This window comes from Ylistrum balloti, unplaced genomic scaffold (genome assembly GCF_031769215.1).
Source record: "Ylistrum balloti isolate Yb309-2 unplaced genomic scaffold, AGI_CSIRO_Ybal_v1 Utg371064, whole genome shotgun sequence".
NCBI lineage: Eukaryota > Metazoa > Mollusca > Bivalvia > Pectinida > Pectinidae > Ylistrum > Ylistrum balloti.
Genome location: NW_026782588.1, coordinates 251,265 through 395,443, shown reverse-complemented (window position 1 = coordinate 395,443; position 144,179 = coordinate 251,265). Strand labels below are relative to the sequence as shown.

Below are 144,179 nucleotides of genomic sequence, written 5' to 3'. Positions count from 1 at the left end.
CTAACAAGCCATTGAAACAGGATATAACTCGAGAGTTTGCTAAATATAAGGATATCGTGCAAGAGGATTTCATCGACAGCTACAATAATCTGACATTAAAAACATTAATGGGATTTAAGTGGGCTAATTTGTTTTGTTCTTCTGCCAAATTTGTGATGAAAACTGATGACGACGTATATGTCAATGTTCGGAATTTGTTAGAAAGCGTGAAAAATCATGAAAAACAACTTGAGAATTCTGTTGGAGGATATTGTAAACACGTTGCGTTACCTGTCCGAGATAGCAGATTTAAATGGTATGCGTCATTTCGTCAGTACCCGAGGTCGGTGTACCCAGGATACTGTTCAGGAACAGGGTACGTTACTAGTATGACTACAATGAGAAAAGTCTATACTATATCAAAAGACGTGCCATTTTTTTACCTTGAGGATGTATATATATCGTTATGTATTGAACAGCTTGGTTATACACTGACGAGTCTACAGGGATTTAACCCTGTTCTTGTGCCATTAGACAGCTGTGTATATAAGGGACCACATATGGTAACCTCGCATGGTCTGACTCCAGAAAACATGGTGTCTATGTTTACACAGGATTGCATAACAGAAAACACTACTAGAATTGATAACATTTGAATAGAGTTGATCCTTCCACAAATAGCCGGAGTTCATCTTATTTTTTTAAGTTGCAATGCATTTTGAAATGACAACTTTGTGATTCGCTGCTTTGACTTCGGTACTGCGGTTCCATTACTGTAAGTACTGGTGATATACAGTAGAAATTGTATAAAATTTCTTCATCAGACATATCCATTTATACAGATTGTTTTCTCTTCATTTCTCGATGCAAATATATATATCCATCTATCTTTGACCACTTGATAATGATTGGAAGCGCCATCTTACGGCGCGTCTGTCGGGATTCACTTTTTAGTAATTTAATTTCTGTTTACCATTATATATACAACTTGCCTGTGTGGATCGCTGTCATTCAACAATGTGAATATAACCAGACTTCACCAACATAAAGAATCTAAATATCTTACAATATATACAAAAATGAAACAATAAATATGAAGTAAACTGCCATTGTGTTGTCCTTTAGAATTCTTCGATGGTACTTAGTGCCTAAAAATATTGATACTGAGGAGGGGACCGAAGACAATTAATATTGGTCGACAGGAATCTTAGAATCTAGATGACTAGATGAAAAGGTTAACTAGCCTTACATTAATCAGATAACATTTTTTTTGTCGTATCCGATCAATTTGAAAAGAACGACGATTAAATGCGTATACGCTGAACTGTGCAATTATTCCAATGTTTTAAGTACGTTAACATATGAATAATACTTCAAACTAATGGTAATTTAACACAATAACTATAAAAAAATGGGGAAATATTTGGCTTGCATATATCGATTAATTATCATGCGATGAAGGGCACCTTGATCGCTCGGAGTGAAAAATACATTGTGTCATCAGACATGAATATTTCTTGTCACCTAATGTGGCATGTTTACGTTTCAAACCTATTATGTGAACATGCATATTTCAGTGGTAGTTTCTTTAGCGCTTTTCCCGCTGAAAGTATTTCCAGAAAATATCATCTTGTTGATAGCAATCATTGTAGATGTGCTATTTCATCATTGCGCTTATTTTCCAAACGCACAGACAAAGTGATGAAATTTCATTGCATAGAAGTAAGAATGTTTGCGGTATTGAATGAATTATTAAACAGGGTGAAATTAATGTGTATTTTCATTAAGTTACATCGAAAAAATGATATTTTGATTACATTGAACATAGATGCAATGATTGTAATAATGAAAACGACATGGAATATATTTGAACATGTATGTGCATGCCATGCATTAATATACATACCGTCTCTAATATAACCTCACATACAAACACACACAAACACGTTTGCTAAAGTAATTTATTTTCATCGCAGGGTTGATAGAGGATCAACGCTGTCAACACCTGAAACGTCCCCTTATCAGTTTAATCTGTCTTCTGTGAATATTTCAGTTGACTTGATAGGGCTAAGATAGTTGAAAATTTGAAAAATGTGTTTTCAGGTACATATTTATTGATAACGTTATTGCGTTTTGTATTCATAGAGTAACACAGGATAGGTTCTATACCAATGCTCGGATTCATGTAGATTACGGAAAAACCTAGAGCTGACTGCTTTTAAACATAAATCATAAGTTCACTTCACATCATGGCTAAGAGATATCTACTAAAGATGATACTACCATTGTTCGCATGTGTGCTGGTGTATATTTGGTTAAATAGAACGAACAAGAAGAAACACTCGGAACTCCTCTTAAGACATAGCACAAAAACCCGACTGAGGGATAACTCTAGGATGTTATTCAATATGAGGAATACAACCGAGTTAAACCTTATTGGTCACATGAATTTTAACAACGCACGAACAACATCGATAGAATCGTCAGCGTTGCCGTCGCCATCGTCATTATCAGAAAAACGAACACCGATGACTTCTTTGACAGCAACAACAACACCGAGCACGAGCACCAAGCCAACAACTACCATCGACCCTCTCGCACGTCTTGACAACTGTTCAAACTGTTTCCTACATAACTTTAACTTTATTCATGTCAACAAAGACATATGCAGTGTGAAACAAACTTCCAACATAGACGTTGTTATTTTAATCTCGACAACACCTGGTAATCGACACAAAAGAGAGGTAATTCGAAGGACATGGCTAAACATTTCTAAAAACAATACATCAAACGTAAGGTACGTCTTCCTGCTGGGTTCCCAGTCTAACAAGCCATTGAAACAGGATATAACTCGAGAGTTTGCTAAATATAAGGATATCGTGCAAGAGGATTTCATCGACAGCTACAATAATCTGACATTAAAAACATTAATGGGATTTAAGTGGGCTAATTTGTTTTGTTCTTCTGCCAAATTTGTGATGAAAACTGATGACGACGTATATGTCAATGTTCGGAATTTGTTAGAAAGCGTGAAAAATCATGAAAAACAACTTGAGAATTCTGTTGGAGGATATTGTAAACACGTTGCGTTACCTGTCCGAGATAGCAGATTTAAATGGTACGCGTCACTTCGTCAGTACCCGAGGTCGGTGTACCCAGGATACTGTTCAGGAACAGGGTACGTTACTAGTATGACTACAATGAGAAAAGTCTATACTATATCAAAAGACGTGCCATTTTTTTACCTTGAGGATGTATATATATCGTTATGTATTGAACAGCTTAGTTATACACTGACGAGTCTACAGGGATTTAACCCTGTTCTTGTGCCATTAGACAGCTGTGTATATAAGGGACCATATATGGTAACCTCGCATGGTCTGACTCCAGAAAACATGGTGTCTATGTTTACACAGGATTGCATAACAGAAAACACTACTAGAATTGATAACATTTGAATAGAGTTGATCCTTCCACAAATAGCCGGAGTTTATCTTATTTTTTTTGGTTGCAAAGCATTTTGAAATGACAACTTTGTGATTCGCTGCTTTGACTTCGGTACTGCGGTTCCATTACTGTAAGTACTGGTAATATACAGTAGAAATTGTATAAAATTTCTTCATCAGACATATCCATTTATGCAGATTGTTTTCTCTTCATTTCTCGATGCAAATGTATATATCCATCTAGCTTTAACCACTTGATAATGACTTGATAGGGCTAAGATAGTTGAAAATTTTAAAATTTAACAAATGAAAAATACATTGTGTCATCAGACATGAATATTTCTTGTCACCTAATGTGGCATGTTTACGTTTCAAACCTATTATGTGAACATGCATATTTCAGTGGTAGTTTCTTTAGCGTTTTTCCCGCTGAAAGTATTTCTAGAAAATATCATCTTGTTGATATCAATCATTGTAGATGTGCTATTTCATCATTGCGCTTATTTTCCAAACGCACAGACAAAGTGATGACATTTCATTGCACAGAAGTAAGAATGTTTGCGGTATTGAATTAATAATTAAACAGGGTGAAATTAATGTGTATTTTCATTAAGTTACATCGAAAAAATGATATTTTGATTACATTGAACATAGATGCAATGATTGTAATAATGAAAACGACATGGAATATATTTGAACATGTATTTGCATGCCATGCATTAATATACATACCGTCTCTAATATAACCTCACATACAAACACACACAAACACGTTTGCTAAAGTAATTTATTTTCATCGCAGGGTTGATAGAGGATCAACGCTGTCAACACCTGAAACGTCCCCTTATCAGTTTAATCTGTCTTCTGTGAATATTTCAGTTGACTTGATAGGGCTAAGATAGTTGAAAATTTGAAAAATGTGTTTTCAGGTACATATTTATTGATAACGTTATTGCGTTTTGTATTCATAGAGTAACACAGGATAGGTTCTATACCAATGCTCGGATTCATGTAGATTACGGAAAAACCTAGAGCTGACTGCTTTTAAACATAAATCATAAGTTCACTTCACATCATGGCTAAGAGATATCTACTAAAGATGATACTACCATTGTTCGCATGTGTGCTGGTGTATATTTGGTTAAATAGAACGAACAAGAAGAAACACTCGGAACTCCTCTTAAGACATAGCACAAAAACCCGACTGAGGGATAACTCTAGGATGTTATTCAATATGAGGAATACAACCGAGTTAAACCTTATTGGTCACATGAATTTTAACAACGCACGAACAACATCGATAGAATCGTCAGCGTTGCCGTCGCCATCGTCATTATCAGAAAAACGAACACCGATGACTTCTTTGACAGCAACAACAACACCGAGCACGAGCACCAAGCCAACAACTACCATCGACCCTCTCGCACGTCTTGACAACTGTTCAAACTGTTTCCTACATAACTTTAACTTTATTCATGTCAACAAAGACATATGCAGTGTGAAACAAACTTCCAACATAGACGTTGTTATTTTAATCTCGACAACACCTGGTAATCGACACAAAAGAGAGGTAATTCGAAGGACATGGCTAAACATTTCTAAAAACAATACATCAAACGTAAGGTACGTCTTCCTGCTGGGTTCCCAGTCTAACAAGCCATTGAAACAGGATATAACTCGAGAGTTTGCTAAATATAAGGATATCGTGCAAGAGGATTTCATCGACAGCTACAATAATCTGACATTAAAAACATTAATGGGATTTAAGTGGGCTAATTTGTTTTGTTCTTCTGCCAAATTTGTGATGAAAACTGATGACGACGTATATGTCAATGTTCGGAATTTGTTAGAAAGCGTGAAAAATCATGAAAAACAACTTGAGAATTCTGTTGGAGGATATTGTAAACACGTTGCGTTACCTGTCCGAGATAGCAGATTTAAATGGTACGCGTCACTTCGTCAGTACCCGAGGTCGGTGTACCCAGGATACTGTTCAGGAACAGGGTACGTTACTAGTATGACTACAATGAGAAAAGTCTATACTATATCAAAAGACGTGCCATTTTTTTACCTTGAGGATGTATATATATCGTTATGTATTGAACAGCTTAGTGATACACTGACGAGTCTACAGGGATTTAACCCTGTTCTTGTGCCATTAGACAGCTGTGTATATAAGGGACCATATATGGTAACCTCGCATGGTCTGACTCCAGAAAACATGGTGTCTATGTTTACACAGGATTGCATAACAGAAAACACTACTAGAATTGATAACATTTGAATAGAGTTGATCCTTCCACAAATAGCCGGAGTTTATCTTATTTTTTTTGGTTGCAAAGCATTTTGAAATGACAACTTTGTGATTCGCTGCTTTGACTTCGGTACTGCGGTTCCATTACTGTAAGTACTGGTAATATACAGTAGAAATTGTATAAAATTTCTTCATCAGACATATCCATTTATGCAGATTGTTTTCTCTTCATTTCTCGATGCAAATGTATATATCCATCTAGCTTTAACCACTTGATAATGACTTGATAGGGCTAAGATAGTTGAAAATTTTAAAATTTAACAAATGAAAAATACATTGTGTCATCAGACATGAATATTTCTTGTCACCTAATGTGGCATGTTTACGTTTCAAACCTATTATGTGAACATGCATATTTCAGTGGTAGTTTCTTTAGCGCTTTTCCCGCTGAAAGTATTTCCAGAAAATATCATCTTGTTGATAGCAATCATTGTAGATGTGCTATTTCATCATTGCGCTTATTTTCCAAACGCACAGACAAAGTGATGAAATTTCATTGCATAGAAGTAAGAATGTTTGCGGTATTGAATGAATTATTAAACAGGGTGAAATTAATGTGTATTTTCATTAAGTTACATCGAAAAAATGATATTTTGATTACATTGAACATAGATGCAATGATTGTAATAATGAAAACGACATGGAATATATTTGAACATGTATTTGCATGCCATGCATTAATATACATACCGTCTCTAATATAACCTCACATACAAACACACACAAACACGTGTTTGCTAAAGTAATTTATTTTCATCGCAGGGTTGATAACGGATCAACGCTGTCAACACCTGAAACGTCCCCTTATCAGTTTAATCTGTCTTCTGCGAATATTTCAGTTGACTTGATAGGGCTAAGATAGTTGAAAATTTGAAAAATGTGTTTTCAGGTACATATTTATTGATAACGTTATTGCGTTTTGTATTCATAGAGTAACACAGGATAGGTTCTATACCAATGCTCGGATTCATGTAGATTACGGAAAAACCTAGAGCTGACTGCTTTTAAACATAAATCATAAGTTCACTTCACATCATGGCTAAGAGATATCTACTAAAGATGATACTACCATTGTTCGCATGTGTGCTGGTGTATATTTGGTTAAATAGAACGAACAAGAAGAAACACTCGGAACTCCTCTTAAGACATAGCACAAAAACCCGACTGAGGGATAACTCTAGGATGTTATTCAATATGAGGAATACAACCGAGTTAAACCTTATTGGTCACATGAATTTTAACAACGCACGAACAACATCGATAGAATCGTCAGCGTTGCCGTCGCCATCGTCATTATCAGAAAAACGAACACCGATGACTTCTTTGACAGCAACAACAACACCGAGCACGAGCACCAAGCCAACAACTACCATCGACCCTCTCGCACGTCTTGACAACTGTTCAAACTGTTTCCTACATAACTTTAACTTTATTCATGTCAACAAAGACATATGCAGTGTGAAACAAACTTCCAACATAGACGTTGTTATTTTAATCTCGACAACACCTGGTAATCGACACAAAAGAGAGGTAATTCGAAGGACATGGCTAAACATTTCTAAAAACAATACATCAAACGTAAGGTACGTCTTCCTGCTGGGTTCCCAGTCTAACAAGCCATTGAAACAGGATATAACTCGAGAGTTTGCTAAATATAAGGATATCGTGCAAGAGGATTTCATCGACAGCTACAATAATCTGACATTAAAAACATTAATGGGATTTAAGTGGGCTAATTTGTTTTGTTCTTCTGCCAAATTTGTGATGAAAACTGATGACGACGTATATGTCAATGTTCGGAATTTGTTAGAAAGCGTGAAAAATCATGAAAAACAACTTGAGAATTCTGTTGGAGGATATTGTAAACACGTTGCGTTACCTGTCCGAGATAGCAGATTTAAATGGTACGCGTCACTTCGTCAGTACCCGAGGTCGGTGTACCCAGGATACTGTTCAGGAACAGGGTACGTTACTAGTATGACTACAATGAGAAAAGTCTATACTATATCAAAAGACGTGCCATTTTTTTACCTTGAGGATGTATATATATCGTTATGTATTGAACAGCTTAGTGATACACTGACGAGTCTACAGGGATTTAACCCTGTTCTTGTGCCATTAGACAGCTGTGTATATAAGGGACCATATATGGTAACCTCGCATGGTCTGACTCCAGAAAACATGGTGTCTATGTTTACACAGGATTGCATAACAGAAAACACTACTAGAATTGATAACATTTGAATAGAGTTGATCCTTCCACAAATAGCCGGAGTTTATCTTATTTTTTTTGGTTGCAAAGCATTTTGAAATGACAACTTTGTGATTCGCTGCTTTGACTTCGGTACTGCGGTTCCATTACTGTAAGTACTGGTAATATACAGTAGAAATTGTATAAAATTTCTTCATCAGACATATCCATTTATGCAGATTGTTTTCTCTTCATTTCTCGATGCAAATGTATATATCCATCTAGCTTTAACCACTTGATAATGACTTGATAGGGCTAAGATAGTTGAAAATTTTAAAATTTAACAAATGAAAAATACATTGTGTCATCAGACATGAATATTTCTTGTCACCTAATGTGGCATGTTTACGTTTCAAACCTATTATGTGAACATGCATATTTCAGTGGTAGTTTCTTTAGCGCTTTTCCCGCTGAAAGTATTTCCAGAAAATATTATCTTGTTGATAGCAATCATTGTAGATGTGCTATTTCATCATTGCGCTTATTTTCCAAACGCACAGACAAAGTGATGAAATTTCATTGCATAGAAGTAAGAATGTTTGCGGTATTGAATGAATTATTAAACAGGGTGAAATTAATGTGTATTTTCATTAAGTTACATCGAAAAAATGATATTTTGATTACATTGAACATAGATGCAATGATTGTAATAATGAAAACGACATGGAATATATTTGAACATGTATGTGCATGCCATGCATTAATATACATACCGTCTCTAATATAACCTCACATACAAACACACACAAACACGTGTTTGCTAAAGTAATTTATTTTCATCGCAGGGTTGATAACGGATCAACGCTGTCAACACCTGAAACGTCCCCTTATCAGTTTAATCTGTCTTCTGCGAATATTTCAGTTGACTTGATAGGGCTAAGATAGTTGAAAATTTGAAAAATGTGTTTTCAGGTACATATTTATTGATAACGTTATTGCGTTTTGTATTCATAGAGTAACACAGGATAGGTTCTATACCAATGCTCGGATTCAGGTAGATGACGGAAAAACCTAGAGCTGACTGCTTTTAAACATAAATCATAAGTTCACTTCACATCATGGCTAAGAGATATCTACTAAAGATGATACTACCATTGTTCGCATGTGTGCTGGTGTATATTTGGTTAAATAGAACGAACAAGAAGAAACACTCGGAACTCCTCTTAAGACATAGCACAAAAACCCGACTGAGGGATAACTCTAGGATGTTATTCAATATGAGGAATACAACCGAGTTAAACCTTATTGGTCACATGAATTTTAACAACGCAAGAACAACTTCGATAGAATCGTCAGCGTTGCCGTCGCCATCGTCATCATCAGAAAAACAAACACCGATGTCTTCTTTAACAGCAAATTTGACAGCAACAACAACACCGAGCACGAGTGCCGAGCCAACAACTACCTTCGACCCTCTCGCCCGTCTTGATAACTGCTCAAACTGTTTCCTGCATAACTTTAACTTTATTCATGTCAACAAAGACATATGCAGTGTGAAACAAACTTCCGACATAGACGTTGTTATTTTAATCTCGACAACACCTGGTAATCGACACAAAAGAGAGGTAATTCGAAGGACATGGCTAAACATTTCTAAAAACAATACATCAAACGTAAGGTACGTCTTCCTGCTGGGTTCCCAGTCTAACAAGCCATTGAAACAGGATATAACTCGAGAGTTTGCTAAATATAAGGATATCGTGCAAGAGGATTTCATCGACAGCTACAATAATCTGACACTAAAAACATTAATGGGATTTAAGTGGGCTAATTTGTTTTGTTCTTCTGCCAAATTTGTGATGAAAACTGATGACGACGTATATGTCAATGTTCGGAATTTGTTAGAAAGCGTGAAAAATCATGAAAAACAACTTGAGAATTCTGTTGGAGGATATTGTAAACACGTTGCGTTACCTGTCCGAGATAGCAGATTTAAATGGTATGCGTCATTTCGTCAGTACCCGAGGTCGGTGTACCCAGGATACTGTTCAGGAACAGGGTACGTTACTAGTATGACTACAATGAGAAAAGTCTATACTATATCAAAAGACGTGCCATTTTTTTACCTTGAGGATGTATATATATCGTTATGTATTGAACAGCTTGGTTATACATTGACGAGTCTACAGGGATTTAACCCTGTTCTTGTGCCATTAGAAAGCTGTGTATATAAGGGACCACATATGGTAACCTCGCATGGTCTGACTCCAGAAAACATTGTGTCTATGTTTACACAGGATTGCATAACAGAAAACACTAATAGAAATGATAACATTTGAATAGAGTTGATCCTTCCACAAATAGCCGGAGTTCATCTTATTTTTTTAAGTTGCAATGCATTTTGAAATGACAACTTTGTGATTCGCTGCTTTGACTTCGGTACTGCGGTTCCATTACTGTAAGTACTGGTGATATACAGTAGAAATTGTATAAAATTTCTTCATCAGACATATCCATTTATATAGATTGTTTTCTCTTCATTTCTCGATGCAAATATATATATCCATCTAGCTTTGACCACTTGATAATGATTGGAAGCGCCATCTTATGGCGCGTCTGTCGGGATTCACTTATTAGTAATTTAATTTCTGTTTACGATTATATATACAACTTGCCTGTGTGGATCGCTGTCATTCAACAATGTGAATATAACCAGACTTCACCAACATAAAGAATCTAAATATCTTGCAATATATACAAAAATGAAACAATAAATATGAAGTAAACTGCTATTGTGTTGTCCTTTAGAATTCTTCGATGATACTTAGTGCCTAAAAATATTGATACTGAGGAGGGGACCGAAGACATTTAAAATTGGTCGACAGGAATCTTAGAATCTAGATGAAAAGGTTAACTAGCCTTACATTAATCAGATAATGGTAATTTAAAAAATGAATATAAAATAGGGAAAATATACAACTTACATATATCGATTAATTATTATACGATGAAGGACACCTTTGTCACTCGGGGTGAAAAAATACATTGTGTCATCAGACATGAATATTTCTTGTCACCTAATGTGGCATGTTTACTTTTCAAACCTATTACGTGAACATGCATATTTCAGTGGTAGTTTCTTTTGCGCTTTTCCCGCTGAAAGTATTTCTAGAAATATCTTGTTGATAGCAATCGTTGTAGATGTGCTATTTCATCGTTGCGCTTATTTTCCAAACGCACAGACAAAGTGATGAAATTTCATTGCATAGAAGTAAGAATGTTTGCGGTATTGAATGAATTATTTAACAGGGTGAAATTAATGTGTATTTCATTAAATTACATCGAAAAAATGATATTTTGATTACATTGAACATAGATGCAATGATTGTAATAATGAAAACGACATGGAATATATTTGAACATGTATTTGCATGCCATGCATTAAAATACATACCGTCTCTAATATAACCTCACATACAAACACATACAAACACATGTTTGCTGAAGTTATTTCTTTTCATCGCAAGATTGATAGAGGATCAACGCTGTCAACACCTGAAACGTCCCATTATCAGTTTAATCTGTCTTCTGTGAATATTTCAGTTGACTTGATAGGGCTAAGATAGTTGAAAATTTGAAAAATGTGTTTTCAGGTACATATTTACTGATAACATCATTGCGTTTTGTATTCATAGAGTAACACAGGATAGGTTCTCTACCAATACTAGGAATGTTTCGGTACTGCGGTACAATTAGTACACGTACCTGTAATATGCTGTAGAAATTGTATATAAATTCTTCATCAGACATATCCATTCATATAGATATTTTTCTCTTATTTTTTTATGCATATTGCTTTGATCACTTGATAATGATTTGAAGCACCACCTGACGTCTGTCGGATTTCACGTTTAATTAACTGAATTTCTGTTTACAATACACATACAACTTGCATGTTTGGATCGCTGCCATTCAACAATGTAAACATAACCAGACTTAAAGTATCTAAATATTTTATGTTTACAAAAATCAAACAATAATTAATTGATTGATTGGTCAGGAAAACGTAACAGTTATCCTATTTTTTGAGATTTTGAATTAAGATTGAGAATGTAGCAAACATCATCGACACACGATTTGTCGCATCAGGATTAACTAGAAGCTCTCTCCCACTCACCACTATAGAATATCGTTACTGCTTACCTGTCATGTATGCTCTCTGAGCCTCTCCATTCACTCTGTGACACTATATATATCCGTTTGAATTGTGACGGGCCCGTTTGTTCAAATTTTCGGTTTGATTTATTATCTTTTAAACACAGAGTTGCTGCTTGGTTAGATATTAAAATGTTTTTCATATCAATAATTTTATCTCCTTGATAAGTGTAAACGTACATATTATGGCGGTACGCTTAGAATAAGAATTTGATTGCGCCAGAATCAGTACGTTTACAGTATGATGTGTTTTAACTGCTTTACCCTTGTAATTTGCATGGTGGAACCAGTGAACGGAACGAATAACTTTTTATTTCCAAGAAATGCATAATTAGGACAATCATATATGTTGCCGTTTCTGCAATACTTCGAGATCACATAAAAGACACGTAGAGCACTCTTCGTCAATCAGCATCTAATGTCAGATTTGCTGGCTCCTAAAAGTAGAGACTGAGTTTTCAATGATATGTTGAACATATCATGCTGAAACCGACAAGTGGCAATCTGGTTTTTCAGTTGTCCATGGAACACATTCAATTATGTTTAACTGGTCTTGTGAACAAATAACCAATATTGTGATGGACACAAAGTTTGACAAGGTCGTAAAGACACAAAGTGACAGACTTAATATATAATGTATACCGTCAACCAGTGCATTTAAAATCTTTGAAACAGTCGTGATGAAACAGAATGGTACTGAGAAAATAAATTACATACTTGAAGATTATATAAATCACAACTTCATATGTCCCTCTTTATTTCTAGAAGACATCGCAGAACCCTTAGTTCATTTCGTTGTGGTAACCTGTCTGTTGAAATATAAACTTATATTTGAACGAGAACTTTAATCTGATTTAAATTATCAGCTATTTTTACATACTCTAAGAATAATTTGTATATTTTAGTATTGTTACAGTGAAGACAAATCGGTGTTTATCATGTCCATGAGGATATTATCATGGAAGTTGTCGTTTCATGTACATAATTAGGCGATGATTCTGAAACATCACTTTATATTTTTCGATTTAAACCGATACTGTTGAGGTGAATTATATAGTATATAATGCTGGTTCTTACCATGTCTCGTAAGTCAATACATGGCTAGATATTAATAAGCTACAGTGTTTTACGTAAACATTTTTATTTGTGGATTAATCTGATATTTCATTAGTAATCAATCATAACATGACTCTCTGTTTCTACCACGTTTTTACATGCAAAATATATTCTTTCACTTAATGGTAATTGTTCATACCAAAATGTTATCGATGCGTATCGATGTAACACAACCCTTAAATAATTCAAATGCAGTACAAAATGGTTGGTTCCGGTTTATGAACAGTTAGATGCTTTCCTACTGGAAAGACAAAATTTATCAAGACCGTACGTGTGCAATGTACATAATTTTCTAAAACATTATCAATATTTTCAACCTAGTTTTCAATCGAACATCAAACATGTCGTTATCAACATTCTGGCCGCTAGGCATGGTAGAATTAAACATCTGGAGAAAAGACTTATTGTTATTGTTATGTTTCTTATTCTTCTTATTATTATTCCGAAATTTGTGAACTCCAAATCTTTTTATTGTTAAGATAAACATTTATAGCATATCCAGTATATTGTAGGTATGTATCTGAAGGTGTCAATGCCTTTTCAGTCCAAATCCAAAAAAAAAAAATCCAATATGGCCGCCATGACTTCATACGTTAACAACTTTAAAATAGCCGTATCTCGAAAATCGTTGATTGTACAGAGTTCGTGCATTTGTATTATTTGTAGATACTTTCCATATCTAACTTTTGTCCGTTACATATAATACTTAATATGTCAAATTAAAAAGCTCGTTGTTGGGTCAAAAGTCACACATTTTATTATCTGCTTTTTTATCATTACTTTTTTTTTTTTTTTTTTTTGAAAATGTCAACTTTTGGTTTTCGGTATGGTTCAAATTTCGAATAAAAAAACTCAGCTACACCTTACTGTCGTCACTGGTCAACAGTGCTGAACTAAGCTACACTTCACTCTCGTAACTGGTCAATGGTGCAGAACTCAGCTACACTTCACTGTCGTAACTGGTCAACAGTGCAGAACTCAGCTACACTTCACTGTCGTAACTTTTCAACAGTGCTGAACTCAGCTACACTTCACTTTCGTAACTGGTCAACAGTGCTGAACTCAGCTACACTTTACTGTCGTAACTGGTCTACAGTGCAGAAGTCAGCTACACTTCACTGTCGTAACTGGTCAACAGTGCTAAACTCAGCTACACTTTACTGTCGAACCTGATCAACAGTGCAGAACTCAATTACACTCTCGTAATTGGTCTACAGTGCTAAACTCAGCTACACCTTACTGTCGTCACTGGTCAACAGTGCTGAACTAAGCTACACTTCACTCTCGTAACTGGTCAATGGTGCAGAACTCAGCTACACTTCACTGTCGTAACTTTTCAACAGTGCTGAACTCAGCTACACTTCACTTTCGTAACTGGTCAACAGTGCTGAACTCAGCTACACTTTACTGTCGTAACTGGTCAACAGTGCAGAACTCAGCTACACTTCACTGTCGTAACTGGTCAACAGTGCTGAACTCAGCTACACTTCACTGTCGTAACTGGTCAACAGTGCAGAACTCAGCTACACTTCACTGTCGTAACTGGTCAACAGTGCTGAACTCAGCTACACTTCACTGTCGTAACTGGTCAACAGTGCTGAACTCAGCTACACTTCACTGTCGTAACTGGTCAACAGTGCTGAACTCAGCTACACTTCACTGTCGTAACTGGTCAACACTGCAGAACTCCACTTCACTGTCTTAACTGGTCAACAGTGCAGAACTCAACTTCACTGTCGTTACTGGTCAACAGTCCAGAACCTCACTTCACTGTCGTAACTGGTCAACATTGCAGAACTCCACTGCACTGTCGTAACTAGTCAACAGTGCTGAACTCAGCTACACTTCACTGTCTTAACTGGTCAACAGTGCAGAACTCAACTTCACTGTCGTAACTGGTCAACAGTGCTGAACTCAGCTACACTTCACTGTCGTAACTGGTCAACAGTGCAGAACTCCACTTCACTGTCGTAACTGGTCAACAGTGCAGAACTCCACTTCACTGTCGTAACTGGTCAACAGTGCAGAACTCAACTTCACTGTCGTAACTGGTCAACAGTGCTGAACTCAGCTACACTTCACTGTCGTAACTGGTCAACAGTGCTGAACTCAGCTACACTTCACTGTCGTAACTGGTCTACAGTGCAGAACTCAGCTACACTTCACTGTCGTAACTGGTAAACAGTGCTGAACTCAGCTACACTTCACTGTCGTAACTGGTCAACAGTGCAGAACTCCACTTTACTGTCGTAACTGGTCAACAGTGCACTGTCGTAACTGGTCTTGCTGAACACTACACTCACTGTCGTAACTTCAACAGTGCAGAACTCCACTACACTGTCGTAATTGGTCAACAGTGCTAAACTTAGCTACACTTCACTGTCGTAACTGGTCAATGGTGCAAAACTCCACTTCACTGTCGTAACTGGTCAACAATGCATAACTCAGCTACACTTCACTTTCATAACTGGTCAACAGTGGTGAACACAGCTACAATTTACTGTCGTAACTGGTCAACAGTGCTGAACTCAGCTACACTTTACTGTCGTAACTGGTCAACAGTGCTGAACTCAGCTACACTTCACTGTCTTAACTGGTCAACAGTGCTTAATTCAGCTACAGTTCACTGTCGTAACTGGTCAACAGTGCTGAACTCAGCTACACTTCACTGTCGTAACTGGTCAACAGTGCAGAACTCAGCTACACTTCACTGTCTTAACATGTCAACACTGCGGAACTCCACTTCACTGTCGTTACTGGTCAACAGTGCAGAACTCATCTTCACTGTCGTAACTGGTCAACAGTGCTGAACTCAGCTACACTTCAGTGTCGTAACTGGTGTACAGTGCAGAACTCAGCTACACTTCACTGTCGTAACTTGTCAACAGTGCTGAACACAGCTACAATATACTGTCGTAACTGAACTCCATCCACTTCACTGTCGTAACTGGTCAACAGTGCTGAACTCAGCTACACTTCACTGTCGTAACTGGTCAACAGTGCAGAACTCCACTTCACTGTCGTAACTGGTCACAAGTGCTGAACTCAGCTACACTTCACTTTCGTAACTGGTCAACAGTGCTGAACACGGCTACAATTTACTGTCGTAACTGGTCAACAGTGCTGAACTCAGCTACACTTCACTGTCGTAACTGGTCTACAGTGCAGAACTCATCTACACTTCACTGTCGTAACTGGTAAACAGTGCTGAACTCAGCTACACTTCACTGTCGTCACTGTCGTAACTGGTCAACAGTGCAGAACTCAGCTACACTTCACTGTCGTAACTGGTCAACAGTGCTGAACACAGCTACAATTTACTGTCGTAACTGGTCTACAGTGCAGAAGTCAGCTACACTTTAGTGTCGTAACTGGTCAACAGTGCTGAACTCAGCTACACTTCACTGTCGTAACTGGTCAACAGTGCTGAACTCAGCTACACTTCACTGTCGTAACTGGTCAACAGTGCTGAACTCAGCTACACTTCACTGTCGTAACTGGTCAACAGTGCAGAACTCCACTTCACTGTCGTAACTGGTCAACAGTGCTGAACTCAGCTACACTTCACTGTCGTAACTGGTCAACAGTGCTGAACTCAGCTACACTTCACTGTCGTAACTGGTCAACAGTGCTGAACTCAGCTACACTTCACTGTCGTAACTGGTCAACAGTGCAGAACTCGTAACTGGTCACTTTCACTGTCGTAACTGCTGTCAACACTGCTGTCGTAACTGGTCAACAGTGCTGAACTCAGCTACACTTCACTGTCGTAACTGGTCAACAGTGCTGAACTCAGCTACACTTCACTGTCGTAACTGGTCAACAGTGCAGAACTCAGCTACACTTCACTGTCGTAACTGGTCAACAGTGCTGAACTCAGCTACACTTCACTGTCGTAACTGGTCAACAGTCAGCTACACTTCACTGCAACTGAACTCAGCTACACTTCACTGTCGTAACTGGTCAACAGTTCTGAACTCAGCTACACTTCACTGTCGTAACTGGTCAAAAGTGCTGAACTAGTGCTAAACTCAGCTACACTTCACTGTCGTAACTCGTCAACTGTGCTGAACTCAACTACACTTCACTGTCGTAACTGGTCTACAGTGCAGAACTCAGCTACACTTCACTGTCGTAACTGGTAAACAGTGCTGAACTCAGCTACACTTCACTGTCGTAACTGGTCAACAGTGCTGAACTCAGCTACACTTCACTGTCGTAACTGGTCAACAGTGCAGAACTCAGCTACACTTCACTGTCGTAACTGGTCAACAGTGCTGAACTCAGCTACACTTCACTGTCGTAACTGGTCAACAGTGCTGAACTCAGCTACACTTCACTGTCGTAACTGGTCAACAGTGCAGAACTCCACTTCACTGTCGTAACTGGTCAACACTGCAGAACTCTACTTCACTGTCGTAACTGTTCAACAGTGCAGAACTCAACTTCACTGTCGTAACTGGTCAACAGTTTTGAACTCAGCTACACTTCACTGTCGTAACTGGTCTACAGTGCAGAAGTCAGCTACACTTTAGTGTCGTAACTGGTCAACAGTGCTGAACTCAGCTACACTTCACTGTCGTAACTGGTCGACACTGCAGAACTCCACTTCACTGTCGTAACTGGTCAACAGTGCAGAACTCACCTACACTTCACTGTCGTAACTGGTCAACAGTGCTGAACTCAGCTACACTTCACTTTCGTAACTGGTCAACAGTGCTGAACACAGCTACACTTCACTGTCGTAACTGGTCAACAGTGCTGAACTCAGCTACACTTCACTGTCGTAACTGGTCAACAGTGCTGAACTCAGCTACACTTCACTGTCGTAACTGGTCAACAGTGCTGAACTCAGCTACACTTCACTGTCGTAACTGGTCAACAGTGCTGAACTCAGCTACACTTCACTGTCGTAATTGGTCAACAGTGCTGAACTTAGCTACACTTCACTGTCGTAACTGGTCAACAGTGCTGAACTCAGCTACACTTCACTGTCGTAACTGGTAAACAGTGCTGAACTCAGCTACACTTCACTGTCGTAACTGGTCAACAGTGCAGAAATCAGCTACACTTCACTGTCGTAACTGGTCAACAGTGCTGAACTAAGCTACACTTCACTGTCGTAACTGGTCAACAGTGCAGAACTCCACTTCACTGTCGTAACTGGTCAACAGTGCAGAACTCACTTCACTGTCAACTGGTCACTGTCGTAACTGGTCAACAGTGCTGAACTCAGCTACACTTCACTGTCGTAACTGGTCAACAGTGCTGAACTTCACTGTCGTAACTGGTCAACAGTGCTAACTCACTTCACTGTCGTAACTGGTCAACAGTGCAGAACTCAGCTACACTTCACTGTCGTAACTGGTCAACAGTGCTGAACTCAGCTACACTTCACTGTCGTAACTGGTCAACAGTGCTGAACTCAGCTACACTTCACTGTCGTAACTGGTCAACAGTGCAGAACTCCACTTCACTGTCGTAACTGGTCAACAGTGCTGAACTCAGCTACACTTCACTGTCGTAACTGGTCAACAGTGCTGAACTCAGCTACACTTCACTGTCGTAACTGGTCAACAGTGCTGAACTCAGCTACACTTCACTGTCGTAACTGGTCAACAGTGCTGAATTCAGCTACACTTTAGTGTCGTAACTGGTCAACAGTGCTGAACTCAGCTACACTTCACTGTCGTAACTGGTCAACAGTGCTGAACTCAGCTACACTTCACTGTCGTAACTGGTCAACAGTGCTGAACTCAGCTACACTTCACTGTCGTAACTGGTCAACAGTGCTGAACTCAGCTACACTTCACTGTCGTAACTGGTCAACAGTGCTGAACTCAGCTACACTTCACTGTCGTAACTGGTCAACAGTGCAGAACTCAGCTACACTTCACTGTCGTAACTGGTCAACAGTGCTGAACTCAGCTACACTTCACTGTCGTAACTGGTCAACAGTGCTGAACTCAGCTACACTTCACTGTCGTAACTGGTCAACAGTGCAGAACTCCACTTCACTGTCCGAACTGGTCAACAGTGCAGAACTCCACTTCACTGTCGTAACTGGTCAACAGTGCAGAACTCAACTTCACTGTCGTAACTGGTCAACAGTGCTGAACTCAGCTACACTTCACTGTCGTAACTGGTCAACAGTGCAGAACTCCACTTCACTGTCGTAACTCGTCAACAGTGCTGAACTCAGCTACACTTCACTGTCGTAACTGGTCAACTGTGCTAAACTTACCTACACTTTACTGTCGTAACTGGTCTACAGTGCAGAAGTCAGCTACACTTTAGTGTCGTAACTGGTCAACAGTGCTGAACTCAGCTACACTTCACTGTCGTAACTGGTCTACAGTGCAGAACTCAGCTACACTTCACTGTCGTAACTTGTCAACACTGCAAAACTCCACTTCACTGTCCGAACTTGTCAACAGTGCAGAACTCCACTTCACTGTCGTAACTGGTCAACAGTGCAGAACTCCACTTCACTGTCGTAACTGGTCAACAGTGCTGAACTCAGCTACACTTTACTGTCGTAACTGGTCAACACTGCAGAACTCCACTTCACTGTCGTAACTGGTCAACAGTGCTGTGCTGAACTCAACAGTGCAGAACTACACTTCACTGTCGTAACTGGTCAACAGTGCAGAATTCAGCTACACTTCACTGTCGTAACTGGTCAACAGTGCAGAACTCAGCTACACTTCACTGTCGTAACTGGTCAACAGTGCAGAACTCAGCTACACTTCACTGTCGTAACTGGTCAACAGTGCTGAACTCAGCTACACTTCACTGTCGTAACTGGTCAACAGTGCTGAACTCAGCTACACTTCACTGTCGTAACTGGTCAACAGTGCTGAACTCAGCTACACTTCACTGTCGTAACTGGTCAACAGTGCTGAACTCAGCTACACTTCACTGTCGTAACTGGTCAACAGTGCTGAACTCAGCTACACTTCACTGTCGTAACTGGTCAACAGTGCTGAACTCAGCTACACTTCACTGTCGTAACTGGTCAACAGTGCTGAACTCAGCTACACTTTAGTGTCGTAACTGGTCAACAGTGCTGAACTCAGCTACACTTCACTGTCGTAACTGGTCAACAGTGCTGAACTCAGCTACACTTCACTCTCGTAACTGGTCAACAGTGCTGAACTCAGCTACACTTCACTGTCGTAACTGGTCAACGGTGCAGAACTCCAATTCACTGTCGTAACTGGTCAACAGTGCTGAACTCCACTTCACTGTCGTAATTCGTCAACAGTGCTGAACTCCAATTCACTGTCGTAACTGGTCAACAGTGCTAAACTCAGCTACACTTTACTGTCGTAACTGGTCAACAGTGCAGAACTCACTTACACTTCACTGTCGTAACTGGTCAACAGTGCAGAACTCACTTACACTTCACTGTCGTAACTGGTCAACAGTGCAGAACTCCACTTCACTGTCGTAACTGGTCAACAGTGCTGAACTCAGCTACACTTCACTGTCGTAACTGGTCAACAGTGCAGAACTCCACTTCACTGTCGTAACTGGTCAACAGTGCTGAACTCAGCTACACTTCACTGTCGTAACTGGTCAACAGTGCTGAACTCAGCTACACTTCACTGTCGTAACTGGTCAACAGTGCAGAACTCAGCTACACTTCACTGTCGTAACTGGTCAACATTGCTGAACTCAGCTACACTTCACTGTCGTAACTGGTCAACAGTCCAGAACTTCACTTCACTGTCGTAACTGGTCAACAGTGCAGAACTCCACTTCACTGTCGTAACTGGTCAACAGTGCTGAACTCAGCTACACTTCACTGTCGTAACTGGTCAACAGTGCTGAACTCAGCTACACTTCACTGTCGTAACTGGTCAACAGTGCAGAACTCAGCTACACTTCACTGTCGTAACTGGTCAAAAGTGCTGAACTCAGCTACACTTCACTGTCGTAACTGGTCAACAGTGCACTTCACTGTCGTAACTGGTCAACAGTGCACTTCACTGTCGTAACTGGTCAACAGTGCAGAAATCAGCTACACTTCACTGTCGTAACTGGTCAACAGTGCAGAACTCAGCTACACTTCACTGTCGTAACTGGTCAACAGTGCTGAACTAAGCTACACTTCACTGTCGTAACTGGTCAATGGTGCAGAACTCCACTTCACTGTCGTAACTGGTCAACAGTGCAGAACTCAGCTACACTTCAGTGTCCTAACTGGTCAACAGTGCGGAACTCAGCTACACTTCACTGTCGTAACTGGTCAAAAGTGCTGAACTCAGCTACACTTCACTTTCGTAACTGGTCAACAGTGCTGAACTCAGCTACACTTCACTGTCGTAACTGGTCAACAGTGCTGAACTCAGCTACACTTCACTGTCGTAACTGGTCAACAGTGCTGAAATCAGCTACACTTCACTGTCGTAACTGGTCAACAGTGCTGAACTCAGCTACACTTCACTGTCGTAACTGGTCAACAGTGCTGAACTCAGCTACACTTCACTGTCGTAACTTGTCAACAGTGCAGAACTCCACTTCACTGTCGTAACTGGTCTACATTGCTGAACTCAGCTACACGTCACTGTCGTAACTGGTCAACACTGCACAACTCCACTTCACTGTCGTAACTGGTCAGCAGTGCAGAACTCCACTTCACTGTCCTAACTGGTCAATGGTGCAGAACTCCACTACACTGGCGTAATTGGTCAACAGTGCTAAACTCAGCTACACCTTACTGTCGTCACTGGTCAACAGTGCTGAACTAAGCTACACTTCACTGTCGTAACTGGTCTACAGTGCAGAACTCAGCTACACTTCACTGTCGTAACTGGTCAACAGTGCAGAAATCAGCTACACTTCACTGTCGTAACTGGTCAACAGTGCTGAACTCAGCTACACTTCACTGTCGTAACTGGTCAACAGTGCAGAACTCAGCTACACTTCACTGTCGTAACTGGTCAACAGTGCTGAACTCAGCTACACTTCACTTTCGTAACTGGTCAACAGTGCTGAACACAGCTACAATTTACTGTCGTAACTGGTCAACAGTGCAGAACTCCACTTCACTGTCGTAACTGGTCAACAGTGCAGAACTCCACTTCACTGTCTTAACTGGTCAACAGTGCAGAACTCCACTTCACTGTCGTAATTGGTCAACAGTGCTGAACTCAGCTACACTTCACTGTCGTAACTGGTCAACAGTGCTGAACTCAGCTACACTTCACTGTCGTAACTGGTCAACAGTGCTGAACTCAGCTACACTTCACTGTCGTAACTGGTCAACAGTGCTGAACTCAGCTACACTTCACTGTCGTAACTGGTCAAAAGTGTTGAACTCAGCTACACTTCACTGTCGTAACTGGTCAACAGTGCTGAACTCAGCTAAACTTTACTGTCGTAACTGGTCAACAGTGCTGAATTCAGCTACACTTCACTGTCGTAACTGGTCAACAGTGCTGAACTCAGCTACACTTCACTGTCGTAACTGGCCAAAACTGCTCAACTCCACTTCACTGCCCTAACTGGTCAACAGTGCTGAATTCAGCTACACTTCACTGTCGTAACTGGTCAACAGTGCTGAACTCAGCTACACTTCACTGTCGTAACTGGTCAACAGTGCTGAACTCAGCTACACTTCACTGTCGTAACTGGTCAACAGTGCTGAACTCAGCTACACTTCACTGTCGTAACTGGTCAACAGTGCAGAACTCAGCTACACTTCACTGTCGTAACTGGTCAACAGTGCAGAACTCCACTTCACTGTCGTAACTGGTCAACAGTGCTGAACTCAGCTACACTTCACTGTCGTAACTGGTCAACAGTGCAGAACTCAGCTACACTTCACTGTCGTAACTGGTCAACAGTGCTGAACTCAGCTACACTTCACTGTCGTAACTGGTCAACAGTGCTGAACTCAGCTACACTTCACTGTCGTAACTTGTCAACAGTGCAGAACTCCACTTCACTGTCGTAACTGGTCAACAGTGCTGAACTCAGCTACACTTCACTGTCGTAACTGGTCAACAGTGCTGAACTCAGCTACACTTCACTGTCGTAACTGGTCAACATTGCTGATCTCAGTCGTAACTGGTCAACAGTGCAGAACTCTACTTCACTGTCGTAACTGGTCAACAGTGCTGAACTCAGCTACACTTCACTGTCGTAACTGGTCAACAGTGCTGATCTCAGTTACACTTCACTGTCGTAACTGGTCAACAGTGCAGATCTCCATTTCACTGTCGTAACTGGTCAACAGTGCAGAACTCCACTTTACTGTCGCAACGGGTCAACAGTGTAGAACCCCACTTCACTGTCGTAACTGGTCAACAGTGCTGAACTCAGCTACACTTCACTGTCGTAACTGGTCAACAGTGCTGATCTCAGCTACACTTTACTGTCGTAACTGGTCAACAGTGCTGAACTCAGCTACACTTCACTGTCGTAACTGGTCTACAGTGCAGAAGTCAGCTACAGTTTAGTGTCGTAACTGGTCAACAGTGCTGAATTCAGCTACACTTCACTGTCGTAACTGGTCAACAGTGCTGAACTCAGCTACACTTCACTGTCGTAACTGGTCAACAGTGCAGAACTCAGCTACACTTCACTGTCGTAACTGGTCAACAGTGCTGAACTCAGCTACACTTCACTGTCGTAACTGGTCAACAGTGCTGATCTCAGCTACACTTTACTGTCGTAACTGGTCAACAGTGCAGAACTCCACTTCACTGTCGTAACTGGTCAACAGTGCAGAACTCAGCTACACTTCACTGTCGTAACTGGTCAACAGTGCTGAACTCAGCTACACTTCACAGTCGTAACTGGTCAACAGTGCAGAACTCAGCTACACTTCACTGTCGTAACTGGTCAACAGTGCAGAACTCCACTTCACTCTCCTAACTGGTCAACAGTGCAGAACTCCACTTCACTGTCGTAACTGGTCTACATTGCTGAACTCAGCTACACGTCACTGTCGTAACTGGTCAACAGTGCTGAACTCAGCTACACTTCACTGTCGTAACTGGTCAAAACTGCAGAACTCCACTTCACTGCCCTAACTGGTCAACAGTGCTGAATTCAGCTACACTTTACTGTCGTAACTGGTCAACAGTGCAGAACTCCACTTCACTGTCGTAACTGGTCAACAGTGCTGAACTCAGCTACACTTCACTGTCGTAACTGGTCTACAGTGCAGAACTCAGCTACACTTCACTGTCGTAACTGGTAAACAGTGCTGAACTCAGATACACTTCACTGTCGTAACTGGTCAACAGTGCTGATCTCAGCTACACTTCACTGTCGTAACTGGTCAACAGTGCAGAACTCAGCTACACTTCACTGTCGTAACTGGTCAACAGTGCAGAACTCCACTTCACTCAAAGGGGAACCTGAAATCTGCGAAAGAAATAACAATATCAAACTTCCAGTGATCCAGGATCACTGCTTGTTAGCCATTTTGTTTATTCTGATCAGTCTTAAAGCCATTGGAGCTCAACTAGGGAACAATGAGAAACTATTTATAAAATATCAGAAAATCTAATTCAGTGCTTCTGAAGACATAGCAATAACAAACTTTTATAGTCAAAATCCAAGATGGTTGCCTGTCAGTCAAAAAAACTGGCAGTGCAAGACTGAGGACCAAAGGGGAAAGCTAGATATGAAATCTGAAAATGATTCATTGAGTGCTTCTAAAGAAATAGTGATAACATGAGTAGTTTACGGACAGACGGACGACAAACCAAAACGTAATTGAATTAATTCACTAAATGATCATGTGTAAGAAACTCAAATTAAAAGTAACAAACTAGAAACTTTAAATCAAAAATAGACAACAGCTTAAGACAAAAGCCCAATGGGCCTGAAGCGATCACCTGGTATATATATATACCAGCAAATTTGACCCATGTGACCTTAAATGTAAGTCGAGGTCATTTCTTTTCTTGCTTCTTAGGAACATACCAGACAAATCCATGCCTCTATGCCTTTTAGTTCACGAGAAGAAGAGGTTTATATGTTTGAACAAATATGTCCCCTGTGATCTTGAATATAAGTCAATGTCATTTCTTTTCGCAAACTTTGTTGGGATTCATCCAAGAAATGTACTAGCCAAATGGCATGCCTCTGTGTCTTTCAGTTCATATATGTATATGTTTTAACACATTTGCCCTCTGTAACGTTGAATATAATTCAAGGACATTTTTTTCACAGACTTTGTCGGACTTCATCCGAGAAACATTTAAGCCAAATATCCTGCCTCTGAGCCTTTTAGCACATGAGGAAAAAGTCATTTAAATAAATCTGACCCCTGTGAACTTGAATATCAGTCAAGGTCATTTTTTTCGCAAACGATGTCGGGCTTCATCCTAGGAACATACCAGCCATATATCAAACCATTTGGTTCATTGGTTATTGAAAAGAAGTTGTTTAAAGAAACGATGGACGACGGACGACGGCGCTTAGCTGCAGGACACAATTGCCTCCTGACCACCTCCAACAAGGATGAGAACTGCTCGTTCATACCGTAACGGGTTCATTGCAACAAGTTCGTCCGTGATAATACCAGACTTTGCTGCTTCACTAAGCCCAGTGAACACAATATTTGACTTCGTAGAACAACATAGGAGATCATGTAGCAAAGATTTAAGTGCGTTCCTACCTTCTCTAACTCTTGCAAAATCCAATAATAGGGCACTGAAAGCTCAATATCAATATCAGCATCATTCTTATCTGTTGTTCCTTTTATTGAATCAGTCAATTATCCTATCACTTCAGTGATATGTCGTTGATCACGTGTTTGACCTCAGAGTGTTGTATATTTGTCCTCGACATCTCAAACACGCGATGATCAAAGAGAGAGAGCTGGTTGTACCTGATTTGTTGTATTCAGGTGTTCAATATATTTCAGTCTTAAGTCCATATGCCTCACCATATTGATAATGTCCACAGTACTTATTTCTGGTGACCTATAGCTCATGGTGTCGCTATACAGAACTGTGCGTGTCGACTCTAACACAGCTGAGGTATTCATACCTGGAGTGGACGCATCAACGTTCATAATGCTATCATCAAAAATACACCTAGTACATGTGCAACAATACAATACATTTCATTTTAATATGACACATCACAGTAATAAAACATCGGTTAATTTACAGAATTCAAGAGTGTAAAATTCTATAAAACAGGTGTATATTGTGTAGCTTCCCTAAAATGATGACTTGTGATATAATTTAAAATAATGCACAATTACAGAGAAAATTAACCTCGATCTCTATGGAAAGGGGCAGACAACCTGTACGGAGTAGAGATAAGGCACTTCTATAACATCTTCATATGGTTGACGTAATGATCAAATCTTTCTTAAACCGTCGATAAGTTCGTAATTTGCTGCCGTCCGTTCCTTTATCTAACCACAGTTTTGAAACACATTTTCCTCTTACAACGTACAGCGCAATCGCTGTGTGTTTTTGCCGGTTGATGGCCCTAATGACCCATTTTATGTGTTGACGGGCCGTTAATACTGTGCCCCCCACTACAACATTGAGATAATTGACACTTGGGTTGAAGGCGATTGAATCGCAGGTGAGGAAGATTGGCGACATCCAATCTGCTCTGTTGTCGTTATCGGAAAGAGTTCAGGAGGTCGCAGTCAAGTAAGGCCACTGACGTAACTAAGGTTACGCAGGAGCTGAAAGGCAGACAGTACAAAGTTCATCAGTGATATGCTAAGAGCATGTCAAAGATTGATGAATCTGCCTTTACTACAGAGAAAATATGTTTTGAAACCAATGAACTCAGAGAAGCAATCACAGACATCCAATGTAGGTCAATGAAAGGCTTACAAGTGAACAAAGGGGAAAAATACAGAAGCCTTCATTCGACAATGTATCTGCAACGAGCTCTGGATCGACGAAGAATTAGAATTTGTTAATGTTCACACGTTCGGCAAGCGACGTGGAAACAAACCTCGCCCAATCGTTGCCAGATATTTGTGCCAGCGCCAGCAAGACTAAATGTTGAGATATGCCTTGCGTTTGAGAGGTAAGCTATTTGGGATCAATGAACAATTCCCTCCTGTCATTGAAGAGGCTAGGAAAAACTGTACCCGATTATGAAAGGAAAACGGAGAGAAGGAAGGAAGGTCAAGCTTATACGTGACCAAATGTTTGTTGATGGGGTGTTAAACACCGGTCCTTATCCTTTATGTTTTTGATAGGTTTTGTTCCGAAGATGAAGTTGTAAGTACATGTTGTTGTTCATGTCACAATTGGTCTAAACGCAAAGACAAAGATCCCGATAAGCCATGGTTCGATCATGAATGTAAACGTATTAATAAATTGTAAAGGAATGCTTTGTTTTCTTTAAATAGATGAAGATCTCCACGCAATAGGGAAATTTCAGTTCGTCAAAACAAAATTTACAAGATGTTTAAAGCAAGGGTGAAACGTCCTTATCTCCAGATGGAAGGTGACATGTTAAGCATTATAAAGAGGAACGACCCAAAATTATTTTATAAGCATTTTTCGAGGCGTAAGACTCCGGACGTGGGGAATTTATTTTTAGAACAGTTTTACAATTACTTTAGAGCACTTTCTGATATGGATGTTGAATACTCTGGCAATAATGACCAACAGGTGACAGATAATGAATGTGTTTACACCGAGTTAAACAGAGATTTTGGTCTTGATAAGCAGAAAATTTCAATTAAGGGATTATCAAGAGGTAAGTCACCAGGGCTTGACGGGATGTTTAATGAGTTTTTTTTATGGAATAGGGATGTGTTTGAACCGATTCTGTTAAAGTTGTTTAGTATGATATTTACCTAAAGCGTGGTCGCAAGGTGTTATCATACCATTACATAAAAAGGGAGATAAAAATGATGTTGATAATTATAGGGGCATTACCTTAATTAGTCACATTGCTAAGTTATTCACGTCTATTTTGAATAAACGTCTGCTTAAATGGAGTGAGAGCGAACATGTTATATCGAACGCTCAGTTTGGCTTTAAACCAAATAGTGGTACTAGAGATGCAATGTTCGTATTTAATTACAAAAGCTTTACAATGTAACAAAAGGCTTTACTGTGTATTTGTTGATTACAAGAAAGCGTTTGATAGTACTTCACATAATAAGTTATGGTTTAAATTGTGGAAATCTGGGGTCAGGGGGCGTTTGCTGAATGTGATAAAATCTATATATGAAAATGTTAAGTCGTGCGTGAAGTTGCATGGTAAATGATCTCTAGTGTACGACTTCGGTTTATCATAAGGTGAATCTTTATCACCGATTATGTTTTCCTTGTTTGTTAATGACATGGAATCAGGACTTCTTGTATCCAATTGTCAAAGCTATCATATACAACTCCTTAATTTGTTTTTAATCATGTATGCAGATGATACTGTGCTAGTTTCTGAAGACATTGTTGAGCTCCAAAATATTCTGGATTTTTTAAAGAGTTACTTGGATCATTGGAACTTTGCCGTGAATGTCGAGAAGACCAAGATGGTAGTTTTTAGAAAAAGTAAACGATTGTTACCGACAGAAGGGTGGTATTTAAACACTCGTTCTTTTGTGATGGAATGCCTAGTTGCGACAAAGCTTCACAATCATATAGATAGCTATGTAACCTATGCCCCATATCGGCCTCGAGCCCGCGACCCAGAGGTTGAAGGCTAGAGTGATAAAGACGGTCAGACATCCACTTTGTCCTACGTGTTGTACAAAAGTTTCAATGCATAAGCTATGCCATTATATAACAACTTCTTCACGTCGCCAGAACACTGATATTCGTCGGTAAGACGATATCCTGACACGGGAAGACTCGCGGACACGGAAAACTTGTCAATTAATCAATCAATCAATCAATCAATCAATCATGGCCACTTCTTTGTTGTTCTCACTTGGCAACGCGACATTCTGTTCTTATTTCCCACTTATTTGATCGATTCTGAGATAAGATTATGCTGAGAATTCGGTTTACTCTTTTTCGTTTTTAAATAATTAGCTAGTATGTTGCTGACAGAAATTAACCGATTTGTTATTACCTGGAGTCCAATTGTCGTCGATGAAGTTTAAGACGCTTGCTCTACCTGGGCACCTGGTCTTATTCTTTTTGCACGTTTTCAAGAGTTTTGATCTCCAGTTGATATTACATTACACAAACACATCAAAAGTGCATGTTGTGTGGGATTACTGAGAAGATAAGGTGTTCAGATGGCACTGTGGTAACTCACTCGCCAGTTCGCTCGGCAACCAAGGTTCATTTCCCCATCCAGGCCATCAAGAGGGATTTATACAAGCTGATATTGACCGATTCAGATCATAGACACAGTTACAATCTATCACAGTCTAAGCGTAGGAGAGTCCAATAGGGGATGTCTGTATTCACTGTATGGCCTTTAGGTAAAAACAAAACAAAACAACAAAAACATTTAAAAAAAAACGAATAAGAAACTGCATATTTTTACATTTTTTTAACAAATGTACATCATTTTGTTAGTATTTTACATAGCAATTCTAGCTAAGTCAAGTATAATAACCATTAATAGCCTATTTTAATCAACTGGAAAGCCAAACTTTTAATATGATATTCTATTTTAATCAAAATAATGTTCAAAATGCAAATAACGATTTCGTCAGTGGTAAAAGAAACTCTTATTATCCAATATCTAATATGAAAAAGCTTTCCTATATCCGGTACATTGAATAAAAAATCCTTATAACTGCGCATGCATTAAGGATTAATTTGATCACGGACTTGGATATAGGTCCGTCGTTTGATATGTACAACTCTGTGATTTTAAAGTCTTAATCAAAATTTGTCAGCACATCGTATTATCTTTTGTCTGAAAATCTGTGTAAAAAACATTGAAACAAATATGCTGGACGCCGATCAATAAAGTGTGTGGTGGGAAAAGAGCTAGCAATGTACACGATGTAACATTCTGGTATACGATGTCCAAGTTGATAACTGGATCATCGTGTACACGATTACACACCGTGCGCGGAAAGGAAGTAACTTTCACGTATCACCTTAGCTCCGTACCAGATTTTTTTTTTACCTACCGATTATTTGTAGTTTCTCGTGAAGGTCTCTCTGTTATAATAATAGTGTAATATGATAAGGATCAGTGAGTAGCACATAAGTCATTGTTTGCAATCATGTTGGTCATTACAGACAACGACATCAATACTGACTCATGGCCTAGTTTAGCAATCTTTTAAAGTTTAAGGAGACTTGCCCTTTCATCATCTGATTTTTTTTTTCCATTTTCCTCAACTTTATGACTGAGTGGCAGAAGTGAAAGAAACACTCAGGAACGGGTAAACCTATGGTAAGGATTTTATTATTTCATGTCATATGCCTCTGTGATTCAATTTAAACATCATAATCAGAGAAATGGCGTCAAAAGAATCATCTGTTGAAGGCCAAAATAATACGTGTTTCCTGTTTCTTGTTTCTGGCTGAAACACAATACAAGGGTCAGTAATAATGATGGCTAGCTTTTCTCGCTAACTTAAGTACTGCATATTGGTTGGGTGGGGGGATATTTCTTAAACCCATTGTAAGGTGTGCACGAGTTGTGAGATGTCACTATATCATATTGATTAGGGAATGGTTTATAAACTCGGTACCAGGTATATGTAGAGATGTGAGATGTCACTATATAATATTGATTGGGGAATGGTTTATAAACTCGGTACCAGGTATATGTAGAGATGTGAGATGTCACTATATCATAATGATTGGGGAATGGTTTATAAACTCGGTACCAGGTATATGTAGAGATGTGAGATGTCACTATATAATATTGATTGGGGAATGGTTTATAAACTCGGTACCAGGTATATGTAGAGATGTGAGATGTCACTATATCATATTGATTGGGGAATGGTTTATAAACTCGGTACCAGGTATATGTAGAGATGTGAGATGTCACTATATCATATTGATTGGGGAATGGTTTATAAACTCGGTGTCAGGTATGTGTAGATGTGAGATGTCACTATATCATATTGATTGGGGAATGGTTTATAAACTCGGTGTCTGGTATGTGTAGATGTGAGATGTCACTATATCATATTGATTGGGGAATGGTTTATAAACTCGGTGTCAGGTATGTGTAGATGTGAGATGTCATTATATCATATTGATTGGGGAATGGTTTATAAACTCGGTGTCAGGTATATGTAGATGTGAGATGTCATTATATCATATTGATTGGGGAATGGTTTATAAACTCGGTGTCAGGTATATGTAGATGTGAGATGTCATTATATCATATTGATTGGGGAATGGTTTATAAATTCGGTGTCAGGTATGACAAACTTGGAAATAACTTGAAAACTATCAAAATCTGTAAATAATCGTAGGGCAGAACATGACTTGAAAAAATTAACAATGAAAATATATGGTAAGATCGGGTGGCCGTAATAGTGGACGTAAAACACGTTTAAAAAATTGAGAATTAAGTACATCGAAACATTCAAATAAAGCTAATGGTTTACTCTTTGGATAGTTGGCTGTAATAAATTTGATAAAGACTCACTTGGAGTCATCACAGAACGAGTCTATTTATCTGATTTTTTTTTTTTTTTTTTTGGGGGGGGGGGGGGGGGACAAAAACATTACCCGGAAACAGTCACATCGATGTGGGTGATCTGACCTATGTATATATATATATAAAAAAATCGACCGCGATGTATATCATTTCGTCAGGATCTTTAATAATTCATAAACTGCATTTACCCCAGATCAGGCTAAACCGTCAACATCCCGGCTATATGTGTTGGCCCTTAGATGTACACACAATTTAAATGATTCTCGCTGAAACCGAGTGAAGAATAATGCCGTACGTTTTGACTGTTGATGGTGAAGTAAATGCAGATTGCACAATTAGCGAGCACAATCTCAGGATTTCTACAAAAGGTCGGAAGCCAAAAGGTAAGTAGCCAAGCGCCTGATCACACAAAATGTGTAGGTTTCCAGGACGCGTTATTACAAAGATAGCCTAAATGTTAACCTCTCACGGAGTGTAATGAGAGTGACTAATTTTTGTTGACGACAGTGAATGTTGCAGCACCGGGAAAAATCGTATTACCATAGATCAGAAGCGGGCGCTTGGGGACAGTGAATATAGCTGTAACAGTCATGTACAGTTAAGAATAATGTTGTACCATACAAACAATATGTATATTTATAAGGCATTTAATTTACCACAAGAAACTATATCAATACAGTAAAGTTACCAGAAGAAACTATATCATTACAGTAAAGTTACCACAAGAAACTCTATCATTACAGTAAAGTTACCACAAGAAACTCTATCATTACAGTAAAGTTACCACAAGAAACTATATCATTACAGTAAAGTTACCAGTAGAAACTATATCCGTACAGTAAAGTTACCAGAAGAAACTATATCCGTACAGTAAAGTTACCACAAGAAACTCTATCATTACAGTAAAGTTACCACAAGAAACTCTATCATTACAGTAAAGTTACCACAAGAAACTATATCATTACAGTAAAGTTACAGCTATATCCAGTAAAGTTACCAGAAGAAACTATATCATTACAGTAAAGTTACCACAAGAAACTCTATCATTACAGTAAAGTTACCACAAGAAACTATATCATTACAGTAAAGTTACCAGTAGAAACTATATCCATACAGTAAAGTTACCACAAGAAACTATATCAATACAGCAAAGTAACCAGTAGTAACTCTGTCAATACAGTAAAATTACAAGAAGAAACTCTTTCAATACATTAGAGTTACCACAAGAAACTCTATCATTAACAAATTTCACATGAGTTTGTTGATGCATTATGACACAATAGTATGATCAATAGCTTCCTTTGATTTGTATATGAAACGTAATCAGCAAACTTAGAAAATTTGTGATGTAATTGATTCAATTAACATTATATTTTGTCAAGTTAACCTTCAGTTTCATAGAAAAAAGCATTCAATTACCTAAAAAAAACAATGCATTGCAATTAATTACCATAAACTTGTTAATTACCCTATGCCTGTAATAACGATGTTTTTTTCTCTATATTTAGAATCAACTGTTGTGTTAGATGACATTATAGGGATAGAAACAAATGACACTGCACTGAATGTTTCCACTGACCAATCAAAAGCTACCAAACCAAAATGGCTGTGTAAGGTACACTACATCACGCGGAAGAAGTTGCTGTGGAAACAGGCGACCAAATGTGTAACGGGACAGGTTGAGGAGTGTCAGCGTTTTATCTCTGATTTACAATTACACTTCCAGAAAGGTAAATAATACAGTACCTGAAAAAATCTTCCAGGTCGACTCAGGATCTTTCCAAAGATCACGAATTCAAAAGTAGCCATTGGAGGAAAAGTCATGAGATTTTTGATGCTGCAAACACATATATTTTAGTGGTAATATTATTTTTTCCTTTGGTTTTTTTTTCTGTTGAAAATATGGTTGCCATGGTAACTGGTAACTGTAAGCAGGTTTTCTTACCTTGTTACTCATATAAACCCTAGTCATTTGGTATAGTAACTAATTAAAACCTACTGTAAGATACATTATGTGCTTCAGAAACAGCTACTTTGGCAACACAATCCTGGCCTCTGATTGGTCAAAATTTAGATATTATCCAATTTTGACCAAATTTAGTATATAGGGGTATAATTTGCCAAATATCTCTGTATGTGTTTCATTTCCATGACAATCATTCTTAGGCAAATGGTGGTATCTGATGGGTTGAAATTTAGATATTGCTCAATTTTGAATGAATTTGGTTTGGTTTAAAGGGTTTTGGGGACACCAACATCACTACTGTTATAGGTTAAATATATACATGTACATCTATGCTGAGACAAACCGTGGCCTCTTATTGGTTGAGATTTAGATATTTTCTGCTTTTAACCTTCTAGTGTATAGAGGTAAAAGGGAACACCAAAAATAATTTTGAACTGGTTTTTACTTTGTTGTTGGAATTTTGACCAAATATGGTATAGAGAGGTTTATGCATATACAGGTAGTAGAGTTATCCTTGAGATGATAGTTCTAGTTTTATGTGGCCTTGTAACTCAAACAAAGGACTCATTATCAGCAATGCTACAAATAGATCTAGATAAGACTTTAACCTACCTTTAACCTTCAACAGGAAGATTTTGTGCACTGATCAGCCTTGAAATATTCAAATTTATTGTTATTTTATAAAGAATAAGATTTACCAAAAGATTCAATACAGATAGGGTCCTATATTGGTACATGAACTGATTTTAACACTTAAAGTTTACTACTTGCCATGCAGGAACATTGTATATGTATATTGTACAACAAAGTTAGGTTAGTGTGACCTAGATTTTGACCCTGATGGGATTACTTCCAATATTTTTAGTTATGCCTTAAGGGATGGTAAAGTGCGGACAAAATCAATTTAATACAATATAATTAATATACGTATTTGGCTTATAATTCTTTATTTCACAGTGTATGACCAGCGTCCCAAACGCTTTCTGGTGCTTGTGAACCCAATCAGTGGAGGTAGATATGGACAAAGTAATTCTAGACGAATATTACCATTGTTTGAACTGGCTCGTATTACCTGTGATGTAAAGGGTAAGGAATGGAATTGACAAATATATACTGGTTTTAAAAATTGTATTTGACTCGCCAAATTTTTATAATTTTACTAATCATTTATGAAAAATGTCAGAATTTTTTCATTTTAGCTTGCCTTTAAATTAATCTTTGCCTCATTTCATAAATGTAAATTGAAACTTAAGATTCAATATATTACAAGAAAAATCTCTCTGGTAGTTAACATTACATACACTTTAGGTAGCGTAGTGGTTCCTTAACACTTAACACAAGTAATAAATACACCCCACAGGAAATATTTCAGTATATGTTTTTATCAGACGTTGGAGGATAAATCAATATTTGATAAAAATAACACCCCTGTGTGGTGTTACAACTGAAGGAGGATCTTTTTACCAACTATATTGATCCAGCCCCTAAATACCTCTCAAATTCTCATAAACATATCAAAAAGGTAGATCCATTTTCATCTACAATGTCGACTGTTAAAGTTCTCAGGTCTCTTAGCCTGTTAGCTTGCAATTCACAGGTCTTAAAAGATACAACAGGGAATATGGGTTTAAGTGGTTGGAGTCATGTATACATTAAACAATTTGACAGTTTTCCACTTATTAATACTTGTAAAGAGTTTATGATACACCTGGTAGACATAAATGGTTAATGGGGATGATAGCTAACACTGATGTAGTTAGAATGCTGATGCCAGAAGTTTAAAAAAAAAACAGTCACTGAAATATTCAAAATAATTTTAAAATCATTTCCATTCTAGTCTCAGAAAGAGCAAAACACTTTGAGGAGATGTTGTCAGAGTATGATTTGTCTACAGTAGATGGGTATGTATAATTCCACTTTGAAAATATACCTGTTTAGTGATTTTTGTACGGAGTGAAAATAACATAACTTTCTCTCTTTTGTAAGGCACACGTCAAACATTTAGATGGGATGGTGTTGTGCATCCATCCATTTGTCGTCCTGTAGTGAACATTTAGAAGGCTGAGATCTCTTCCCACATTTTTCAGATTTTACAACTGCACTCTCTTTTAAACTTGATAATGTTTATCACCATGACATGACGTTGTGTTTCACTGAAAACAGTTTGATTCCACAGTATTTGGAAAGATTATTGCCCCTTGTAGTTTTCATAATCTAAACTTGTCCAGATATCTCCTCTGTCAGTTTTCAACTTCTTGCAGACTTGCTAGGTTTAATCACCATGACATATAACTGTGTTTTCCTGAAAGGCAACCTGATTCAATCGATTTTTATGCCTCTTGTTTGTTTCATAATCTTAATCACATCTAGCAATCTCTTTTATTAGTTTTCAAATAGTCACATTCAATCTTGGTATGCCTCATAAATGGACGACAGTTTGTTTTAACAAATTTTGGAGTTATTGCCCTTTATTTTTTCCAGCATTATAATCTTGTCCAAAATTATTCTCCTGCAGTTTATAACTGATTTCTTTGAAACTTTAAAGCTTTATAACTATGACATGAAATTGTACTTTTCTAAAATGGCATTTTGATTCAACAATTTTCTGAAGAGTGATTACCAATTAATTTCTTCATCATTTCATTCTTGTTATGATAATTTTGTATCTCCTCTTTCAGTCTCTGATTGATGTCTTCTAATTGTTGTACACTTCAACATCAAAAGAAAAATAAATTAGATAGATAAAAGTCCTCTCTGAACATTATTACATTAACTGTGTCCTAAATTTTGTTATCCAGAATTGTAGTTTTCGGCGGAGATGGCTCATTTTGTGAGGTTTTGAACAGACTGTTGAGAATTACCAATGAGAAGGCGGGACTCGACTACAATGATAGAAATGGTCCTTTTAAGTCTAATACTATACCCATTGGAATAATACCTTCTGGTGAGTATCTATCTCCCATTGGAATAATACCTACTGGTGAGTATCTATCTCCCATTGGAATAATACGTACTGGTGAGTATCTATCTCCCATTGGAATAATACGTACTGGTGAGTATCTATCTCCCATTGGAATAATACGTACTGGTGAGTATCTATCTCCCATTGGAATAATACGTACTGGTGAGTATCTATCTCCCATTGGAATAATACGTACTGGTGAGTATCTATCTCCCATTGGAATAATATGTACTGGTGAGTATCTATCTCCCATTGGAATAATACGTACTGGTGAGTATCTATCTCCCATTGGAATAATACCTTCTGGTGAGTATCTATCTCCCATTGGAATAATACGTACTGGTGAGTATCTATCTCCCATTGGAATAATATGTACTGGTGAGTATCTATCTCCCATTGGAATAATACATACTGGTGAGTATCTATCTCCCATTGGAATAATACATACTGGTGAGTATCTATCTCCCATTGGAATAATACATACTGGTGAGTATCTATATCCCATTGGAATAATACGTACTGGTGAGTATCTATCTAACATAAACAGACACCAGTAACATACATAAACATACATCATTAACATACATAAACAGACATCAGTTACATACATAAACAGACACCATTAACATACATAAACAGACACCATTAACATGCATAAACAAACATCATTAACATAGATAAACAGACATCATTAACATACATAAACATACACCATTAACATACATAAACAGACACCATTAACATAGATAAACAGACACCATCAACATAGATAAACAGACACCATTAACATGCATAAACATACATCATTAACATACATAAACAGACATCAGTTACATACATAAACATACATCATTAACATAGATAAACAGACACCATTAACATACATAAACATACATCATTAACATAGATAAACAGACACCATTAACATACATAAACATACATCATTAACATAGATAAACAGACACCATTAACATACATAAACAGACACCATCATTAACATAGATAAACAGACACCAAACAGACACATCATTAACATACATAAACAGACACCATTAACATACATAAACAGACACCATTAACATGCATAAACATACATCATTAACATAGATAAACAGACATCATTAACATACATAAACAGACACCATTAACATACATAAACAGACACCATTAACATACAAAAACAGACACCATTAACATAGATAAACAGACACCATTAACATGCATAAACATACATCATTAACATACATAAACAGACACCATTAACATACAAAAACAGACACCATTAACATAGATAAACAGACACCATTAACATACATAAACAGACACCATTAACATAGATAAACAGACACCATTAACATACATAAACAGACACCATTAACATGCATAAACATACATCATTAACATAGATAAACAGACACCATTAACATACATAAACAGACACCATTAACATGCATAAACATACATCATTAACATAGATAAACAGACACCATTAACATACATAAACAGACACCATTAACATGCATAAACATACATCATTAACATAGATAAACAGACACCATTAACATACATAAACAGACACCATTAACATGCATAAACATACACCATTAACATACATAAACAGACACCATTAACATACATAAACAGACACCATTAACATACATAAACAGACACCATTAACATACATAAACAGACACCATTAACATACATAAACATACATCATTAACATACATAAACAGACATCAGTTACATACATAAACATACATCATTAACATACATAAACAAATTAATTATTGTATGCTATCTAATTACAGTTGGATTGATGTTTACAGTTCAGATTTTTTATTTTATTTTAGGAACAGGTAATGGTATATCAGTAGCAGCCTTTGGGAACTATGACACTGTCACAGCTGCACTTCACATCATCAAAGGTATGTCTTATATACTGTCGACATGGAAAGACCTTAGTTTATCTTTAATCATGAGATCAAAAAAAAAAAAAAGAAAAGAAAAAGGATGATTTTTTTTCTTCCCTGGACAAGTAAATTCACACTTTTATCAGGACTGAGATTTCCTTATCTCACCCTAGTGTCCCTAAAGAGAGGGGGATTCCCCTGTCAGGACAATGATACAATGTCACATTAACATTACACTTATGTCACGTCAATCACATCAGTGATGCGAAGCACTATGACAACAAAAACTTGTGACACACAAGTACCCTATAAAGCCAATAGGGTAAGAGAAAAATAACTATTTACCCCTTGTTGGTTAGATAGGATAATCTCAACCCTCAGGGAAAGATGTTTAAGTTACAAACACTTGGCAAGCTGCCTGCAATCTCAATTATCTTTTCCCTTGGGTTGAGATCTGCCTATCTCACCTCCAAGGGGATGAAAGGTTCTATTTATCTATCATGACTTTTGATGCAGTTAATTATTGACTTGTTGAAATCTGGCTATTTTTGCTGCCTTGATACCGTGAAATACCCATTCAGCAGAGCATTGGACTACACAACCTAAGGTGAAGATTCAAGATGTCTAGTTTGACTATCCTTATCAGTGGCAGTTGTTTTCCCCAAGAAGCTGCAGAATGGACTACTCAGTACTGCCATGTTTGTGTCCTTTATTCCAATTGCTCTGGATGGCATATGGTGGGCCTCCTCTTTGTTGTTCAGTTAAGTCGCCACCAGCAACTGCAAGGATGCTCTGTCTCAAAATAATCCTGGCCGCTGACAGGGCAAAAAACCTAGCAAACAAACCATAAAATCTGCCCTATAACAATCCTGGTTGTCTTAAATAAAACATTGAACCTGAATTCTTATTTTCATTTTTTGAGACTTGAGAAATTCTTCAAATAATGTCTTTGAATTATTCTAGTTAAAGGACATGTTTGAATTATCCTGGTTAAAGGAGGTGTTTGAATTATCCTGGTTAAAGGAGGTGTTTGAATTATCCTAGTTAAAGGACATGTCTGAATTGTCCTAGTTAAAGGACATGTTTGAATTGTCCTAGTTAAAGGAGGTGTTTGAATTATCCTAGTTAAAGGACATGTTTGAATTGTCCTAGTTAAAGTAGGTGTTTGAATTGTCCTAGTTATAGGACATGTTTGAATTGTCCTAGTTAAAGGAGGTGTTTGAATTATCCTAGTTAAAGGAGTTGTATGAATTGTCCTAGTTAAAGGAGGTGTTTGAATTATCCTTGTTGAAGGAGGTGTTTGAAGTATCCTAGTTAAAGGAGGTGTTTGAATTATCCTAGGTAAAGGAGGTGTTTGAAATATCCTAGTTAAAGGAGGTGTTTGAAATATCCTAGTTAAACGAGGTGTTTGAAGTATCCTAGTTAAAGGACATGTTTGAATTATCCTAGTTAAAGGAGGTGTTTGAATTGTCCTAGTTAAAGGAGGTGTTTGAATTATCCTAGGTAAAGGAGGTGTTTGAAATATTCTAGTTAAAGGAGGTGTTTGAATTGTCCTAGTTAAACGAGGTGTTTGAAGTATCCTACTTAAAGGACATGTTTGAATTATCCTAGTTAAAGGAGGTGTTTGAATTGTCCTAGTTAAAGGAGGTGTTTTGAAGTATCCTAGTTAAAGGAGGTGTTTGAAGTATCCTAGTTAAAGGAGGTGTTTGAATTGTCCTAGTTAAAGGAGGTGTTTGAATTGTCCTAGTTAAAGGAGGTGTTTTGAAGTATCATAGTTAAAGGAGGTGTTTGAAGTATCCTAGTTAAAGGAGGTGTTTGAATTGTCCTAGTTAAAGGAGGTGTTTGAAGTATCCTAGTTAAAGGAGGTGTTTGAAGTATCCTAGTTAAAGGAGGTGTTTGAAGTATCCTAGTTAAAGGAGGTGTTTGAAGTATCCTAGTTAAAGGATATATTTGAATTATCCTAGTTAAACTTTGATGAAATGTGACCTTTCAGCCCTTAGTTTCATATGGACATTATCAGACATAATACAATTTCTAACATACCTAGTATACTGTTTTGTCACATATACTTACATGATTGTGTTAAATGACGTCTTCTTTACTCATATTAATATTTTGTCTTCAATATATTTGTTAAACGTATTAACTGTCATTAATAGTATCTTTTTTACTGTTCCCAGGAAACACTTGTATGATTCCTTTAATGGCTGAGTACAGTGGTGATGAATTGTTGGGCTATGCCTCAGTGGTGAGTGCCTATGGTCTGTTTGCAGACATGATGTATCTTACAGACCAGAAACGATGGATGAGAAGAGCTCGTTATGCAGGTTGGTACACATTTTGATAAAGATATTTGTAATCATCCTTAATCAAAATGAAAATTAAAGATGTATTGACAAATGTTGCTTTATATGTGAAATTAATGTTAAGGAATATTTACATCTCGTCAAATATTACATTTCTTGATAGAGTATCTGGTTTGTATTTTATAGATAATTGGTTGGTTACCCTCTGTATTATTACAATACAATACACTGTATGTCACTACCTGTAGTGTAATATTGATACTTTGGAGTAACTTTCTTTGATTGCTCTAGTCAGAAATCAATTGTGATGTCATAATATGGATAATGATGTTATATCATGATAGCAATGTGTGCTTGATTTTTTCCCGATATTTTGAAATCTCAAATTCTCAAATGTTTATGAAATACATGTTTTACCCATCCTTGTTTCAGTAATGCCATTTTACACAATTTTATTAAAATCTCAAAGACTCTTCGATGCTGAGTTAACACTGACAGGCAGGTTTGTAATATGTTTTATAAACACATAATGTAATGCTATATATTGATAAATTAAACTCCATCTTATGATAATTTGATATATTACCCAATCACAAAAAAATATCAAATTTAATCAAAATCTGTTCTATGTTTTACTGATATGTAAGTAAGATGTTGAGACTAAAGCTCTTATGTTGATGGTATTTTCAGCCAACTCTGTCAAGAAGATGATGAGGAAGGCAATAAAAAAGAAGGTAACTACGTCATACAGTCTTTCTTCACTGATATCTTCTTTCCATCCAATCTTAACATTTTCGATTTTGCAACTTCTGAAAATTAGAAATCAAAGGATGACATATGGCTGGTAGTTTGCAGAAATGAAGAGCCTTTTAGTATCAGATTATCAAGTCAGATGTATTAAAACCTTCCAAACAAAGCCAATTACAAGACCTTTTGCTATTGGTAGGCTAGTACTTTTCTGGGGTAAAGAACATTTTTTTTTCAAATGAATGACCTTGACCTTCAATTTAGGTTTAAAGGGTCAAGTGTATCAAAATCTTAAAATAACATCTTCTCATTGATAAAATGTGTAATGATCAAAATATTCAGACAGAGTGTTGCCTGGAGGAAGGGGCTTCCTCTGTGTGTTCATCTAATTGACCTTGACCCACTTTAAAGACTGATAGCACTAAACCAGAAGCCAAAGTAACAACTAAAACCTCGCCTGTTCCTGCCAACATAATATGCCTACAATATGACATTTCAGTAAATTCACAATATGAAACCATTAATAGCTATAAACTACTGTTATTTCGTAGAATTCCAGTTTTCACATTTTCCAGGATGGAATAAAACCACAAAAATAATAACTTGAAAACCAAAGATTAGCAACAAATGTGAAATCATACATCTTCATGGGGATCAATTTTCATGATTTTTATAAAAAATATTATTTTATGGACAATTAATTTCATGGATGAATATAGATAATTAAATCTGCATACTGGTTTACTTATAACAGTTCATGGACATATGAATTCGTGGATTATGGGGTCCCCATGAAATCAATGAAAAGAAGAAATCCCCCATGAAAAACTAAAAATTTTTACAGTATCTCATTTTATGACTGCCACAAAAAAGTAAATAAACAAAACATCCTTTTTGCCTCAAGCTTTCAGTAAAACTGCATAAATTTGAATCATTGAAAAAAAAAAAAATAATTAAAAGTACAGTTTGTATGTCCAACCCAAGTAGGCGCTGCCTTTGATATATTGATAGGATTATAAAACAGCCTAACCTGTCCATCAGCCAGCATTCTCTGCCTTCCTTGACGGCCATGGTTATTGTATTGATCGAATGAAAAAAAGGGAGATAAGAATGATCAACCAATGACTCCAGTCATCTGACAAATTGACATTCACTATATGTTTCAGTGGTTGTAGTACCACTAACAATTATAAAGTACATTACATTTGTAAGTAGACATGTCTTCAGTTCTGTGAGCAGGGTTATATTGGCAACAACAGACTCGTTTAATTCATTAGTTAAAAGCTTTCATTTACATAACCAAAATCCAAAAATGGTATTGCACCTGCCTTTCACCAAGGACACTGGATTTAATGCCCAGTTTAAATGTAAAAAGGTATGGGGTCACCTGTCCCGTGAATTTAGCATGTTTTTCTGGTTTCCTCCCCAGTATAACCCTATGTGAGCTTCGTGTGCTTAGAGCTTGTTCTACATTTGTTGTAAAGTGATTAAAGATTAAATTTAATGCAAATAATTCTGGAATGGTCAGCATCTCAGCAAATGTGTACCGATCTGTCCTTTTTTTCCTTTTTTTTAGAACAAATTGATGGAGAATTCAGCATGGTGGCAGCTTTTCCTTCAAAATGTTTTGGAGAAGCACCTGGAGAATTTCTTATACTGATATTTCGACGTACTCCAAAAACACATTTTTTTAAACTAATGGGCAAAATGCTAACAAGAGATATGCTACGGGTATGGCTTTTTATTTTATTTCTATAAGGTCATCTGACCCATACGGTCAAGATGACCTATTGCTATCATCCGTCATCTTGCACCATTCACTGTTCGCTGTCTGTAAACTTTTGCTTTAAAACACTCCTACTCCTGCTTAACGCCTAGTCATATTTCAACCTAATTTGGCTTGAAACATCATTGGGGTGAAGGATTATACTTAAATCCAGAAAGTTGATTTGATCCCTAGGGACTTGTCAGTGGGACCTAGAATGGGAAGTTAGTTGATAAGGGAAATAGAGTAAATTCTTTAAAATCCTACTCCTCCTGTAGGAATGAATGGATATCACCTAAATTTGGTCTGAAGAAGTCTTGGGTAAAGGGGAATCAATTTTGTACAGACCTTAAGTCTCAGACTCATGGGTTGGGAAGGACGGGCCCAACAGGGGAAAAAGTGTAAGTTCTTTAAAATCCTACTCCTCCCCTACAAATTAATTGATATTGGCCACATTTTATCTGAAGCAATCTTGGGTGAAGGGGAATCACTCTTGTACAGACCCAAGGTCTCAGCCCCCTGGGGCAGGAGGGGCAGGGCTCAGGGAAATAAAGTCAATTCTTTAAAATCCTTCTCCTTAAGCAGGAATGAACGGATACTGCCCAAATTTAGTCTAAAGTATTCTTCGGTGAAGAGTTGTGAATAAATAGTGGAATTCGGCTTCCTGGAATGGAAGGGTGGAGACCAATTGGGGTAATAGTGCAAATTTCTTTAAATCTTATTTCTCCATTAGGAATGATTGGATATCACCCAAGTTTGGTCAGAAGTATCCTTGGGGGAGTAAATTTTGCAAATTCTTTAACATCCTACTCTTCCTATTGGAAATTGCACAAATTTGATGAGAAGCATTCTTGGGTGAAGGGGAATCAGATTTGTATAAATGGTAAGTCTTTTCTCCCTTGCAAAGGAAGACAGGGCCCAGTAGCAGAAATAGACATATTCTTTAAAATGTTCTACTCCAGTATGAATGAATGGATTTTACCCAAATATGGTCTGAAGTATTCTTAGATGAAGGAGAATCAGTTCTGTATAAACGGTGCATCTTTGCCCCCTAGGGAGAAGGGATGGCGAAATTAGGGAAACAAAAGTTCTCAAAAATCCTTCTTCCGTACAAGAATATTGTTGTAGTTCTGTCTGAAGTAATTTTTATGAATAAATAGTGAATTTGACTTCTGTTTGACCACAGGGTCAGGACCCAATAGGGAAATAACATCAGAAATTATTTATCATATTTGAAATTGAAATAAACCAGGTGAGCGATACGGGTCCCCTGGGGCCTCTTTTTCTTTTCTTTGACTTATTTAAACACGTTAGAGGAGTGTATTTTTGACCAAATTTGATGTAACCCAGGCACCAAGTCTTATACGATGTACAAAGTCAGGATAAGTTGATATGTTCAAAAATTAATAAACTGTAGAAATATGGCTAAGCTTTTCAGTATTACTTGATTTTTAAAGCACTATTTCTCCAGAAAATCTATAGTGCACAAAAATACTATTTTCTGTAAAAACCACAATTTTTTTTCCCCAAAAATATGTATGATTTTTTAGTAATTTTGCTGTTTATAGGAAGAAGATTTCCCTTCACTTACAATACGGCAGCCTACTAGCATCAGGGTAAAGGTCAAACCAAAGGATTTAGGGGACAAGAATTTTTTAAATTACCTCATGAATATTGATGGAGAGATACACACAATGAAAACAGCTGATGTGACATTAAAGTAAGTAATTCCAGTTTAAGACCTACTACGCAACACATTCTTACATACCAGTAATATAATATAATAATTTTTGTGTTCTTGATATATACAATAATATAATATAATAGTAAAATATAATATACTAGTAATATAATGTAATATAAAATGATATAATATACTAGTGATATAATATAATATACTAGTTATATAATATAATATACTAGTAATATAATATAATATAATATACTAGTTATATAATATATGAGTTTGTGTGTTCTTGATACTCGGGCAAAGGAATGTTGATTTGAAGTAAAGGGATTATATTTTTGAGATATTCTATTTGTCAGTTTTTTTTCCAGGAGAGGATGAAAAAAAATAGATGATAAAATCAATTAGTGAAAACCATTATAGCCTGCTTCCTGATTTTTGTGAAGCAAAAACATCCACTTTGCTTAATTATGGGGCTGCTGCACCTCCCCGTCTAGATTTTTACTTTTCTTTTAATCACTTTGAATTTTCCTTATTTGCCTTCCAGGTTTCAAAATTTAGGCCCTTAGCATCACTGATAAGTCCTAGATGGACGAAACAGGTGTATGATGTAGCATCACTGATGAGTCCTAGATGGACGAAACAGGTGTATGATGTAGCATCACTGATGAGTCCTAGATGGACGAAACAGGTGTATGATGTAACATCACTGACGAGTCGTAGATGGACGAAACAGGTGTATGATGTAGCATCACTGACAAGTCCTAGATGGACGAAACAGGTGTATGATGTAGCATCACTGACGAGTCCTAGATGGATGAAACAGTTGTATGATGCAGCATCACTGACAAGTCCTCAAAATTATGAAAAGGTGCTATTCATGTGTGTTTTTTGACACTGACGAGTCCTAATGGCATGCAAAAAACAGTTTATTAAGAATTATAATATCCTTGTTTGGCTCTACTGTATCTCACTCAAAATTATGAAAAGGTGCTATTCACTTGTGTGTTTTTTGACCAAGCCTTAAAACTTTCGATCAAAATTTGCATCATTGCAAAAAACAACCCTTTATTAAGAATTATAATATCTAGGAATATACGTATGAACATTGAAGCTATTTATGTATAAAATCCAAGACATTTTGTGTTGAACAGGTTACTGGAGTAATTTTGCAACTGTTATTTGTGTGCATATTTAGCTCATCACCATTAGATGGCTTTTATCCCTGCCTGTATTAGTCAAGGGACCAAGTGTTAAGGAGACATGAGGGGGTGACTACTATCCCCGACTGTACAAGTCTAGGGACCGAGTGTTAAGGAGACATGAGGGGGTGACTACTAACCCCGACTGTAGTAGTCTAGGGACCGAGTGTTAAGGAGACATGAGGGGGTGACTACTATCCCTGCCTGTATTAGTCTAGGGACCAAGTGTTAAGGAGACATGAGGGGGTGACTTCTATCCCTGCCTGTATTAGTCTAGGGACCGAGTGTTAAGGAGACATGAGGGGGTGACTTCTATCCCTGCCTGTATTAGTCTAGGGACCGAGTGTTAAGGAGACATGAGGGGGTGACTTCTATCCCTGCCTGTATTAGTCTAGGGACCAAGTGTTAAGGAGACATGAGGGGGTGACTTCTATCCCTGCCTGTATTAGTCTAGGGACCGAGTGTTAAGGAGACATGAGGGGGTGACTTCTATCCCTGCCTGTATTAGTCTAGGGACCGAGTGTTAAGGAGACATAAGGGAGTGACTTCTATCCCTGCCTGTATTAGTCTAGGGACCGAGTGTTAAGGAGACATGAGGGGGTGACTTCTATCCCTGCCTGTATTAGTCTAGGGACCGAGTGTTAAGGAGACATGAGGAGGTGACTTCTATCCCTGCCTGTATTAGTCTAGGGACTGAGTGTTAAGGAGACATGAGGGGGTGACTTCTATCCCTGCCTGTATTAGTCTAGGGACCGAGTGTTAAGGAGACATGAGGGGGTGACTTCTATCCCTGCCTGTATTAGTCTAGGGACCAAGTGTTAAGGAGACATGAGGGGGTGACTTCTATCCCTGCCTGTAGTAGTCTAGGGACCAAGTGTTAAGGAGATATGAGGGGGTGACTTCTATCCCTGCCTGTATTATTCTAGGGACCGAGTGTTAAGGAGACATGAGGGGGTGACTTCTATCCCTGCCTGTAGTAGTCTAGGGACCAAGTGTTAAGGAGACATAAGGGAGTGATTTCTATCCCTGCCTGTATTAGTCTAGGGACCGAGTACCTGCCTGTTTTAGTCTAGGGACCGAGTGTTAAGGAGACATGAGGGGGTGACGATGTTTGTATTAGTCTAGGGACCGAGTGTTGAGGAGATATGAGGGGGTGACTTCTATCCCTGACTGTATTAGTCTAGGGACTGAGTGCCTGCCTGTTTTAGTCTAGGGACCGAGTGTTAAGGAGACATGAGGAGGTGACGACGTCTGTATTAGTCTAGAGCCTTGGTGTTTAGTAGTCATTTGGGGGTGACATCTATCCCGACTGTATAAGTCTAGAGCCCTGGTGTTTAGTAGTCATTTGGGGGTGACATCTATCCCGACTGTATAAGTCTAGAGCCCTGGTGTTTAGTAGACATGAGGGAGTGACTTCTGTCTCCACTTGTACAAGTCTAGGGACTGGGTGTTTAGCAGACACAAAGTGTGTCCATTGTCCCTCCCCGTTTAAGTCTGGGGCACTGGTGTTTAGCAGACACATATTGTGTCCATTGTCCCTCCCTGTATAAGCCAAGGGACTGGGTGTTTAGCAGACACAAAGTGTGTCCATTGTCCCTTCCCATGTAAGTCTAGGGACTTAGTGTTTAGCAGACACAAAGTGTGTCCATTGTCCCTCCCCGTATAAGTCTAGGGGTGTCCATTGTCCCTCCCCGTATAAGACTGGGTGTGCTTAGCAGACACAAAGTTAGCAGACACAAAGTGTGTCCATTGTCCCTCCCCGTATAAGTCTAGGGACTTAGTGTTTAGTAGACATGAGGGAGTGACTTCTGTATCCCCACCTGTACAAGTCTAGGGACTGGGTGTTTAGCAGACACAAAGTGTGTCCATTGTCCCTCCCCGTATAAGTCTAGGGACTTAGTGTTTAGTAGACATGAGGGAGTGACTTCTATCCCCACCTGTACAAGTCTAGGGACTGGGTGTTTAGCAGACACAAAGTGTGTCCATTGTCCCTCCCCGATAAGTCTAGGGACTTAGTGTTTAGTAGACATGAGGGAGTGACTTCTATCCCCACCTGTACAAGTCTAGGGACTGGGTGTTTAGCAGACACAAAGTGTGTCCATTGTCCCTCCCCGTATAAGTCTAGGGACTTAGTGTTTAGTAGACATGAGGGAGTGACTTCTATCCCCACCTGTACAAGTCTAGGGACTGGGTGTTTAGCAGACACAAAGTGTGTCCATTGTCCCTCCCCGTATAAGTCTAGGGACTGTGTGTTTAGCAGACGTGATGTGTGACCTTCATCCCTGCCTGTATTTAGTTCGAGATCCTGTCCATTTGGTGCAAAAACTTTTGAGAAAATTTTGCCAGGTTTCTGAAATGAGGTGAAATAGAGCTTAATCCATCAGGTTCTAGCAAATAAGGCAGTTGTCACTTGTTTCATGCTGTCACTCCAATGTTTTCATTGATTATACATGTACATTCTATTTGACAAAATCATGTGATACCTTGTAGACCTAAATTATGGTTTATTTACAGATCACTAAAAAATGCGGCCAGGATCTACTCCTCTCAACATCTGTACCCCTACCCTGATTTACAGTCTCACACCTCATCAACAGCATCCAAGTCACCTCCTGATTCTGCATGTGCTGCTGAAAACTGAAATGGTTGATACATCAATTAATCAGTATCAGAGGTTCTGTTTATCAGTGAATTATCAGGTGCCATAATCAGTTAAATACTATTATATTCTACTCAGTATATTATTTAGACATTACATACCGTATTTCCTGGATAGTAAGCCACGCCCTTTTTCCTCATGAGTCGGGCATGCAGCTTATATACCGGTTATATATATTTGAAATTTGAATTACTGCAGAAAGAGTTGGACAGCAACATGGCCTTACCATTTTATGATCGGCAGCATATAGTATTACCTTTGACCATCATTCCATCATGATTTTGTTGATGTCATTTTATCTTTTATCTGAATAAATACACATACAGTACTAGGTGTATAATATGCTGTTTCTAATTTAGTAAAGGTCAGTTTATTTCTTCCAGAATTGCCCTGAAAATGATAATTTCAAAATTGGAGAGCCTTGCTGTACTCCAGTAGGACTTTCAAAACACCTCATTAGAAAGTCAATGTTTTAACTTTTCCTTGGTTGTCAATGGGGGTATGCATGGTGCTCTGACACAGCTAGGTAATTTGTATATCAATATGTTAGGATTAAAGTGAATAAATTTTTTTTTATATAAATTATGATATTTTGCCACAAATATATATTTACAAAAGTGTTTTTGATTTGTTAAGACTATTTCTCCTGAATAACTTTTATCACTCTTGTACAGGTTATGACAAATATTATAAACAATCAGATTTATGCATATTTCATTGAAATTGCTTATTGATTTTTGTAAGGTTGTGTTGTGCAAAATAGAAAACAAAATTATAAAATGTAGCCATAATTAGTTAAAATCATAATTTTAAACAGTCATCTTTGCTTTAGTTCTTGCCATGATTCTTGATAGTACTTGTTAAGGAATTTTGTTTTAGATGTTATAAATACTGTATTGAATGTGTTCATGTTGCTTGTAATGATAAATGTCCTGTGTGGGGGAGGAGGGCACAATAGCTCAGTCAAAAGAGGATTAGGCTTAGCAAACCTCAGGTGAAGATGATGTGTGATGTGTTTCATCATAACCTGGTGGTCTATGCTTCTTAGCAAGCTGAGAAATGGACCAGTAAATCTAGATACCAAGCTAAAGGATACTACCAGCTTCCAGGAAATCCAAAAGTCTGATTTTCATTACACTATTGACCTTTTGTCACACATCATAAACTTTGTGTTTTATGGCATAACATCCAACGTCACACATCATAAACTTTGTGTTTTATGGCATAACATCCAACGTCACACATCATAAACTTTGTGTTTTATGGCATAACATCCAACGTCACACATCATAAACTTTGTGTTTTATGGCATAACATCCAACGTCACACATCATAAACTTTGTGTTTTATGGCATAACATCCAACGTCACACATCATAAACTTTGTGTTTTATGACATAACATCCAACGTCACACATCATAAACTTTGTGTTTTATGACGTAACATCTAAACATCACTCATTATTTTTCATTCCTCAGTTCATTTTGATCCAAATTCATGGATCAATACATAGTGTGTTTGGATTTTAATGTAAATATATTAATAAAGTTTATATTGAAAATGCAGTATATGCATTCAAAAGTCTTAGAGACTTAACCTATCGCCAATTAATGTTGAAAAAGTCTTCTGCCCTTGGAAAATGCTTACTGTATCTTATTCAAAATTTAAAAACCCATAACATATTTCAAGTCATGAATATTCATTAAGATATACATAACATAATAACACATAGCTGTATTTGATATCCTAATATTTACATTTAATCAGTATTTTTTTACATGTAATTAGATAAACATTTAATTAATGAATGAAAGATTGCATAATTCTATTTTACATATTATCATATTTATACAAGTCCTTGATTGTGAAAATTATATAAATTTGTAAAATTTAGAATAAATAATTAAACGTTGATGTCTTTCTTTTTTGTGTTTTAAACAAAAATTGTGAATTTTCCAGAAGTCAATAAAAATCTATCTACATATATATATGTATTTTGTTGTAATTGTAGTTTAATCCAAAGTAGTTGTTTCTTGTCTCTTTTATTCTACTTATCACTCAGTGTTGTCTCACTGACAAACACCAGCATTCTGGCAATGTTGTAGTTCTGTTCAAACTATAGGTTATATTAAAATATGCTGAATTGTTTTGTATGATGGTTTAAATGCAGGTTTGATCCAAATCTTGATTGAAACAAATAGTTGGAAAATTGTCCATATTTCCAATTTGAGAGGGTGCATATTTGATGAAAGTGTAAAAACTCTGAACATTCAGAAAGTATTCCTTAGATCATCATGCTTACAGTGGCCAATTACTTGACCTAGAAAAGTAGACTGGAAACTCAAAACATTAATATTGTATACTAATTCATTCAAAAGTATGAATGTCACAAAACAAACAGATATCCCTTGTCTCCTGATCTAATTTTCTATCACCCTGAACAGATATATCCACACTTTCCATCAGTGTGGGATTTCCTTGTCGCCCTAGGGTTAAGACAGGGGGATTTCCCTGTCACAGTTACATTTCACTGATGTCAAATAAACAATTTAATCACATCGTCAATGTCAAGAAGCATTGGGACAACAAAGAGAAAAAATAATCATTTGCCCCCTTGTTGGTGTCACAGGTGATCTCTACCCTTTGGAAAAGATCATTAAGGTGTAAACACTCAGCAATTCTTATGTTTGCTGACTTAATCATCTGTACCCTCAGATTGAGATTTCCTTTCCTTACCTTGTTGGATATTTTCCCTTTTTCTCTCTTCTCCGTTTTTGATAAGAAATTTGAACGTTCCTTTGCAGAAATAGTGATGATAATCTTTACCTGCCAAATCTAAAATGGTCGCCTGGACACCATTTTGTTTCTCCTGATCAGACCAATGGGAAATTTTTAGAAAGATCTTTGCAGTATGTCTCAGGAAATAGCGATAACAAACTTTTGAAGTCAAAATCCAAAATGGCCACCTGTCGGCCATTTTCTTTTTCTGATTGGTACCAAAATCAAGCAAGCACAACTGGGGATCAAGGATTCACCTACAAATGAAATTTGAGAAAGATCTATACTGTAGTTCTCAAGAAGTAGCGATAACCAATTTTCAAAGTCAAAATCCAAGATGACCATCTGTCGGCCATTTACTTTTTCTGATTAGTTCCAAAATCAAACAGGCACAACTAGGCACCAAAGGGAAACTACATATAAAATTTGAGAAAGATCCATCCCGGACTTCTCAAGAAATAGTGATAACAAAAAATTGTTTGCGGACACATTAACCACGGAGGTAGAGCAATATGAATAGTCCACTATCTGATGATGGTTGGCTAAAAATGTACTTTCAATTGTTGCACTGCTTGGCAACAACTTAACATCAAGAGAGTATCAAGAGTTATATCAAATCAAATAATTACAATATTTCATTAAAAATGTTTGTTTCTCTTCAAATTTCCATTTTTGGTACTCTCATTTTCCATATATATATTGTTGTCAAAATACTATATATACATGTAAACAAGAAAGAAGGAAAAAAATTCCTAATAAGGTCAATAAAGTTTAATATGGTAATCTGTGTATGCATGCATAAACACATCATCAAGAAACAAGATGGTAATTTAAATGCTATGTTAAATTTTATTGTTTAATTCAAGACATGAACAGAGACAAATACATCATTGTTGCGTTTTATGGTTCAAGACATCATACAGACTAATGTGTGTAATGATTTCCATTTCTCCTGTGAAACAATGCAATTTGTTACATCTGAAATGTTTCCCAGTGTTTAACTTGCCGAAAGCTTTTAGAAGCAAGAAAAATTTCTCACATAAAGTTTTTTCTCACCTGGTATTGAATATTGAGAAAATGCAAATGGATAGGGTTTGAAAACTAGGATGAAATCATTCATCTGTGAAAACTGGTACAGGTTAACATTTTAGAGTAAATAGAAAAATATAATGTGTCATATATTGAATACAATAAAATTATGACTGTGAAAATTTAAAAAGAAAAGAAAATTCTAGAGAAAACATTCCAGAAGTCTATGTTGAAAAGTTCTTAAATACATGTATTAATAAGTGACAAGTTTTTATCTTTCTTATATTCTGCTGATCATAACACAGAGATGTTGTCCGAAGCATATCAGTGGATACCCTGTATATGTTGTATAGCTGAAATATTGTTCATGCAAAAAATTCAAACAAAACTACACAATTATATTGTACCTAATCGAAAATATTGCCAGCTACAGAATAGCATTACAGTCTGAAATACTACTTATCATCTACATACGTACATCTAGTATAATTATTGACCACAAAAATACATATATCTATATAATAAACGACAGATCCAACCAAGCCAAATACAACTACTGTTAAATGAATAATTTTTGTGGGGTTTTTATTTTCGTTAAATTCATGGTTACTCTTCATCCACAAATCCATACATCCACAAAATGATAACTCGATAAAAAAAAACCAAACTTGAGTACAAGTGGATTTTTTAAGATATATCCACGAAATCAATTTCCTTGGAAAATGCATTTGAGCCTCATGAAAACATGTGATTTTACAGTACTGTATATAGAATTTCTACCAGACTTACTTTCTAATATTTTACCTGATTTAACTAAACATGGTTAAAAAGTCTTAACTAATAATTGTTATCAATTTCAAAAAAGACTTTAAGCAAATACAATTATGGTGTAAAATATATTGTAAATTGATGTAATTATTTTTTGTGACAATTGAAAATATCTTCAAGTCTCATTTTCGGGTGAACAAAAACAGTTTCAATTTTACGTGACTTGGAAATACATTTATTGAAAATATCTTCAGGTTTTAATTTTTGTTACTTTTTAGATAATTTTTATGGTTAGTTAGTGATCCACAGTAAGAAAATGCTTGACAGGATGTTCAGTATATAGTTTTTATATAAACCATGATCTTGATCCAAGCTACTCCTTAAAACAAAAACATTTCATATTGATTCATTTTAAAATGACTTATGGAATATCACAAGACATTCTCATGGAGTTTATAGATATGTCCAAGGAGTGTCACACACAAGAAAAACACAACCAGCCAAAAGCTGTGGTGTGATCCTTAAAGCCTGACTACACTGCAGTGTAACATGTACGAGAAAGTAAAATGACAGACCAATTTGGCTACACATTTGGTGTAACATACACAATGTGTAAACAAAAAATTTACAAGCAATTAAATTTAACAATATGAAATGATTTTTAAAGAATCCCAAAGGACAATTTTACATGTTTCTTGAAAAGATGCTACTGCAGAAATTGGCATATGACTTGTATTTCTCCAATATTGTAAAATGTGATAACTTTGTACTATTTTATACAAATTATTGCTGGTTATATATACATGTACATGGTTTATCTCTGTAACTCAGGGTGTTAAAACTATCATTATCTAAGCATTAGTGGTATCTTGGATATATAGGTTCAAATAAATGGCGGTTGTATAATAAACTTTTATAACAAATAAAAAAAAACATTAAATAAAAGAGATTACAACATGAAATAATTGGGTTGCCTTTTCAGAGATTTTCAAGCTTAGCCAAATCATGCAGTATATTCAAAAATCAAAGAGACAATCACTTTATTTCAAGAACTGTTCACAAAAGATTTTTCTACAAAATCTATGTAAATACACGTATCTTTGTATTACAAATACACCATCTTCTTTAGCACTATTTGTGATGTTATGAAGCCCACAAGTCTTTAAACATATATTTAGTGCACACTATGATTTAAGATTGAACACAAGCGATAAAAATTGTTCGTAGCCTATCTGGATCCATCCATCTTGATCTGTGTCATATTGTCGAAAAGCCGCAGTCAAAGTCTGAAAAATACACAAGATTAAGAAAAGCATTTAAAGTTTGCTTTTCATTCTGTTTAACAGCATATCAGCCTGTACATCTCAAATGTTGTAGCTAAAATTATAATATTTGAATGAAATTATTTAATTCTTACCTAAAATTTTTTTTTTTTTTGCATAATGGTAGTTAATGGTTTCAAAGCTCTGTACCTGTATATATATTGCTTTATATAGAAATAAAACATACAGCAATGTGGACTAGTATTAAATGGTTATCTAAATCCAGGACAACAATATACTTATAAATAATGTATTTCATTTCAACTGGTTTACCTGTAAGACAACACAACACTGTATGAAATCATCAAAGGCTACAGTTCCTCTCCCTTGTCTGTCAAACTTCCGCACCAAGATGTCGTAGAATCTGTCCGAGAGGCGGTAACCTGGAGGAAAAGCAATGGAGATCAGTTCTGAATACAAGTGTATATCTAATATACATTTACATTGTTTACAGTAGATACAATATACCATCTGAGGTCAGAAATAGGTTCAGTCACCAGGCGACAGTTAGGCAAAATCAAATAGATCTGATCACCTGTCAACAATTTGGGAATATCTAGTAACAGTTAAACCTAGGTCCTTACTATATGTAGATCAAGTGATCACCTTTCAACAATTTGGCAATATCTAGTAACAGTTAAACCTAGCCCCTCACTATATGTAGATCAAGTAACAGTTAAACCTAGCCCCTCACTATATGTAGATCAAGTGATCACCTTTCAACAATTTGGCAATATCTAGTAACAGTTAAACCTAGCCTCTCACTATATGTAGATCAAGTGATCACCTTTCAACAATTTGGCAATATCTAGTAACAGTTAAACCTAGCCCCTCACTATATGTAGATCAAGTAACAGTTAAACCTAGCCCCTCACTATATGTAGATCAAGTAACAGTTAAACCTAGCCCCTCACTATATGTAGATCTAGTAACAGTTAAACCTAGCCCCTTACTATATGTAGATCAAGTAACAGTTAAACCTAGCCCCTCACTATATGTAGATCAAGTAACAGTTAAACCTAGCCCCTCACTATATGTAGATCAAGTAACAGTTAAACCTAGCCCCTTACTATATGTAGATCAAGTAACAGTTAAACCTAGCCCCTCACTATATGTAGATCAAGTAACAGTTAAACCTAGCCCCTCACTATATGTAGATCAAGTAACAGTTAAACCTAGCCCCTCACTATATGTAGATCTAGTAACAGTTAAACCTAGCCCCTTACTATATGTAGATCAAGTAACAGTTAAACCTAGCCCCTCACTATATGTAGATCTAGTAACAGTTAAACCTAGCCCCTTACTATATGTAGATCTAGTAATCTAGTAACAGTCAAACCTAGCCCCTTACTATATGTAGATCAAGTAACAGTTAAACCTAGCCCCTCACTATACGTAGATCAAGTAACAGTTAAACCTAGCCCCTTACTATATGTAGATCAAGTAACAGTTAGACCTAGCCCCTCACTATATGTAGATCAAGTGATCACCTTTCAATAAATGCAGCAACACCAAGTGAAATGTCAAGTCACATTGATAAGAAATACAGTATATTGTGGATATTCTTTGCTTTTTTTAATAATAATATTCATATTTCATTAAGAGAGGTGGAAACCTTATGTTTTTCATGAGTACACAGTATGAGTGAAAAATATGTTTCCATCTAACAAAATGAAAAAAAAAATCATTTTTCCCTGAGAAAAAAGGAATATTCTTTTTGTAACATTTTCCACACCTTCCCTTGATGCCAGTTTGGACTTCCCAATTTGTTGATATCTGATCAAAGGGCTAATTATACCACAGTTGTAGTTCCTGAAGTCGGCAATATTAATGCACTCAGGGATATTTTAGCTGCAAATGCTGCGATCTTATTGGTCAAAAGTGACTGAAAACATTAAATCTTATTATTGTCAGACTTCAATATTTTCACTGAAAAACCACATCTTTCCCTGCGGAAAATAGAATTAATGGTATTTCTACCCTGACCATGAAACTGATAGAAGATAACTGGACAAAGACAAGGAACTACCTGTTCTACTACAGTTCATGCATTACTGTCCAAATGACCAAAACATAAATTTCCCCCAAAATGGGGATACAAGTTACCGAATCACAAAATTCACAAGATACTTATTGTAAGAAAGTGTCAATCTTTACATTTGCCTATCATTTCATTTAGAAATGAAAAATAGTTTGACAGAAAGAAAGTTTAGAATTATGACTTTATAAACTGAAACAGCTTGATTGGTTATGAGACTGGGAATTGATAAAAAGGTTGATAGTTCTAGTTCTGGTTTCCAGAAGGGAACTGTAAAATCCCCAACATGTCAACGATTCCACCGTTTAACAGAAGAGAAAATTCACCATTGTTTACATTACAATCATGTCACAGTTTACCAAATATAATATCAAACATCAAAATATATTCATTCCAACTTGCTCACCAAATCCTGTCAATGCTGTTTTCAACTCATTCTTGTCAATGGATCCTGAATTGTCCCGGTCGTAACTACGGAAACAGTTCTGCCAATCTGTTACATATTTCCACAGCTGAGCAAACTCTTGGAAGTTAATTGTTCCAGAGTTATCACGGTCAAACATACCTTAAAAAGATATCACACAATTGAATATTGGTGAGGACTTCAAATGTACACAACTCTGAATCATTTGAGTGACCATGAAGCTCTAGAAAAGAATTATATATGTATAATTATCCATATGCATTTGCCTACTAGAATATCTCCCTTAAACTTAGGATCAGACATATTCTAGTCAAAATGTTCAGGTTTATCTACCAATTAAAGATTAAAGAGGTAGTCTTAAACCTTGATGTAGATTTTCAGGAAGATATTTAACAATACGGTAGAGACCTAGCAAGACACTAGGACAGTTTCCTGTAGAACTAATTTCGTTTGAGTTCTGGACAAAATATATTTGTAGGAAACTTAACAATTAGGCTGGAGTCAGCATCAGCAAAAACTAAATAGGATTTATCTCTGAGAAAAGTCAAGTTATCTGTTACAACATATTATGTGTTGCCTGATAAATAATGACAACTAATGTGTTGATGTGTACCAAACTCTTACCAATCATCAGTCTGACTGTCTCGGGGTTGAACGGTGTCCATGTCCCTATATGAAAATAACATGAAGTAGGAATTAATCACAGATGATATATCTGTCTTATGTATTGAACAATGTTAGCTTTACTTTTAACAAAAACAGTACAAGATAAGCATGTTAATCAGATTTCAAAAAAATCTTTTTCTTTTGTCACGGAGAGAGTACAAATGACTGCGCCTTTTGCAATCTTTGCTTGATAAAGGAAACAATCATGTATTTGAAAGCTTATAGTTATCAATCGCTATTTGTATCAAAGATTGATACTGTTTAACATAATATCTATATGTTTGTGAACCATTCAATTGATCCTTTACTAAACAAAGATCCCCCTATAAAATATCAAATATACTGATTTAACTATAATAATTTTGAGAGAGGGGTTATTATCTATATAACATCTTCCATATGATTTTGTGCATTTCATAGGTAAACTGAATCTCGAAACCATTCATTGAAATGAGATCTGATAGCTTATATGTACCAAAACCAAATTCTTGATCAATTGAAATTGAAAACTATGTAATCTTTAACACATCCATGTATAAATCTGTATCAATTAAAGATAAAAAGATAATATTATAAACATGTAGGTCTAACATTATTATAATAACTGACTTTATGCAGGAACACTTGATGTATGAAAATTGATGAAATTTGAACCACAAATGCTTTAATATATGTGTACTATCAACAAGGGTAGATAACTCTATCTTTCACATTCTATAGCAGTCACACATTTTGAAGTGTTAATGCATGCAAGACAGCATATTTGAAGCACATTACGTGGTATATATTAGACCAGTAAAGATGAAATATTCAGTTTCAAAAACATTTCTTCATTGCCTTAATTTCACCATTTTAAATCATTTTAAGCCCGTTTCATTTTTCACACATTTCAGTTAGAGACAATATTCAGTATAAATTAGAACTTAAAATAGAATGTATACAAATGTCCCCAACTCCCCTGATTTTGCCAAGACAACCTTATATTGGCCATATCATGACCTGCTCAAACTGTGAAAAATGCTAGAAATCACCTAATATTTCTGGACTTTTAAAATAATTTTTGGATCCAATTTTGTCAAAATAATGTTCAAACATAACACCAAACATCATCTAAATACATATAGATAGATTTAATTTTAGGATATTTCCTTGAGGGCCCTTTATGATAACCATTTACCCTTGATTTTAAAGGGCTATGATCAGATATCATTGACTACAGGGTGGTGACACTGGGTATGAATTTACCTTTGGTTTTCACAGGGCTATTCAATTAAATTAAGTTTTTTACCCTCCAAATAACAAGGAAAAAATTGTTGACTTTCTGAAACTGCTTCATATCAAATGTTAAGAGAAGTTCCTTTTAGGCAATTACTAGCAATGCTTACAACAACCAATTTATATCTATAAATTAAATATAAATTTATACATGCTGTTACTTGGTATGTGATCAAACAGATTGCAATCTTCCCTAAGTCCAAAAACACTTTCTAAATTCCTAATTCTTTCTTTTATCAAAGCACTAATCATTAAAACAATCAAAATTACATTAAGTTCTGCTTTGATCTAAATTTAAAATCACAGATGATTTCAATTTTTAAATTTGGATTTAAAATTGGGGACACTGGAAGAATGAGATGTAGTGTACCTGTTATTCATAATGTAATATTTCAATGACTGTAAGATAAAGGAAAATCATTGTTAGTCCATATGTCCTACTAAGAAAGCAAAGAATATTCTCTCTACATACTAAAAATAAATATAAAACAAGGGATTATGCAAAGCAGAAGCAGATGAGAACCTTCACCAAAAGCATAATGCTACAACAACACAAACAATATCATGCATATTCATATTATTGAAGTCCAGTTTGAACATTACAGGTTTACTAATTAAGTATTCATAATTTAATGTCAATAGAGTTCTTGTTCCCTTTTGGTCTCTGCATGTTTTTAATGTACATATGTACTGATATTAAGATTTAGAAGGATGCATTTTAATCCTGCATGTGAAATAGTGATGGAACCATGATTGGATAAAATCCATTATCGAATCAATCTGAAGCGTTTATCAATTGTTATTTTTCATGATCAATCAGTGGTACCTTAATATTTTATTGTGTTTAGTAAAAAAAAAAAAATATGTATATATATATCATGCAAAATGATGGTGCCACCTGCCAATAATATTCATTCATGTAAATTATTTAAGTGATCATGAAGTATTGAAAACATTACTGTCACAGAGAGTAAATTCACTTTCTATGAATATTGAATAGGTCAGCCAATTATGTACATGTAATTGATTAACTACATTGAAAAGCCTACCTGATTTTAACCAATAACTAATTATGTAACCGATTTCCTATCACTTATGTAAAGCTATTGTTATACATCCATACAACAAAGTCATATATTGTACATTTTATTGATTATAAGTAACAAAGAATTATGGGCAGCAAGTGGAAATCCATGCAACGTCCTGTGGACAATTTAGTGTGGTTGAAAACATTTTTTTTACATTCTGTGTACAATTGTATGTGGTAACCAAGCTGTTAGTTTGTAGTTATTACAGACAAATCAATATTCATTTCCATTTTTTATAAGAATTTCATTTCAAATAACCTTTTTCTTTGAAACAGATTAAACTTAATTTTAAGTAAAAATAATTTTGAATTTACAACGAATTGAATATAATTTATTTTATAACAAATGAAAAATCAGTCTTAACAACAATAGCTCATGTTAGTCTGCATGGAAGCGCTCAAGTGATCTTAATTATTATGGGAGGAAACCAGAGTACACAGGAGCAGGTGACCCCATACCTTTTCAAATCATTCCGGGTATCAAACCCCTGAGGCCTAGGTGAAAGGCCAGTGAGTTACACCCAATCACCCAAATCTAATTTAATTTACAATTCATTAATCAAATTTCTTTTAAAGTTTTCAGTGAACTGCTAACATTTATATTGCAGTAAACATCAACTTTCTTTTAAATAATTAATTTACACGTAAATCTTAGATTTACAAATTTTATTACAGAAACTAACTTAATTTGAAGATTTGAAACATTTTTTTTAGGTTGGTGACACATTGACATTATATAAAACATAGATAGCAAACTAGAAAAAAGTAAAATCCCACTTAATCTTGAGGTTTTTTAAGCTTTGTATAACTAGCACACAATTATAAGAAAACAAAGAATGCTGTGGCTATAGTACAAACAATATATATTATATATGTCACTTCAAAACAGCAAAAAAAGGCAGAAAAAATAGCTGCTGTAATTCCTGTACTTCTGATGACCATTTTAGTTATATCTAATAGATAAATGATAATATTTCACAAGTACAAAGCTAAGGACTACTGTCACTTCACACATCCAAGAACACACTAGTCATTCATATCCCAATTCGACCATTTAATTTCGTAACAAACTTTGTCTTAATGATATTTTATATATACTTTCTCAATATTATCGGCAATATTTAAATACAAGATAATAAACTATAGTTAGGTCCAAGTCTGTCTTACCGTTAGACAGAGCTTGTCCAAGCTCTGCACCCGAGATAGCACCACTCCTGTCAGTATCAATCCTGAGAAACAGAATATCAAACTTTCTTTTAGAAAAATTACCTGTATGTAACTGACATTACCTACAGTAATCAGTTGAAAAAGTCCCAGCACGACTGACATCAAATCTAACATTGAATCTAAAATATTGATTTACATGTTGACATCACTGGTCACATTATTTTCATGAAAATACTTCAATGTTTTCTAATCCCAACCTGTCACAAAAATGTTATTTCATCCAATCACTATTCACATAAATCACAGGTCTCTTTGAATTCCCTCCATTCATTTACATGTGATTGTATCGCTACCTTTAAATTATCAGCTAGTTATTTTTGTTTATTTATTTTGATATCAGTTCATTGCTACCTTCTTTTCAAATTCTGAAACATTTTACATAGTTTCTTTGATGGGCCACAAAATGACACACTATTTCCAAGGACAGCCCTATATATACCTCACACGGAGTTAAGAGTTTTCAGTCTATCCATGGTTTTAATTCCATTATAAACAAACACAACAGATTCTTACTTTAATTATTTGGTGAAATATAAATATATAATTAGGTCCTATTTGATTTATCAATACTCACAACAAACAACTTGTGCCCTATTTTGCATACCTGTACAATATCTAATTGCATGCAAACTTGCACAAAGCTTTAATCAAATCTGTTACAATTCGTTAGTTTGCACCATATTGTCAGTGTCGCTTGTGTAAAACATCACTGCCCCAGGTAAATAAAATCTACCATATTCCTTTTTAAATCTTCAATTTGTTTCCATTAAAAAAGGTAAATGTTGAATCATGCTATATATCCAAACATCAAAAGTCATGGCAGCTGTCAACAACTCTACAATTTGGTCTTTAAGGAACCAATACAATCAACTGTTTGTTCTTTTTTTTAAAACAGTATCACAGTATGAAACTGACATCATTTTGACATCCTCTGGCTGACAACACATGCCCATTATACCAAACATGCAGTATTTTTTTTTTTAGAAAACTCACAAATAAAATCTTTTCTGACATTATGTACTTAAGCCTATTAAAATCTGTTACATAACTGCCTCCAATTTTCCAAACTGTACAATATTTAATTAGAATTTTTAAAAATAAAATTGGGTATGTATTCCTTTATTTCACAGTTTTTTTTATCTTCCTTCTGTCACCAAATAACGTGTATGTTTGTCTTCATATAACGGTTACAAATGAGGCTCAAAATGACTTCTTAGCAAGTTCTTACAAATATTTGATAAATTTACCATATTTTTTTGTAAATGATAATTAAGATTTCACCATTCCATCTTAATGATATGCAAAGTTATCTGCTCTTATAACCAGAAATTGACAGTTATGCCAATAATGTGCGTCAGACAATTACAATGTGTTTTCATAAATTAATGATATCATTCTCTCACAAACACTGACATAACAAGCAATGCTAGTTCACAAGAGCAGGTAACTCTGTATCACAAAAAGACAGAATGTAGAATATAAGGTAATAATTTATCCCATACTAATTTTTACCAAGATAAGTATACTTTTTCGACAATTTTGCTTAACACAGATTCTAAAGTCAATTCTACATTATACTTCAGATGTTTATCAAATTTGATGTAAATATGTTGATACTTGTATTTTTTTCAACATGTTTAAATTCACACAGTATGAAGCAAAGATACCAACGGGGAACAAGAACATTTTAGTTATTTATTAATATCAGATACAACTTAAAATTACTAGCAATTTTATTTCTACTTTTATTCAGTGTCAAAAAATAATCTTCATTTAAAAATTAATATACTTCAGATAGAATCTTAACTTAAGTTACGGGTAATTTTTAAAATTTTGCAAAAGTACAATAATTTCTCTGTGGAGGAAATTCAGCTGGATTTCAATAACAATATAAGTCAAACAGACAATAATTGTAAAGCATGCATATATATATCTACAGACAAGGGAAGGTATGTGTTAGGGTCATGCGCCAGGCAATGTACGACGTGACCCAACTTACCATTGGACAATGCTTCCCCAAGTTCTTTGCCACTAATTTGGCCACTTCTGTCCTTATCAACTCTAGAAAGGTACAGCATTACATTGAACTAGTCAAAATTATAAGAATTCCAATCAAAAGTTTTGAAGTGGCTCAGACCTGGCAGTTGGGCATCAGTATTTAATGTCCCATTTAAATACTAATCCTGTTTAACTTCAGGTACATTTTATATTTTAACAAAAAAAAAGTCCATTGAGAATTTTTGTTCTGCATTTTCTAAAACCTGACTCAGATATGCTTCATATACATTACAATATAAGATATAGTTTTTAATATATACAAATTTTAATATATTCATACTGTAATTTCCTTTAGATAGATGCAGGCAACGTATAAAAGCAAAAACAGACCATGTAAAATTATTTTCAACAACGGTTCAAATTCAAGAAACATTTTTGATTATATTGTTATATAACGTGTACGTTGATTCCAACCATTTTATTTAAATGCAACAAAATTCTCAATTCGAAATGAAAAGTGTCTACATAAAGATAATGACTTCATTAATTATTCAAACACGAACAATGATAAGGTTTTTGCAGCATGCATTTATGAATCATTTTCACGTGAAATAATTCCGTATATTATTCATGCCGGAAATGAACCATGACAGTGATTTCTAAAACTAGAGCTAAAAACGATTCGAAATGTGAACGATAGTTCCATTTCAATCCTTTATATTTAAAGACTAGATAATAAAACAAATCGGTAGCTTACTTCTGGAACACATTCCACAGGAAGCTTTGATCTACACCGCCTGGAGGAGGGCCCTGGGGTTGGCCATAGCCTTGTTGTCCCTGATAATACGCCATATTTCTTAATCGGCTTCTCCCTTCCTGTATCAGCGCTTTTGAAAAGCTTGATTTTTTCTGTGATTACGTTCGTCATTTTTAAACATTTTGACGATCCGGAAAAGTATGATTTCTTTCGATACTTCTTTTGACTTTCCTTCCAACTATATAATAAAGCTAGAAAAGTCCGAGTGCATGGTTATTTGTGTAAACAACATGGCGTTGAGATAAAATTCCAATCGTATTTTAAAATATTGGTAAGATCATGATTTGTCCATATGTTACTTTTGGTATACATAATACACATAGAACATTGTACTGTTTAATGACGATCTATATTTGTGACGTGTAAGGTTTTTTTCCTGCATAGTTAGACATATCGTCTCGACATTGGTTCCCAACCGTTATGTATTTCGGACTAGTCAATTTGTTCAGCTGTATCATGTAAACTATTATCCTCCGTGGCATCGCAACAGCGTGATTTTGATGGCTGTAACATGTCACACTTTCAAAAAGAATAGAAACTTGTGATGCAATCCATTCACCATGAAATGAGTATTTATTTCATCACAAAAGTTGTGTATTTTCTCTTAATACACATTTTTACATGTCAAACATCCTTCCAGAAATGATGAAATCACCCATTCATCCATCCTTGGATGCTAGTGTTTTGTTGTCGTCTGTCAAGTGAATAAATACCGACCACGAATAATACATCACACTTTCTTGCATTTTTTGGCTACAGAAGTCCAAACATACATTTCTTAAATTGGAAAATTATCACTTTTAATGACTAATTTCTGATTTGAATAAACTAGCGAATTGTATACAGACAGATGCAAAAGTAGCTTTGTTTGAATAGTTTGAGTTATTGAAAGGAAGTTTGCCAAGAAATATGGCTGTAATGAGAAAAAGGACCAAACAATACAAACTTGTATCTAACCCTTTTAGAAAGGATACAAAATCCCTTTGTGTAACCCTTGCGAACCTCACACATCACAACTAGCGGGACAACCTTGTCTCATGTATTTTCACTCAGTTGTTGAACAGTAATTATCTTTACTTGCTTTGTTTTCAGATTATTTACACCCAACTCTGTTCAGTATATCCCAAAAATGCCTGTAGGAGGACAGGGAGACCGAGCTGTATATGGCCATGTTGGCCATCCCCAGAATATGACTGCACTTCTTGACACCATCACCAAACTTAAGCAAGACATTGCTCAGAGTCATGCAGAAAAACAGAATTTAGCAGAACAAATGAATGTTCTTATTACTCTTGTGAAGAGGTAAAATATCTGCTATGTTATGATGTTGGTTTTTTTTCTTTTCTTTTTGCTTTGAATCTATCAGGACAATTAGTGCATGTTTACTAAAATCATCACCAGAATACATGTTTTTTGTAATCTGTTCTCATATGTTTATGTGCCCTCCTTTCTGTTTAATTGAAAGGTAAGTAAAGAATGAAAACTTTCAATCAAAATACTAATTCTTTTCTGTACATTTATTTTAAGTACTATATATATATAAAAAAATGTTGATAGTGTTTTTTTTAAAGAGTTAAAATGAAAAGCTTTCAATGGACACTTTAAACGTGTTTTAAACTTCTGCAATGCTACTGATACTGAAACTGAAATAAAGGAAATAACAAATTATTAACAAGATTAGTAATAATTTAATAAATCATATTAATTTATTTTCATAAGTATATACAGAGGAAAGATTTTTCATCGATATACATATGTATTTTTTTTTTTTTTTTTTGCAGATCTTGGAGTGGAGATTACAACGCTTCTTTACACCTTGGAAATATTATTGGTAAGTGAAAGGTGAAAGTGATTGTTTATACATTGATTTATGTTCTCATTATTAATAACACACATACATAGAAGCCACAATAGCAGAGCATTGGCCTACACCACCTCCGGTTAATATCAGGGTTGTGTGATATGATGATCCCTACTGTGAGTGTTTGTGTTTCAGGAAGATAAGAAACTGACTGGTCTTTGTTGTTGTGGTTGTGTCATTGAACAAGGCACTTCATCTCAAATGATATGTGATGGACATCCTACATGTTATTCAATGAGGTAGCTACCACAAGGCAACTTCAAAATGACCCTGGATGTTCAGCAAAAACACAAAAAGTCATTTTGAAGACACAATATTGCACATTTATTAATTGGCAACTTGGATAAAATTTCATTTGGCATGTACAAGTTCATTGCCTGTTTCTTTAAGTTTTTTTAACCATGTGATAGACCAACACAAATTATCAGCCTATTTCTGGATTGACCAATGATATGATTTAAAATGTGTTTCAAAGGCATGATCATGATAGTAATTAGATACTCAAGTATTTATTCAGTCAAGACTTATCTAGGTCTTGTCTCTGTCTCCATGAAAAAAAAGTAATACTATTTCATATTTGGTTTACATATATTCAAAACTTTGATATACCAGCTGCATTTTATTGTCAACAATGGCAGTGGAAATGGTTTCATTAAGATTCCAGATTGCAGTAAAATTGCATTGTATATCACTGAGAAACAAGACAAAGTTTCATCAATTACAGCACATAGTCAATCCCTATATTTAGCTGCTCAGTAGAAGGGTTCAACACACCATTAGACAGTTTATGTCACTGTTTAGAAAAATACCAAAATCTTTTCTTAAAGATTCATACACGTTGATCATGTAGCAATGTTTTTTTACACACCACATTTGAAAATAATATGATTACCTTGTCAATGTCCTTAGTGGAGTTCATGCTTCTTTGCTACTGCGCCGGTAAAGATCAGGCAGGCTTTGTACTTCATCATTAGTACATTGTTGCCTGCCTGTACATCACATATAATCTGGCCCATAAAACTCATCATTATTTATATACTATTGCCAATGGTATTTTTATGTCACTACTTCTTGTTATAATGGAATGTTACATATTACTACTATGTCTGTCCGCAGGCCACTTCTTCCCGTCTCCTTCTCTCCCATTAGAGTTATTTTTGCCTTTTGTTCACTGCACGAGGAATGAAGCCCATTTTGATAATTATTACTAGGTATTTGCATGTAGTAGAGATGTTTGAGGGAAACAACATTTAAGTTTAATAGAACTGCACTGCCACTTAAAAATTCTTGCACAATTAATGTTTAAATTTGCTTTTCACATGTCACGTTTGCTCGGGATTCACAGGTCTACAGCCTCCTGATTTTATGCAATCATCTCAGGATGGGAAACGCACAACCAATACACCCATCCCAGAGATAAAGGTAAAACACAGAGAAAGGTTTCAGTTTTCAATGCACTTTTCAAAAGACTGTGCTGGCGTTTTGCTAATAAGACATTTTTAAGATTTTGGGATTAAAGATAAGAAAAAAAAAAGATTTGAGAGAAGAAATTGAAATTTTTAATTGATTAAAGAAAAAAGTTATCCTGGTAGTAACAGGATAAGATATGTCACTTTTGAGCATGTTATCATGATATACTGTAACTAAATGGTTAGCAAAGAGATTTTTTGTACTGTATGTCATCCAGTGTTATCATAATAAACAAAATATATGATGTACAAATACCTTCCATTTTTTGATCTGATTTATCATCTTGACTTATGATGATATATTCGTATGCTTCACATACATATCCTTATGTACAGACACAAAAAATCAGAGTTCAAAAATATAATTTATAGAGGAAATATAGCATGACTGGATTTCTTGTATCTTGTTTACCAGGAGAAAGTTGTGAGAACCTGGGAGAGGCTTGCTATCAAGTTACTTGACAGAGAGTATGCTCAGATTCAAGAAGAAATCCAAGTTCGCCAACAAACTTACATGCGTAACCGACAACTTTACATGGATGAGGTGTTACAGAACCATGAACACGACATGGCAAAAACTGTCACCCCACTCCGCACCAAAAAAACATACGAGGAAGTGGACAAACAGTTTCTCAAAACTGTCGGAGGAGTAAGTTAAATTAAATTGTTCTCATTATAATTACAAGTGGAACAGATATTGAGGATTTAACAAACTTCAACTTTTTTTTTCTTAAGAAATGAAGAGGAAAAAGTACTGAAATGTATTTTTGTATACACATGAGGATGTTGGTTGAAATTAGATCTAAAAGAGTATTGCATAATTTACAGCTGTATTATATCTGTACCTCATCATTTCTATTCTTTCTGAACTTAGAATTATCTCCCTTCAGGTACTACTGATTTGTGTTCAGTCATTTATGTGTGACTTTGTGAAAATTTAAACATCCTGTAGAATTATTAATTTTTGTGGGTAATTTATTTTCATCATATTTGTGGTTATATTTGTAATCCATGAACTCACTATGTCCACAAAATGGTTAACAGATAAAATGACATGGTTTATGTTCTAGTGGTTTTGGTGAGCAAGATTTATTTTCCATGAAATTAACTGCCTTTTTGATAAAACTAAGAAATTTGAGTGCGACAAAAAATTTGATTTTACAATGTTCTGTTTATATCACATAATGTCTTCAAATTTTTCTGTAAGAATAGGTATATTTCCTTATTTTTTTATTGAAGGTTCCCTTCATCTATATGGCAGAATGCTATTACTGAAATTACATCTCTTACTAAACCATTAACAGAGATATAAATTTATTATCATTTTAGACACAAAAGTGTTCAAAAAGGTACTAAGGATCATGAAGAACTGCTTACATTAAACATGTAGTATGTGTTGAAAAATAATAAGGATTTCTTGTGTAATTGTGGTTTTAATAGTAGATATAACAGGTGTTTTCTTTTTTCAGGGAAATAACCGCCAAACCCGTCCTACAAGTGGTAACAGCACACGGGGGAGAATCAGATCTGCCCAGAAACAACAGAGAACAATGAAAGAGAACAATCCAGACATGACTTTGAATGACCTATTTGTGCAACCAACTGGGGACAGGAACAAAACTAATTCAGTATGTAATTAATTTTTATCATAAATGTCTGTTTTATTTTTGATAAAATATATTCCGGTTAATAATTTTGAATATCAGCCTGCATGGAATTATGTTTCAAAATTAATTATCAAAAATTTTTAAACCATGTTTATTTTTGTTTCCAAAGTTTGTACAGAGGTATTAAGTTTTTATGTATTAAGGTATTAACTCCCAGCAATATCCTTTCATCACTGTCAGTTTATTATCCCCTACCCAATGAAGTTGGCGGGGGATATTCAAATGGGTTCCTTCTGTCTGTCCTTCCATCTGACCCTCAGTCCATCCAGATGCTGCTTTCCATATGATTTCTTTTGCATAATAAATAAGATTTTGATGAAACTTGGTTGGTACACTTGTTACCTTAATACCTTGGCCAGGTTTGATTAACAGTGAAATTCCACACATATTTAATGAGGCCGCTGTGACCTGATTGGCTGATTTCTTGAATCACACTTTGGGAAATCTTTCTGCACATTATCTTATGAAGGAATGATAAGAATTTTTAGGAAACTTGCTTTGTAGACTTATTACCTTAATTCCTTGTTCAGGTTTGATTATCAGCATATTCTGTGCATATTTTATGAGACCTGATTGGCTGATATGTTTCGGCACTCAAACTGAATGCTTTCCTCACGTTATTATTTGAAGGAACAAATAGATAATGATGAGACTTGCTTGGTAGACTTGTTACCTTAACCTCTTGTTCAAGTTTGATTATCTGCAAATTCTGTGCATATTTAATGAGGCTGCTGTGATCTGATTGGCTGATATCTTTTCCAGTTTCCCATGTTGCTCACTTTAAGTCTGTTTTACAAATAAACATGGATAGGGGATCATGATGACTATGTCCTTGTTGATAATACTTTTCTTTCCTTACTTATGGAACAGTGTGATTTAATCCTTTTTAGTTTATTTATTTATTTACTTATCTACATATTAGCTTTTTATCTATTTATCTATTTATTTATTCCAAAATAAATAGTATTCATTCATTCATTTATTCATTACAGGCCTTTTCTGGATTGTACCATTTAGAGAATGGTCGTGATAATAGAAACAAAAACAGAGCTCCGTATGATGATCCGTACCGATATAAACAGGTAATCTGTCAGTCATCTCTGATCTTCTGTTTTACTGTATAAAGTATATAATGAAACATTTTACAGAGACTAAAATAATGCTTCAGAAAATGACACTTATTTCTCACATACCTATATCATATTGTGTTAAAGAAACTTGGTTCTGTCTGATAAATCTATTTGATTAAATCTTAATCTACCTGCCCCTTTGAACAAAAAATATTATCATTGTGTATATTAGAAGCTATTCATTTTTAATTCTCAAACCTATGATCCAATTTTCCAATAGAAAAATCTGTTTGACTTGGAAGTTTGTTTTAAATCTTTGAATTTTTTCTTTTTCGAATACACATTTTTTGGACCTAGACGTGTTTGGTTGCAAACTTTGGTGATTTTTCTCTACAAACAAATCTTTTTGACCTCTTCAAACTTTGGTTTATCATTTTTAATTTTTCCAATACAGACAAATCTGTTTGACCTGGACGCTGTGTTTGGTCCAGATAATGGAGTGAAGAAACCTCGTCCTACCAGTGCGTTCACAGCTACAACCAACAAAGAAAAAACCAGCCAGAAACCAAGGCCTAAGAGTGCCAGTGGTATGTACCCATCAACACAAAATCTAGAGAAATTTTCCAGAGAGAATCTTTTTACTTATGATTTTATGAAACTAGCTCTAGACAGTTCATTCTGTAAAACACCTCAATAAAATACTAGCTGCTTTTTACTGAGTCAATGATAGAGGTGTTCTCTGTTTCTAATTATAAAAAGTCTTTTAAAGACCAGAGCTATCAGGATCAATCCTTATCAGAGACACAAAAAAAAGTTTTGTTCAAAGAATCACCTCTGTTATATTGTAGCCCATTTCCACCACAAATTGAAATGAACAAGCTTTGTTGTTTCCTCAGGGGAAAAATTAAAATGTGCAAGCTTTGCTGTTGCCTAGGGAAAACTTGAGTCTCTCCTTGATGGAGAGTATGTCTCTCTGGTAAAACACCACCCAAACTATCGACTAATCTTCAAGGATTTTCTTTAGAACTAAATTAATAAAGTGCAAGGCGATATATAGCATTAGCCAGTCATGTGTAGGGTTCTCAATCTCTAGCAAGGATTTTAAAGAAAGAGTAACCTCTGTTACAAGGATTTTAACTTTCACGGTATTTTTTTTAAACAATAGTACTTGTAAATATATATATTGAAAATGAAGGAACTGTTTCCTGCTTTTGTTTCATACTAATGAAAACAGTACTATAGATAGGATGCCTTAAGTAGAGTATTTGTTGAGGTAGATAGCAAGCTTAATTGTTTTCTGATAATTAAGACAATGAATTTGTCAGATATTTATTATTAATAAATATTATTTATTATTCCTGTTACAAAGGACTCTTCCAGGAAGTGAAAACTGTTGTATCGATGGTTATATTCATGGGGACGATATTGTCGCAATTTTTCAGTATATTAATTTGATCAGGAAAATGTAATCCATGAAATAATGAGACTCATATGTGTCCTTTGAAATTCAGTTTGTGAAATTTTTAATTTGTTGAAATACAATTCAATCATTTTTAAAGCAAACTGTGAAAATTTTGACCTTGAAAATAAGCAGCTATAAGGTAATAACACACCTTGATTTAAATACTGATTCAAGATAATTGATTCATTTATGATTTGGCAGTGTTTGTTACCCAGCTACATGACCGGCCACTGAAATATGAAGTGACACATCCTGTGAGCAACAAACCCACTTCAGCAAAGAAGAAACCAGCACAGAAACCAAGACTAAAGTCTGCCAGTGTACCAACAATGAATGTGATTAAAGAACAATCAGGGGAGGAAACTCTCTCCAAGGAAAATGATACGGAATCTCAATCTGGCGATCAGCAATCACATGACTCCCCACCCAGTGCACCAGTGGCAACACCTGTTCCAGATATTCACAATAACTTGGATATAAATTCAGAATCAGACTTTAATCAAGAGGGCAATAATGTGTCTAATGAAGATGAACCTGACAGTCCTGGTGAACAAGGGTACAGATACAGTAGCGACTCGTCAGATGAAGAACCACCCGAGGACCACATAGGACAGCAACTTAGGATCCGCGTGGACTCGGCTACCAACAAACCAAAAAGTGTAACCAAGTTTGTAGCAGACATGAAAGTCATGGCAAACATGGAAAAAGATTTCAAAAAGTCTGCTGAACAGTTACAGAAACGACTCGGAATAGACGAGATGGGCATGATCAAGTGAAGAAATAGGTTATACATAGATTTACTGACTAAACAAGTTTTCTAAAGATTTTAAATAAAACCAATATATTTTTGTCTGATAGTTGCCATTTTGAATCTAAACATACATGAAACTGATTCAAAATTGTTATTTTTTAATTGAATTTTTGAACTGAAGAAATTATTAGTAATAGAGGGTTCTAGATGGTTTTTGGGTCTCTTGTTGAAAGATTGCATGTCCAAATTAAAGGGTTTTTTTGTCAAATTGTATAAACAGATGCACTTTACTTACTCACAAAAGGAGACTTGGATCACTATATATCAACAGTGCCATGGAGAAAGTTTGATTGAGAAGAGAATCTTTAATGTACTCACTAGTACTACTCACTCATCCATAACCCATTGTCAGAAGTCCATGAGACTTAGCTCCATCATTTGAGTCTCAAACTCAAATAACAGAGCAGAGTCTGGTGGGTTTGTGATGAAACAAAAACTAGACTATTGTACAAGTGTTTGTTTTCTACCTTATCAACTGTTATTGTTAAGCTATCTTCATTTTTTAAAGAAAAAAACTATCTATCTTTAAGTTATTTTAGACACTCTCAGAGGACTGAAAAAGAAACGGTACATATTTTGATACAGACTATAACAATTAAACTGCATTGGGGGGAGGGGAGGGTGGGGAACCAGACATAGAAATACATTTTGTATCTACATTTAAGTACAAAAAGGAAAACTGAAATTTAAAAAAATAAAGATTTCATATTCAGTATGTCTTCAATATATAGTAAACAATGTTTTGAAATTTATTTCCGTGTATAAAAGTTGTTGGACAATTTAGATATTAATCAGAGACAGTTGTGTACAGTAAATAGTTTGTGTTTTATAGGAATAGTGCAATGCCTGATTATATTGCTGCATGTTCAGGGTACCATTTCTCAGTTATATCATACATTTTGGTCACATTGGTGTTGGCTCAACATCTCTACTTATCAGTTCCTAATATCAACTTTTTCATGAAATTGCTCATTTTGACTGCGTATCTATATTTGAAATTTAAAATATAAACACAATTTTGAATACTCTTCATACCACAGAATTAACTTAGTAGTCACATTTAAATATTAGAAAGCATTTTTAAGCAAATGAAAAAGTTGTTAGCTTGATGCCAACTATATATGTCAGTGCCCTGGGTACCAAAAAAAAAAAAAAAACAAATTATATGCCATATACAAGATAGATGTATTCATATTGTTCAAATGTGTTTCAGCCAAAATGATTACATGTAACTTATTGTTGCAGCTCAGCAAATCCTGTTATAAATTGTCAGACTTGATCTTGATAAATAATGACCTTTTCCTAATATGTAATAGTATTGACTATAATTTCCATCTAGACATCTGAAGTTTCATTTTCTAACTAATCCTCTGCCTTTTTCCTGTTCTGTCTCTGAGGTTCAATATATTAAGACATTTCAAATAAAATTTCATTGTTGATTTTATCGATATAATCAATAACATTTGTATGTGTAAATTTCATTTCATTACATGCATCATTCCAAAGGTATCTGTGTCATACTAATATTCAAAATCAATTTTGTCATATTTCAATTGATTTGCATTATGAAGTGAGCCCAGCAGTTTCTAACATTCTGCATTTGTTGATGAATCCAGTTACCTATTTGCAGTATTATGTATCCTAAGTTTATGAGATATAATAATAAAAATAATATATATAGTAACTTGTTAAAATTGCATATATTTATTCATATTCAACACAGTTCATTTAAATGTTATATCATTATAATGAAAATTATTATATTAATTTGAATTTGCATAGAAGTTTCTATAATTTTTATTTCTTTACGGAGGGAGAAAGAATATATTAATGTTTTTGTCAAGTTTTAGAATGGATGTAAATAAAGCAGTTAAAAATCATGGTTTTGCTTTCAAAACAAAATCTATATACTTAACATTTGTTAATTCAGTGGACACATCCATTCTCTCTTAAAGTCTATTGCTTTTGGGGAGTTTCCTTTAGTATTGTCCACGTGCTCTTATTCTGATTTATTTTTATTACTAGCTTTTGATATTTCCAATGTAAGGTTTTCTGTTTGGAGCATGGGTGGAATTAAACAAAACATCCATGAAATTTTTCTCACACGCCAAGATTGCTTTCTTTCATAAAAGATACTTCTAACCTAAACCAAGTTTCAGATAACCAAAATGTGTTTGATACAGCAATAATATCAAAGTACCTAGTTTTTTTTAATATATGCAATTTTTCAGAAGGAATTGTATTCAATTTTTTTTTCTTTTTTTTCTCACTCACTTTTTTAAAATTTCTTGGCACTAAATTTTGAAGAAAATCTTTTGTGGTATTTTTTTTTTTTGTGTGTTTGGAATGTAATGTATATTAACTAATATTATTTCATTTTTAACACGCTGGTGAAGGATTTATTTATACAGGGTAGGTTTTTGTTTTAAAATCCCTGTATCACTAGTTAACATTGCAAAAATTATGCATCTCAATGTCAAAGGTTTGCACTTTTTGAAACATCATTCAAAAAAATAAAGCACAGTTTTGCCAAATATTTTTTCTTATCAAAATGTATATTGCCAAAGTTTTTCAGTACCTTTACAATAGAGATATTTCATGATAATGGCAAAAATGTTTAAAATGTTTATGACAAACTCTCTTCCATACTTGTTTTCAGTGATTAAAATTAGCATAGAATGCAATATTTTCAGACTGTTGTAGCATCCTCCCTTTTTTTTTGTTTTCTTTTTTGTTTGTTTTCTTCCATGGGTGTTTGAAGGGGAGATGCATACAATTTTGTGAAAGGTGAACAGTGAGGATACAATATATAAGCACAGAACTTTCAATAAACTGTTGTCCAAATTTTGCTTACATGTAGTTTTTGAAGATAACTACCTGGCATACATTTTTTATGACATCTTTTCGCAAGTATATTTTCAGCAAAAAAATATGTAAATATGCCTGGCTGTCTTTCTGCCTGCTTTTATACAAGTGAGTTCTGTGTTGGTCCTTCTGTTAATAGAAAATGAATGTGTGGCCTAATTCAAATAAAACTTTCACATATGTATCTTTTTTAAGGTTAACAATCTATTTAAACAAAACATGTTAACACTCACTGAGATAAGTTGCCGTATGTGGTTCAGTTTCTTCCCCAAAGCAAGAGACATTTACGTTTCTGGTGACCTAGAATTCCTCTCCAGAATTGCTTGTTATATCAATATTTTTATTTCCATTGCACATATGTAAAATGTTAAAAGATTTCAATTTTTTTAATACATTTAAGTTATTAATTACATTTATTAACAACTTGCTTTTGACATTATGCGGATGAATTTTTTGATGGCCAAAATACTTTTTTATGTGTGTGTATGAGTGTATATATAAACAACTGTGTTCAAAGAAAGATATATATTCAGATTTTTTTTATCATTTCTGTATTCATTCTGTTTCCTCATTTCAAATGAACAAATCAATAATATTGTTTTATTTCTGTGGGTGTTTTTCTGGAATGGCGACAATTATAGAGTATTTGTATTATTCATAACCAAAAACTTGTGTACATTTATTGTATGGTGTTGGATCTACGTTTGTGTTACTGTAAAAATAGTGGATGCACATCATTAGCCTTCAAAGTAGAAATCACAGATATATAGCCTATAACATCATATTTCCTATCTGTTGATTCGTAACTTCGGATGTCAGCAAGTACTAAAAGCTGATGACAATTATATTCTGAGTGCATATGAGTGTGAAATCAGTTTTCACATGACAATTGTAGATGAGACGTGAATGTAAGGAATTTTCAAGCAGATTCTGTCTCTTCTATCCACATAACTGGTTATTGCTGTCAGTTTGCTTCAGTAAATAATGTCAGTGTACGTATCCAGAAATGTGTTGATGATATGTAAGATTTCTTTGCTGGTGAGAAATTCTTCGACCCATCCTCCAATTTGACCAAATATCTATTCGCTGGTATCTGAAATACTTCCGTCCTTAACAAAAGTTTAGAATAGTTATTTGCTTTTAAAAATGGATGATTTACTTTGTTACATTCTATTTATCAAATAAAATAAATGTACTAATTTAACAGCCGACATTGTTTTCATATTACAACAATATATGTATTATTATTGTCATGTATGGCAAGAAAATCATGTAAACATACATGTTTACAAAAAACATTTAATTAAATGAAAAATTAGTGAAACATGGACAAAATAAGAACAAAAGAAAGATCACCAAAAAAGTACATGGATAATAAGACCAAGGGTTTTGGAAGGATAAGCGTTTTTGGCTTCTTGATCAATCAATAGACTTCAACCTCCTCTCTTGAAATTTTGTGTTGTAGGTTTAAATGTCCACTGTTGATATTCCGTGCAATAGTGTAAAGGTTGTTGCTTTCAATGACAGAATAAAACCGAGAAGAGCTACATTTTAAACAATTGTTAGATAAAAAGTATTGTCTACTCGCATTTATGCGAAAAAACTTCATTTTTGAATAAGTTTTGGTAAATAAAAATAATAACATTGGCAAACTATAACCTTGAACACAGAAACTGAATTTGACTGTAAGATAAATACCTTACCTATGTCCATTTATGCTAGTAGACTTAACTGTTAAACTCAAAATTGTGGTAAATTATCAATTTACAGAGGAAAAATGTCATTTTGTATTCTAAATATTTACAGAAACTGTTCTTTTTTCAGTAGGACTAGTAGTAGACTAGTCTGAACTCATTGGCTGAAGTTTTTCCAGTTTGATATTATAATTTGTTCTATAACAGGCAAGGTCGTAGTAAGGCACAGACACATCAATGAACTGACAAATAATCTATATTTTCTGTACAATAAGGGCACGTGCACAGGAAAGATAGAAAACGAAATGTGTTTATAAAACACTATGCTCCAGCTGGAGCAAAATTCTGAAGTGTGACGGTAAAACTGTACCGTGTAAGACACGTGCTAATTGCATGCGCAGTTTGTGAAACACTTATGTCTTCATTGTGGTAATGATTTGACAGTTTTAGTTCAGTAAGTGTGGCCAATGTTTAAATCTTATAAATGTAGGTCAAAGGTCACAGTCAAGGCCACATGATCAAACATATTTAGTTACCACCGCAAAAAAAAATATTGGCACAAGGAATACACATACCAAATATGAAAGCTTAACTCTTACGGTGCAATAGTTATGGGCAAGGTTAAAGATGACAACAGATAAACAAGCAGGGACATAAAATCATTTCTGTCTAAGCTGTTTATCTAATCCCTTTGCAACATTTATTCATAAAGGTAGGTAAATGATACATGACCAAAATATAGTCATGAAAATATTTTTTAAAATTTCCAGGCAAAGAAGGAATGTGGAAGCATTGATAATCGATAAAGCAATAAAACTAGGCAAGATAAAAAAAACCCCGAAGCAATCAATATTTTGATATATTTATTTTTTTTCACGACTATAACACAAAACATCGCACGACATGAGATACTACTCATGTATCAAACGAATTTCATTCTAAAACTACATAACATTATATAACAGAGCACCAGAGAGTTACTTAAACCTCTGATTGTCAAACAACAGCACCGCCATGAAAAGCACAATACTTTAGGGCTTATTATCACTATCACTTGGTCTGACCGCATTTATCAAGTTTAAAAGAAGCAAAATAGTTTGTAGTTTCAATACAAATGGCTCTAAAACTGTCTCTCTTGGATTTAATGAACCAATTTTAATTATGTTAAATGATTGCTTGTACAACAGAGAAAAACATTGCTATTACTCTCGAATGATATTATTTCTAGCCGTCTGATATGGAATTATAAAACGTGCCGAAGGAACCACTTTAGAGTGATTATTTTAAAGAATTAAAAAAACTGACTGTCCCTTCAGAGAAAAGTTATTGTTTAGAGATGTTACGTTACAGAAAAATAACCTTCATACAATTTTGTGACATAAAGATAGAAATTACTTCTATGAGGCGAGAAAAGTATTAACTCTAAATGCGGGTTTTGTATTATACTATTAAGTAAAAATAAGTTCGCAAGTTAACTCCATATAGATCATTGTCAATTCCAGCTGTGTTCAATGAGTAAAATAAAAAACGATATTTCAATCACATATATTGCGATTTTCTCATATTCGAAAAAGCAGAAACTCTTTGTCCACAATACAGAATGAGGCTATGGAAATCACCTTAATCACCCATAACTATGCTATTCGGTCTTACAACATTGCGTTGTAGTCATCCCATCCTCGATATTCCAGGGGTTATGATCACGTTTGCTCTCTGCACACCTAAAACATGTTTTGGCAAAATTGAAGGCACAACGGAAGTAATTTGATTGGTTCCAGTAGAAAAAAAATGACCAATCACAGGCTGATACGCTCCTCTCTGCAACATAACAAAAGAGCAATACCAAACTTCAAAGACATAATAATACCGTTATGCGACCTCGAGATTCGTTTCATGTACACCAAAAGATCAAACTAGTTTTTTCGTCTTGTCCACTTGGAACCTCCAATTTTGCCATGACATGTTCAAGGAGTGCAGAGAGCGAAAGCGACGGTACTTCCTGGAGTATCGATGATGTGGTCTTCCCAAACCGCCTTGTTTTAGGCCACTGATATCAATGCTCTGCACTCTATTGCCATACTCTGTCACTGGGCGCCTTATTTACTCTTTTATACACCATTCAATAAACACATCCAAATTTTATTAAAATCCCCCAACCGTTCTAGAAAAGTAGCATTCGAAAAAGTTGACCAATCTGTGCCTTGACATACCGATTCTTTGTTTCAAATAAAACAAGGAATACATCAAACAGCAACATTTCAACAAGTTTTTTCTAAAGAGTAATTCACAATGAAATTATCGTATATACATTTACAATCATATGCATTTATAACTCTAATGGGCACATACAAATTACCAACACCAATGAGTACAAAACTTCCACACATATTTTGTTTTGTACTGTGTGTAATTTACTTGCCGAACTAATCTAGTAATAAAAACAAAAATAGAACACTCCATTTTCTTGTATATAGGTGGTTTTAAACACTGCACAATGAAACATTTCTTTGGATGTCGATATGAAAATGACTATTGAAGCTTGAATTCAATTGAGAATGAAGTGCTATTATTTTGCAGATAATTTCTATGAGCTGGTAAAATAATCAGGAAATAGCTGTTGCAAAAAAAAATTTCAAATATTTTTTGCGGGAGAAAAACTGATTACAAATTAAAAAATTCATACAAGAGATGATATGATTGTAGGTTTGTAAATGCATGTAGGTCTTATACATATTCACGACTTTATGTATTTGTAGAATCTAGGATAAGCCGACTTTTACAAACATGCTTAGTACATGTATTCTTAAAGCCAGATATGCCTCTACTGCCTTGCTAACTTAACATTTATTATCTATATGGATGGTGTCTAGAATTTGGAAATACAGTTTACAAAATCTATGTTTGTTTCTCTATGTAAAGCGTTGACACTAATATGCTATTATTATGTCAATGGTGAGCCACTTAAAGAATTAAAATTGAAAAATTTTAATCAAAGAAATGCTGTATCTCAACAGTTATAATTTTTTAAAATTCTGGATTCACTTTAAGTCATCAATATACAAAAGAAACACAGGTAAATATTCAATATTAGACCTTTAAAGAACCATTACGTGGTGTCAAGACCATTAAAGCTTTATTCTGTAATTGGGAAAATAAAATAATCGTGGAGAAACTTATTTTATTTATTGATGAAAAAACAATGCTATGTACAAAGACTACCACCAAAATTATTACCAATGTTTTAGATGCAGTCGAATGAAACAAACACACATATATATAGATATATTGTTTGTAGAAATTGTTGTCGATAGGTTCCAGTTAGGACCATAACCGATAGTGTAATATAATCGTGAACAACAGATACATTTGAAATACATAATCATGATGTCCATTGCAAAAGCAAAACCGAAGTTTGAGTCATCAGAAAGACCAGTCTTGATAATATATGTAATCTTCTCTGAAATGATAAAAATGCAATAAAGAAAAATCGTTTCACACTTTTACATTAATTTGGAACAATTAAGTGTATTTTATGAAACAAAGAGAAATAATTATTCTTTCCGGAACCATTCTGCAAGCAGGTGAAGTCTTGTAACATATTTCACACTCAGGGGAATCCTGTAACTCATTTTTCATGTAGGTGAAGTCCTTTCACTCATTCTAGGCGCAGGTGAAGTCCTTTAATTCGATGTCGATGACGGAATCCTGCATACTTCGATCCTTTCCTAACGAGTCGCTATCAAAAGTGTGACTTGTATATTCTTCTGACACCCCTTCCAACCATTTTTTTGGACTTTCTAATATTCTATTTTTCCTGAAATAATAATTCGATCATATGTGCCAAATACTGTCAAGATCTAATTTCCTTTACATCTTTGACTTTTAACTATAACAATCTCTCTAAATTTTCACAGATTTTTTTATTACACATCTAGTTTTGTTAAATATTTTGTGTGTGTTTCAGTAACGCAACCCCATTATAGTTATAGATTAATCGTGAAAAAATGGCCGCTACACGTGTAATAGTATAATAATCTTTTTACATTTCGACTGTGCATGTTATGATCTAAAAACTCTCCCAAAAGCAAGATATCACAGATGTTTTGTTATCATTCTTTAATATTTATTTGTTCTTTTTAAAGTTTTTCCTACCTTTCTCTTCTTTCCTCAGTTTTTGCTCACAATGATATGTAATTTAAACATTTCTCTTCAGAAATAACGATCATAATCGTTTACCTGCCAAATCCAAGATAGTTGCCAGTGAGACATTTTTATGTCTCTAATCATTCCCGAACACATAAAGGGCACAAATAGGGACCCAGAGAAATCTACATATGAAAACTGAGAAAGATCCATTCAATACTTTCAAGAAGTAGCGATAACAAACTTTCATAGTCTAATCCGAAATGGCCGTTTGTCAGTGATTTTAATTTTTTGATAATTTCCATAACCAAGTGGGCACAACCAGGGACAAAGAGGAAGCTACACATGAAATTTAATAAAGATCCAGCCAGTACTATTGAATAGTTAGCAATAATATCGTTTACGGGCGGATGACGGGATGACCACTAACCACAGCAGAAAGGCGATTTGAATATCAATTTGAACAATATATAAATACCTGTGTGTGTTGTCCGATTCGTCCTCTGATATTGTAGTATTTAGAGCGCTGTCACCAGACGATGAAAAATTCTGTAATCTTTTCGCCGCCATTTGTAATCGTACAACCACGTTTGAATCCTTCCTTCTTAATGTAAAAATTTACGTATTATAAATAGAATATTGGACTAGGCATCAATGAAGAAAAAAATTATAACCACAGTATTCGATGTAACTTCAGCGAAAAGATACAAGATACAATTTCCCGTTTAATGCCTTACTTTACAACATACATGCATCAAATATATTGAATATTCCGAGATTCTGAGTTTATATTTGGTGGAAACAAATGCATGACTTATACGAACCTAGTTCTTGGTGTGCGTATCTCTTTATTTCGATCTGATTTAATGTTGGCGGATTTTTGTTTAGTTTGGTACGCGGAGTCCGTCTTATTCACTTTAACAGAATGTAAAGAATGTAAAAATAAATCGGCGTCGTCTTTGCCACTGTTAGGTGAACGCAGACTCCGTGTCGACGACGAAAATCCTGTATCAGTGTCTGACATTGATGGTACTTTCAGCGGCCCAGTTTTGTTGTTATTTGATGAAACCGTACCAGATATGTCAGAGGAGGTGGCAGACTCCTCCAATATTTTATATGACAAGTAAGGAGGCATACTTGACAGATCACTTTCGCTCAGTTCCATTCTATAAGCAAGCATTTGGTCTTTATTCAACATGCTGTCAGGGTCATAAACGCTATTCGAATTTTGCTGTGTATGATAGGAGTGTCTTCGTTGTACCATCGGACGATACAAGTCGTTGGCATCTCCGCTGTTCTGACCTGTACACGAGCTTTTGACCATTTGACTTGGAACTAAATCGTTACTTCGAGATTTACGCACAGACATTTTCGAAGCTGTATTAGGACCAGTATCATCAATTAATGACGATTCTAACATTCTTTGGATGCTTTGGCATTGCTCCTGTTTCTGCTTTTTGCGTGTCCATCTGTGTTTTGATTTCGAACGATGTTCCAAATTTGAATCACTGCTTGTTTTTGTCTTAGGTGAAGTGTGATATTTGACTGCACCTATTTCAATAGAATGGCCTTTCTTTCGACGCTTCATACGACCTGCTCTCATTTTCCTCCCTGGTGTCCCGCCTTTTGAATCGTTTAACCCCTCTTCTTTAGGATTATTCTTTCGCTGCTTCTCCGTACTCATATGGTTTGAAGCATATTCTGATGTTCCAGTATCATACCTCTCTTCACGTGAGGCCATGCATCGTGATCGTACTTGTTGATCACGTGCTATTTTACTTAATTGACTGCAATCGAGTGGTGCGAAGCCATGAGATTCTGAGATCGATACATCAGAACGGACATCGGGCAATTCAGAGCTGCTGTATAAAGTGGATTTCGGCGAATGATGCCCAGATAGACTATCTGTGTTAAATAGCGGTTTTTCAACCCATAACTTCGAAGCGAAACGTTGTCGTTTGCTTTCGGCATCCAAAAGTCTGAAAGGTGTATGCTTCTCCATAGGAGGTTGGCAAGACATTTCTAATCCTGATCGACGAAGAACAGGAGAATCAAGAAAATGTGGCGGAGTTGAATCAACCACAACAATTTTAGGATAACAATGCTGATTTGTTTGAGGAGAGTCTTTACTACCAATTTTCCATGACCTGTTCTCGAAAGTGCAGAGGTAGTCCTTTTCCAGGGAAGACATTCCTATTTCCGAAATTTTGAGAATAGGGACTGCAGCGTCAAGGCATGCTTCAGCAATTTCGTTTTCACTGATGTCATCACAATGCATGTCCATATCATAGTTAGGACAAAAGTTGATGGTTCCGCCCTTCATCCCCCCGACACAGTCCTCTGAATTCTTTTCAAGCATGTTTGGATGCTTCTCGAGGACAGGTACAGTGAGATCTGGCTGTCGGTTGTTGTATGATGCAAATAATTTGGCTGCTGCTCTATGATTACTGAAATTTATATCTGGTGACTCAATTTCTTTACTGTCCTCCTCTCCCTGATAGTAAAATAAAGAAATTTTTAGTGTTTTGGAAGTGCGAGACCCGTATTCAAATTCAAATAGGCAAATTTATATGCTTTAATTTTATTGTAATATTACAATAATTGTGATCTGTTTTTCGTTTCAGTCAAAGACTTTGACAGCAAATTTTTTATTATCATTTCAAAATGGAAATAATGCTTTTGTGTCAATGTCTCTAATTAATTCCATTCGAACGATTATGCCATTCCTGAGATTGATTTTGTCAAAATTCAACGCAAACATAATTAGTAAGGAGAAACTTGATTACAAAGACCGCAAATATCATGTGCACTTATCATATGATTTAGTTAATTTTGGCAATCATGTTTGCCAAAAGACTGAAATCAAAAACATATATTTTAAACAATGCCAAATTTTGATCAACCCTAGTTGAAGTAGTTTAACAGATGGTATTAATGTAAATGGGTCATACTTCCTTGTCGTCCAGAGATGCATCTTTGTCGTCCTTGTACCGATAGTGTTTGTACATGTCTCCAAGGCATGGATAGTTATTCTCTGTATGTACACCACGACCTGCTTTGTCTGTAATAAACATATGAATGACTTGATTTCCTCTTACACGAAATCATGATTAAAAATGCATTGTAATCCGGCAAATCCCGTGATTTTAAAGGATAATTATAAACTGAAGTATGCACTAAACGCATTCCTTTCAGTTAGTCTCTTATTTTTATAAAACATTCTAATCTGTAGTAAGCATAATAAAATCAATATCTGTTCAAACCTGAAAATTCGTTGAATATGTTACATATTGTTACATTATTACAATCACCACGTATCCGTTTGATTACATACCTGAGCTATCTTCAGAAGACTTTGTTTCCTTGCAGCATTTAAATTTCTTCTCGCATCTGCGCCGTACGATGAACATGGATGTGAAAGCAAACACAAGATTAAGAACGACGATCATGCCTATCCATATAGGTTCATTCAACAGTTTCTCACCAGCTGCAATCGTCTCTTTCTGTTCCGGTATCTTCACAGAACAATCATCACCTTTATGATAAAATTATTAGAATCTTTATAATGCTCCTGAAAAGTTGTTATAATTGTGTAGAAATATATAAGTCAGTTTTGATTCTTTCGTTCTTCATCTTTTACATGCTTGTTTGACTAGTATCTTTTGCATCTGTACTCTATTCACATATCTACACAGAAATTTGATTAAAACAGTATGTTCCATGACGTTGATGTAATGTAATAATATTTGCAAGGTGATCAAAGATTTTGGACTTTTATCTGAGATGTGTTCATCCTCCAAAGACACGTCGTCTACCTCCGGTTTTATAAGCACGGCCTTATGTTTGCATTTTGTAGCCAAATTTACATGGATACTTCGATGACAAAAACATTAAAACACTCTACCTGTCCATTGTCCAGAACAAATACACATCGGGTCATTTTGAGATTCTGCGCAGACTCCGTGGCCTTGGCATTGATATTCATTACACTGGACAAACGTCATGTTACAACACTTGCCCCAAATGTCGGATTCACATTCACATGTAGGACCACCATTCCGTACACTGCACCTCCCTTGTACACAGGGGAACAGGTCACAAAGGAATGTTTGGCAAAACAAACCTATAATGAATGTAGAAATGTTTTACAAAAACATGACAGTATATTTCTTATAAAAATTCATGCGATTTTTATGCGCCCGCAATGGAATTGTTAGGGCACATGTTGTTGTCTTTAGCCGTCATTTTATCTTTCCAACATTCAATCAGTTTATCATAAATTTATTTCCACCACGCCATCTTTAATGTACAGGTATTAAAATGTTACTTATTATGAAGTTGTGTAAGGATAAGATTCAAGTTTAGCCCTAATTTAGTTACAGTTCACTTACTTTATCGTAACGGGACAAGACTAAAGACCGTTTTGAGAGTTGTAAAATTCTAGGTTATCTGCAAGCTGCCGGTCTATATAACAAACTATGACTTACCATTTTAATCTTTTGTGATAGTATACCCATTTTCAGATTCTTAGCATTTGTCTTTTACCTTTTGGTTTGTTAATGTTATTTCCTTTCTGGACGGCTGTGTGTTTGACCGGTTGATGGCCCTAATGACCTTTTATGTGTTGACCGGCCGTTAAAATTTTCATTATAATGGTAATTATTACAGCATCAGGAGCTTTTTCATTCCTTTTGCCCCATTTGGTTTATAACAATGTCGTTTACCTGTTCTATTCGCTCCGCACTCACAAGTGTATCTGCTGTTCTTTAGTTGGACACAGCCTCCGCCATTTATGCAAGTTACATTATCACAATAATTTAATGATCCATTCGTGATGTGTTTTGTCTTTTCTAAGTAATCATCATCTGAAATTGAAAATAAACCTTGTTTATTCTAACCAAGATGTTATCATATTAAAATATATTATTTCAAATTATAAAATAGGAATATAAAATAAAAATAGAAATTATATGCTACATTAAAGGTTACTTCACGTATTTATTTTTTTTCTAATTAGAAGTCGTCATCACATGATTATTGGCGTTTTGGTATTGTCAAAACTATGATTTTCTTTCATTATTATTCAACTTTATTTTATTTTTTTCTTTCAATTTCTTTATTGTGTTTTTATTTCTTTCTAGCTTGTTCTTTTCATCTTTTGCAATTCAATTTCATTTTTTTCTGTAATTAAGCACGTACCTCTTAAAGATGAGTATTTAGCCTGAAACAAGCAATGTTTTTCAGTTCCATATCCCGTTACAAATATCACCTGCACGGAATTTAAATGAGATCGCACAACAGGAAGCCTTTGGAATGTTGAATCAATTGTCATGTTAATGATATTCTTATCATAACCATTCCCTAAAGACGTGTCTGTTACTTCTAGATACGCAGAAGACCGCAGGCTATCAACAAGGGAAATATTTGTAAACTCTAGCACTATGTTGTATCCGATGTCCGTTGTCAAATAGATAATATGCTCGTGGTTGCTTGGTGCATCGTTGGGGAAATGAATACTCTGAATAGCTTCGAAATTTTGCAGTTTTGGTGTGATCTTCATACTTTCAGATATCCGAAGTGTTTTATCACTAGCTGTAAAATCAAATTCATAGCGTAAGAGTAAGTTTAATATTCATTTGATGACGTTATAACTATTATTTTTAAGATATTTGTTTTGGAGTGTAGATAGAAATGCTAATTACATTCAAAATAAAAAAAATATAGGGAAACTTTCATCATCTTTAAAAAAAATACATCCACTTTAAAGAGGATTTTAGTAAAATTGCCAAAATTTAAACCATTGGTATAACAACTTTTCCAATTTGCTCTGTAAATACTTACATCTGGTGTAAGTTGCTGAAAACCCTCCATTTTCTTCGATTGAATCAACATGTAAACACAATCGTAAGTGGTTTCTTTCGGATATAAATGTGCGCTGACTTGCAGGAAATGTAGCGTTTAATTTGTAAGGCAAAACTAATTCCTGGTCCTGAGTGTAAAAAACGAAAGCAGGATCCGATTTGTTGTTTTCTAAAACGTTAATGAATTTGAAAGTTAAGATAATTCTAAATTGACTTGGCAATTTTAGAGACTTGCAGTACCGCACCACGTCAGGATAAGGTAGGGGGTAATTGATGCTTGAAGAACTTCCGCTATAACTTTCATTATTTACAGGTATAATCTGTATACCTTCTCGACTGTCTATCCATTTCCAAGATATTTCAAAACCCTTATCGCCGATCGAGGAATCAGTGTGAAATAATATATTGATTTGTTGTTTTGTGGAAAGAAAATAACTTTTATGGATAGTGCTTGTGTTTCCACATAAAACAGCACTATTACTAACAATTTCGGTCAAGCTCAAATAATCATATAAGCATTCCTGTTGGTATTCAATTTCCAGATATTCTACAGTGATGAAGACTCGGTGACCATCCGTAGCATGTATTTCATATTCTTTATGAAGATTGTTGCCATACAAATGACCAGTACTCTTAGGAGGCCATTTTATTTGACCACCTGGAGTTCGCAGAACTACTTTCTGGATGTGATTCGTGTCTATAAAGAAAAGAAATACAACTTTTTAACTTCTGAATGTGAAACTTATTTTCGAATAAGTTTTGTACAGATAAATAGAGAATCATCCAATGTACTTATTCATATATCATTTATGTAATGCACTGTTGTTTTGGTAATGCAAGTTAAACATATTTAATATACTAATGAAAAATGATTTTTTTCAAAAGAATATCTTTCGATGATCACGTATTTCATACCATTTAAACATTAAATGAGTGGTGTAATTTGTCAATGATATAAACTACGTGCTCATTACTCTCATTCAAAGGTAAATCAACCAGTTTGCTTTAGATAAACCTTGATTGTACTTTTCAGTGGACCTGACGTTGCATCTTTTTTAAATGCAACTCCCTTTGACCTAAAGAAATACAGTAAACCCCACAATCTCTTATGCAAATTAATATTCTTTCACAGTTCACAGTACTAATGAAATAAAAATATGAATATGAAAAAAATGAATCAAAACCTAAAATCCTAAATCGTTGAACTAAACTTCCGGAATGTCTACTCGAATTATTCTACTAGTATCCATTGAAAAGATATCATTGTACTAATTTTTACGTCTGTACAAACCATTATATGTAGACGTTATGTGACATGGCCCGCGTAACATTGAAACATGTAATACATGTGTGTCGAATTAAAAAAATCAAATGTCTTACTATGTGTCAAAAGGAGTCTGAGTGAAAGCCAAAAACGTGCATTGCACGTTCTGTTTATCAAAGAACCAATATATTTTATGTTATATGTTAATCAAGCAAAGTACAGAAACATATATTACCTTTATCGTCGTCTTTTGCATGATGCTCTTTTACACATACGAATGGACGAGGAATGTGACAATCAACAGAGTTTAAGACATCGTCTACCTCAAAGCATTCTAATCCAGAGAGTCGAATATTGCGCATTTCACAGACGGACACTGTCATGGAAAATTAAATCACGCTTTAAATATTTGAACATTTGTTTGCAGAAAGCAGTTTAGCCTTTTTACAATTGAAATTAAATCCTGTCTTTAAATCAACGTACATTCTTCTTTACCGTTTTCTGGTACCTGTTCATATAAACTGCAGATGGCTCCTCTTTAATAAACTTATGGTCTTTGTCAACATGTTGTACAGGGAGTGTGTAAAGGGATTTTCTGACATTATATATTAAAAGTCTTACCATTTTTCTTAGTCTCCCCGCCTGTCCAAATACTGATATAGTCTTGGCTGTAATCTATGGAAGACAAACAAGTATTTTACTGCTAATTGTGACAAATTTACACAATCTTTATCGATGTAATCATCAATGCCTCACTTGTCACACTTTTGACTTAAACCAGTCACTTAGAAACTCAAAGAAGCTGGATAAACGATATTACCATTTTAACATCGATTATTTCAATCCCGTGATTTTCACTGAATATCGCTTGCATCCATGCAGTATTGTGATAAAATAAGTTTCCATACTTCGAGAGAAAAAATAAATCCGATCTTTGTTTAAATAGTGTTATGACTCGCCATTAAAAGATCTTTTACTATAATAATTTGATGATAATAATCGACACAGTGTGTGTTTTTTTATGAATATTCAAGTCGTGAAACCCACCACATATCAAACTTGTAGAGACGACACTACAAACTTGTCTCCATAAGCCACTTACCTCGATCTTTACTTACTATAATAACAGGGAAGTCTTACTTCTAATCTTTAAGATAAGCATGATTATTTCGACTTTCATACCACGAACTTTCTCTTTCTTGATTGTAGCAATCCTTGAAAGTTGACAACTGCTGACAAACAAACTTATCACAAAGGATTTAAACAAATGCAGCTTAATGAAAATCATAAACAAGATTTGTTCACCAATATGATCTCACCGAGAGCTTTCTATATGTTAATAATATCGAGTTTAGTATTATTCTCATTAAAGTGAATAATGCATTTATAATTGTATTTACACCATAAAAGTTTTTCTCACTTTCCGATTACAATTCAAATTTGATCTCGTTTTCACTGCCACTGATAAACAACAACACGTTTATCCTTTCAGATCTCCAAGTGTGTTTATACATGTAATACTTTTCAGGGGTCAGAATTCGCACAATTCAGAAACTATTAGACGGGAAAAGCTGAAAAATATTTGGTTTTATCAGCAAATTATTTTAATCAGAAAGAAAATGCTGAGTGTGTGTTTAATGAACCGAAGACTAACCACTTTGTTTGAGCAAAATTTCAGGCATTCTTCTTAACAACCAAACAACTCAAGTGGAAATGATGTCGTGGCAACACAAGAAAGGGAAATAATTCTAATGGATGGAACTGCCATAGAAATGTATTTGAATGTTTGATTAAAATAAACAATGATAAGTAAATATTATATTGTGCTATGAAATTGTACAGCGGGTACATTGATTAAATATGAGTTTACCAATATACTTGATCCTATCACAACTATCCCTTATTTTCGGATAATGAAATTGAATTTTGCTTGTTCGTGATATGAAAGAGCAAAGACGATTTCATTACGCGTCTTTTGTACCATACAAACGAAATTTGATAAAGGGAAAATGGTATATCATGAGCAATACTCTCAGTTACAGATTTTTTTATTTATTTTTTTTTTTTGATGGGTGGAGGGACCAGTGACGTTAAGAAAAAAGCTATGATTCAGGCGATAGAAAATTGCTACAAACGAGAGTCAGGAACCAGACAATTCGCTACGGCTATTGTACCTCAGTTTGTCGAAGTCATGGCATAACGGTTTTCATTGACAGGTAAGTAAAATCTTCATGTTGAATGGAATTGGGCACTATTTTCACTTCCTAGGAACTAAGATTTTGCCATAACTCTCCGTGGAAAAAGCAAACATATTATGACTTGCCTGAGTAAATACTTCGTATTGCTTTAGTTAGCATACTGCATTGATCCTGTGTAGTTTGATAGAACAACGATGCATTGTACCCTGCGCATGTCCGTCCAGCATTTTGATACGATTCAGTCGCACGTGGCAGGATAAGATAGCAGAGGTGATCGTGTGATATTAACATGATCTTGGGATCTCCGACCATTTTATGATATTTATCATTGAAAGCCTCCCTGCATCCTGGATCTAAAATAACATAAATAGTTCATAAAGGAACCAGTCTGTCAATCAGCAGAACTTGTGTGTAAATAAGCCAGTGTCAGTGATTTAAGCTGGTTGGTGGAAAGAAAAGAATACAGAAAACAACCGACTGTGCATAAAGGTCCCTGATAAACACCATATATATTCTTCATCAACTCAATTTATATGTTAGTAAGGTCTTTCACAGTCTATTTCAATTTCCCAATTGTGAATATTCCATTTCTGGAAAGCAACATTCCTGCATCAACCTATGGTATTTACATGTCACATTTGATTCGATATTTAAGTGTCTCTTCCCATTTTGCACAATTTGCGTACTAAGTGTCTTCAACAAACTCATATTTTGGTCATATTTTGCCCTAGTTTTATAGGATATGAGTTAATTAAAACCGAAAACAACTTAAATATTGTCAGAGTGTCTGATCTCTCCTGTAGAATATATACAGGTTTGAGACAGATCCATCTCAAGTACTTCTTCAGAAATAGCGATGACAAACATTCATTGACAAAATCCAAGATGGCCTCCTGTAGGTCATTTTGTTTTCCTGATCAGGCAAAAAATAAAAGGGGCACAACTAAGGACCACAAGGAACCTACATAAAAAAGAAATTTGAGAGAAACCCATCCTGTACATCTCAAGAAATGGCCATAACGAAAATCGTAAACGGAAGGACGATAGGGTGTTAGGACGGACGGCAGACAATGGGCGATTTGAATATCCCACCATCCGATGACGGAGGACTTAAAAAGGACGGCTAAAGACTGTTTTCCACAGCATGTGAATTCATTACCAGATTTAGTAGTTACACTAGAGATACTAAACCAGTTTAAATGCCGTCTGATCACAGCCGGGAAGAAATATGAATGAAAAATCCCCTCTTTAACGTCATACGCTGCAAACCACATGTCGCAACCAGAGATAAGAAAAAAAACGATGGCTCTGGCGTATGGTTTAAAACCTCGACGACTGGTAATTCAATCGGATAATTTGTTGAAGATTTATTTGAGTCTCGCAGCGCGGAAACATAAAAATCTAACTATGTATATATCAATACAACGATTACCTTCGCGGGCGATGACCGAGAGTTTGAAACCCGATGCTGACACCGAGTTATCGGTCCTGAATTGAAGATCTGCGAGGTTGCTTTTTGACGTCCAATCAATTAATTTAATCTTCGGATTCCAATCACCACATCGCACAATATCCGGGAACGTGTTAGAGAAACTGCTCAGGGTTAAGTTGTCGTAAATGCACCTATCAATAAAAAAGTGTTACGTATGCGTTAATTAGTACAGGTATTGTGAAAAGGTTAAGCATACCTTAATACAATATTATGCATACACTTTCGCTGCTGATCATATGTGAACAATGCCAGACAAAATATCTTTCGATATAAGGTTGTTAGTACAGTTGAATCAATAACTCTTGGAAGCTTTCCCTCCGAAACAGCATTACATGAGATTACCGCCTACCATCGTTATCTCGAATAACTCAAAAACAATCTTTAATTCGAAATAATTCCTCGGTCCCGACCAAACATCACACCATTCGAAGTCGCTTAAATCGAATACTCACGGTCCCGCCGTCTTCAAGATAACGAGGTTCGACTGTATTATGAAAGTGAAATATCTAGTTAATGCGTTCCTTTTCCTGGGGTGTTAGATTCACTAAAACTTTCGTATTTAATTGCCTACTTTGTTTCAGCTCATTAATTACCAGTAATTGCGATGTAAAAATGCTAAATATTGAAATAAACTCTCAACGTATTCACAAATGTAACAGCATGAACATAGACCAGTTTCGTAGATATTACATGTGAGACCTTGAAGGGCCTAAAGTGGATGCCAACAATATATGTTCACACCGGAACTATGAGCTAGATTATAGATCATAAGCTTATTGCTTCCTCTTGTTTAGATCAAGCCTAACAGACTAATAACATAAGTCTTGTACCCTTTCAACCTATTCCACCAATATATCAGATGACCCGTGTGTTGCAGATGACACTGAAAGACTTATCTTGACAATGTAGGTTACATAACGATAATAATGGTGGTACTGTCAGATGTTCCGACATATGTTCTGTCATATCATTTCATATTGAATCGTCAATAAACAGAAATATCATCAATAGAATCACATGTCCATCCTGTTATATAACCTCTGAGCTGTCCTACGTGTATATAGTGTAAATTTCATTGAATTAATAGAATTATTCGTTTAAACACATTACAGCTGAACCTATTTAGCCTTATGCCTTAATAACACACATTTTAAACTAGAAAATTCAATTATATATAAACACACAAATTATCAAATTATTTCGCCATGATGTGGTATCTTATCGTTATTATATGACCATGACTGTTGCGATGACGCAAAACAATGTAAAACAAAACCGCAATTACGCCCAGTATTAGAGATTTAAGGCTTTTCTACGATGAAAAGTTTTAACCATCTAGATATTTATTGGAAAACATTATGCTGAAAAGCATACACTGCCTGAATGATTATAAGATTGTGCAATAGACACACAAGTGATTTAGGCTTTCAATACGATTATTGAATCAGGAGAAATAGACACAGTAGAGCGAAGTAATGAATTAAAATGCATCATACAACTGTTGTGTCTTTCTAGGAGTCGTCAGTAATACTAAGGTCCTGAAGTTTGAAGCCTAGTAGGCGAATAGAGAAATTCTAAATTGTTGAAAAGATATATTATTACCTAAATGGGAATGTGCACTTGCCTCAATAATCAATACATTTGAGTAAGATCTGATAATTTTGAAGCATGCCAAGTATATGCGTATATTCTGAACCATTCAAATGAATTAAAACCTGGCATGCTGGTGACGGTTAACTTCGAGGACCAGACGCCCAACAGCTGTATGCTTTAACTGCAATCTCGAAGAATGTATTAATGACACACATGTCAATACCATTTTAGAATTCGCAGCAGTAGAGTCAAATAAGGAATTAGATCATCGTAAGTTATAACCTGAAACCGCGTCAATAAAACCGCAGCAAGTATAAAAAGGAAATGCTAACATTTCATTTGAATTGTATACTATGTACTTAAGAACAATCTGCTGTCTAGCATTACAGGCATTAAATGGAATTCCAATTAAACGGTTTATCTATGAGGAACAATAAAGAGCTGTATAGAGGTACTCCCGTTGGAGAGAGAATTTCCATATTGAATAATTGTCATGTTTATTGCTGGCTTTTTTTTATGAATTTAATTCTCGGCTAGATTACATACTAACATCGCTTAAATGTCTTGTTTCACTACGCATTCAGTATTATTGTCTAATGGGCCTATCGCCATGTAAAAAGGCAGTCATTATGAGGTGGGAGTCTCGTGGTATCAACTGGTGGCTATTTTATTGAAGAAGATACGAGAGGCCCGTCGCATACCCTGCAGCACAAAGAGTTAAAGTATCTTGCCAATGGAAACAACCATGTCAGTACAAAGTGTCCCATTTCTTAGCTTCCTAAATAACGATTGCTAACGTTTTACCGTCCATTACATCTTATTATATTCAGATTCATAGACAGAACTCGCCGAATTACTTTGAAATTATGAATTTGACATTGAATTATAATACAGAACACAGCCAAAATTTGGAATGGTTGCTTCGGATATAAAATGATTGTGTTTAGGAGGTAGGTAAAGGTTTACTAAAGTAAATGTTTTATCTCTTGATAAAACGGGAATATTTGTATGGTTCTTTGTTGGTATTATCGACGAGAATCTTATTTTATTCTCATTAACTGGAAAACATAACAAAGATAAATCATTTTGAAATGTTGCCAATTGAAAAAGAACTTTATAAAAGTGACACTAATGATAATTCTATCAATAAATACAGTAAATGTAAGTATAAATTTGATTGCTGAAGGACAAATGAAGATTATAGATATATTGAAGAACATAACTCAGCCTAGATTTAATACACTAGACACAAATTATTACATCACTAGAAAACAAGTGGGAACAGTTAACTGACATGATAAGTGCAACCTTATGGCAGTATTAAATTGCTGACAAATATAGCTTGTTGATATCTTGTTCACTGAATGTCATATAGACAAATGAGATAGATTTACACCTTAATTATATCAATATAAGTACAATGTGATAATACGGTAGTCATATTAAATACAGAAGCGCAACTCCCTACAGCTTTCAGGTACCTGACAGTGACGTGCTACTGACGTAAATAAACGAAAAAAAAAATCACTACAACTCCGTTATCATCGACGCTATTGAATATATGGTAAGAATTCAATTAGACTTCTTTGAACTGGGATAGGCATGTTGCTGATGTTTTTGTGGGAACACAATATAGAGTTGTGTAACACATTTAATAGTTTTACATGAAACAGGAAATCCTAAAAAAGGATATAGGTATATTTGTATACATATTCACTTTTTCGTAGGTCATCACATAAGAAATATCGATTTTGTTCTTTATTTATTTTTTTTTTTTTTGTTAGAAAAAGGCAATTGTCGGTTTATAGACTGATATTTATGAGGTTTCCTTCATTCTTGTTTGAACCAAGAGAGGCATATGACTTACACTTTCGTATGAAGTCAAAATGTATCCTTTATCTTGTTTGATTCCTATGCAGTCATATTAGAACGAAATATTATCGTGATACACATTGCCTACTTCTACCCAAATCTAGAAATGCTGAAAAAAAAATTGTTTATGCTATCGTAATTTTCCGAAAAAAACACCTTTTTTTCCTTCCACAGGACTTAAAGACAGAAAGGTGTAATGAACGTTTTTTATTGAAATAAATCGTCAGAACAATAATAAAAAAAAACAATGGACTGAATATCGACTTTTATTTATGAGTCAAGGGGAAGGAATAGTTTAAATTCAACACTATTAATGTTTTGCAAATATGTTGGTGCTATTGAAGTTATTTATTTAATGTAGATAAGTTGATGTCACATTCAGGCTGAAAACATCAAATTACGTTCCATCCTATTGATAAAGACCGAAATTCTTCCAGTAAATAATCCTGTGTTATCTGATAGACTTTTAATCTCCTGACATTTCGAGTTTGCGCTCACATTGTGTAACTATTGATCACTCGATACTTCCCTTAGTATTATGCAAGTATCTTCAGATTTTTCCTTTTCTGTATACACCGTGACTTTATTTGACACAAGTTCGCACTAAATTAATCCTACAGGGATTGGTACAAAATAACTAAGATGATTTCACCTTCCAAAAACAAATTCGGAATTAGACAAGGTACAATCAAATAATGAATAATGCATGAAAAAGGTGACACATCGGGAGAGGTCTATTCAATCGTGCCATTATTATATTCAGCTTTACTTACCTATCAGATGTTTCTAGGTCAAACGCTTCGAAATGGACATGTAAGCGATGAAATGGATTGGAGCTTGAAATATGATGTATGATGTCTGTGAAGTCAGTGTAATTTCCAGGAAAGTGCGGGCTGTTTATGATTACTTTTTCCTGGCTATCCATGTCTACGTCTATCACTCTTGATGTTATCAATTGGTTCCATGTAGCAGGCTTAGTTACTAAAATGAAAAATAATGGCAAATATTCCTTCAAAACCATTATAAAAATAAAGTACATACAAACCAAAAACAAAGCTGTGCCTCCAATACGTCGAAAGAAAAAGTATGTCCATCTATCATAACGTCAATATTTTGCTATGCAAAGAATTTCTTTTACAAAAGACACACAAGTGAACAAGATGCATATTTTGAATAAGATTCGCTACATTTATGCAACATTTTGAGTGAAACTGCACTATGTACCTGATTTGTTGTTTAATGACTCGTCAGTGAAATTAAGGGCCTAATGCCTTTATATCTGTATAACCAGGTTCTAGTTAAAATCGTTCTGATATCCGCTCAGAGAACGATTGTGTCCCCATACGAAAAAAAGTATTAATCTAAATATATATCGCCATCATTAATTAAGAAAAAATGTTTATATATCTTCCATTATACATACAATTTCATGTGAAAGTCCTTCCTTTTTCCTACGAATGAGATATTTGTAATACTATCATTACAATTTTACCTTAGATGACAACATGTATATGCCAAATAGCAATATTACCCTCTTGTTTCGATCGTTGACAAATGTATGAATTTTTAACCAGACAATTTCTGTCATTCCAGTAATATGAACTTGTGGCTCTCGTCCCCTTTACAGGCAGTGGAAAACTGTTTCTAATTTCAACACAATCTTCGTCAGATAATCCATCATCACTTGGTTGATTGATGTCGAATCCGTAATCAGGCCATCCTTCAAACCAATCTACAATTGAGACATTAATTTAGATATTTGTTCGTTTATTATTTCTTTTCTTTTTTATTAGTCATTTTCAAGGCGATGTAGCACAGATGGTTATAGAAATCTGTCACACTAACAGAAAAATGACTTAGTATTTTTGTTTTAGCTATGCATGTTTTCCTAATGTTATATTACGTAATAATTATCCAAAAGGTTTCCGAAATTCAATTTTCCGTCCATGGATTTATGGATTTTAAAAACAATTTAACCACATAATTTAAAATGTATTTATAACACGTCTTCATATTCTCAAAGGTCCCAAGTGTTTCAGGTTTCGTGGTCTTGGGAAAAAAAAGGAAAATATGCTTTTTGCCATGTACTTTCGAATTGGCTGAATATTTGCAATTAAAGATAGTATTTAAAGTATTTATAGTGTAGTAGATAGTTACGGACTCTAAATCAACAAAAATTATCGTCCCTAAAATCGGTTCTTACGGACACTTCAGGTGGTCTCAGTTGTCCTATTCTGGGCCCCAGTCCCCCACATTTACATCTGTTAAAATAGTTTACATACGACAAATACGCTGACGAAGCTGTCCACATAAATAAGTTTACGTCAATCCTCCACATCATTTGGTAACAGAATGATTTTTGGCTTTTATCTAGGGTGCTGTAGGGACACAGTAGGGTTCCACTTTCTCTTATAATTTGAACCTGGTGCAATATTTGAGCAATCATATAGGTATTTTGTACAATACCACCATATTGTCATACTAATACGGCTCAAGATAGGAGATACTATGCCCTTAAAAGGGGCATTGTAAAGGTAAAACAGTGCCCTTTGCGTGAACCACACAACAATTACACCCACATAGGTCCTAACGTAGTTATAAGTGAATTTTACAGGTTTTTTCCTCGTCGGCTGCACTCATTTACCATCTTTAGAGAAGAATTGCAATTGTATTATCACATAAAACAAATGTAATAACACACCCATAGAAGGAAGAGGACAGACACCCCTAACGGAAATATTACCCCAATCCTATATATATATATATATATATATATATCCCTCCCTCTCCCTCATACCCGCACATCTTACCAACTTCTCTTCTTTCCTGTCACTCCTACTCTTTGATATTCAACACCAAAATTATCAAAATAGCCGCCATTCGGTCAATAGATATGAAGCATATTTCATTAAGTACTTAGAAACCCCTAACATTTCCAACCCCTCCCAATACTTACCTCACAATCACAAATCGTAGATGACTTGATGGCAGAATCGGTGTAGATTTACAAACTAAGCATAGACATTGTTAACAATTTACCGTGGCAGACAGTATGGAGAGAAGACTTGCATGTGAACTACAAACATTTATCAGCACAGCACCTTACAAACAAACAACTACTTACACACAGTTCGTCGGATTGGACTTAAAAGGTGTTCGGTGCGGGAACTCGCATGATAAAGAACCGTTTGCAGGTTTTCGAAAAATGTCATACATGATAAAGTCGGTCCAGGAGAAATGTTTAGTTAACCATCCGGGATTATTTTTACGGATCAACTCTGTGTAGATAAAATTTCATACTCAGGTTTCTTGTGATACCCGACAGCTGCGCACTCCAGGCTAGACCGAGGAGTAATTTATTGGGCTCAGTCTAGTTAATGTGAAACGTCCACTTACTGTCTCGACTCACTTTAATACTACCAAACTGTATTGTTACATGAAAGTAACCTAATGAAAAAAACCCGTTTACTTACATGTAAAGTTAAGTCGTGATAGGTCAGCCCAATAATAGTCTCCTTCAAATATACGATCGCTGGCACCGATCCAAAATGATGGCATCTCTTGACTGCAGTTTACGCTTTAAATGATCAAATGATATTGCACTGCTTTAAAATAATTAGAATTGGACTCCATAGAAATATGATATAAGGTAAATATAAGATCTTAAACAAAAACAAGGAAATACAGCATGTCAACAATATCATTATCCCAATTCAAATTCATTAAAAATAGGGCAAAATATTATCAATAGAAAGATTTACACTCTTGTAAAAGTACAAGGAGAATAAGACCAGGTGTTCCTGAAGATTAAGCTTTTATGAAACGAGCTACAGAAAATTTTATTTTGCGAGGCTTGGCAAGCAAAAGTGAAAATTTCCAGACGAGTTTCATAAAATGACATATGAAATTAAAACAAATTTAAAATGTTTTTATCACATAACTCATAAAGTTATATCGTGGAAAGATTTAATTTTGCAATTTCGCATTTTTTGTTTTTTCAGTGAAGTACGAAACATGTAATATTCTACATTCCTGACCCCATGCCTTTTTGATGGCGAGGGTAGCTTATGAAGCTGAATGTGCTTACCATTCTGGGCCCTTTTTCTTACTTTTATCACACCTTGCTAGGTTTATTATTTGTGTAAATCTTTATTTTGTTTTCCTCTCAATGTTAACAAGTAGGTATTTTTGTGGTTTCTTTTATTTAACTGAGCATATAATACTAAGACGAAATTATTTTACATTTGGAAAGATGCACTTAACATCTAATAAACAAAAAAAAAGTGCTTAAATGATGAAAGTTAAGCAACACGTACTTGTCCTTCAGTAATTTTTCAAGCAGCCGTTGTATAGATATGTTAGAAACGGATGCAAGGATACCCCCACGCTTGCCGCAATCAATATTGGCTTGGGACCACGGTTTCTTCATCCAAATGACTTCATATATAAGTTCTTTGGTATCAATTAACTTGTTCGGACAGGTGAGTTCAACGTTCGGTAATGTGTCCACCAATCGCCACCGACCACTGTAACCAGATCGTGTCTGATGACTATTAGTGACAAATCTCAACGAAATGAATCCTGACGTCGAATGTATAATTAATGGCACCCCATCCCTCGTACACTGACCGCACATGCGCATTACGACGTCACCATTGTCAATTTCCACATAATCGTCATTACAACTTCCTGTGTTCAAACACGCGTCATTTTCATATGAAACAGTATAGAAGTATTGAAATTTTACCTCTAGAATTCTAGAACTTTCTGTTTGATTTATTATCATGAAACAATTTTGATTATTCAGATAATTGTCAGGAAAGTTTACACTGCTGAAAATTCCGGTTGCACTGTTGTACGTGACGTTCTTGCACGATTCGACGGCGCTATACTGCATCATAAAACCTTTACTCTCGTGTAAACTATAGGACTGAAATATCACTGAAACTATTGATCCGCTTGACTGAATCACCGTCTGGTCCGAACTATAATCCATCTTGCTGCCACAAAATTGCAAGTTATTGAATTCGTCGTCCATACCCTCCTTTATGATCTTAATATTGTCCTCGTCTCCAGAACATTTTCCCAACTTGCTCGATTTATCCAAATCGAGATGCTGTAGATGTAGCGAGATTCTAAAACGGGAAGGTAACATTATCTTCACTTCGCATTTCATCATCGGAAAATATTTATCCGGATAATTTGGACTGTGTATGTGTCCGGTTAGATTCGACGTTACGTAGTTACAACCATCTGCAATAAACAGTAAAAAAATATTTAAATCGTGTTTTTTTTTAATTTGCTCAATATAACATAATAAACGCTCACACACATTTATCTATATATATATTTCTACCCCGACGAACAGAAATATCCCCACCTCTGGTGACGGGTAGATAATTCCATCTTGCCGGAGTTAGAAAGCTTGCAAATACAGAACATAAACACGCGCTAAACCGGAGTTATTGATTTATGTTGACAGTTTAAGTATATGGTCATCTTTGTTTCTTCAAATCAATTCTAAATGCATTATTACGATTGTCTTGGTACAGTATATAATGTAAAGGTAAAAAGAAAAGTCGTTATTTGCCTGAATTTGTTTCCTTATTTGTCAGCATATATATGTCTCGTTATTCTATTTATAGTGTACTGGAGATAAGGGATAGAAAAAGGATCATTCCATAGCTTGAGGATAGGACATTTTCGATAGTCTAACCTCGGCAAAGCTTCTGGTTTGACAGTATTGAATCTCCTCCTCGGCAAAGGCTCTGGTTGAACAGTTGTGATTCTCCTCCTCTGCAAAGCCTCGGGTTGGACAGTATTGAATCTCCTCCTCGGCGATGCCTCGGGTTGGACAGTTGTGAATCTCCTCCTCTGCAAACCTCGGGTTGGACAGTAGTGAATATCCTCCTCTGCAAAGCCTCTGGTTGGATAGTCTTGAATCTCCTCCTCTGCAATGCCTCGGGTTAGACAGTGGTGAATCTCCTCCTCGGCAAAGCCTCGGGTTGGACAGCCTTCAATCTCCTCCTCAGCAAAGCCTCTAGATAGATAGTTTTGAATCTCCTCCTCGGCGATGCCTCGGGTTGGACAGTTGTGAATCTCCTCCTCTGCAAACCTCGGGTTGGACAGTAGTGAATATCCTCCTCTGCAAAGCCTCTGGTTGGATAGTCTTGAATCTCCTCCTTTGCAATGCCTCGGGTTGGATAGTTGTGAATCTCCTCCTCTGCAAAGCCTCGGGTTGGACAGTTGTGAATCTCCTCCTCTGCAAACCTCGGGTTGGACAGTAGTGAATATCCTCCTCTGCAAAGCCTCTGGTTGGATAGTCTTGAATCTCCTCCTCTGCAATGCCTCGGGTTAGACAGTGGTGAATCTCCTCCTCGGCAAAGCCTCGGGTTGGACAGCCTTCAATCTCCTCCTCAGCAAAGCCTCTAGATAGATAGTTTTGAATCTCCTCCTCGGCGATGCCTCGGGTTGGACAGTTGTGAATCTCCTCCTCTGCAAACCTCGGGTTGGACAGTAGTGAATATCCTCCTCTGCAAAGCCTCTGGTTGGATAGTCTTGAATCTCCTCCTTTGCAATGCCTCGGGTTGGATAGTTGTGAATCTCCTCCTCTGCAAAGCCTCGGGTTGGACAGTTTTGAATCTCCTCCTCTGCAAAGCCTCGGGTTGGACAGTTGTGAATCTCCTCTTCTGCAAAGCCCCGGGTTGGACAGTAGTGAATATCCTCCTCGGCAAAGCCTCTGGTTGGATAGTCTTGAATCTCCTCCTCTGCAATGCCTCGGGTTAGACAGTGGTGAATCTCCTCCTCGGCAAAGCCTCGGGTCGGACAGTAGTAAATCTCCTCCTCGGCAAAGCCTCTGGTCGGACAGTAGTGAATCTCCTTCTCGGCAAAGCCCCTGGTCGGACAGTAGTGAATCTCCTCTTCGGCAAAGCCTCTGGTCGGACAGTAGTGAATGTTCTCCTCAGTGAAGATTTCTCTGTTCTACACTCAAGCTAGGGAAAGACCCTATTAATCCGCACCCAGGCAATCTTACATTGATACTGATGCTTAAACATTAATAAGACAACAATATTTAATTGTCGATATATTTGTTTTGCACTTACTCAATTGTGATATGTAAAAAATGCAAAATGTATATAAAAGCAAAATAGGATCCCATTGTGACACGCTGATTTTGGTGTTCCATGAACTGCATTTTCCTATTTGATTTTACGAAAGTGAAATAACCAAACAAATCATCAACATTCTTTTGAAATGTAAATATTTGATAGCCGGTGATAGAAATAGTAATATCTATGTTCCCAGACATAAAATAACAACGATTTACTTCGGAAAGTAGTTAAATTATAAATACATATCCATGTGTGGATTGTAATACTAATTTTGTTACAATTAATCTTATTATTTTTGTATGATTTTCTGTAGCGTTTAAATCATTTAAGCGATGAAGAGAACCGCTTTCAGTTGGTAATTATGGGCTTATGAATGCTAATTCAACAAATGCAAATTCCATGCATTTCGCAAGATGGTCAAGTTGGCATTTGTAAATCTATGAATGCCACATGAAAGCATTAAAATGTACTTATTGTTTATGAAACCTGATATCCGGCTTTTCTCTCTTTCCCATTAATGTAATTCAGTTTCATAAACAAATGTCAACTATTACAGTGCAGTGAATATGTCAGCTTTGAAATGTCAATGTTAATGTTGCGTAATTATTTTAATACCTAAGGGTTTTTCTCACATATTACAAATTATTTTATATGGGACTTTCAAGGAGAGTACTAGGACATCTTCCTCAGAAAAGCAGCCTTTGTACATAACAGTGGAGATATAAGCTCACCGATTATTGCTTTGTCTAGAGAGTAGAAGTACGCATCAAATCCACGGGCAACCACCTTGTAATCTGTCGTAAATATCAGATATAAAATACCATCATCGGAGTAGAAATTCATATCATTGAGACCGGTGCTGTTTCTTGTACCACATATCGTTGACGTAATGTTCCTGGTTTCAATCACAACAGAATCAAAGCACTCGCTGTCATAAGCAGGTTCGAGATCAAAGGACCTGAACTGAAAATAGATATAAACAGAAAAAAACACTATTCGCAATGAAACCTTTCCAATCGCAGCGCCTTTTTTAAAACCTCTAACCTTAATTGAACAACATGTTTAATGAAACCATGCAAAAACTTGCAATCAAGATCCTTAATGTCATAACATTTGTTCCATTCCGAAAACAGATTATTTCCTTACAAAGTTGTATGAAACTGCTCTTAAATGCATTATACTAAAACTGCAGGAATTTCAAATCGTCAAATCCAGGAACCCTGTACACGATATAATTTCTTGTCGTGATATTTTATTTTCAAGATCTTGATAACAAAAAGAATTGTGCAACAAACATGAAAGCTCTGACATATCAATCAAACAGTAAATCATAGAGTGATATTGAATAACATTGAGAGCGGAACAGTTTAATCTAGAGTATAGCTTTAGATATATAAATGAAAAGGAAACACTGTCATCACTTATCACAAATGTGTGAAAACTAACTATATAATTGTGTCACGATTAAGACCAAGTGTTTCCTTAGATGGAGGCAGGCAGATACTCAAACTGCCCATATACTCTCACAATTGCGTGCTTGGTCCATAAAGTCGACAAGCAGACCCAATCTTGAGAAGTATTTGAAGACTGAATGAATGACAAAAAGAATTTACATACTAATCGATAATGAATCTCTGAATTAAGATTAAAATAGATTTATTCATATCTGTTCCCGATTTATGAAAACCTTTACTTAGAGGTATAAGATAAGTTAGAGCAGAAATGTAATTAAGGAGAAGTTTCTTTGGCTATCAACAAGGTGGTAAGTAAATAAATCTTAATCAATATTTCTAGCACAGTTTCTTAGTGGACATAGAATTATATACATTTGTCTGTTTCCCGAACAGAAACAATCTCAACAAATCTTAGAGTCGTTTGCAACATGTATCGATCCACATCTCACCTGAGTGAATGGATGGAAATATACTTTGTGTGCTTTACATTTTCAACAAATACACAGACACACAGCACAGGCAAGTCGTGGCCAAGTAGGATAATTGATTGAAGCAATTACTTTTACAATTATAAAACAAACTAGAGTTATAGTTAATTTGTCTGAAACGATCATACTAAAACATGTCAATAACAAAAGGCATAGACCACGTCAACTGACAATTTATCATGTTGTATTACATTAAACAAACATGTTGAGTGATAATGTAAATGACATAAACATGTGCTAGATGACGTCTTGTTTTAATTTGTAATTAATTCTATTTAAATTCTAATTAAGCTACTAACCTGCAATCTCACTTGATGTTGGTTTAACGAGTAGATTACATATGTACAGTTATAGCTGTCAGTATACCTCACAGGAAATCCTGGACTTAGTACCATCCCTTTCTTATCTGCGTTGTAATATTGTCTGCACCCTTACAAATAAAAAGTAAAATTACAACACACTTTTACGAGATATGGTTATGTCGAACTTAAAGTGAGGTATGCAAAAAAGATAACGATATTAAGAAAATCAGGATTAGAATATATTTCAACACATCATTAAAACCCATGCAAACGTTGTTGTTTCAAATATGTTTTAAACTGTTTTGACTTCATCGGGTTCGCCATCATGTCCTAGTAGTGCTATGTCCAAAATACGGAAATGTCCTATGAATATCTATTTGGAATAGGCACAAGGTCGTTATATAAATAAGTTGCAATTCTCTCATCTGATACGATCACTAGCTGAGTAAAGATTGAACTAGAATTCATCTTTGTCTATCGTTACTAAAGAAATTTGCAATGTAATTGATACCGGTTAATTCTAATATTCAGTTAATGATCTGTTGAACCTCAGTTCTGCTATCTACAAATATCAAAAATAGAATTTACGTATATACGTTTGAAATCTCTCAATTCTTTTCCATTTCAGAACTGATCGAACGAATCATTTGTAATAATTTGTGAGAAATAAATTCCAACGGAAATGAACGGATTCACATATGAATAACAACGGTCATGTTAACAAGAACATAGTAAGACATGTCACTTCCCTTTAATAGAGCTGGAAGATATGCAGGCTGAATTTCAATATCTTATTGATTCCCCATGATGTTATTTTTCTACAAAAGTAGAATGTGTTATTTTCACGGAAGTATGGATCGTTAAGGTGATAGAAATGAACATAGATTGATAATATAGTTCTGGGTAATTAAAACAATGGAAACTGGCAGTTTATATAAAATTCGATTTGTTTTACTCATGCTTGTCTCGTTCAAGAATTGTACCAGCCTGAAATGTAAGTGAACAAATCTTATCCGATTTCATTAACTTACCATGCCATTTTTTAAAATTCTCTTCTAGATTTCCATATTTTTAAACCCTGACATTATCTAATTTTTGATAAAACAACTATTCATGACACATTTTCATTAATTATTTTACAAAAATCAGTCTACACCACACAATTTATTACACACGCTTGTCTTTGTGCAACACTGAGCGATTGACTGGAGTTAATTACAATCTAATACAGCATCTAGTAAGCAAATCCATATTATTAAACTACACGTTACATCAGTGTTGTCCTGTTTAATAATATACTGAACAAAATAAGTTAAGGATCATAAACTTGAAACAGTGCAGTTTTACATACAAATAATAATATGATTATATTTTAAATTTTAATGACAGAACATTCATTTTAGTCTTTAATTACACAAAACAAATTCATTTGTGGTAATTGCTACCAAGAGCAGATAACCCTGAGTAACAGCACCCTTGAAATCAAAGTGTAAGAGGAAGTAGAGCAAGTTAATCATGTAGACAAGGAAAACTCATCAAACTGCAATTGGCAGTTTAATAGGCAGTATGACCTCCGTTGACATCAATAACTGCCCTGCAACGTCTGCACATGCTATTAGTCGTCGGTGGCTGATCTGTGGGATGCGCTGCCATTCCTCTTGCAGAGCAATCATAAGCTGTTGGCGGTTCCGTGGCGGATTGGGTCGAGCTGAAACCCGGCGTTGCAAGGTGTCCCAAGCATGCTCGATAGGGTTCAGATCAGGAGAACGACTTGGCCAGTCCATGCGAACGATTGCTTCACGTTGAAGATAGTCGTTGACCACACGAGCACGGTGAGGACGAGCATTATCATCCATCAGAATAAAATCATGGCCAACAACTCCTGCAATGGGCCTTACTATAGGGTGTAGAATCTCGTCCCTGTATCGAACAGCTGTTAAAGATCCATTGTCTATGATGTAGAGGTTTGTATGGAAGTCAACACTGATCCCTGCCCAAACCATCACTGACCCACCACCAAAGCGATCATGCTGGACAACACAGCAGTCTGCATAGCGCTCTCCTTGGGTTCTCCATACCCTCCTCCTACCGTCATGGAAGTCAACACAAAACCTAGACTCATCTGTGAACATAACATTTCTCCAATGACGTAATTGCCAATTCAAATGATGAGTGGCCCATTGATGTCTGGATTGTCGATGACCTCTGGATAAAATTGGTCGGACTGCTGGTCTTCTAGCTCGTAAATTAGAGGCATGGAGTCTGTTTCTGATTGTCTGGGATGAAATCCTTAGATTTGTAGCACGCTGAAACTGAAGATTCAAGACAGGAGCACTCAAAAACCGCTGACGTCGTGCCGTGATGCAAATGAATCTGTCCTGTCGGGCTGTCGTACAGCGTGGTCGTCCAGATCTGGGGCGTTGACGGACGTTATTTGTCTGTTGATAGCGATTCCATAGCCTACTAATCACGCTCTAAGAAACATGAAGCTGTGCCGCCACATTTCGTTGAGTTTGACCAGCTTGAAGGAGCCCTATAGCTCGCGCGGCTTCCATATCATTTAAATGTCTTCGCATGATTAGTTTTTCAAGTTTTCGTTACAAATTGATTAAATGTTTCCAAATTCAACTTTTTTTAGCTTAGAAGTAACAGAATCAAAACCTGCAAGATTCCTCTGTAGTAATAGACCAGTCAGTTTTTCACACCACCATAGTTAACTAGAGCGGAACGGCAAGACCTTCAGATGCACGTGCTTTCACCTTTGACATGACTTTAGGTACATATTGGAGAAACTACGAGTGCAATTACCGGCAATACATGATTTGAATTTTTAAAGATATTATGGTCACAATTTATGATCCTTAACTTATTTTGTCCAGTATATCTGTGAAAAGACCTAAGTATGCATGATCAATTAATCCTTGACACTTTCAAAACAGCGGAGATTAAACTCTAATTAATAATGGGGGAGATGAAAATATGGATTATATTGAATTACTTCCCATTCTATGTGTGCAGGTATCTGATAATCTAATCAAAGTAAGACAATGTGTGCCAATGTCCCATACAACAATACATATCTGTCTGTATGTGTCGATGTCTGTTACATCTAATTGATGTAAGTCAATGTGTGCCAATGTCCCATACATTTAATACATCTCCGTATATGTCAGTGTCTATTACATCTAATTAATGTAAGATTGTATGTGCCAATGTCCCATATATCAATACATCTCAATATGTGTCAGTGTCTGTTACATCTAATTAATGTATGATGTGTGTGCCAATATCCCATATATCAATACATCTCAATATGTGTCAGTGTCTGTTACATCTAATTAATGTATGATGTGTGTGCCAATATTCCATACATTTATACATCTCTAGTCTGTATGTGTTGATGTCTATTACATCTAATGAATGTAAGATATTGTGTGCCAATGCCCCATACATTTAATACCTCTCTGTATGTGTCGGTGGTTGTTACATCTTATTTATGTAAGGCAGTATGTGCGAATGTCTCATACATTTATACATCTCTGTATGTGTTTGATGTATATAACAAATATGATAAATGTAAAACAATGTATGCCAATATCTGAAAAATTATAACCATGAACAATAATGATTGTTATTACTTACCTTTGGGCTTACATATTTCCAAACTAATGCTTGAACATTTTGTCGGATTTTCACAGATAATCGCCCTGTAATTAAATAATTTTCAAATATAAACATTAATATTTGAAAAAAAATCTAGATATACAGAATGAGATGGCTACATTTTGAGAGACCATATTTACTGCATAATAGCGATAAAAAGAGGTTGGATGATATATCCATTTAGATAGAACTCCTTCTAGTGATCAACAATACAGCTGAAATTTGACGGTGCTATCTCTCATATCGTGTATAACCTATCTTATATAATATAAGCGTTCACTGGTACGTGCATGGCCTGATTATACTACGTAAGCGTACTGTTTTCCATAATTTATCTCACTAATATTGTGTAAGCGTTCTCTGACACCGTGTATAACCACACTAATATTGTGTAAGCGTTCTCTGACACCGTGTATAACCACACTAATATTGTGTTAGCGTTCTATGACACCGTGTATGGCCTCTAATATTGTGTAAGCGGTCTCTGACATCATGCATGACCTTACTGATATTGTGTTAGCGTTTCCTGCCATTACGTATGACCTCTCTAATACTAGGTGAACGTTCTCTTACACCATGCATGACCTTTCTAATATTCAGTGAGTGTTCTCTTACACCATGCATGACCTCTCTAATATTCAGTGAGTGTTCTCTTACACCATGCTTGACCTCTCTAATACTGAGTGAGTGTTCTCGTACACCACGCATGACCTCTCTAATATTGAGTAAGCGATCTCTGAAACTAAGTTTGACCTCTCTAATATTAGGTAGATTACACCTACTCGAATCCCAGCAAAATGAATCATATGAAATGTCATAGAACTACACACCGGTAAATGAAACCTCAAAGTATACAGCAAATAATATCGGAAAATGAAGTAATTTGTGTTCGACGCTTGTAACCATGCGTAACGGTTTTTAACATAGTTTGAATACGTGACATTACTTCCTTTGATTGGATAATCCAAGTAAGTAATGTCACGTTCTCAAACGTGAACAAGGTATACAACAACGGAAAAAACAGGCAAACTATTGAACGTTTAACACGTTCAGCTTCATATCGCAAAAAGAAACAGAACATTTCTCAATGAAATCATTATAGAGACCATTAAAATTCTGTGTAATACACGATATTCCAAAATGGCGTCGCATCTAGTAAAGATAATAGTTATGAGAATAAAGTTAATTGATTTCATATACATATCTTAATGCCAACCCTAAAATCAGTATTCACGTTCGAGATCATTTTAATAAGTGATTTCTTCTGGTATGTCAAATCATAAAATAGGAAATCTAATCTCTATGGGATCTCATTCCATGTCACTAAACGGCAACATCTAAATTGATTTACGGTTATAAAACAACATGGATGGTCGAACAACTAAGCCTGTGTTATGCTATTATCGTATTTCTTATTATTAGAGTGACTTTCGTAATGTATAATCTGTTGTGTATGCTAAAATATTTAGAAATTATTTTAAAAAGAATGCGATAAAAGTTCTGAATACTTTTGCATAGATTATAGAAATATGAAATTATAAACTAAATTGTTGCAATTCCCTTTAATTGATTATGTGACGTTACATACCAGGATATAATCACCACCAGAATGATTAAAGTCATTATTGATAGGACGAGTATGACACGTCATGACTTTACTTACAGCAAATTCTACAAAATACGATATCATATTCCGGCAATGAAAATGTTTCTTTCAATGCAGATTAAAAGATGTATATATGCACTTTATTCACACAAAATGAAACTATCAACACACTTTGGTGTAGTTTTTATTGTCAATTGTAACTGAAGTACAGAGTAGTAAAAAAAAACACATTCTTGCATCTTACCTTAATGTTACACAGGAATTGAGGTTGTTATCAGGGGTCCATTTCACCCGTATAGGTGTAAGTAAATTCCCACAGTCCATGTCATGGGCATGGCTTTCGTTTCCGTTCCCGAATCCGTCATACAAAATTTCAAGTTCTAAAGCTTGTATTTGTCTGTCCAAACCTTGCTGTCCGATTTCAACTGGAATAAGGAAAGGAAACATGGTGTTATACCAAAACCATGAACAACATAGGCAGACATATCATTTAGGGAGTTTCCGGAAGTTTTCCTAGCTTACTAGAAATGTAAGATTCGGTAGGTAGAAAATATGTGAACCTAGAAATCTGAAGCCAGATTTTATTTTGTTTTGTTATGGTAACATGTGACTATATTTCCCTTATATTGCAGTCCTTTCACTCAACCTGATTTTTTTCTCCCTCTTTTTCTCCTTGTGAACCATGCTGCTCGGTCAAGATATCAGGCCATATCTGTGAGGGTTCGGCAAGGGAAAATTGATCTATTTTAGGCAACTCTTCGTAAGTAAATGTTGACAGGCGGAGGCCATAATAGAATCAGAGCCATTCATGTCTTTTTTCAATAACCAGAATATAATGCCTCGGCTATGACATTAAGAATTATCTTCTTTTGATGTGGTTTCGTATATCCTTAACCATTCAAGACTATCGACTAAGAAAAACCAGACCCAATTCAAAAAAAGAAAAGAAAGAAAGAAAAAAAGTCATGAATCTCTGAACGCGTAAGTATCGTGAATTACAGAACTGCTTAAATACAAGATGGTAAGTGCCATTTTGACTTTTCACTTTTTCAATTTCTTGCATTTACCACTGCTATAGTCACATGTATTATATACTTCTAATGCATTAGCGTATTCATTTCTTCCATTTTACGTTTTCCATCCCTTTCTCTCATCTCCATTCATTTGGTACTTTTCGTTAAATAAGACATCTATTGCATATTTGTTTCCCAAACCTTTACCTGATTTACATATCCTTTCACCGTCTCTATGATTAGATTCATATTGTCAGCTGAATAACAAATTAAATCCATACATAAATTAAATATAATTTTCCAACTTGATGACGTTAGCTACAAAAGCATGGAATGACTAAAAACGGCCACGTTCAAATTGTCGGGCAGAAAAAATAAATATTGTTGCCTACAATAGCATATATTGAATTTTAGCAGAATCACTGTTTGGATATTCAACACTTTTATTTGTTTCCCTGAATGGATTTTTGATTGCACGTCATCAAAATAAAATATAGATACTAGTTGCTAATAAATACTTCGTTCGACCTCATCGTTGAATGGCCATAAAATAGGGAAGGTATTAATTTTTTTGTACCCTGATCAAGTTAAACCCGATTCTGTAGTTCATGCTGATGCTCACTCTTTGACATTCACTCATAAATGCTTTGATGGTAGCGACAATTTAGAGAGTATAACGTGAGCTAATGAGATAAGATAAAACCAGATATATAAAACAGAGATTGATTTTATTCTCCTTCATTTCATTTTGAATGCCTTAATGTGTGGAATACTATTTTTAAACCTTAAATTTAACAACATTTTGCTAAAATCCGTTTTTTTTCTTGTTAATTGGAGTGAAGTAACAACGATAGACTTAAAACAAAATTTTGCTTTCTTTTCAAATGGTTAAATGTAAATACAAATCGTATGCATGGTCATAGTTCTTCCAATATCATATGTATATACGATAGCGTTTCAGATACAGAATAATACAACCTCATAATATACAAATTACCACTGACACCAGGTAAATATAAGTTGTCTTTGTGAAGGTGACAAAGTACATGTATTATTATAATTATTATTTTTAATTAACTTGAGATTTCTTCATGTAATGTAAACAGTGAAACGGTAACCGTCGTCTCAAGAACACGATAATTGACAGCCTTATATCTGTATATGTTTTAATAGTATTTACATCAAACGTAAAACTGTATGTTGCTGTTTAAGTTGTCACAAGTTGATCTTTGTCAGCGTAAAAGAGATACTTCAAGACTTGTCATTATTGTCTTGTGAAGCAGACGATAATTTCATCTATTTTTCTTGTTGCTTATAATTATTGTCTTTATATCCCCCCTAATTCCAGTGTAAAGAAGAAGAAATGCGAAGAACTCTTTTTGTTGAATTATATATGAGGTTGTTGGTCCTTGTGATTGTGAAACACACAATTATTTTATCAAAATTCACTACAGGTTTCGTTTGCCGATGGTTCTTGAGGAATAGCATAATTGTGATATTTTCTATACTCCTATCCTATTTGTGTACCCAATAGGACACTACTTTCTCTCTGTTCATACTAATTAGTGAACGAGATGTGGACGAGGTATAATCAGATTGTTACGAGATATACAATACCTTTATAACTCCGTATTTAGAGAGAAATCCGTCTCTACTGTTGCACTAAACCTAAAACAATGGTAACCTCAGAAACGTGACTTGTGTCAGATTTATTGACGTAACTTGTTTTTTTGTCCGTCCGTTATTTTCCATTAATGGTTCTAATAAAACCTAATTGATGTCTGAGTCATTTTTTCATACTGCCAGTAAAATGCCCACACCCTTTCATTATTATTTTGTTAAAATAGCTACCATCCTGAATAATATAAATAGGATTGTCCATGAATTATTACCATATTGATTCCTGAAAGGGGACAGGCACACCTGTTGGTTTCTCCACGGTTTACAGTAACCTGGTTGGGGGCTCATTTCAGAACTTGCACGTGTACTTGACGTTCTTGTTCTTATTTGAGATAGTAATATTACTTTCTTGGATTGACCAAGGTTAACATTGCCGCTGTCTTCAATGAAACAGACGATGCCTGCTCTTTTGATCTACAATTGCCTTCAAATTACCAGACCAGACGATGTACAAACTGTACACGTAATGAATATACTAATAGAAACAAAAGGTAGACAATTCTACAAAATAAAATGGATTACACATAAATTATCATATGTAAACCTCTCGTTATCTCTAGTGACTTGTAAACACCTAACTGTTCTTCTTATCACGTTATCAGTATTTCCTATGAAAACCTGAAACTGGTTGCATTTTCGGAGCACAGGTGTAGCTTTAGTTAGCATTTAAGATGGAGTGCGGCACGTGAACGAATTTGTACCACTTTGTAATCAGGTTGATGTATAATGTTGTTACTACACCTGAATGGGCAGCATTGACCTACAAACAAAAGAGTTCTTTATAGATATAAACTGGCGGTGAAGTTGAATTAGCTATGTTAAAACAGAAAGGAATCACGACTTTTCTGGATTAATTATTAAGTATTACATTTATAGGCAAAAATATATTGATTCCAAAGGTTTACACATTATCTAATGCCATTTCAAAATCCCCAGCCACCTACCATAGCTTATATATAATGGATAATGTGAAAAGAGGGAAACGTTGCCTCTTCATTAAACAACATCTTGTTAGCAGCTTATTAAAATATTAACTTCTATACTAAATACTAGAATGTAAATCAATTGAATCAATATTGGCTCTACCTTTCATTACGGAAGTTACTGTAAAATATATACATTACCGACGAGTCTAAGACAAATAGTAATTGTTTGGCTTCATTGTGTCTAATTTTAAATTTCTACAGCAGAGTGCTATTTCTATTTAATTGTGTCTTCCGTGCAATATGCGTCTCGATAAATCTTGCGTTTTAAAATATAAAACATGGAATTCGTGGCAAAATAATGAAGAAAAAATTTGCGATTTGTTCATTATTTCATGTACAAAACTCCACCAATCATTTACGAATAAACAAATCGAACCATCTCGAATAAAACTGCTGCTAATGTTTTGCTCATTTGGTTAAGTAACACCATTGAAAACGAGTTTGACAAGCATTGATGTTCGATTCATTCTTCAATGCTAGGACAGCTTCTAAAACATCTGGTGACTAATTTTGAGATTCTCTCACGTACTGCTAAAGAATGTCCCAAACATGCTCTATTGGTGGCAAATCAGGTGATTTAGATTACTAATTTAACACCAGCGATATATAATTCTGCAGGAAAATTCTGCTGACTCGACTGTTGTGCATTGGTGTGTTCACCTGCCGGGAAAAATTGCGCCAACGTCATGTCTTTTTAGTAGCGGTAATACTACTGCTCTCAACAACTCGTTCTTTTAAACTACCATTTACCACAAGGCATGTACGTAAAACGACGTCATGAAAAACGCACAGCGCGTGTCAGGTCGGCTTTTACTTGTTAACACGCTCACTACACCTGGACATTTTTCTATGCCGAGTAATCAGACAAGTCACGTGTTCTTTTAAGTCACGTGTTCTTTTTGTGGCATCCTTCGGAAATTTGTTTATCATCGGTTTGTACTTTAGTATGACCCACTTTAATTCTTCGTCATGTCATTCATTACTATTTAAACAAAAGGCATTTCACTTCAATTTTCAATATGAATGTCGTGATTTGCTATATAATTGTTTTTTAATGAATCTAACACCGTCCAAATCCACGTATGTACAAACTACTGAAGCTAATATTAACAACCTAAAACATAAATTACGTAGTATGTAAACCTTACAACATTTGATCACATTGTCTGTCTTTGAATCATGGTGCCTTGTGTCTATCACTGACCTCACCTTGACATGTGTACAGTATTGTATTATGTCCTGTGTTGTAATCAATAAGCTGTATGTTTGATATTGTCATTGTTCGACGGATAGCATATCTTTTCAGACTTTCGTTCATATGTCATTCCTTAATGACTCTCCATATATCCTATTTCTATTATCAATCACCATAGGAATCGTGAAGAAGTGATGCTAATAATTGTATGACATTATAACCTTTCCCTTTATTGTATGTTTACACCTATTACAACAATTCTTAGAACTGACTTCTTTACACGTTCTGATGATTTGGACCATGCATGATATCTTTATAAGTGTTTCTTGTTACTACATTACATTTGAGTCATGTAGCTACCAAAATGTTGTAATATGACGCCATGAAAATGCACAGCACGTGTGACGCGACGATTAATGATAATTGATTAATTTTACATTCCGACGCACGTACATTGTACAGGAGACAGTAGATAGAACCACTAGGGCTTCTTTGACGGCGCCACGTCATCAAAATAGTTCTAAAAACAATATTCCAAATTGGTGTTTTTATTTACTTTTCTAACGTTAATTGTTTAACATAAACCATGTTTATGTTAAAAAAAAAAAAAAAAAAACAACCAAACAAACAAAAAGTATGGATGTGAGCATAATGGCATTTTGACAACCGGTATAAGTAATGCCAAGGCCGTATATTATTCCACAAGCCTAATCACAATGCGTAAATATTGAGAAATGCACACGTTGTAGTTTGTTAGATGCATCTGGCGACTAAACAGTGCAAGTGTAAATATCAAAAACCACTTGCTGTAACACTAGTGCACGCACGTGCGTGATAATTAATGTGATTATGGGATGTATACTACGTATCAATATGCTAAGACTTATTAATCTCTTTGTGCATAAACAACAACATCGAAATGATAACATAGCAATTACGAATACTATGGCGTGTGTCACTTTCTTTGACGAAGACTTGTTGGATATGTAAAGGTTTGATTTTTCTTTTCTCTATAATATTCTGTTCACTTTAGCTGATCACCTACAAATCTAATGGCAGAATTTGATTTAGAATGAGGGAACATCATCCCGTATATCCACAGAAGTCTAGGTCTGGTTTTATCAACAATATCTTGGGGAATACAACATATCTGTCATTTTTCACGTTCCCTGGAGGTTTCGGTTATCATACAATGTTTACTTTTCAACGTGTAACAATGAATGTGATTATAACGACTTGGATGTGCCGTATGTGTCAATATATTGATCGCTAATGTATTTGTTTTACATATAGGATACAGTAAAATTGATATTAAACTGGATCGATTTATATAGATTGTTTTACGGGGTTTCTTATCATCAGTTATATGAGAAGGGGTGCCAAGAGGGACATCGAGAGTCAAAAAGTAAAGAAAGGAAAAGATCAAGATCCAAGCGCAATAGGGGTAATCACATGATGTTTTTGGTCTCTCTAATATCCCCTTAGTAAAAGACACGAAAACTGCAGGATTCCCTCTTTCGGTCGCTTCCAACGATCATACAGTGACATACAGCACTATGTATTCTTTGGCTCCCCCATATCCACTTAAAGGAAAATAACAGAGAAACAAGGGACAATACAATGAGTCGCCTTTTGCAAAACGCAGCAAGATACAGCAAACGTATTCTTTCCTTACTTCTGCACGAGTTGAGCGATTATAAGAAAATTATATATTATTTAATATAATATACATTATATCAAAAATTTGCTTTTTCATTATTAACCACATTAAATGGCATGCATATCACAAATTGAGAAATGCAATTTTTAAAGTTTAATAAATATTTCTAAAAAAACACAATATATCTATATAGAACAATGTATTTTCCAAAAGCACTGATATCAATTTCAGGTTTTATTTTACGATATTTTGGTTGTTGTTAATGCGTCGCCTGTGTTCTTTTGAGATTGCCAAGTGACAAATGACATACATAACCATTGGCCAAACAATTACAGTTAGAAAAGACGTTTTGAGAATATATAATTCATGCATAACAGTTATACGGTTGAATTACTGAACGCTTATGTTCCTACACGAATAATTATTTTTAACTCTGTATGTTTCGTTTTACCTGTGTATGTTATGTTTGGAATCAGGTCAATGTTGGGATTTAGTCTCTCATGACTAACTGTCATTCTGTAGCCATCCGTGTCTTCATTACTGAAATTCATACCATGACCGTGTCCACACTGGTAGCGTATTCCTTTCACTTGATGACGCGACACAGAAAAAAGTACCAAAAGTCCCATTATGGCTTCTGGAATCCTTGTTAAGGTTGGACGTTCCGTGAATAACATCTTTGGTTTTGGAGTGTTAGATGGAGTCTCAGTTGATCGTCATCTAAATGAAAAAAGAAATAAATAGATAAATAAATAGTTGATATGACGGTTTTTTATTTTATTATTTTATTCTAAAAATGATGTTTACTAATATAATAACATTGAGAACAAACGCCAACGACTGGTTGAAATTTATGATAATCCGGATCCACCGATACATTGAAATACTTTTTGGCAAATGTGTAAATGTGTAGAGCTGAAAGCTGAGGGAAAAGAAAATCAGGATGAACATCCATCGCATTTTCTTGCAAAAGTTTCATCATTTAAAAATAAATGTTCCAAACATTAAAAAAGCACAATTTCTCCTAGCATGAGATTGTCGATTTACTTTTTCCGACTACTTCAGAAGAGAAATTACGTCCTCAGTTTTTTGACGATGAGTGCTAAGAGGTACACAAGGATACCGAGAGGGACACCAAGAGTAGAGAATAAAGAACAGAAAAAAGCTGGAATCTGACGGAAACAAAATCAGGATGGTTTTATATTATGTTTCCATGCAATAAACACAAAAACAATCCAGAAATAAATGTTCCTGATATAAAAATAAAATATTCCTAATATGAAAATTAAATGATCCTAACATCAAAGCTCTTTTCTTGGAATGTCGACTTTCTTTTTCGAACTACTTTTTTTTTTTAAAAAATATGAAACAGCTTTGCAAAATTGTAAAAAGCAACGAAAAAACATTAAATGTAGATCTCTATCCAAAGATACAAGATTTGTTTTGAATCTTCACGTGCTACAACAATAATATTGATTATTGTAAACATTTTCGATTTTCTGAGTAAATCTTCAAACTTTGGTATCACTGGGACAAGACATGTGGCATCTTCCAGTGATGCTGTTATACCATAGGTTTCGTGTTGTCCTGTAGTGTCGCATGTAGTCGCATTTACCTTCCTCGGAATCAATGGCGTTCATGATTGATATTTTCATTTCAGTGATGAAATACTTTTTAAATGTTGACACTTGCGCTGCATAACATATCCTTCACTTTTATACTAACATAATTCATTATAGACATGGAATGCATGTAGATGTAATATTACATGATTTGTTTATTTGCAAGAAAACTTTTTTGTTGTTCGCATTGGCAGTGTATCGGGTAATTATTTAAATGGGATATCAAAATACGTAGTTATCAAATAAATAACCGATATCTATTTGGTCAACTTCTTATTGTTTTGTACGCGTAATCATTATTGTACCATTAACTCTCCACGCGGATTTCATTAAAGCTTGTATAGTCAATGATTTGTTTTTGCCGAAAATAGAATAATGAAGCTGTGTGGACATCGCTTCTAAAAATTGATACAAACACCGGAATCGAGCTTAAGATACAGGATAAAGGTTTGTCTTAACTAGATATTTACGGGAAGTTTTTGCTTATTAACGTAGAATTAGTTTCTAAAGCCTTAGTATAGCAGGAATATGGCTGGTGATGATTTGTCATACCTACTGACAAAGGCCTTTTAATTGATTATTGTAATGTAGGTACGTAATGACTTATCTCCGCTCTCAAGATCTCTGTTGTCAATTAAAATACCGGCATAGCTATTACGGAAGTGATTGGGTAATTTGTTGGTAAAATGATAACCTGATCTAACAGGAAAACAATAAACAGTACGAGAGAGAATTGGCGTGTGTGGTTATGATGGTATGGAAGAGAACTCAGTGTGTTGTGTTAATTATCTAGATTTCTTTTAAATAAACAAGTTTCTTTCTTCTTGAGAAAACAAAATACAATATGTAATATATATAGAATGTTTGAAAACAATCAGCAAAGCCCTTATAGCGGCTATTTACACAGCTTTATTTAACAGAAGAGATATGTTTTCAATCAAATGATGAGGGAACAATCCCGATTACGACTTCCTTTTTTGTTAATTGAAGTTTTTGAAAGACATCAAATTCATACATTAAGATACCCGGAGCGCTTTGCCTACTGTTTCATTTAGGTAAAAAGAAGTTGAGGTCTCCGCCGTCCTTCACCCTTTGAATGCCCGGTAGTTCTTTCTGTCTGCAGAAGCACAAACCAGACAACATCTTTTATTAATTGGGATATCACGAGCTTGTGTAAACAATTGAATTTTGATATGAAAATTTTATAACAGATAAGTGACAACGTGTGTACAACCCTCACTGTTATATTTCTGTTGTTGTTTAAAAGATAGACGATGTTGTGCGCCAGACGAAGACCAAATATTTTATCTAAAGTGAATAGGGAGTTTGAAGATGTCTTGCCCCAAACATCATTCTGTATTAAAGTAGCCAGTAAGTGAAAGAGAATATCATATTCCCCATCAATTTACCATTGATTATAAATATCTTGGTGTTGTAAGGCGAAGTCTATGGCTTTACAGGATCCTTGCTAATAGGGTTGATTGATCTCCTGATCAACCAAGATATTCCTTGCTAACAAAAATGTAAGAACATCTTTGTAATCAGTCCGAAGCTGACAAAATATAAAGTATTCAGAAGCTATAATGACAATCAATTAGTAGTATGACGAAATGTCACCGACAAATGATATAGTATTCTGAAGCTAGGCTGACAATCAGTAGTATGACGAAATGTCACTGACAAATGATATAGTATTCTGAAGCTATGTTGACAATCAGTAGTATGACGAAATGTCACTGACAAATGATATAGTATTCTGAAGCTAGGCTGACAATCAGTAGTATGACGAAATGTCACTGACAAATGATACAGTATTCTGAAGCTAGGCTGAAAATCAATTAGTACTATGACGAAATGTCACCGACAAATGATACAGTATTCTGAAGCTAGACTGACAATTAGTACTATGACGAAATGTCACTGACAAATGATACAGTATTCTGAAGCTAGACTGAAAATCAATTAGTACTATGACGAAATGTCACCGACAAATGAAACAGTATCCTGAAGCTATGCCTACAATTAGAAGTATGACGAAATGTCACCGACAAATGAAACAGTATCCTGAAGCTATGCCTACAATTAGTACTATGACGAAATGTCACCGACAAATGAAACAGTATTCTGAAGCTAGACTGAAAATCAATTAGTACTATGACGAAATGTCACCGACAAATGAAACAGTATTCTGAAGCTAGACTGAAAATCAATTAGTACTATGACGAAATGTCACTGACAAATGAAACAGTTTCCTGAAGCTATGCCTACAATTAGAAGTATGACGAAATGTCACCGACAAATGAAACAGTATCCTGAAGCTATGCCTACAATTAGTACTATGACGAAATGTCACCGACAAATGATACAATATTCTGAAGCTAGACTGAAAATCAATTAGTAGTATGACGAAGTGTCACTGACAAATGAAACAGTATTCTGAAGCTAGACTGAAAATCAATTAGTACTATGACGAAATGTCACCGACAAATGAAACAGTATTCTGAAGCTAGACTGAAAATCAATAAATAGTATGACGAAATGTCACTGACAAATGATACAGTATTCTGAAGCTAGACTGAAAATCAATTAGTACTATGACGAAATGTCACTGACAAATGAAACAGTATACTGTTCTGACAAATCCTGTAAAATTTCCGCGTTGTTTAAAGTTCCCTATCTTTTGTCACTTTAAAAGATTTTCTAACTGGCTTGTGAAATCGATGTTAACTCCTGTTAATTCTCCGCTGAAATAATTACCGCCGTCACACACAGAACAAATGTCTTCGAAAATGCTGCTTTGCGTTACCATGTATTTGTCTTTGTCTATGACTTCGAATCAAGTGATACCGATGTCATCGTCTGGTACGCCTTGGTAAACAGCTCCTTTGAACCATCATGGGCCTCTTTTTATAGTAAAAGACCACTGGCCTTCCCCCAATAAACATTCCTTCATTTGAGACACTTCTCATTCTTTAAAATATTTTTCGCGTCGAAAGCTGAAAACCGTTTATCTAATTTCGAATTATGTATAGTTGGATCGAAAAGTGAACATAGTGGTGTATTACAAAATCTATGAACATTACAATTTTTTAAAAATTCTTATCGAAACAGTTTTATGATGCGGTTTAATTCATAATTTGGCTGATTCGAATTCAAGCACAGTAGTTCACTTATAGGATGGCTCTTCATTTGATTCTATTTTTTTTATTTATTTATTTTTTTTTTTTGTAATTGAGTTTTCCATTACTTAAATATTACTGTTCATTAATCTGCTTCAGTGCCTTCTGATTTTTCCAATCATGATAACTATGAATTGGATAGTGATGTACTGATCTGAAGACGAAATATTGCTAACGCCAATCGTAAAACCAGAATGTCACCAGGCGTTCTTTCTTACAGCAGGAAGACCTGATATAGAAACTTCTGTTGGACAATCCATTCTACCAAAGAAAACTAACATTCATCAATATACTGTGTATGATTGTAGCAATACTATGCTAGTCCTTATCGGTGACTGGTCCGACAGAATATCAGTTATTCTCTCTGCTTTTATCATAGGAATCCTATCCTATTTTAAAAGAAATTTTACTAGTCCAGCTCTTTTACAAGAATAGCTCATCCCAGCACACTGGCAATACGATTCGTCCATATTTGTAAATAAAACCAGGTCTTATGAAGACCTTGCCCTCTGTCGCTCTGAACAGATTAAAATGTGTCTGTCTGGAATACGTGACATGTATAATCATTTCAAACGTGACGTAAGTTTTATCAGAACGAACTGGGATTTTACAGAAAAATCATGAGGAAGGTCTTACATTGGATGTGAATTTCCTCGGATTACTAAGTTACAATATGCAGGCATATACAAACAGCTTTACGGTTTGTTATTTAAACAATCACATCTCTAAGGTAATACATTAAATGATTTCAACCAAACACAGCACCTAAATTGACATGTACTCATATAGTAGCGACCGTAATTTTAATATGTTGCTTGATCACATACGAGAGAAGCATAGACAAAGCTTGCTTTGGAGATATTTTGACAAATTTAACAAAGAAGATTACGACCTGTTTGTTGTTTCTGATACTAGCTCAGGAATATGGAAGATACTTCAGGACAAATAACACATATTGACCAACCGTTTCTTAATGAAGGGCGCGAGGGATTTTTAAACAGCTGTTGGATTTCTATATTTTAACTTAGTGTGATATACTCGCCACGTGGTTTCAGTTTGCTATCGGTGTGTAATGTTGGAAAGGATCAGATTATAGACCCTGCTTCAGATAAACGATCCTTAATACGTTTCTACATGAGATGTTGGGATAGGCCCTGCTCCAGATACACGATCCTTAACACGTTTCCACATGAGATGTTGGGATAGACCCTGCTCCAGATACACGATCCTTAACACGTTTCCACATGAGATGTTGGTATAGACCCTGCTCCAGATACACGATCCTTAACACGTTTCCACATGAGATGCTGGGATAGGCCCTGCTCCAGATACACGATCCTTAACACGTTTCCACATGAGATGTTGGTATAGACCCTGCTCCAGATACACGATCCTTAACACGTTTCCACATGAGATGTTGGGATAGACCCTGCTCCAGATACACGATCCTTAACACGTTTCCACATGAGATGTTGGGATAGGCCCTGCTCCAGATACACGATCCTTAACACGTTTCCACATGAGATGTTGGGATAGACCCTGCTCCAGATACACGATCCTTAACACGTTTCCACATGAGATGTTGGGATAGACCCTGCTCCAGATACACGATCCTTAACACGTTTCCACATGAGATGTTGGGATAGGCCCTGCTCCAGATACACGATCCTTAACACGTTTCCACATGAGATGTTGGGATAGACCCTGCTCCAGATACACGATCCTTAACACGTTTCCACATGAGATGTTGGGATAGACCCTGCTCCAGATACACGATCCTTAACACGTTTCCACATGAGATGTTGGGATAGGCCCTGCTCCAGATACACGATCCTTAACACGTTTCCACATGAGATGTTGGGATAGACCCTGCTCCAGATACACGATCCTTAACACGTTTCCACATGAGATGTTGGGATAGGCCCTGCTCCAGATACACGATCCTTAACACGTTTCCACATGAGATGTTGGGATAGACCCTGCTCCAGATACACGATCCTTAACACGTTTCCACATGAGATGTTGGGATAGACCCTGCTCCAGATACACGATCCTTAACACGTTTCCACATGAGATGTTGGGATAGACCCTGCTCCAGATACACGATCCTTAACACGTTTCCACATGAGATGCTGGGATAGACCCTGCTCCAGATACACGATCCTTAACACGTTTCCACATGAGATGTTGGGATAGGCCCTGCTCCAGATACACGATCCTTAACACGTTTCCACATGAGATGTTGGGATAGACCCTGCTCCAGATACACGATCCTTAACACGTTTCCACATGAGATGTTGGTATAGACCCTGCTCCAGATACACGATCCTTAACACGTTTCCACATGAGATGTTGGTATAGACCCTGCTCCAGATACACGATCCTTAACACGTTTCCACATGAGATGTTGGTATAGACCCTGCTCCAGATACACGATCCTTAACACGTTTCCACATGAGATGTTGGTATAGTACTATACTGATGTCATGGCAACCGTCCCCTAAGGCTGTCTGAAGTATTAAAGTGTTGCTGGGACAAAAATGCAGAGCTGACTATATATTTCGTCATGACTCCTTCGTAATCTTCGCTCGTTTAAGGAAACAAACGTTTAGAAATCTTTTAAGTACAGTTTTCAATCACTGTTGGAGTTAAATATAAGTATGTTTTAGAATTAATCAGTTCTTACAATACAATACAAATGAAAAGTTTTATTTTGTGTGTTTTCAGTGATACATTATAAACATAACACATATGCAAAAATGTTCTAGATTATTTTCAGTTTTAGATTTTAAGATTATACTTTATCAAAGCGGAGAATAAAGAGAATTCTAGGTTACGAATTTGTGTTGAAATAGCTCTTGTAATAAAGACGTGAAAAGCAGTAGATGTAATGTCTTTTAGAATGACGTCAACGGTGATCAAGAAGACAACGAAAACACATTTCACGCTCTGCTGATTATGTAAACAGTTCTTTACGATTTTGAAAAAAAAATTGAACTATATAAAGAATAACCTAAACAACGAATTAGACTGAATCAGGTTTCTTTTCTTGTCATTTTAGGTCATCTGTGGTGCTAATGACCAGAATGATTTTTTTAACTAATGGGTGACTGAATAAGATAAATTGGCCGTATGAAATGTCAAAATACATATGGACATGTACAATAGCCCAATATTAGACTTAATATCATACATTTGAATACTGGATGATTTCAGAATACAGTCAAGTACACGTTTGTATTTAGAACATTGCTACTATTCAAATAACAAAAAACTTATATATATGATAACGGCAAGTTCCACCTGTAGAATCATCTAGAATATTTTAATATCTGCTTTTTAATACTACGTCTTTTATAAAGATATGTTCTAGAAAGGGATTTAATATGAATATGCGTGCATGTGATACCCGATTTCGTTCCAACCTTAGTTCATTTTGCTATAAAAAGAATGCATGTTAAAGACTTTATTGGTGTTTTGAATTTGACGTATTTATCGTTTTGTGTCTTTTGATTAATACCGCTTAAAAACTTATGGTTAAACATCATACATATTTCATTATTTATATTGTGTCTTTTTCGTAATCAGAAATTCTAGCATTACTCCATTCCATCTAAATTGACATTTACGGGAAAAATCAATGTGAATCAATCAGAATACATGTCCTTTTTTTTCCTGTGAAATGAAATGATTAATCTGTTCCGTAAAAGAACTTCATTACTGCAATGATATAAAAGTTCATATTAAACGGGAAATCATTAGATAGCATCTCTTTATCATACGAACAAACGACAGTAAAATTATACAAAAGGTAAGTATGTCTATTATCACCTTGGCAATACGTATCCTATGTCCAAGCTCTGCTTCATTTTCATGTTTCAATTTACACAAGTGATAAAGACTGCCACTATTACCAGTAACACGACGTATCCCGGAATTAATGATTAATGATTAATGAACGATAACGTGACAGTAAGGATGATCTGATAATGAGATCATTTTACACCTCATGCAATGTTCCGGTTTTCTATCGATCATATATTTACGTGTGATGATGTTAATACAGACTGTGAACAGTTTCGACGTTACCACTGAAAGCAGCATACATTCAGTGAGTCACTTGTTTGAATTGCCATCTCTCATATCACGGGCATAATTGAATGTCTTTAAAAACTCACTTGCTGTAATATTTTTTTTCACGATTGAAATTTTCATGGTTATATAAATAAGCAAATAGAATATCCTTTTTGACGGAAATCATGTAACGAATTACGTAATATTGGAATTATGATAACATTTTTCTATGGGAAACGGAAACAGAATAATGCTCTAGTTCAGACAATTCACAGTAGTACAATCAGGTTATATTGGATTGGAATATTATCTGAATACTGGCGGTGGTAAAGTGAAGATTTACTGTCAGTTGATGGCAGTATTCTGAAGCTAGAGTGACAATCAGTAGTATGACGAAGAGTCACTGACAAATGAAACTGTATTCTGAAGCTATGCTGACAATCAGTAGTATGACGAAGTGTCACTGAAAAATGATACTGTATTCTGAAGCTAGACTGAAAATCAATTAGTACTATGACGAAGTGTCACTGACAGATGAAACAGTATTCTGAAGCTAGACTGACAATCAATTAGTACTATGACGAAGTATCACTGACAGATGAAACTGTATTCTGAAGCTATGCTGACAATTAGTAGTATGACGAAGTGTCACTGACAGATGAAACAGTATTCTGAAGCTATGCTGACAATCAGTAGTATGACGAAGTGTCACTGAAAAATGATACTGTATTCTGAAGCTAGACTGAAAATCAATTAGTACTATGACGAAGTGTCACTGACAGATGAAACTGTATTCTGAAGCTATGCTGACAATCAGTAGTATGACGAAGTGTCACTGACAAATGATACAGTATTCTGAAGCTATGCCGACAATTAGTACTATGACGAAATGTCACTGACAAATGATACAGTATTCTGAAGCTATGCTGACAATTATTACTATGACGAAGTGTCACTGACAAATGATATAGAATTCTGAAGCTATGCCGACAATTAGTACTATGACGAAATGTCACTGACAAATGATACAGTATTCTGAAGCTATGCCGACAATTAGTACTATGACGAAATGTCACTGACAAATGATACAGTATTCTGAAGCTAGACTGAAAATCAATTAGTACTATGACGAAGTGTCACTGACAAATGATACAATATTCTGAAGCTAGACTGACAATCAATTAGTAATATGACGAAGCGTCACTGACAAATGATACAGTATTCTGAAGCTAGGCTGACAATCAATTAGTAGTATGACGAAGCGTCACTGACAGATGAAACAGTATTCTGAAGCTAGACTGAAAATCAATTAGTACTATGACGAAATGTCACTGACAAATGATACAGTATTCTGAAGCTATGCTGACAATTAGTACTATGACGAAGTGTCACTGACAAATGATACAGTATTCTGAAGCTATGCCGACAATTAGTACTATGACGAAATGTCACTGACAAATGATACAGTATTCTGAAGCTATGCTGACAATTAGTAGTATGACGAAGTGTCACTGACAAATGATATAGAATTCTGAAGCTATGCCGACAATTAGTACTATGACGAAATGTCACTGACAAATGATACAGTATTCTGAAGCTATGCCGACAATTAGTACTATGACGAAATGTCACTGACAAATGATACAGTATTCTGAAGCTATGCTGACAATTATTACTATGACGAAGTGTCACTGACAAATGATATAGAATTCTGAAGCTATGCCGACAATTAGTACTATGACGAAATGTCACTGACAAATGATACAGTATTCTGAAGCTATGCCGACAATTAGTACTATGACGAAATGTCACTGACAAATGATACAGTATTCTGAAGCTAGACTGAAAATCAATTAGTACTATGACGAAGTGTCACTGACAAATGATACAATATTCTGAAGCTAGACTGACAATCAATTAGTAGTATGACGAAGCGTCACTGACAGATGAAACAGTATTCTGAAGCTAGACTGACAATTAGTACTATGACGAAATGTCACTGACAAATGATACAGTATTCTGAAGCTAGACTGAAAATCAATTAGTACTATGACGAAGTGTCACTGACAAATGATACAATATTCTGAAGCTAGACTGAAAATCAATTAGTACTATGACGAAGCGTCACTGACAAATGATACAGTATTCTGAAGCTAGGCTGACAATCAATTAGTAGTATGACGAAGCGTCACTGACAGATGAAACAGTATTCTGAAGCTAGACTGACAATTAGTACTATGACGAAATGTCACTGACAAATGATACAGTATTCTGAAGCTATGCTGACAATTAGTACTATGACGAAGTGTCACTGACAAATGATACAGTATACTGAAGCTATGCTGACAATTAGTAGTATGACGAAGTGTCACTGAAAAATGATACTGTATTCTGAAGCTATGCTGACAATCAGTAGTAAGACGAAACTTCACTGACAAACAGTGGCAGTATAAAGAAATGACAAAGTTTCACTAAGATATTATGGCATTATAAAGAAGTTTACCTGCCAATTAATATTACGATTCAGTTGATGTTGATTAAGAAATAAATCTTATTATAAACTAACGAACAAACAGAATTCCTGGAAAACAATACGCTTCATGCCTTTATGCAGCAAGATACTAAACAACTTTGGTCTATATTACATGATGCTGCGCTAATGATGATGGATAGCTGTTTAGTCATAAAACGCTTATTTCCTGTTTTGAAAGGTAATGATGTGTTCCAGAAATATAACAAGTGCAACAGATATCTCCTTCTCAAAGTTCCAAATTCCATTAATTACTATTTCATCAAACTCAGGTACGTTTTCCAAAGGAGAAAAAAAAATCAAAATTACTAACTCATTTCTAGTGATGTTCATCTAATATTTCAAAGAATGTCAAATGAATTAAGCTGATGGTAAAACTTCAGTGATCTCCAGTGAACAGAGAAAACACTGAGGTATGAAGTGTTTGTTTCTCGTTAGTATGACCGATGGTTCCGTAGTTTGATATGAAGTTGGACGTGTTTGTAGCTCGTTAGTATGTCTGATGATTCCGTTGTTTGATATGAAGTTGGATGTGTTTGTAGCTCGTTAGCATGTATGAAGGTCCCGTTGTATGATATGAAGTTGGACGTGTTTGTAGCCCGTTAGTATGTCCGATGGTTCCGTTGTTTGATATGAAGTTGGACGTGTTTGTAGCTCGTTAGTATGACTGATGGTTCCGTTGTATGATATGAAGTTGGACGTGTTTGTAGCTCGTTAGTATGTCTGATGGTTCCGTTGTTTGATATGAAGTTGGACGTGTTTGTAGCTCGTTAGTATGACTGATGGTTCCGTTGTATGATATGAAGTTGGACGTGTTTGTAGCTCGTTAGTATGACTGATGGTCCCGTTGTATGATATGAAGTTGGACGTGTTTGTTGCTCGTTAATGTGACTTATCAAGGGAAATGACATCTTTGCTTCAGAATCTATGATAAATGATTTGTAGTAAAATTTTATACTTTCTTGCAGAACCTATGTTAAAAAGCATACAACTGAATTAGACATATGATGCAGAATTTATTGTTAAGAGTCTGAAAAATTGGAAATCTGCCTGTAGACTCTAAGACAAAGAGCTAAAATAAAAGCAATATCGGCAAAATCTAAAGAAGCGAAACGAAACTAAAAATAAATGATAAGATAAACAGAGAATGAGCATTACCAAGCAGGACCAACATGACACACACAACACAAGTGACACGAAAATATTTCGTTCCAATACAATTCAAAAAGTTTGTGGGAAAACGAAAATTAGAATTTCTAAACTTTGGACATACCTTTTGCAGCATTAAATACTGAAAAATCTCATGACTAAACCATTGGCAAATATGCATTTTCAACATTTTATATCCCCGTTCGTTAAAGAGAAAGCGGAAACACGGAATGACGTTCAAGGGAAACAATGTTCCGACCAATTCGTGACTGGAGCATAAAGAAAAATATAAAAATCGTTTGAAATCAGCTTCATCGTACCTGAAATGAGGAGTTTCAAAACAACCAATTCAAAAGTAGCAGTTCCAGCGTTAGAGTCAGACGTTTCATATACATATAAGACAATATTAAACTTTGGAACATACTTCCAGATACAACAACCTTAGTGATAGTTTAACAATCAAATGCAAAGGCTTCCTGTATCGTTATTGTACCCGTAATGCCCTTTTGATGTTTGCACCTCTCCCTTTCATGTTGTAATAGATAGGACCTGGTGTATACTAAGACAGCTTCATGTCAAATATAACATGTACTTAAGCTTTCTTGGCTGCTTCATCCCTAGAAATGGCGTTATCACTATTGGAGGTGACGCCTCAGAGTTCACAATATCAGATAAATAAGATTTTTTTACTTAAATTTTGTACTCACGTTCAGAAATTGGATACAATTAATTCTCAACAACAATAGTCACAAAAAATACATCCATCTTTAAAAATATACCTCATCACAATCAAATGACTATCATTTCATTCATTCACGCAAATCGGCACGACAGCAGCCTTCAGATGGAGTAAAAGATGTCATCTGGTGACCAGAATCGAGCCATTTCTTACGACAAATCTTTAAGTGAGAGATTGCGATTTGCAATGGTACCTTAATATTACAACATATACATTAAATCTAAACGTATGTCTTTATTAACATACTTTGGGTTCGTAATATATCACCAAAAATAGTCTTTGTAAAAAATATTGCTTTTCGTTGATAGAATTATGTTATATCGTTTGAGATTTGGACATCAAATTATGCATGTAGGCCAACTTATTAGAGATAATACTTACTATATTATGGTATGACCTTCAGTTCCGAGCGACGTCCAACAAACAGTATTATTTTTTTTTTATTTTTTTTTTTCAAGTTAGTAGCATTAGACGTAATTCTCAACAACCGTTAAGTTCATTATCAATACTTCGTGTCATAGTGGCATTTATAGCTGTTCCTTTAATCCGGGAGACAGAGGCTAGACACACAACTCTTCACCTCTATTGCACTGCAAGACCAATTAAAGCATATGGCTCCAGTTGTGGAGACAAGTGTTTTTTAACACACCAAGACTTAATACTTTGTATCATATATCCCTTCTCTGCTTGCTAGACGGGAAAGTGAACTGAAAGCGAGCGTTAGATTCTCGCAAATACCACAATAGCAAAGAGTGATTATATCACTTCGTTGATTAATTTGATTCAAACCTATACTGATTGCCACTGGAGTTATGCAAGGTTTTCTTTTTTTGTGAACATTTTAATTGAAATTTTTACATTTAAATGGTCATAATAATGGGCGAAATACAGTGACCATTACCAACCAGCGCCTAACCTGCAGTGTACAAATACGCACCAATTAACAGTACTGTATCTTAAGTTATGTAAGTTATTATGAAATGGCGACCAAGGTTAACTCTATATGCCTACAATCATGCAATGGCAAGGGCATGAAAAACTCCCTCGTTACCAAACGGTGATGTTGCATCCTTTTTTATTGCAAAGTATCCAATCAAGCTGTGCTCGCTGAAGGTGTGTCCAGTCGCGATTGAATGTCTCGGGTGTGGTCGCAATAACAACAAAGTCGGATAAACGAAATAAATGTATGCTTAGGAATATCAGGCCAAAGTTCTGTTAATTTGTCAGGTTATCATTTAATTTTAAATATTTATAAACAATTCATTGCTAGCATATATCGTTTTTTTTTTTCTAAAATCGAATAAAATTATTCCGTCAGGTTCAACAAGACCTTTCAACAAGTTGTTTTGATACAGCTAACGTATTACAGACGGCAGCCTTTTAATCAGGAGGCGTATTTTAACCAATTTATAATCTATCTCTCTCATGTACATTTTTATAACAATTTTGGCAAATCATCACCAATTTCGGGAATAGAATATTGACTGGAATATGAACAGCCATAACGTAGATTGCGCATTTATATCAATTTATCTTCCGTAATACTAAAACATTCTTCTTTAAGATATACGTGCTATCTACCTTTAATAATCAACAATACTCAAAATAAATGTAAAATGTCATTAATAAGCGAAACATTCCTTGCTGAGGAATTTTCTGCATGGGTTAACCTATCAAATGCAAACAATGATAATAAATTCTAGAAATCATGTCGTATAGAAGTAATAGAAATGACTTACTTTGCGAATAGGTCCAATCCACAGAAATGAATGGGTCACTAATTAGCCGCCGAGTATCAAAGACATCGCCTATATGCTATTTTGGAATTAAAGGTTATTCGTACAAACAATGTGCAGCATCCTTAGAGCGCGTATTGTGACAGGTGTATGAATCCAGCCAGTCAATTTGTAATGTTACCACATCGGCACGTGCCGATTTACCTGTATGGTATAAATAATACATATATATGTATATGTATATATGTATATCAATATTTATACAGGTAAGATATAACAGTGATGCGAGATATTTGTTGATCAAGAGAGATATCGATTATATAAAGATGTGAGAGGGACATGTGATCTTTCCAACGCTAATATGACCACGCCCTATTTACATGTTATCGGCCCCATAATGACGGAAACACATAGACAGCAGCCACTACATATAATGATCGTAAAAATAGTATCAGCATGTTTATTGTATAAATTTCTATAGCTACAGTGGCTGCTGGTAATTCCGGTCGTAAACGAAAGGATAAAACACGATACTCCTGAAATATCGTCAAATTCTCCTTTTATATGCGAAACGTTCGTCCTTTTGATTATCAGATCTAGGGTCGTACTAGAGACGATACGTCTGAAACAATATCCGACAATATATCAGGTATCAGTATGTGATTGGGGACCTATTTGTCTCTCTCATGCACACACTTGACAGGGTCAGTCTGTTGTTGCTAGGAATGGAGGAATTTCCACTTGTATTACCGATGTCTGAGTGCTGTATATTAACATTTGATATGATCGAAGGCATTAATATATATATATTGCGATTTAACGATAACCGAATTACTGCAGCTGCACTGTGTAGTAACACACTAAATAGAAATTACCTGCTGAATCGAAACCTCTCATCACATTTTTTTCTTTTCTTATTGTTAAAAATATGTGTTGGTCTAGTATCTAATTAAGGCGACAGTGATTTAGGCTGACACAATTAGATGTTGTCAAAGGAAGTCTATTTCTGATGTTTTTTATGAGATTTACTACTGCTACAGACGTACACGCGTAAAAGCTGCCACACCCATGTTAATGTCATGTGTTTGTATTTGTCAGGTCAATGCATCTTAAGGTATTCCGTCCCCTCAGATTTTAGATCGATTAAATGACTTTTAGTATGATGGTAGATGGAGTAACACCACAGTCAACTCATTGAACATACAAGTCACAGCAATATTCTTACTACTTACTACCAGGGCCACATATAGATATATACATGTACTTATTAAGTATTGGTCCAGATTTTGAATTTTTAGGAATTAAACATTTTGCTCTGTTAATTCTCTTATAAAACATCATAAATATATACATATAGTATAGATATCAATGGAATTTACAATAAAAACTTACTGTCGATTTTGTTATAAAATCTTATCTTATTTACGTAAAAAATGTCTTTTAGACCCATTCTATCCCCTTTTCCTTTATTTTTCGAGTTTTATGGGATAATCATCCTTTTTCCAGTTTCAAATAAGACTTTGACATAATTATATAAAACAAACAAAACAAACAAACAAACAAAAAATACCTCTCCATACTTTCGGAATTATGATATATTACATTTCTAGTACTTTTGTGGCATTGTAGTGTACGTACATTTCCGAGGATTCCGTTTAGTTACAATGTACACAATGACACGAATACTTTATACAGTGTTCTTATCATTAATAAATAGATATTGTGTAAAAGTCCTGTAATGTCTTGTCAAGTCTGTCAACTCACCCTGTCCATTTGTACTGAAGACAGACGACACCGGGTTACGACATGATGAACTTGTGTGAGAAAGAGACAGTTGAAATCCCACTATATATCAAGCTTTGCATCTCTCAATGTTCTTCAGTCGTGCTTGGCATTATTATATTTGAGCTGCCACAAAGCAGTAGCACGTGATGTGGGAGACCTCGAGCTTAAAGACCTAATTCAACTTTTTGATGAAATAAATTGTAGAGGAAAGGGCTTCTCAGTTATCGTTTCTTGTGTCCTACCTCTTTCTTATTGAAGTTGTTTTTAAAGTTTTCGCTGCAGAATATAATACATATTTTTGTTGTTTTTCTGTTTTTAAGAAATACATTTACCTGCAGAATTTATGGCAAAGATTCGGACAGAGAATAGAAAATTTAATCTGAACTTTCAGTTTTTGTCTGCAAAATATGGAATAAAATACAGCAAAAAATGATATTATAGAGAAAGTACAACACATTTTACCAGTCTATATCAACATGAACACACAAGTAGCTTAAAAATAATTCTACAATATATTTCACTGGTCATATTTCATAATAATGTATTTCAATGCAGTTTTTCTCTGTTTCTTTAAATGTTCCAACTGGAGTTTGGCAAGGTTTTCCAATTTTGGTGAAGACGATTTTTTTTTCAATTTCTTATAAAAAATCGGCCTCCACTCACTCAAGATTTGACCTGTATCTTATCATTATACCACTAAATATACCAAATTGCCGTTAGATATCTCTATACATGCAATAAAAGATGGGCGGAAATGATGACATAATGAAAACCAACACGACAATCTCCTGTTATTCATGGCGGTTTGTGTATCTAAAGTGTGATTTTTGATTGTATTATCCAGAATCTCTCAGATTTCAACAGATCTATTTCAAAATCAGTAGACTTAATCACCATGACATGAAGCAGTTTATGGAGCATTTCATACCTATCAACGCTATTTCTACACTCAGTTTTAGACCGTGATCTCTATGAACCTTGCTACAAGACTGTGACGTCATTTCCGTTGTGGCGTTTTGGCTCGCCATATCTATTTACATATTTCATATTCATTTCGATATAATATTGCATTACTCTTTAGTATGGGAGATCCCTCCCTTGATATTTCGTTTTTCGGCAGATTTTTTTAAACATTGCGATTTCAGACAAATAGATAAAATGCCATAGTTTATTCCTGATAAGATACCAATACTTTTATTACACAATTACAGTTTCTTTTTGCGGTAAGAATTAATTCATAGTTTTAGCGTTTTAGATTATGATTCATGCTAAGTGCAATTTAATACAAGGAGCCTTTATGATATTTTGAGTAGGAAAGCTAATTGGTTAAGACTGACCAGCTGGAATATTAGAGCAGTCCGTGTAAGGTAGATGTAAACCGACATATGTATATAAATAGATAAGGCCCTGATCAGTATCTGTGTATTTAATAAACAGAGATTCTGTTGCAGGAAATCAGAGTGTTTATTTAGCTGAAGTTCAGAGGTCACATTGAAAGACATATTTGGTATAGAGAGACCCTATAATAAGAGATGATTGACAGACAGATATATTTAGATGTCTCTAGAAATTCTAAATCTATACTTAGATCAACTGGTTACTAAAACAGGCGTCATTACTTCTATGTTTAGTATTTTAGATCCGAGTATTAATAGCTTAAGTTCTATATAGAAGGCTGTAACAGGCAACTTAGGGCGAAAACGAAAGAAAGAGAGGAGAAAAAAGGAAGGGAGAGAAAATGAGAAGAGAAGCTTGGTTGAGATTCATAATAGAACAAGGAACATGATCTTAGACGGTGATCTGTGTTATTGTTCGAGATTTATCACAGCTCAAAGTTGTTTAAGGAAAATCAAGGAGAATTCAATGTGCATATGTAGTGACAGATTTAATTACGTGTGGTGCAAATAAAGTGTACAGAGAGTATTTTACATCTCGCTCAACACTATAACACTAATTTAGTGTGGCGCAGTTTTGACATAGTCAGTTCGAAGTTGTGGCATACATGTTTTTTTCCCCAATTCAATAGATAACCAAATATGTTGTGACAATATTTAGTGGCACTTATGCACTTTGAAAGTAGCGTCTCTGTTTTATTTTGTCAATGATCGTTAATTTTCATTCCACCATGATGTGATTAAGCTTCCGATTTTTTCTATACTTCTAAGAAGTCATTGATATTAGGCCTAATGTGGAGTCGTTGTATTGGAATTCAGAGTAAAATGAAGGAAAATAACTCTGGGCAATCAGGAAGTTGTATTCTGTTAATTATTAATCCAATATCTACTCGCGGAGAAATCACTACATGGTATGAAGGTTGACAATTCTACAATCAGTGAATTTTATGAAATAATATCAAACCTGCCTATTTTGCACTAACTGAACTAACTAAGAAACATTCTTCCAATTACATTCAATAGGACTTAAGGCAGACACAGAAATATACACAAAAGTTGTGTTTTAAAGAATGATCAATATCCTAATGTCATTTAAACTGATGAAGAAACACGACCATTATCAGCGCCTCTTTTCTGCCCTAAAACACGTGATTGACATTTAATCTTAATTCAAGTTGATTTCCGGGGGCCTTATAGACAGGTTCCGGACAGAATACTTTCAGAATTACACGCACTGTCGGGGGCCGTTACGAATTACTGGAAAAATTACATATTATTATATCCCCAAATGGTTTTGCATTTCATATGAAGTTTTGTGAAACGACATTTTCACAGATTTTGGAATTAAAACTAAAGAGAATAAAATCAAATGGAAGAAGCCATTTTTTTGCTTCATTTTCAGTTCATGGCGCAGTCAATAAAAAAAAAACGCTCCATATATATTACACTGGTGACGTCCACGCAAAAACTTTACAATGGCAAATTCATTGGATAACAGGCATGTGATCAAACGTTATATTTCTATAGACACGTTCTGACGCACGAAGCACTCGAGCGGTAGGAGTTAATCGTAGGCAATACACCATCATATAAACAGTAACAAAATCGATGACGTGTGCTCCTGTTTTGATCCGACCACGTGATTGTTTCTTATATCATCAATGACATATTCACGTCATTACTTTATGAGGTGTAAACAAAACATCGATTTGAAATGATTGGGACAAGAATTCGTGTTAATTTTGATCAACAGTATTTAAAGGAAAAACTTTTCTATAGGGGTATCCAAGACGACTATAACATGTTGTCCTTGGTTTGGTTTAGTCAATTGGACATGCAATTTTTTTTTTATAAATATCTGTATAAGGGTATTTATTATATCCTTTAAGACTTTACATGTCCTTGTGCTTCCATACTGATGCATGTGACAATTCCTGCTGAAATCGAATTCCATTTATGTAATACATGTATCAAATTATTAATTCTTTTAGTAACTTTTACTGCTTCAACAAAAGATAATTATTGTCTGCCTTCAATTCTCGCGCCCGCCCTACCCCCATCGGCTGTCATACTATCATCGAGTTACTGACAGAGTGAAACGAAGGGCAAGTAACTCTGGGAGATCAGAATGCTGCCCGCCCGCCCTGCCGCGTGTCTGCCTGCCTGTTGCCTGCCTGCCTGATAGTCATAATTTCTAATTTGCGTCATTTAGCGAGCTACGAAGAAATTCCATTCCGGAGTTTTAACAAACTTCACAAAGGGAAATTAAAGCGATAAATGTACGGCAAACGAGAAACAGAAACGTAATTCATCAACAGTGGTTGTCACGTTTCAGTCGAAAATCGAACACGTGACTCATTTTTCAATAATTACTTTGACTGGCAAATGGTTACCGTGCATCTTAATGTTATTGATGGCAAATGATTTTAAGAATCAATATGGAAATAACCAGTACAATGAAGTAAAAATATTCTTCCAATCAAGCACTTTTTACCTTATCTATTTCAACGTGAAATTTCAGAAAGATAAGATACACGTATACATATAAAAATCACTGACGCAATGATTTTGATCACGATTTCATTTGTACCTGTATAATTCCCCGTCGTGAACAGCTTTTTAAAACGCTCAACTTTGAAAAGCCATCCTGATCCAAAGCATTATAAATCAATCGTTTGATATACAGAAGAGAAACACATCTGATTCTACGAAGAACTTTATATGATAGTCTATGTATAAGCAATTCTACAGATTTTAACTTCCAAGATAAAATTATCTTGTTTTTACAGACTTCCTGCCGAACCTGAAAAAAGTTCATACTAATAAATGTAAACATGTTCGATTAATTTTTTTGTGTGTGTATATAAAAGTTCTAGAAATATAAACTGACGTAACTTACCTCTTCTACGACGATCCTAGATCTGTTCTCTCAGATATATTAAAGGCTACACGTGCAATGTACACGTGTCTAATTAGAAAAATCAGGTTTAGAAAGACAGCCATGTAATAACCACCAGGAAGCTTCGCAGCTACAATATCCTGTTAACAATGCGCTTCAATTAGTGGATGATCTGCTTTTGTACCTTTTTCACGTGTCAACTCTATTTAAGACGAAACTAATACCAAGAAACGAGCATGGTTTTGTTAATTAGAAAGTATGTGTCGTCGGAAAAATGTTTTTCAGTTTTCTGTTTTGTTGTAGCTTTAACCGAGGATGTTTGTGTCGTTACTATGATTTCATAAATGTAAGAAAATATGGAGTAATTATACAATGAAGGACGCCGTTCTATAATAAGTGTATCTCCCTGCACGTGCATATGAACGTAAACGTGAGCAGACAATGTCACCATGGATCGAAACATCTTCGTTGTACAAGTCTGTATTGTTGATAGTATAGAGATTGGAATTATGTAGTTTTCACGTTTAATTTTCGCCAAAATAATTATCTTCAAAACGTATATCACATTTACACGATATGAAAATTAGTGGATGTTAGAGATATTCCACGTTACATGTGTAGATACAGTCAAATTATGAAACAAAACGCTTTTGTGACCAAACATTTTTTTTATCTTCTTAATACCATTGCTGTTATATTTACTGTTACAATTTCTAAAATATTTCAGTTATAAAATGATCGCGTAGTTGCCGCTTCCTTGACAACAGGTTATTTTCATTGGAATTTCGAAGACGGAATAATACATTCGCTTAGTAGAACATACGACCCTTAAAAAGCACAAGTACAACAATTTTATCTGACCTATTTTGAAAAGTAACATCTAGCCGATGGATCCAGCGTAAATTAATTAACGTCAACACTGACCTCTCTGACCCAGAAACTGCGACGTTATTTATGACGTCATTTCCGCTATTTATGACGTTGTGATAGAATGCTGAAATCCTACCCATGCAGAAAGGTATGTGTTTTGTATATCACTATTTTCTCTGCTTTTTCCTCATCCTTATTTACCTGATAGTATGTAATACATATTTGTCGCGATGAGTAGAGAGAGACATAAAGGCGATAATGGGATTAAGCACAGTTTGCGAAGTGGAATCAAAATCGCTGCCGGTGAAAAACTTCCCGTTGCACAACAAGCTCATGGGAATGAGAAAGGGTCAAACTGTAAACGGGATAACTCAAATGTCAACACCAAAATACCGCCTAAAACACCAAAATCGCCCACGGCTCAGAAAACCCATCCTACATGTTCTGAAAAACTCAGTGTTGCAAAAAGTAATTCAGAAAAAAACAATGAAATACAGAAATCATCTCCTGAAAAAGGGATTTCGCTTCGCCGTAGTCCAAGACGTAAAACTGTAGAGTTGTCGGATAAATCATGCGAGAAATATCACAACCAAGATGCGATTCCATATACAAAAACGTCCAAAAAGGGTCCGAAGGCGGGTTCTAAAAGAAATGTCCGAGAAAATCAAGCTAGTGCGTGTACAAGTTTAAACAATGAAGGTTTGTTAACACTACAAGGACGACAAAATCCATCAGAAAAGTCCCATCTGTATCCCCGAAGGTTATCTTCACCAACACAACCAACAAAATCTATGTCAAGCAGCACAAAGCGTGCATCTCTTTCTCCAGATAAATTCCATACACCAAGATCGAGCAGGAGAAATTCGTTTCCTTCCATTCAACGTCGTACCAGTCCTAGACGAAAATCACCCGTTAAATATTATTATGGAAGTATACGAAGTCCCAAACAGAAAAGCAAATTGAGAACTATCCGGAAAACTTCTCTGTCACCTGGCAAATCTGTCACTTTCGACAGATATAACAAAGGCATCGATCAAAGAAGTGCATGTCTACCCTCAGATGAAACTATTTCCAATAAAAACACAACACGAACTGACGTCAGAGCACATAGTTCAATGTCACCAAATAAATGCCAACTGCCGTTAGTGAAGAAAGAAAAGGAATCCGAAATGAAAACAAACGACATTCTAGATTGTTCATTTGGTCACACAAGATCAAGACTTTCATCGATGTCACCGCAAAAAGCAGGGATATCGGCGACAGAGCGAGAGTTAAAGAAAATTAAGGATTATTGGTCACCAAAACAAACAGAAACAAATACAGCAAGGGTATTGAGGAATGGAAGGAGTGTGGACGCCTCTGTATCTCCGGGAATTAAAAATATTCGGATCAAACAAGAACCAGGGAACGAAACTGAAAATATTGATCAAACCAAAAATATCGGCCAAGCAGCTTCAGCGAGACGTGAAATACACTTTGATCAGACCGAAAACAGTGTTGTCAAAAGAAAGTATGAAAGTACAACAGAGGACGAGGATGACGGAGATTCTCACCCGATACCGAGAAGGAAAAAACTAAGAAGTGAAGTAAAAACTGACGAGCTCTGGGAAGGACTTCAAATTCAAAGATTCAAAAGGCTTACCCCGAAAAAGGAGAAAATTGACACACAAGCTCCTCCTCTGAATCATTTTAGTGGTAACGTTACGAATACTGTTCAATGTGGAGCTTCCGGAAACAATGACATGTGTAGTGGTAATACTGAAAGTCAATCACATAATACAATGTCATGTCATGAAGAGATCTCAGATTTCGATTTTTCAAACGTTGTTGTGAAGAAGGAAAGATATGACGATGAATATGAAGAGGACTGTTATGGCTTGGATAAGACGGAAGAAACATGTGAATCTCAAAGAGAAAATGTCACTTATGTTACAAAAAGCATACTGGAGAAATCCAATGAACAAGATTTCGTTGTTGTTAACAATTCCAATGTTGAAAACATTTCTTCATATTTTTCTGACCAATACCATATCTTAAAACTCGAGTCAGAAGATACGTCAAGTTATACTAACGCAATTGCAAATGAAGACGGTAAAAGCCCTATCTCCATTCCACCACCAACATCACCACAAAAACTAGAAGACATGAGACAACACACAGAAATTTCAGACTCTGAGGATGTGTATCGACTCGACGGTGAGGATTTCCAGTTCGAAGGAGAAACATCGGCGGAATCAAGGCATTCAAATACGTCCAAATGTCGAGGTATGCTGGACCTAGAATGTGACACATCCATATCACAGACCATCGAGTCCGAGAGAGATCTAGAGGACACTTTCTTATACTACGATATGCCGTCTCCTTCTGAACTAGAACGATCGCAACCAGACCTACGATTCCACGAATACAATGATCCGCATGATTTAATAAAAGAAAGGATACCAGAGACATCGCAACTGAAAAATCAGACAGAAAGTCTTCAAACAGACTCTAACGTAGAGTATGGAATTCATGTGAATTTGGAGGTTAGGGAATTCGACGACGAGAGTACGGAAACAAATGCTGTACCGGAAACAGAGCTTCAAGCAGCTTCAGATCTCAATGCGGATGTTCATAGTTACCATGAGTCAGATTCGGTGTCTTCAGAAATACATCTGGAGATTAAGGGCGATAGTGTTAGAGAGGGGAATTCAGTAGTCGATGTTATAGGAGATGATCTCTACACATCGACAGAAGGAAGTACAGAAAGTAAGGAAATAACAGATTCTTCTGGCGACGAGATGGACGCCTGCTTAGACACACGACCGACGGAAATAAAGGAGTTGGGGGCAGACAGAATTACCATGGAAGAAGGTATCAAAAACAGTGATATAAATAGTCAGGACGAATTAACAGAAGAAAACGAAGAAGATAGACAAAAACTGGAATTTTTGGAAGACACAGCTGCGTCAAAAGTGTGTGAGCAAAAAGGTGGATCATTGACTGATTGTGACGGACCAAGCTCAATCAATACCATAATCACTCCCCTAAAAAACAGCAGACGACAAATCATTGAGAGTACAACTCCAAAACGGAGTGCTAGACTTCAAGAAAGGCGGGGAAACACTCCGTCTAAATGGGAGGAAGAATATGTATTTACACCACTTAAGCGTGTGGACGAGAGTAAGAAAGTCCCACGGGAACAAAAGAGTGTAACAAGCACAAAGTCAGATATGAATTTTGGACAAGATGATGATTCACCGCAATTTCATGGAGAAAATTTACGTTCGTTCAGTTCACATGATATTGATTCGACTGCAAATCAAGTAGAAGAGACATGTTTAGATTTGTCTCCAAAGAGACAAAACTCGAGCACAAAAATGTCTCATTCCACAGGCCATTCTCTTACTCCTAGGAGGTCAGACGAAACACTGTCAGGAAAAAACCAATCGGTGTTTTCTGATGAACATCCTCCGCTGAAGATCCGGGTGAAGAAGTCCGCGGACGGAACAACAAGGATAGTTGCCTCTCCGTCTTCAAAATCCGCCATTCTCAACATGTGCCCTGGGAATCCTGAGCTTGTTTTAACACCATGCGATAAAAAACAAAAGAAAAAAGATGTCCCTATGCGGAGCCTCCTGAAACATAGCTTTATGCTGAAGAAAAGTTCTTCCTCACCCTCAACGTCCAAGCGTAAGAGGTCTAGACCACAGGAGGAAGGCCCAGTTGAACAAGACAAGGAAGATGACAAGCTTGCTGACAAGAAGAATAAAAGAAAAAAGGAGGGAGGGCATACGTATATCGGATCAGATACTGAGAGACGTCATCATAAGTAAGTATGTAAAAGACGGTTTCTACATTTTACAATCGTTTAGACAAATGTAAAGCAATATATCTAAAACCCATAAATGTCATCTTAATATACTCAAGGGATAAAGAAACGCAGGGTAAACTTTGGAGATGATTTTAGGCTAAACGTCGATTACAATGTTCAATATTTAAAAGTAAGAATGAATATTAATCCGTACATGCCAAACTGCAAAATGAACGATTTGTATCTGGTAAGTGATTTAGGAGTAATTAAAAGGAATTGAAAGAGAGTTCTGTAATCTGAAATCGAAATAGACTGATTGTGGGAGCTGACGAGTCAATACCGGGTATGTCCCCATTCGCTCTCTCCATAGCCCTTATTCACCCAGGCATGGAGTTCATGAGCGAGTTTATCCTCCTCATTGGGATGTTGATCCATTCTTCCAAGACGGCTGCTCTCAGTTGGGCCAGAGTAACAGGGAGAGGCTTGCGTCGTCGAACCTGTGTATCCAGCTGGTTCCACAAGTGCTCAATACGAGATAGGTCGGGGCTGTATGGCGGTCAGTCCAGTGAGTGGATATTGTTGTTAGTGAGAAAGTCGCGACAGATCCTCACTACATTCGGCCGAGCATTTTCCTGCTAAAATGTGAGGTTGTTTTGCTGCAATAATGGGACACTATATGGTCAGAGGATCTTGCAAAGATATTGCAAATAATGTCACCCTGCGTTTCTTTATCCCTTGAGTATATTTTCGTTGTTACTATTTATCTTCTTGAGTATCAGGATCCCTCCTTTCACGTACTGTTTTTTTTTATCGTAACTCGCTTTATAATCGATATTTTTCCTTATTATTAGGTCCATGATCGATATTTTCATATATTCGGCATTATTTGGCAATGCTCAGGTGTAACCAACCTTACCAAAGACAGTTGTGTATTACTAACTGATGAACTGTCCAACGGAGCAGTTATGTAAATATATTCAGGTTATCTCTACTGAAAATGGCAAGTCAGCATTCCTGTTTTCCATTATAGCTGTATCAAATAACACTTTATTTCATGGATGTTTTCTTCCCAGATGTTGAAAATTTGAATTTTGATACGTATTAAAAACACGAATTAACTGCCCGAAGCTGGATTTTTACCTTGTTTTAAATCCCTGTCGGTCATCTGTTTCCACTTTATTTTTGACAGTATTCATTTCAGGAAAAACTATCCTGGTTTGTTTACACGTGTATATTTCTACACATATGCACACTCATATATATACACACATTCATGTACATCTGTACATCAGCAGTTGTTTGTTTGTTCGTTTGTTTGTTTGTTTGTTTGTTTGTGCGTTTGGCGTTTTTACGTAACCATAACAGTAAACAGTTGACAATGTACTATTTATAAGATGGTTCGCTTTTAAAATATTACGTAAACAATTTTTTCCAGAATAGAGTTACCACTAAAATACTTATTACATCAATATGCCGCTAAAT

General features: G+C 35.5%; 9 protein-coding genes across 9 annotated transcripts in view; 7 read left to right on the top strand and 2 right to left on the bottom strand.

Moving 5' to 3' along the window:
• Window positions 1–635, top strand: part of LOC132560451 (beta-1,3-galactosyltransferase 1-like) — a 1,062-nt gene extending 427 nt beyond the window's left edge. The window contains exon 1 of the mRNA XM_060225113.1: window positions 1–635. This exon is cut by the window's left edge and continues 427 nt beyond it. Coding sequence (XP_060081096.1) covers window positions 1–635 — 635 coding nt within the window.
• Window positions 636–2,228: 1,593 nt separating this feature from the next.
• On the top strand, window positions 2,229–3,437 carry LOC132560450 (beta-1,3-galactosyltransferase 1-like). The gene has a single exon (XM_060225112.1). It carries the CDS (start codon window positions 2,229–2,231, stop codon window positions 3,435–3,437), a length of 1,209 nt encoding a protein of 402 aa, XP_060081095.1.
• Window positions 3,438–4,500: 1,063 nt separating this feature from the next.
• Window positions 4,501–5,709, top strand: LOC132560448 (beta-1,3-galactosyltransferase 1-like). The gene has a single exon (XM_060225111.1). It carries the CDS (start codon window positions 4,501–4,503, stop codon window positions 5,707–5,709), a length of 1,209 nt encoding a protein of 402 aa, XP_060081094.1.
• Window positions 5,710–6,774: 1,065 nt separating this feature from the next.
• LOC132560447 (beta-1,3-galactosyltransferase 1-like) lies at window positions 6,775–7,983 on the top strand. The gene has a single exon (XM_060225110.1). The coding sequence runs from the start codon at window positions 6,775–6,777 to the stop codon at window positions 7,981–7,983; it is 1,209 nt and encodes a 402-aa protein (XP_060081093.1).
• Window positions 7,984–9,207: 1,224 nt separating this feature from the next.
• Window positions 9,208–10,269, top strand: LOC132560446 (beta-1,3-galactosyltransferase 1-like). The gene has a single exon (XM_060225109.1). It carries the CDS (start codon window positions 9,208–9,210, stop codon window positions 10,267–10,269), a length of 1,062 nt encoding a protein of 353 aa, XP_060081092.1.
• Window positions 10,270–32,096: 21,827 nt separating this feature from the next.
• LOC132560468 (ceramide kinase-like) lies at window positions 32,097–49,139 on the top strand. Its single transcript, XM_060225131.1, has 12 exons — window positions 32,097–32,193; window positions 33,319–33,540; window positions 34,734–34,862; window positions 35,614–35,677; window positions 36,575–36,720; window positions 38,592–38,666; window positions 40,832–40,978; window positions 41,390–41,459; window positions 41,648–41,691; window positions 43,281–43,435; window positions 45,038–45,189; window positions 48,873–49,139. The coding sequence occupies exons 1-12, from the start codon at window positions 32,097–32,099 to the stop codon at window positions 48,997–48,999; spliced, it is 1,428 nt and encodes a 475-aa protein (XP_060081114.1). The 3' UTR covers window positions 49,000–49,139.
• Window positions 49,140–52,624: 3,485 nt separating this feature from the next.
• Window positions 52,625–64,496, bottom strand: LOC132560470 (programmed cell death protein 6-like). Its single transcript, XM_060225133.1, has 6 exons — window positions 64,387–64,496; window positions 63,631–63,692; window positions 58,001–58,045; window positions 57,359–57,517; window positions 55,188–55,297; window positions 52,625–54,878 (listed from the first exon to the last, which is right to left on the bottom strand). Exons 1-6 carry the CDS (start codon window positions 64,479–64,481, stop codon window positions 54,777–54,779), a joined length of 573 nt encoding a protein of 190 aa, XP_060081116.1. The 5' UTR covers window positions 64,482–64,496; the 3' UTR covers window positions 52,625–54,776.
• A 1,079-nt stretch (window positions 64,497–65,575) lies between these two features.
• On the top strand, window positions 65,576–72,751 carry LOC132560469 (uncharacterized). The gene is made up of 8 exons (XM_060225132.1): window positions 65,576–65,748; window positions 66,228–66,277; window positions 67,653–67,729; window positions 68,192–68,425; window positions 69,246–69,404; window positions 70,436–70,525; window positions 70,968–71,100; window positions 72,177–72,751. Exons 1-8 carry the CDS (start codon window positions 65,576–65,578, stop codon window positions 72,749–72,751), a joined length of 1,491 nt encoding a protein of 496 aa, XP_060081115.1.
• Window positions 72,752–81,005: 8,254 nt separating this feature from the next.
• Window positions 81,006–117,556, bottom strand: LOC132560445 (uncharacterized). The gene is made up of 22 exons (XM_060225108.1): window positions 117,379–117,556; window positions 110,638–110,818; window positions 108,767–108,831; window positions 105,122–105,252; window positions 103,612–103,843; window positions 100,085–101,021; window positions 99,242–99,345; window positions 97,300–97,500; window positions 96,542–96,749; window positions 92,244–92,434; window positions 90,937–91,164; window positions 89,235–89,288; window positions 88,849–88,989; window positions 87,330–88,046; window positions 86,688–87,080; window positions 86,213–86,353; window positions 85,393–85,611; window positions 84,829–85,023; window positions 84,440–84,549; window positions 82,313–83,982; window positions 81,967–82,089; window positions 81,006–81,159 (listed from the first exon to the last, which is right to left on the bottom strand). The coding sequence occupies exons 1-22, from the start codon at window positions 117,554–117,556 to the stop codon at window positions 81,006–81,008; spliced, it is 6,573 nt and encodes a 2,190-aa protein (XP_060081091.1).
• Between the last annotated feature and the right edge of the window lie 26,623 nt (window positions 117,557–144,179).

Excerpts from the sequence above, each read along its gene's own strand:
- LOC132560445 (XM_060225108.1), bottom strand. The coding sequence starts at position 117,556 with ATGGGACTTTTGGTACTTTTTTCTGTGTCGCGTCATCAAGTGAAAGGA. Across the intron at positions 85,612-86,212 it reads GTGCGGAGCGAATAGAACAG|GTTTGTTTTGCCAAACATTC; the intron begins GTAAACGACATT and ends CATTCATTATAG. Across the intron at positions 83,983-84,439 it reads CATCTCTGGACGACAAGGAA|GGAGAGGAGGACAGTAAAGA; the intron begins GTATGACCCATT and ends TTTTACTATCAG.
- LOC132560470 (XM_060225133.1), bottom strand. The coding sequence starts at position 64,481 with ATGGCGTATTATCAGGGACAACAAGGCTATGGCCAACCCCAGGGCCCT. Across the intron at positions 58,046-63,630 it reads TGGGGAAGCATTGTCCAATG|GGACATGGACACCGTTCAAC; the intron begins GTAAGTTGGGTC and ends ATTTTCATATAG. Across the intron at positions 55,298-57,358 it reads AACAGCATTGACAGGATTTG|GTTACCGCCTCTCGGACAGA; the intron begins GTGAGCAAGTTG and ends CTTTTCCTCCAG.
- LOC132560448 (XM_060225111.1), top strand. The coding sequence starts at position 4,501 with ATGGCTAAGAGATATCTACTAAAGATGATACTACCATTGTTCGCATGT.
- LOC132560446 (XM_060225109.1), top strand. The coding sequence starts at position 9,208 with ATGAGGAATACAACCGAGTTAAACCTTATTGGTCACATGAATTTTAAC.
- LOC132560447 (XM_060225110.1), top strand. The coding sequence starts at position 6,775 with ATGGCTAAGAGATATCTACTAAAGATGATACTACCATTGTTCGCATGT.
- LOC132560469 (XM_060225132.1), top strand. The coding sequence starts at position 65,576 with ATGCCTGTAGGAGGACAGGGAGACCGAGCTGTATATGGCCATGTTGGC. Across the intron at positions 67,730-68,191 it reads CACCCATCCCAGAGATAAAG|GAGAAAGTTGTGAGAACCTG; the intron begins GTAAAACACAGA and ends CTTGTTTACCAG. Across the intron at positions 69,405-70,435 it reads ACAGGAACAAAACTAATTCA|GCCTTTTCTGGATTGTACCA; the intron begins GTATGTAATTAA and ends TATTCATTACAG.
- LOC132560468 (XM_060225131.1), top strand. The coding sequence starts at position 32,097 with ATGCCGTACGTTTTGACTGTTGATGGTGAAGTAAATGCAGATTGCACA. Across the intron at positions 35,678-36,574 it reads GATTTGTCTACAGTAGATGG|AATTGTAGTTTTCGGCGGAG; the intron begins GTATGTATAATT and ends TTTGTTATCCAG. Across the intron at positions 43,436-45,037 it reads TAACAAGAGATATGCTACGG|GAAGAAGATTTCCCTTCACT; the intron begins GTATGGCTTTTT and ends TGCTGTTTATAG.
- LOC132560450 (XM_060225112.1), top strand. The coding sequence starts at position 2,229 with ATGGCTAAGAGATATCTACTAAAGATGATACTACCATTGTTCGCATGT.